The sequence below is a fragment of the Hippopotamus amphibius genome, chromosome 11, assembly GCF_030028045.1.
Source record: "Hippopotamus amphibius kiboko isolate mHipAmp2 chromosome 11, mHipAmp2.hap2, whole genome shotgun sequence".
Classification (NCBI taxonomy): Eukaryota; Metazoa; Chordata; class Mammalia; order Artiodactyla; family Hippopotamidae; genus Hippopotamus; species Hippopotamus amphibius.
Genome location: NC_080196.1, coordinates 66,961,408 through 67,105,586, shown reverse-complemented (window position 1 = coordinate 67,105,586; position 144,179 = coordinate 66,961,408). Strand labels below are relative to the sequence as shown.

At 36.3% G+C, this 144,179-nt stretch overlaps 2 protein-coding genes and 1 long non-coding RNA gene across 10 annotated transcripts; 2 read left to right on the top strand and 1 right to left on the bottom strand.

Moving 5' to 3' along the window:
• Positions 1 to 32,999: 32,999 nt before the first annotated feature.
• TRAPPC8 (trafficking protein particle complex subunit 8) lies at positions 33,000 to 114,549 on the bottom strand. 7 transcript variants are annotated; one of them, XM_057698421.1, is made up of 29 exons: positions 113,926 to 114,549; positions 108,485 to 108,679; positions 97,066 to 97,155; positions 96,089 to 96,263; positions 93,865 to 94,018; positions 91,569 to 91,662; positions 90,673 to 90,932; positions 90,193 to 90,308; positions 89,337 to 89,487; positions 84,334 to 84,434; positions 80,480 to 80,585; positions 74,362 to 74,493; positions 70,229 to 70,453; positions 69,199 to 69,307; positions 67,996 to 68,190; positions 67,446 to 67,576; positions 64,100 to 64,174; positions 63,468 to 63,594; positions 61,366 to 61,520; positions 54,931 to 55,373; positions 53,087 to 53,234; positions 51,798 to 51,894; positions 50,486 to 50,554; positions 50,337 to 50,395; positions 47,940 to 48,113; positions 44,940 to 45,041; positions 41,092 to 41,237; positions 35,517 to 35,606; positions 33,003 to 34,200 (listed from the first exon to the last, which is right to left on the bottom strand). In XM_057698421.1, the coding sequence occupies exons 1-29, from the start codon at positions 114,080 to 114,082 to the stop codon at positions 33,966 to 33,968; spliced, it is 4,311 nt and encodes a 1,436-aa protein (XP_057554404.1). In that variant the 5' UTR covers positions 114,083 to 114,549; the 3' UTR covers positions 33,003 to 33,965. The 7 variants fall into 7 exon arrangements, with proteins under 7 accessions (XP_057554408.1, XP_057554404.1, XP_057554407.1 ...); XM_057698424.1 differs by lacking the exon at positions 113,926 to 114,549 and adding an exon at positions 109,004 to 109,022; XM_057698422.1 differs by having other exon boundaries at positions 33,004 to 34,200; positions 90,673 to 90,929.
• LOC130831017 (small ubiquitin-related modifier 2-like) lies at positions 87,724 to 88,062 on the top strand. Its single transcript, XM_057698429.1, has one exon. It carries the CDS (start codon positions 87,775 to 87,777, stop codon positions 88,060 to 88,062), a length of 288 nt encoding a protein of 95 aa, XP_057554412.1. The 5' UTR covers positions 87,724 to 87,774.
• A 166-nt stretch (positions 114,550 to 114,715) lies between the features above and the next one.
• Positions 114,716 to 118,322, top strand: LOC130831018 (uncharacterized). 2 transcript variants are annotated; one of them, XR_009047937.1, is made up of 4 exons: positions 114,716 to 114,781; positions 115,233 to 115,436; positions 116,792 to 116,990; positions 117,103 to 118,322. It is a non-coding gene; the product is annotated as an uncharacterized LOC130831018 (long non-coding RNA). The 2 variants fall into 2 exon arrangements; XR_009047936.1 differs by having other exon boundaries at positions 116,792 to 118,322.
• Positions 118,323 to 144,179: the final 25,857 nt, after the last annotated feature.

Below are 144,179 nucleotides of genomic sequence, written 5' to 3'. Positions count from 1 at the left end.
AACACGGGTTCAATCCCTGCTCCAGGAAGATCACACATGCCATGGAGCAACTAAACACGTGCGCCACAACTACTGAGCCTGTGCTCTAGAGCCTGTGAGCCACGACTACTCAGCTTGTGCGCCTAGAGCCTCTGCTCTGCAACGAGAGGCCACCGCAGTGAGGAGCCCGTGCACCACAATGAAGAGTAGCCCCTGCTCTCCTCAACTAGAGAAAGCCCATGTGCAACAGCAAAGACCCAATGCAGCTAATAAATTAACTAATTAATTAAATAAAAAACAAACAAAACAATAAGCTCTTCTAAATTAATGACCAAAAGGTACCTGAGAAGATGTTCTATGTCATTGTATTCATGAAGGAAATACAATTTCAATCCACTATGAGTTACTACTTCACACCTATTCGAATGACTAAATTTAAACGACTGACCATTCCAAGTGTTGGTGAAGATGTGGAGGAGCTGGACTCTCCTGCACTGCTGGTGGCATATAAAATGGTACAGTCACTTTGGAAATCACTTTGGCAGTTTCTTAAATGGTTAAACATACACCTCTTCTGTGATCCAGCCACTTCATTTCTAGGCATTTGATCAACAGAAATGAAAGCATATGTCCATTGAAAGACTTGTACACACATGTTTGTAACTATTAGCTAAAGTTCATTGTGAGAGCCCAAATCTGGAAGTGACCTAAGTGTCCATCTACAGGTGAATGGATAAACAAACTATAGTGGATCCCAAAACTGGAATATACTACTCAGTAATAAGGAGAAATTAGCTATTGATACAGACAACAATATGGATGGGGATTTCCCTGGCGGTTCAGTGGTTAAGACTTCACACTTCCAACAGGGGGTGCGGGTTTGATCCCTGGTTGGAGAACTAAGATCTCACATGCTGCACTGTGCTGACAGAGAAAAGAAAAAAAAAAGACAACAATATGGATGAATTTCAATGTAAGTATGTTAAGTGACAGAAGTCAGAAAAAAAGACTATGTACTTATGATTCCACTTATATAAAATCATAGGAAATGTAAACATGTATAATGACAGGAAGCAGATAAGTGCTTGCCTTAGGAATAGAGGGGTTGAGGAAGAGCAGGAAGGAGAAATGACAAAGGGGCCTGGGGAAGTCTTGGTGGAGGGGGTAAAGAATACATTCATTATCTTGATTCTGGTGATAGTTTCACAGATGTATACACTTGTCAAAATTTACCAAATTGTACACTCTAAATATGTGCTGTTTATTATATGCCAGTCATACATAAATAAAGCAGTTAAATAAACATTTTTTAAAAGGCTATCTTCTGTAACCATTCCCTAAATGACAATGTGTTGTATAAAAATAGAATTATCTGTATTTAAATCTTTTTTTCATTCTTTTTTTTTTCAAATTAGAGTATAGTTGCTTTACAATATTGTGTTAGTTTATACTGTACAGCAAAGTGAATCAGCTATACGTATACATATATCCCCTCTTTTTTGGATCTCCTTCTCATTTAGGTCACTACAGAGCACTGAGTAGAGTTCCCTGAGCTATACAGTAGGTTCTCATTAGTTATCTATTTTATACATAGTATCAATAGTGTATATATGTCAATCCCAATCTCCCAATTCATCCCACCGCCCTCCCCCCGACCCTGGTATCCATACATTTGTTCTCTATATCTGTGTCTCTATTTCTGCTTTGTAAATAAGATCATCTATACCAATTTTTTCAGATTCTACATATATGCATTAATATACTATATTTGTTTTTCTCTTTATGACTTACTTCACTCTGTATGATAGTCTCTAGGTCCATCCATGTCTCTACAAATGACCCAATTTCATTCCTTTTTATGGCTGAGTAATATTCCATTGTATATATGTACCATATCTTCTTTATCTACTCCTCTGTTGATGGACATTTAGGTTGCTTCCATGTCCCTGCTATTGTAAATAGTGCTGCAATGAACATCAGGGTGCATGTGTCTTTCTGAATTATGGTTTTTCTCTGGTTATATGCCCAGTAGTGGGATTGCTGGGTCATATGGTAGTTCTATTGTTAGTTTTTTAAGGAGTCTCCATACTGTTCTCCATAGTGGCTGTATCAATTTACATTCCCACCAACAGTACAGAAGGGTTCCCTTGTTTCTACATCCACTCTAGCATTTACTGTTTGTAGTTTTTTTGATGATGGCCTTTCTGACTGGTGTGATGATACCTCGTTGTCATTTTGATTTGCATTTCTCTAATAATTAGTGATGTTCAGCATCTTTTCTGGTGATAGTTTCACAGATGTATACACTTGGCCACCTGTATGTCTTCCTTGGAGAAATGTCTATTTAGGTCTTCTGCCCATTTTTTGAGTAGGTTGTTTGTTTTTTAATATTGAGCTGCATGAGCTGTTGTATATTTTGGAGATTAACCCTTTGTCAGTTGCTTCATTTGCAAATATTTTCTCCCATTCCGAGGGTTGTCTTTTTGTCTTCTTTATGGTTTCCTTTGCTGTGCAAAAGCTTTTTAATTTTAATTAGGTCCCATTTGTTTATTTTTGTTTTTATTCTCATTACTCTAGGAGGTGGGTCAAAAAAGATCTTGATAAAAACTCTGCAGAAAGTGGGCATAGAAGGAACCTACCTCAACATAATAAAGGCCATATATGACAAACCCACAGCAACCATCATTCTCAATGGTGAGAAACAGAAAGCATTTCCACTAAGATCAGGAACAAGACAAGGATGTCCACTCTCACCACTATTATTCAACATAGTTTAGTAAGTCCTAGTCATGGCAATCAGAGAAGAGAAAGAAATAAAATGAATCCAAATTGGAAAAGAAGTAAAACTGTCACTGTTTGCAGATGACAAGATACTATACATAGAAACTCCTAAAGGTGCCACCGGAAAACTACTAGAGCTAATCGATGAATTTATTAAAGTTTCAGGATACAAAATTAATACAAAGAAATCTCTTGAATTCCTGTACACTAACAACGAAAGATCAGAAAGAGAAATTAAAGAAACAATCCCATTTAGCACTGCAATAAAAAGAATAAAATACCTAGGAATAAACTTACCTAAGGAGGCAAAAGACCTGTACACAAAAAACTATAAGATACTGATGAAAGAAATCAAAGATGACACAAACAGATGGAGAGATATACCATGTTCTTGGATTAGAAGAATCGATACTGTGAAAATGACTATACTACCCAAAGCAATCAACAGATTCAATGCAATCCCTATCAAATTACCAATGCCATTTTTCATAGAAATAGAACAAAAAATTTTACAATTTATATGGAAACACAAAAGACCTTGAATAGCAAAAGCAAACATGAGAAACAAAAATGGAGCTGGAGGAATCAGGCTCCCTGACTTCAGACTATACTACAAACCTACAGTAATCAAGACAGTATAGTACTGACACAAAAACAGAGATACAGATCAATGGAACAGGATAGAATGCCCAGAGATAAACCCATGTACCTATGGTCACCTAATCTATGACAAAGGAGTCCAGAATATGCAAAGGAGCAAAGATAACCTCTTCAATAAGTGGTGCTGGGAAAACTGGACAGTTACATGTAAAAGAATGAACACTCCCTAACACCAAACACAAAAATAAACTCAAAATGGATTAAAGACCTAAATGTAAGGCCAGAGACTATAAAACTCTTAGAGGAAACATAGGCAAAACACTCTATGTTTAAATCTTTGTTCTATTTTCTAAACATGTTTGGTCTTGTGATAAAACATCATTTGTGTGTGATCTTTATTGTTTTCTACTGAGTAGTTTTAAAATTTTTCTATGAAATGTTTTAATCTATATGTTTATTATTTGGTATGAATAGGTGTTGAACTCTGTAAGAGTTCTCAGGAAATTTAGAAAAATGACAACTTGTTATGGGTGAATTGTGATCCCTCTTCCCACAAATTGATATGTTGAAGTCCTAGCCCCCAGTACCTCAGAACATACCTTATTTAGGACTTCCCTGGTGGCGCAGTGGTTAAGAATCTGCCTGCCAATGCAGGGAACATGGGTTCAATCCCTGGTCCAGGAAGATCCCACATGCTGTAGAGCAATTAGGCCCATGTGCTACAACTACCAAGCTCATGCACTGCAACTTCTGAAGCCTGTGCGCTCTAGGGCCCGTGCTCCACAACAAGAAAAGCCACCACACTAAGAAGCCCGTGCACCACAACAAAGAGTAGTCCCCACTCGCCACAACAGCAACAAAGACCCAACACAGCCAAAAATAAATAAATTAAAATTAATTAATTAATTAAAAAAATTTTTTGAAAAAGAATGTCACCTTATTTGGAGTCAAGGTCTTTACAAAGGTAATCAAGTTAAAATGATGTCATTGGGTGGAGCCTTAATCCAATATGACTGGTGTCTTTATAGAAAGGAGAAATTTGGAATCATCTACACATACAGGCAGAATGCCACGTGCACATGAAGATGGCTATCTACAAGCCAAGAAGAAAGGCCTAGAACCGATTCTGCTCTCACAGCCTCAGAAGTAAGCAACCTGCCAACACCTTGATTTCAGGCCTCCAGCCTCAAGAACTGTGAAACAATAAAATTTTGTTATTTGAGCCAGCCATTTGTGTACTTTGTTAGAGCAGCCCTAGCAAACCAATACAACACTGTTGTGCAGTAGAAAGACAATGTTCTCATCTGGAATTTATGGCCAGTAAAGACATTTTTTTAAAAGAATCTGTGAGGAAAACATTATCCAGACTCCTCAGGGTATTGTGCCAGAAGACATATATTTGGCCCAAGGAGATTAATCATTCCTAACTAAATAGTAAGGAAAAGAATGTTGGTGATGGGTGATGACTTAGAGGGCCAAGGATAGGGCGGGTGAGAGGCAGGCTCAAGAGGGAGGGGATATGGGGATATATGTATAAATACGCTGATTCACTTTGGTGTACCTCGAAAACTGGCACAACAGTGTAAAGCAATTACGTTCCAATAAAGAGCTTAAAAGAAAAAAAGAAGGTGAGCAATAGCTGATCACATTTGGTTCCTGTTAGAAATTTCTTGAGGGGTGACCAGCGGAGCAGGCTCTGGAAAATAAGGACAGAGGGGCACCAGCTGATAGAACTTTGACTTATGAAGAAACATATTTCTAAGGAAGCTACTTTTTACCTATGTGAATGTAAATACTAGATACCAGATGCTACTACACAACAGGCTTAGAGTGATTCATTCCGCTATGCATTTCGTATGTCATTATATTGTGTTATTTGTTTATAAGTATATTGTTTAGCTTACAATATACTTAAGCTAAAAAAACCAAAATTAAAAAGTAATGATTATCAAAAATCAGATTGCATTGTATTTATGACACAAGGAGAGTCAGAGACATAAGGAAAATAAAATTCAAAGTTACAAGTGTGGCATTTACAGCCATGATTTTATTAATTTTGCTTATTAATGTTTAAAATCAGTTAACATAGATAAAATAGTTAAAATAATAAAAAATCAACATAGATAGAGATAATAAAAACCGCGTAAATGGAGAGCTTCACAGCAGCTGATTTTTAAGAGAGATGCTCTATTCTGTTTTTACCCCACTGTCAGAGGTGCCTGGGAGCTCTGTGAATGCTAATCATGGCTCTTGTTGAAACGAGAACTTCAGCCTCACGGCAGTATCTCTACCAGAAAGTCTGTCAGGTAATTCAAAACAGCAGCCACTAAATTTATGAGACCCTTAATGTAACTGCTCCCCAATACATTTCTATGAATCTCATTTTCTCTGTATCACAGCCAATGACTTTCATCTGAAAAGTGCAACAGAACATTTCAGAGTACTGTCTGCTTCTACCCAGCCCCCAACCAGCTTACTTCTGTTCTTGGAATATTGCTCTGAATGGGAGAAAAATGAAACCAAGAAACATCCAGACCCTTCACTCAATCAAGTGGCCACTTTAGTCACTCGTCATGCTGATGAATGGATTTTCCACTATGGAAGAAAAGTTATTTTCATTAAAATGTTGTCCTTTTTTAAAATGTAAAAAATACCAAGAAAACTAACAGTAAGCAAAGATCCAGATTTAATACCTTTGTTGATCAATGATAACTGATGGAAGATGCTGATTGGATGGAAAGGTACCCATCTTGCTTTATATCTGGGTAGAGTAGGGTTTCTCCACGTCACTAGTACCAACATCCGGACCTGGATAATTCTCTGTAGTCAGGTGGGGGGAGGGAGCTGTCCTCTCAGGACTGAACATTCAGCAGCGTCCTTGGCCTCTAACCACTACATGCCAGTAACAACCCCCTCAGTGTAACAACCAAAAATGTCTCCAGAGAATCCCCTGGTGGTCCAGTGGTTAGGACTCGGTGCTGTCTCTGCCGGGGCCTGGGTTCAATCCCTGGGCAGAGAACTAAGATCCCACAAGCTGAACAGTGAAGCCAAAAAAGAAAAACAAGAAAAGACAAGAAAAAGAAAAACTGTCTCCAGACATCATTAACTGTCCTCTGGGGGCAAAATTGCCCTTGCTTGAGAACGACTGGACTCGAGTTTTAAATGAAGTTACTGATATATGCAGCCACATGGACAAATCTCAGAAACATCATGAGTGAAAAAAGCCTTGCCCCCAAAGAGCATATATTGTATAATTCCATTTATATGAACTTCTAGAACAGGCAAAGCTAATCTATGGTGGTAAAAAGTAGAACAGTGGTGCTTGTAGGGCCCAGGGTTAATGGGATGAGACTTGAGGGAACTTTCTGAGGTGAAAGTAATGTTCTCTATGCTGATCAGAATTTGGGTTATACAGGTGTTAGCATTTGTCGAAAGTCGGCAAATATATACTTCAGATTTGTGCATTTCATTTTACTGACAGGAAAATAAAACTAAAAAAAAAAAAATGAACTAATGCTGTGTATGCTAAAGTATATAGAGGAAACTATTCAAATGTGTTCAATTTATTTTCAAATGTATCCAAAAAAAAAAAGATGAATGTAGAGAAGATGGGCAGAGAGATGTGTGATAAAGCAAAATGTCGACCGTAGAATCTAGATGGTGGTAGTGGTGTTCATTGTAAAATTATTTCAGCTTTTCTAAATGTTTAAAAAATAAAAATAAAATGATGTGGCTGTTAAGTGGTGTCAGATGGCCTGAACCAGCAGCTTCATAAATAGTGGTGCTGATGAAGCCAGTCCTTTGCTCCCTTACTTCATTCAGGTCTCTACTCAAATGTCACATTGTCAGAGCTCTCTCTGACCCTTTCTGTAAAAATAATGCCACAACCCCTCTCTAATGCCATCTTCTGCATTATTTTTCTCTGTAGTTCACATCATAACCTGACATAAGTTTATTTCCTAGTTGCTCATCTCCTTCTGCTGGAACATAAGCTCCATGCCATCAGATTCATTGTTTCATACACTACTGACTCCCCAAAGTCTAGAACAATGCCTGACACAACGTAGAGGCTCAATAAATATGTGTTGGATAAGAAAAAATTCTCAAAGAACCAAGATTTCTCATGTGCAGTTGCTGTGTGCAAGGCGCTGGGCCAAACACAGAAAGCAAGACTGGTATCATTTCTTTTCTGAACAGATCTTCAGTCTAGTTGGATGTCACAAGATGGTAATAAATAAGATAATAGCCACACGGTGGCAAATGAAAAGTGCCCAAGGAAAGCCAAACAACAAAACAAAAAAGAGCCTCTTGGAGACGAGATTTAAGCTTTGTCTCAAAGGAACAGTAATGACTCCTTGGTTTCCTTGGAAGTTATACCTGTCACTATAAATTAATATACGAGGATGCCACTTTTCAGGGTTGTGTGATATATCTATCAGTTCTCGTGAATTCACTCAACGTAACAGATGTTGACATAATCGAGCCTTGGGAATCACGAAGCAGATAAAGCTAAAAAAAGAAAGAATTTGAAGACAGGAAATAACTGAGAGAACTGGGTCTCAGAAGAGGGAATATGATGGATAGCTCAGGTGGGGGGTTTACCTAGGACAGGAAAAACATTTCTTGTTCTGAGCCTGGAGAGAAAGAAGCTGTTTATCAGTATAGAACTGTGTAGATGAAAATCAAGAAGGTAATGGTGCTCAAGCCTTCATCATCCCTTTGTAAGAGAGGACCTTGGTCAGAGCCCAAATGTACAGGTAACAGAGGCAATGTCATATAGTGATTAAGAGATTCTGCAGACAGGATGCCTGTATTTAAATCTTAGTTCTGGTACTTAGTAGCTGTGTGACCTTGCACAAATTCTATAACTTTTCTGTGCCTTCATTTCCTCATCTATAAAATGAGGTGAGAGGTAATGATAATAGTACCTACCTCCCAGGGTTGTTATGAGAATTAAATTTAAATGACTTAATGCATGAGAAGTGTTTTGCATAGTGACTGACACATAGTAATTATTATTTGTAGGTTTAAGGTTGGTAAAAGCTACTGTGATAAACCAGAGCAAGAGGAAGGTAAAATGAAATTCCAATGATGCTTAAATGAGGTTGCAGACTATGGGTTGATTGTTATCCTAATCTAAAGATGTTTAGGGAGGGATAAACTGGGAGATTGGGGTTGACATATACACACTCCTATATACAAAATAGATAACGAATAAGGACCTACTGCATAGCACAGGGAACTCTACTCAATACTCTGTAATGACCTATATGGGAAAAGAATCTCAAAAAAAGTGGATATATGTATATGCATAACTGATTCACTTTGCTGTACAGCAGAAACTAACACAGCATTGTAAATCAACTATATTAAAAATTAATTTTAGAAGCTAAAGATGTTTGGATTTTCTCAAGAAGCGCGAAGCTACCTGGTGCTGGAGAAGAGAAAGTGGACTCTAGGACATATCCAAGACGAGGGCCTACCAAGTAAGTTGTGTGAACCACAGAGGATCTATAAGCTGAGACTGGCAGTCCAATGGGTCGACCTGCTGTGAAGATGTGAGTCCTGGGTGCGGAGTGTTCCACTTGCTGCAGTCACCCAGGGTGACCGTATGAGGAAGGGTGAGGTCAAGACTGGATTCCGGGGTGAGCAGCATCATGTGTAGGAGGGTCTCTGGATGCTCAGTCAGTGGTGACAAGGACTGCATGGGCAGGTGACGTTGTCATGGAGAAGGGTCATTAGGGAAGGGTTGTCCAGGGGCAGCAGTTGGTTTCTTTGGGCCTCACAGAGCAGTATTCCTGGGGTGGGGGGAAAGAAGAATGAGGGTATTATGAACAAAATTGTGCCCCCAAAATTCATGTTGAAGCCCTACCACCCAATGTGATTATATTTGTAGACAGAACGTTTAAAGAGGTAATTAAGGTCATGAGGGTGGGGCCTTAATTCAGGATGATTGGTGACCTTTATAGGAAGAGGAAGAGACACCAGGGATGGGTGCATAGAGACAAGGCCACATGAGGACTCAGTAAGAAGATGGCCATCTGCAAGCCGAAGAGAGAGGCCTTAGGAGAAACCAAGCCTGCCCACACCTGATCTTGGGTTCTCAGCCTCCAGAACTGTGAGAAAATAGAATTCCGTTGTTTAAGCCACCCCATCTATGGGACTCTGCTATGGCAGCCAGAGCAACCTCATACAGGGGCGATGGCCCCAGATCTCACCCTCGCCTCTGCAGAAACAAAAATCTGATTTTGTTCATGTACACACTACATGATCATTCAAGGAGTGACTCATATGAACCAAACCCATAAAAGGTTATTTTATGAACCAGAAGAGTGATATTGATTAACAAGCAAAATAAAGCCTGCAGGAGAACTGAAATACATGTGACTACGACTACCAGTGTGTTCTCTCCCTGTTGGCAAATATTGGGGAAGCTAAATCATTATTTGAAGGTCACTGGGAGAGTGTGGCTTTAGCAGAAAGGGAAGTGGAGGATATTGAAAGACTGCCAGAACTCTATTGCCAGTGACAAGGGCCTGTGACCTCAGCATGGGCTTACATCTTTGTTTATTCAACTTATTATGACTCAGACACCCACAGGCCTGCTTCCTCCGAAGTGCCTTCCTAGCTCTTTGCGGGGGTCCTGCCTCAGGGGAATTTTACCGCAGGTCCCCCAGTTTCTTCTTGACCTGCAACCCTGATGAGCCTTGTGAGATGGCCCCCTGGTGGGGTCAGCTGCCGTCCCTCATGAGGGCTACGCCACGGCTTCCACTCTGCCCTCAGCGTGGAGATCCTGTTGCCGCTAATTGCCCAGAGCACAGCTGAGACCAGATGCTGGCTTGTATTAATCTTTCATAAAGTAGGAATATAGAAAATGATGCTGAGAACACTGTGTAACTGCTACAAACCTAACCTCGAGAACTCCTGACCGGCTTGCAACAGACCTCCTCGTGGCAGGGGCGGGCCTCGCTCCCCAGTGGGAATCCCAGGCATCTCTAAGCATCCTTACAAATTGAGTCCAGACCCAACTCTACCCCGCATGGTGTTCTCCCCCATCCCGTCCCAGCTCAGGATGATTGACAGTAGAAACGTGTATTCTCTTCAGGAGAACCCCCCCCACACACACACACACTGTGGCATGGGCTCCAAGCCTCAGCCAGCGCCATGGCAACAGTCAGCAGTCCCCAACGTCCAAAGGCCCTCCTGTCATGACAGTTCCACCTTCTGATAATGCCACACGTATGGATGTGACTGTGAAATCACCCCCCGATAAATTTTAAGAAGGAGATACCATATTAACCCCTGAGTATTAAACCAGTGAATTATAACAGATGTGATTCATTCTGTTCAAAGTTTATCTTAGAGGTTAGAGTTTCTCCCAAGCCATGCTTGGGAAGAAAGCAGGAGAAAAGCAACTGATGCTTGACTGCACACAAAGAAAACCAGCTTTATCACAGCCACATGACCTTCCACAGGGAAGGTAATGAACGGGTATTGGATGATGAGAAGGGATTCATCGGGGTGCATCTAGGAAGAAGAAACATTGAATCTAAGAAACTCCAGCACTAGAAAGTACTTTTCTAGAAGCTGCGATTTATGGAGAAACAGGGATGCAGCGTGGAGAAACAAGAAGAGAGCAGAAGGAAGCTGCTTCCTCATCTCCCAGCGGGGACCCACCTCACCTCTCTTTGGCCTGCAGCTCCTGTTAAATTAAACAAGGAGGCCGTTAGACGGAGGTGGCTCTGATGCCCTGCTGCCTTACATTAGCAAACCAGTGTGATGTAAATGCCTCAAGGTTACCTATCAAACCACTAAGGTCACAAACAGCCACCTAGGCTTTAAGCTGTAGCCAATCAAATACAATAAGCCATTCAAGTTGCAAACTTTCAAAGATGCGAACCTGTGTTCACGTGTCCAATCACGTAAGTTAATTCACGTCTATACATTGTCACGTGCACGCACAAACGGTTATGCTTTTGTGTGCTTTACAGTACTGTATAGAGTACAGTAGCACAGTATCTTTATTTCAAGCCCAGGATGTCTGGAAGCAAGTGTAAAAGCAGCGTTGAGGTAGCTGGTACTGCTAAGAAGCGCCAGCTGTTGTACTGCACTACTGTACTTTTCAAGGTACTGTACTGTAAGATTAAAAATGTTATCTTTATTTTGTGTGTTTGTTTTTTGTGTATTACTTGTGTGAAAAGTATTACAAACCTATTACAGTACAGTAATACAGTACAGTGTTAGTTGGGTACCTAGGCTCACTTTGTTGGACTTACAAACAAATTGGACTTCAAGAACACACTCTCGGAATGGAACTCATTCGTATGTAGGGTACTTACTGCAATTTCCTTTCTTTTTCTGTGAGCTTTCTCTGAGTGTTCCCCAGCTCCTGCCCTCAGATGCCCCTAACCACTTCCAGTTTGCTGCTGCCTGATTCCCACTGGCTTCTACTCAAATACACTCAAAATTTTTAATATGCCTCAGCTTAACACTTTTGAGGCCTCCAGATTATTTCTGCTGTACAGTTCACAGGGGTCTCGTCGGCATGTTACTGGCTGCAATCTCCGTGAGAGGAGCAAAGAAGGTGGTGTCAGACTCCCCTTGCTGAGAGGAAACAGGTAATGCCATTGCTAGTATGCAGTAAATTGATCTAAAACCGATCTTCAGAGTCCAAGTCAAAGAAACTTCCCCTGTAGGATTACTGATCCTTAAAAGATGCTTGTCTCACCAGATCTGCCTTGATCTTCCTCGTCAAGCCTCTGCCATTTCTCTCTCCTGCTTGCTGCTCCATCCTTCTGCTTTGCGTTCCTCCCTATTTGGCGCCTCTTGGTGGCGCTGTGCCTGGACTGTTGTGAGGACCAGGTAGAAATATCACACCAGCAGCGCTCTCTCCTCTCACTCTGTGTGATGCAACCGCTCTTTGCCTTGCAATTTTTCATTTAGGTAATAACTGAACTACAAATTACAGTCCCTATTCTGTCCTCTTTTAGCAAGGAGTCCTAAGGCAAGGCAACACTAACCTGGATGGGTTCTGGGAAGAGAAGATTGTGAGGAGAAAGAGGAAAAACAGTCATTTACCAACATCTGGATTGTTAAGTGGTGAAGCAAAACAGATACCCTTTGTCTCCGCAAATACTTGTTAACAGCTCATGAGATGCAAACTAGGTGGGAAATGGACTACTATGCTTTTTAAAGATTATGTTCCTTGCTTATTTTCTTGTGTGTCCTTGACCCTCAAAATTAGGAAAAAACTTTCGAAGCTGAGAAGAGAGATACCAAAAGGAGACCAAACCAGAATGTGAGAAGAACATCATTTACACCAGAAATCATCGCCGGTCTTTACTGTTAAGCAAACTCTGTTAGCCTGGTTTCATGGGGACAGCTCGGTGTGAATGAGGTGACTTGTGCTGAAAGAAAACATTTTGCATTTGTCTTCCTTTCCTTTGGGCGTAAAGCCGGTTCTGACGTGATCTATGCAAGGAAAACTGGCATTTAATGGCCTTGTATTTGCATAATGACTATCCTTTGTAGATTTGCTGTCCCAGCTAATTGCCTTAGAATACTTCTGCTACATCTGCTGGGTTTTACCACTTTCTAATAGAATCAAAATCCTCAATCCCAGCCAAATCCACACCACTTATGTAAAAATTTCGACACATGGGGTTGCATGGAACATCCAGAATTCATATAATTTGCCTGATGACAAGATCTGGCTCTATCAGAAAGAAGATAACCCAGAAAGGACACACAGTCATCAAAAATAAAAATAGAAGTCCTGTTTTCTATGTCCTCTGTACCTCTCTGAATAAGCTTTGAACAAAGCTTTGTTTCCTCTCGTGATAAGAGATATCTTCCTATCAAGATTCTGCACACCAGACTGTTCTCGGGAGCTGATTACTAATTTCATTCATGAAGGTTCCACCCTCATGACCTAATCACCTCCTAACACCATCACACTGGGCATTAGGATTCACTGTGTGAATGGTACAGGGATGCAAACGTTCAGACCATAGCACTTGGTGTGAGGAAGTTTTTCATTTTCTAATGAGGAAACGACTTCACGTCAAGGTCAATGACTGGTGGGATTGAGGCAGGACACAAGGGCACAGAGACTGGAGGCCACAGGTCTGGATGGGGTGTCCTCTCTCCTAAACCTGTTTGGGTGGGTTCCGCCAACCGCTAGTTCTTTGGGAACAAGTTTTAGAGGTTTCAAATTGACCAATCCACTTATGCTTCTGCAGGCTTTCTCCAAAGAAGGTATCAAAACATTTGGTTTTCCCCTTACTAAATTATAATCACTTTCCAGTCCTTTGCTTCAGAGTAACCTAGATTGAAGGATTAGATATTTACAGAGTAATCTAGATTGAAGGATTAGATATCTAAAGACTTTCCAGACACATTATCTACCATTTACTCCCAATCTCCTATCTGAGATCTTCTCCCTGGAGACTGATACAAGTCAGTGCAATGAAAGATTCCAATCAAGACACTCCCCTTGCTCTGATTCTACACTCTTCAAACTACGTTTGGATGATAACCTGGCTCTTTGGAGCTTGTCTGTAAGAAGCCCAAGGGCAGAGCTGACAACGTAAGCATTCTGACCCATTTGTTGGTGCTGTTGCTTTTGTAAATTAATAAATGTGTGTACATTATACACTCACCTCAGCTACTATGCATGTGGGGGAGGAGCTTGTGTGCATACCTCAGTCTATACAAGTGTCGAATCTCTTTCTCGGTTTTTGTCAAAGCCAGATTTCTGAGAGCTCGAGGCTTTGAGACATCCCTTCAAAGCTGTGAACTGGCTGAGGCAAATACCACCTGTGAATGCTCCTGGGGGGGGGGGGGGGGGGCAGCCCTTCTCTGCCAGCAACAGACACCCTCCTGCAACACCTAGGTTTGTATCTTAAAGTTCAAAATGGCAACAGTATGAGATCCTGTGCTTTAAGAACATTTAACAGGTGAAAATTTGAGCTTAATTTAAATTTAAGCTTAATTCAACAAATTAGTTAACTTCCTCTGTATAAAACCTCATCAGTTCCAATCAAATAGGGACATTGCTTTGATTATTGCAAATAATTCTAATTTTTAGAATAACAATTTCTATGAAACAGTCTATGAATTAATAACTATATACTATACGTATTTTAATGTTACAAACAAGAAAGTGTATCTCTTGCTCTCTTTCACACACACACACACACACTTTCTAATTCACAAATTGGAGCATAGAGAGTTTTCATTCCCAAAGCTACAATCACTTCAAAGTTGAAATAAAGGTCAGAATTTAATTCATTCAGTTAGAGTCAGCTTGTCTCTTTCTTTCCCTTTAAAACTATATTTTTCTATCATATTATTCCATCACATAAAAAATGAAAGAACTAAAAATACTGCAAAACATGAGAGTTGCCATATTTCTGTCATAAATAAGGAACAAAAGGTAAAGCTACTTTACGTGGCAAGAGTTAACAGTCCTCTGTAATATCACCCCATCTCATATGGGGGAAGAGTTACACTAAATATAGAACATCTGAATACATGCAGAGCCAAACTGGTGAATAAAAAATGGAAATAACAGGCTGTGGACCAGGTGCCAGGCTCCCCAAATAGAAAAATTTGCGCGAATATCAGGAACCCTGGAATTGCTCTATCAGTCATTTGAGGACAGACAGACTGTAGAACAACTGTCTTCACCTGCAAAGAACACCTGATTATCATCAGACCGTTAAGGCATGTTACCAGGAAATAAATGTCTAGCACAGACTTTTTGTTTACGATGGAACGAGAGAGGGTACAGGTATAGTTTCTAAGGCTATCCGTGTTCCTTGGTCCTTGGCTAGCAATCACAACAATTCTTGACATGACATTTTCCTTGTTCCTTTAAGATTACATGCTGAGGTGTAAAAGTGTTTTGCTAGTCTTCACATTACTCAAGAAACTTCTTAAATGTTCAAGGCAGCCTCAAGGGACAGCATGCTGCTTTCTGTTGGGAGACAGTTCTCCACGGGGCTCCTGCACTTCTCCTTGTCTTGTGAGCCGAAGCATCACCTGCCCGTGGGTCTCAGGCTACCCTTCCAGGATGTTTGTGTAATGAACGGCCTTGGAAGCTAGTGTCCTGGATAACTCTAGTTAATGACCCCCTCTGCAGAGAAGTTCACTCTGGTTGGCTTACAGCCTGTTATAAAAGGTAGCTTACAAATGATGAAATAAAATTCAAATTTTATGGGGGCTTCCCTGGTGGCACAGTGGTTAAGAATCTGCCTGCCAATGCAGGGGACACGGGTTCAAGCCCTGGGCCAGGAAGATCCCACATGCCGCGGAGCAATTAAGCCCCTGCGCCACAACTACTGAGCCTGCGTACCTAGAGCCTGCGCCCTGCAACAAGAGAAGCTACAGTACTAAGTCCGAGCATCACAACGAAGAGTCGCCCCCACTTGCTGCAGCTAGAGAGGGCCCGAGTGTAGCAACAAAGACTCCACGCAGCCAATAAATGAATAAATACATTTTTTAAAAATTCATATTTTATGGCAAGACAAAAAAATCTAAAGATAAAATTTTCCTCTGCCCATTTGGGCCTCGTCTCCCACCTCTAGTGAGTGTTGTGCATCTGCGTTAACCAGCCCTCCGTAGGCAATAACCTTCCTTCTTAATCTTGTAAGGGGTCACGATGACCTACTACTTGTGTAAATGGTCATTTCATATATAATTCTTTGTCTCGAAAACCTATATAACTGTGTTTTGATCCCTAACAGGCAGAACAGTCCTCGGAACTTTCTCAAAAACTATCTTTTGGATTGTGACCCCCAGGTTGGCTCGAATAAAACTTTCCATTTCTTTCTCAGATCAACTATTGATTCATTTTTTGTCAGCCTAAATATTCTATAAACAGCCTTTTGAACCTATGTTGCCCCACAACCAATCAGTGAAAGCCCTTTGAAACAACTGGATTGATGAAGACTGGACTTTTAACTTTTGTTTAACTTAGGAAATTTGGCCCTTTAGGCAATTTCACTCCATTTGAAAACAGACTCTAGTCTGTGTTCTTGTTAACAGCAGGCCTTCTTGTTTCAGTGCTACAACTTAGTAACAGCTGTCCTTTGGGGCCTTAAGAAAGGGCCCAGGTTGGCCACGCTTGGGGCAAAGCAGCCCGGGAGAAGCTTCCCAATGGCCAGAGGCGGCCCAGAAGCCAAAGCAGCAGCTGTCCAGACAAGCATAACCAGAGTAAGCTTGAGGCAGGAGAGAGGTGGGCTCCAGGCTGAGCATTTCCAGCCAGCCTCCTGTTTATACTTCAGGATAGAAGTAACAACAGAAACAGGGTAAATAGCTGGACTTTGTCTCCTGTGGACACTTTAAGATGACAGCAATGGCAGGGACACAGAGAGGCTAAGCACCGCCTAGGTAAAAGATCAAGAAGTCCCATATTCCTCATCCTGGAGTCAGGGAGACCTCGACTGCACGTGAGCAGAAAGGCTCCTCAGGGGTCCAAAAGGGAGGGGACAACAGACCATAATAAGTTTTGCTAACTTCCCAAAGGCCATTGCGGTGAAATCCATCTTGGCTAAAAGATGCATGCACATATAAGAGAGGACCCTGAGTCAAAAAACAAAGCAAGACAACTGGCCAGAGGAAAACAAGGACCTGGACGACGGTCCCCTTATAAATGATTTAAACTTCCCAAAGGCAGGACTCTCAGAGCTTGCCCATGCGTCCGTCCGCATGTACTCTGTTTTTCTAAAAAACGCCTTACTTTCCTCTCTACCTCCCGTCTCCTGGTCAGCTTTTTTTTTTCAAGGCAGATAAGAACCAGGGCCCAGACTCTAGCCACTAGCCCTCTTGGTCTAGTGGTTAGGACTTGGCCTTCTCACCACTGCAACCAGGGTTTGATCCTCGGTTGGGGAACTAAGGTCTCGCTTCACGCTGCTGCTCACTGCAAGCCACCACTCACCGCTGTCTCTCCGAAATCAGACTTCCAGTAGGGTAAGCCTCCTTGGGAATGGTAAGGGGAGTCTGGTGAAAGACTAGACTTTAAAAGGATGAGTCTGGGAAATGGAGAATTGGGGGTAATAATCGGTTTACAGTAGCAATGCTAACCTCAGCCATATTAACTATTGTATTGAAAGTTGGGTTTAAACAATAAAATATGGTGCACCAAATCAGCCTGCCTCCATAAGTCTATCAGAGTGACCCACTCATTGGATGAATATTTCTGCTCTAGCGTCAGCCATCCCAGACTGTGTTTCCTGGCCTTTAGCAAGGATGAAAAGAGAGAAGGAAGGCATACCCCCTCCCTTTCGACACTCCCCGTAAGTCCCACACAACACTTCCAATGACATGCCAGCGGCTGGAATTTAGATACACGGCAACCTCTGCTCTCCTAGAGAGTTTCTTATTCTGACCAGCAATGTTCCAGCTAAAGATGCGGGGCTCTACTCTGTGAAAGAAGGGGAGATGACCGGCAGTCTCCACCACAGCTTGTGTAACACAATATGGCAGGCAGCACCCTGGGAGCTCCTTTGGGATTGAGGGGGGCTTTGGGGGAAAGATCTAACTGGAATCCTGAAGGACCGCTAGGCTTGTCCTGAAGGCGTGTGTGCAAGGGTCCTATTCCAGGAGGAGGAAGGAGTTTATATAAAGACCCAGAAGTGAGAGAAAGCGTGATGCACTGAGAAGCCCAAAGGCCTTTTGAAAGCTGAGCACAGAGTGCAGGGTTGAGGCGGGTGGAGACGAGTCTCAAATAAAACTCTGAATGAGGAGCTTGCTGGGAGTTTAGCCTTTCTTTTTGGGAAAAGAGGTGTCACATGGGGAAGTAACTTGATCAGCTTTGCACTTTAGAAGGAAACGCTGGCTGCAATGTGGAAACTGGATTGGAGGGCGGGTAGCACGAGGGTTAGACCCATTAGGTCACTTTTGCAGTAAACCAGACTAGCCGTCTCAGAAGCCTGGGGTCTGGGAGTAGCAAGGGAAAAGGAGAAAGGAAGACAAGTTCACCTGGTAAGAGATAGTACCAAGAGGGCACGGCAGTTCATTGGACGCGGAAATGGGGGAGAGGAAGAAGTTAGGGACAAGTCTACGTGTGCTGGGTTTGGTGTGGCTGATGGCAGTGCCGCATCCGAGACAAGGAAGGTGGGGGGAGCGTCAGGGTTTGGGAGGGCGGGGAGCTCGGAACGTGCTGAGGTCAAATGTCCAGGGCTAAGGCTCTGAGAGAAATTCTGGCTAGAGGTAGACATTTGTGACTGTGTAATCTAAGCCTACATTTTAAATCAATTATAATTGATAAATACGTGTTTGTGAAAAGTATCCAATTCCAAATTCCTATATGGTGGACCTAAATTTACATTTTAAAATAATTAAAATAGGCAGATGTTTGTGTAAAGCAGCCCCTTCCAAGTTCCCTTGTACAAGAACACAGGAATTAATCCATTACATTGATTATATTAGGTTAATTATTACATTAGCAATAATCATTTATTTTATAAAGCATACCAAGTTGTAACTATCCACTTTCTGATTGATTCAATATAAAATATGCATCATAAAAAATTTAACCACTGGGCAGATGGTCCCAATTTTTAAAATTTTATACTTACCAAGGAGTTTTGAATCTCCCCAAACTATAATTCATTTTAGACTAACAGACATTTCCTAGATTTTAATTAACTTTCCTTGAGTCTACAATTCTGTTTTTCATAACAAAAGAATAACTTTCTAAAGAATAGCATTCATGGGACTTCTTAAGTGGCGCAGTGGGTGAGAATCTGCCTGTCAATGTAGGGGACACAGGTTCGATCCCTGCCCCAGGAAGATACCACATGCCGCAGAGCAACTAAGCCCCTGCGCCACAACTATTGAGCCCATGTGCCACAACTACTGAAGCTCACACACCTAAAGCCCGTGCTCTGCAATGAGAGGCCACCGCAATGAGAAGCCCACGCACCACAATGAAGAGTAGCCCCCACTCGCCGCAACTAGAGAAAGCCTGTGTGCAGCAACGAAGACCCAACACAGACAATAAAATAAATAAATAAATAAATTTATAAAAAAAAAAAAGAATAGCATTCAATATATAAGAATATTTTAAAAATTCATTTTATTTCATTTCTCTGGAATGTTTTTTTCTATTATAAAGCTATTTCTCTGTTGTCTTTTTTATTAATTCATCCAGTCCTTGAGCACTGTTAATTTTTAAATGCTTAATTATGCACCCTGAAAATTCAGGGGAAAGGTCACTTTCCCTATGATCTTCTACTCTTATTAACCCCAAATCCCACAGAAGTGTGGAAATAAAAAGTAGGAATAGAATCAAGGCACCCTCTTAATGGAAACTTCACTTGGTGCCTAAACCAGCTCACTCTTTCTTTTTTTTTTTTCCCTCTCGTCTTCTTTTTATTTTTTGCAAACCTGCTCACTCTTTAAGAAACAATTAGGCCTAATTGTTGCTGGTTGAAGAAAGAAACATGATCTTAAAAAGGAGACACAAAAGGAGCATCAGACATGTCTGAGGAAAACCTAAAGGGTGTATGACCATAAGAGTCAAGATGACAGCCTCTCCTGTTTGTGTCTGAATCCGAAGAAAAGCAGAGAAGGCAGGGCTGAGCTAGAAATTACACTGACAAGCCATTTTTGTAAGAAAAACCTTGCATTGAGACAGAGTACAACTCTACAGTAACTTCTACGGCTATTAATCCTAGCTGGCTAAAAAGTAGCAAAGGCTAAACTTATCTATATCTATATATATCTCTCTATATAAATATATATATAATAAAATAAAAATAGATAACCCTCAGTCATAAGGAAAATTACTGGGACACAACATTATCAAACATACACAACCCTCTCTCCATGGACCTCTTGCAAATAGGAACAGTAGGTCAAGGAACTCATTTCTTTTAAAGATGGGTTTGGACACCGGACTAGAATACATATAGAAAAGACTACAAGGAAAAATGAAGGACAAGAAAAATTATCCGAATAATGTTGACACAGAGCAGACAGACTATGTAACCAATGATACCAATACACCCATCAGATTAAAAAACAAACACATTGAACCAAACCCTTCTACACAACAAGAGGATAAGGCAGAGGATACAAGATCACAAGGACAAGATGTTGAGAATGAGCTTTAAACAGCTATCCAGACCAGAGTGCCCAGAGGACATCAATGCCAGGTTACCACAGGACCAGGGAGGAAGGACAAATCCAGGAAATTCGGAGGCAACCAGTATACTGAGACAGAACGGGGACAAGCACATGACAGAAAAAGGGAGAGTCTGGCCTCCCTCCTCTCCAATTTAAGGCTTCCTAGCAGAAAACTAGAGCTTTAACACTATGACTTTAAGAATGCTGGTTGTTAAGTGCTTAGAAAATTTAATTATTGAAATTGAGGCCATTCTTAAGATTTAAAGTGACAGGAGCACACTGACTGAAAGAGTAATGCACATTACATTCAATGTGCCTGGGGGGAGGTTCGGGTGCATGTACTGGGGATGGGGGGCGGGGGGTGGTAGGAGGAGGGAGGGAAAAGAATAGAATTGCTTTCTGCTGCATCCTATGAAGTCCTGCTCTTTCCAGGTAACAGCTACACAGGACAGGAAGGTTGTACTTCAGGAGGCGGTGCAAAAGGGAGTCAGTGAGGTTTGGAGCCAGATGATGAGATGGAAACTGTGGGAAAGTAAGTAAGTCAGTGGGAAATGATGCCCAGGGATAAGGGTCATCAAAGAACTTCTACCTGCATGTCTGGTTTTCAGTTTTCACTTGCTGCAGGGCTGGCTTCTGGATAACAACCCTCCAACAGCACAAACCTTGAGCTTCTGTTACACATAGAGTTTGGGTCACTGGTACTTCAGAGAGTGAAACAACTGGGGCACTGTGTAAGGAAATGGGAAGTATTTTGCCCATGAGTGATGTAAAATAATTCTTGAGAATCTCAGTGAGGACACGCCACTCCCTCCTCAACAAGGGGAATTGATCCAAAAATATCACTTAGAGGCAAAAAAACCTAGATTATTATGAATCTAGTTAATGTGAAAACTACAGTAATTACCAGCAACAACTAGTAAATATTTTTTAAAATACTTTTTTAAATATTTTTTTAAATATTTATTTATTTATTTTGGCTGCACTGGGTCTTAGTTGAAACACACAGGATCTTTAGTTGTAGCATGTGGACCCTGAGTTGTGGCATTCGGCATCTAGCTCCCCCACCAGGCATTGAACTCAGGCCCCCTGCAATGGGAGCTCAAGGTCTTACCCACTGGACCACCAGGGAAGTCCCCAACAGCTGGTAAATATTGATACTACACATTCATTCAGGAGATAATTCCAAATTCTATCATTACATTCATAACAATAACAAATTCCTGAGGAAACCTAAAAAATTAACATTTTTGTTGTTAAATATGTAAATTCATGGTTCCCTACTCAGAGCTACTTACCTAAAAGTTGGAAATTAGCTTTTAAGTTATTTGTTTTTAACTATTTCAATTTTTATAATAAAGTAATTGGGACTTCCCTGATGGCACAGTGGGTAAAACTCCATGCTCCTAATGCAGGCGGCCCGGGTTCAATCCCTGGTCGGGGAACTAGATCCTGCATGCGTGCCGCAACTAAGAATCTTAATGCCTCAGCTAAGGAGCTTGCCTGCCACAACTAAGACCTGGCGCAACCAAAATAAATATTAAAATAAAGATATTTTCCTAGTTTGAAATATAAATGGAGACAAAGAATATGGAGTGAAAAGCAAATTTCCCTCCCTCTCCTGTCCCACTATTATCAGCTTTCCAGTCCAGGGGCAATCACCAGGATTGGGTTCTTCTCTAACCTTCCAGAAATATAATCTAAAAACCATGAATTTTTCAAAATCTGTATTTAAATAGCAGCCACAATCAACTCCTGTGAGCTTGGAGGTTATAAGCCATTCAAATTTTAGAAAGCATATTGTAACCTAATTCTTTTAATAGATAGTAACACTTGCGATGCTTTGGGAAATCTTTTTTTTTTTTCTGAACAAAGTAAGATTGTTGGATTTTTTACTTGTTTTTAAGATAAAATACTATATTTCAATGCAAGAAACCAAGAAATAAGAAAGCAGCTTCAAACTGAGGCTGAGTAAAGTCATGATGGCAGAATTAAGTCACATGCTCCTTGATATATTACCACAAGGTTTAAACCTCTAATGAAAACAAAATGATTTTCCTTATAAGCAAAAGCATACAAACATCAAGAGATGACAAGATTTATACAGCATAACGAACAATTACAGTATAAACAGTAGGTACCCATCATATTAACAAAAAAATTTTTAAGTAATGACTCAGAGAAATGCTAATTAAAACCACTAATTCTAGTAAGAATTACCACACATTAGAATGGCTAAAATTTAAAAAAAAAATGACAATACTAATTGCTGGCAAGAATGCAGAGCAACAAGAACCCTCATTCCTTGCTGGTGGGCATGCAAACTAGTAGAGCAACTTTAGAAAACAATTTGGGAGTTTCTTATCAAGTTAAACATATACTCCAGCACATAGGTCACACAGTAATGCCACTCCTAGGAATTCACTAAAAAAAAAAATCAAAACTATGTTTACATTAAAAACATGAATGTGACTATCAATAGCAAGCTTAAAACTGGTATTAACTCATCCTCCGACTGATGAGTAATAACAAACTTGGTACATCCATTCAATGGAATACTCCTCAGCAATAAAAAGGAATATAAACTACTGCTACAGGCAAAGGTGTGTAGGAATCTCAAATGCAGTATGCTAAGTGAAAGAAGCCAGAGACAAAAGTCTACACTGTATAATTCGATTTATATGACATTCTGAAAAAGGAACAATTATGGACCTGAAAACAGGTCAGTGACTGCCAGGGATGACAGCTCAGGGAGTGGCTGGCTACTGTTATGAGCTGAATTGCATCCCCCCTGCCAAGTTCACATGAAGTCCTAACTCCCCAGTACCTCAAAATGTGACCTTATTTGGAGACGGGTTCATTGCAGATGTAATTAGCTAAGATGAAGTCGTACTAGAGTAGGGTGGGCCCTTCATTCAAAATGACTGGTGTCCTTCTAAAAAGGAGAAATTGGGATACAGACATGCACACAGAAAGAACCCCGTATGAATATGAAGGCAGAGATAAGATGATGATTCTACACAGCAAAGAATACCAAAGATTGCCAGTAAACCAAGGAAGGGAAGAGGCCTGGAACAGATTCTCATAGCTCTCAGAAGGAACCAGCTCTGACAGCACCTTGATCTGGGACTTCTGGCCTCCAAAACTAATGTGAAAATTAATTTCTGTTGTGTGATTCAGCCAGTTTGTGGTAATTTATTACAGCAGCTCTAGGTAACTAAACTAAAGTGGTGGCATAAGGGAATTTTGGGGCGGTGATGGACTGTTCTGTATCTGAGTCCTGATGGTAGTCACGTGATTATATGTTTGTCAAAACTCAGAAGCGTATACCAAAAGGAATGAATTTACAGTACGTAAATAAAGTGAACAAAAAATTTAAAGGTTGTAACTTGAAAATATGTAAAACAAGATTTCATTGCTTGGTCTAGTAAATTCACATAGCAAAACAATTTCTTGTAACTTTCAAATATGAAATTCTGATTCTTCACAAACATTATTCATATAGCTCTTGTCTGAAGGGTGCCACACTTAAGTTAAAAATTAATACCTTTACCATGAAAGAGGAAATGCAAGGCAGAAATGGAGACACAGATGTAGAGAACAAACATATGGACACCAAGTGGGGAAAGCGGGGAGGGTTGGGGGGGAATGAACTGGGAGATTGGGATACCAAATTGTACACTCTAAATATATGCTGTTTATTGTCTGTTAACCATTTCAATAAAAGTTCTTAAAAAAAAAACTAATACCTTTTTTTTCTGGACTTGCAGTGTGGCATGCCGGATTTTACTTCCCCAGCCAGGGATGGAACCCGTGTCCTCTGCAGTGGAAGCGTGGAGTCCTAACCACTGGACTGCTAGGGAACTCCCCTCAAATTAGTATCTTTAAATTAACATTAGCTACCACTGCAGCCAATGACCAGGATGGTCTTTCTAGCACCTAGAACAAGGCAAAAGCCTATTAATATCTGTTGAATGAATGACCCATCAGAACTTCTACACTTGAAATCACTTTTAGTGGAAATGTTAGCGAAAAGGCACAATACAGAAGCAAACCCAATGTTTCCACTTCCCTAAAACCCTTAAACTTTTTGTCATGGATAAAAGACTCAGTTGTTCTTACTGTTTTCTTCCATTCTTTTAACAGGAAAATGAATGCATATGAATGCAAGTATGTGAATTCAGTTTTAAAAGCTCATTTTTATCAAACTAAATGCCAGGATTATGAATATTTCTCATTTTCAAAGCATTACACATATGTTATATCAAAGCCATTGAAGAGCTGTTGCCCATTGGCACTGCTAATCACAAAATTCATTCCACTTGTAATAGACAACGGGTAATTTAATCAATTCTTCTATTCAGCTCAAGAATTTCTAACTTGTGTCCTGCACTGGTCTAAGTATTATGGATCGGATGATATGAAGGCAGCAAATCTCATAGTCTATGTGCAAGAGGCCCAAGCCTGCAATCAAAATAAAGCCTATAATCCTGAACAAAATTGGAAACTTAAAATAGTGCAGTGGTTGCTACAGATAGAATTGATTGTGGGTTTATGGTTCATACAGCCATTTGAGACGGCATCTACTAGAAGAGCTTACAAAGAGCGTTCTTAAGTGGAATTTAAGTAAATCATGTTTAAAAATAACAGATTATTGAGTGTTCACTACCAGTCAGTCACTTAACCAAGAAATTTATGGAATTTAGTCATTTGATCCCCACAATGACTCAGTGAAATGGGAACTATTGTTGTCACACTATACATATGAGAAAACTAAGGTGGGTGGTTAAGTTATTTTTACTTTCCCAAGGTCTCATACTTGGTAAGGAGTAAAGCTGTGGACTCAGACCCATGTAGGCTTAGAAGCCATTGGTACTAGATCTTCCGAGGCAGTCTTGTTTGCAGGTATTATGGTCCATTATCCACAAATAAACTCATATGCCCCAAATCATAGCTCCTTACTTTTTTGCTTAAAAATATTACAACCTCCCTTTAAATATCTAAAATATTTAAGTATTACACTTGATATCTCAATCTTCGTATTGATTTTGAAATCAATGTTTTAGTTTATAACATTGTAACTTCTGTTTCCAAATTTGAAAGATTATGCATGCCAACTTCTTCTTAACAACCCCAGATTGTGACTTTTGGGTAACTGTGGGGTACTTTAAAAAGCTACCCAAATGACTGAATCAAGCTGGTAAGCTTTCCTGGTTCCCTACAACACCTGGGGGCTCTTCTGGTTTGAGTCATCTTGCCCTATAATGTCATCCTGCTGGGAGGAAGTCTCCAGTTACATTGGTAGCTCACCAACACATGACTTAACCATCCTGCACTGGACACCAACCATGTTCTAAGAACTTTAAAACCCATTACCTCACTTAAATATGCCATAAAAGAATCCTGTGTTATAAGGAAAGAAAGAGGTTAAGAGCTTTGTCCAGGGATTTCCCTGGTGGTGCAGTGATTAAGAATTTGCCTGCCAATGCAGGGGATATGGGTTCCATCCCTGGTCCAGGAAGATCCCACATGCCCCGGAGCAACTAAGCCCATGAGCCACAACTACTTAGCTTGTGTTCTAGAGCCCGCGAGCCACAACTACTGAAGCCTGCATACCGCAACAAGAGAGAAGCCACCGCAAAAAGAAGCCTGTGTGCTGCAACGAAGAGTAGTCCCCACTCACTACAACTAGAGAAAGCCCGTGCGCAGCAATGAAGACCCAATGAAGTCAAAAAAAGAGGAGGTTTGTCCACGGACAAGAAGCAGGGATGGACGAATTCTTACCCACATATTTTATCAGAGGTTTCATTGATTTAACAATGTTCTATTTTAGCCGCCACTTTATATTGCACTATGACAAATTAAATGACTTTTTGATCAATAAAACTTTGCAATGTCTTAAAATATTAAGTTTCAAGAAAATCTATCTATCTTGATTCTCTGGATGAAGTAAAGACTACTAAAAAGTCTGCAACAGTTTTAATTATGAAGTATTTCCTGAGTTAAAATTATAACTTTAGGTTGGTAACTTATCATTAATTTGTCTGATTCTAATTCTCTGTAGCAGAAGAAAAAAAAAATGTTTAATGTGAAACCCAACTCCACTAAGTGCTACCTCATAAAATGCTAATTGCAATATTTTACAGGCAAATAGTAAGGAGGGCACTGATGCAAAATTGCACTTCTAGTGCCCTCTAGTGGATACCATTGGTTTCAAGACCCACTTGCTAGGTTTTAACGTGAAACCTGCTTTAGAAAGGAATGAGGCATCCCTTCTCCCTACAATTGGTCTCTCTCCTTTCTCTTCTATTCTCTAGTCTTATCCAGGTTTCCAAGATATGCTGACAATATCACTCAGTGTCAAAACTAATATAACTTTATTTACAGAAACACGTATTTACAAAAATAGCCACACCCACATATTGTGGTTGGCAGCTTTTGTGCTACAACGGGAAGCGTTAAGTAGTTTCAACAGAGACTGTCTGACCCTTAAGGCCTAAACTACTATCTGCCACTTTGCAGAAAAATTTTCCCAACGTCCAGTGTGTAACCATATCACAAGTTCTGAAAAATGCTTTGGCCGAGAAGAGCTGGCTGGTCCCTATCAATACGTGTGGGAACCCCCCAGGAATGTACAGGAGCAGTAAAGAAACCTCTTCAATTTCGCTGAATTCCATATTTCCCTAATTTATCATCAGGGAACTCCTTTTTCCCCTAATACCGATTAACACCCTATTCAGTGGAACACACCTTGGGAAATACTATTTTATAATATTGTGCTTAGATTTAACACAAGTCATCATTACTACACTTCTTATCGATCTAAGGGGAAATTCTGTCTTTGAACATTGTACCTTGGGAATCAAAGGTTATATTGAGTATAATTTACTGTAAAATATTTCGCCAAAGACAGTGTGATATATATGTAAGTTAAGTTAGTTTTAACCGCTTAGGAGTAGTTAAAAAATATTTCAAGTACCTAACCCAGGGGTGGTTATTTAGCCTTTGAAAAACTCTAGTCAGTCCATCTGGATTATGGACCAAAGGCCTTTCAAATATCAGCTATCTCAGCAGATATTAGCTCTCACACATTTGCAAATCAACATAAAGCACATATAAGCGGTGTTCAAGATATGTGCATTGGCTAAAAATATTGTACAAGCTCCTCCACACTTGCATGAAAAAGGTTTAGAAATCTACTTAGGCCAGTAGCCTATACTCATTGCAGTGGCATTCCTAGCCCAGGGCTAAAATTCAGTCCTGGTTCCAGGCACTGAGTAACCAGAGGATTCCGCCACCTGATTCCAATGTGAAAGTTAGCTGAATCGTGCCACTCTACATCATATCTGAATTGAGTGAACATTTCTGCCAAAAAAACCAAAAAAACAAAAACAAACAGGAAACTAGGACTTCCCCAAGCATCTAAGAATAAGTCATATGACTTTTGTGAACGTGCAGTATTTGTACCTGTAGGTGAATTCATTGGAACACATCAGCCAGCAGAGAGCCTGAGAGGGAGAAGAGCTGAGGCCAGTATGAACACACACAGCCCGCTGTGCCTGGAACATGCTGTAATTGTTAACCCACCCCACCCCACCCCCCATCTTCACTCTCAAAATGCTTCATTTTTGGTGAAAACTTAAATGGTCATCCTATGTCTAGCTCTCATCTGCCTGTACCTGGTAGAGACTACAAATATCTGTCCCAAAGAGCCTAACCATTGTGAATGGCAAAACCAAAAGCTAGTAAGTGTTAGTAGTTATGATCAATGGTCAAGAAATAAAATTGACAGGAAAGCTGGGATTGAGTGTCAACCCCAGCCTTACTTAATGTTTAACTAATTGAGCAAATGAGTTATTGTAAACCCAATTTTTATTTCAATGTCCTTACACAGAAAATTAATCTTTGAGCAATTTGCCATGTCTTCAGGGGCATATATTCATAACACTGGCCCAGCCACCCAGAACTTTTAAGGACTAATAAACATTTCCATGGTGTGCCTGAACACTTGACAGATACAAACTTTATAAAAATCTGCTGCTGGACACACTGGTTCTCAGGCTCCCCAGGGCAACGTTTCCCAAAGTGTGGTGTCCAGGTCTCCTCTTCAGAGTCTGGGCTTGTTAAAACCCCACGATTTAAAAACAACAACAACAACAAAAAACAAAAACCCAACAGCAAAAATAAGATTCTACACTCAACCAGACCAACAAAACTGCTTGAGGCAGGTAGACCAAACTGCTGGGGAGGTTAGTCTGGAATTCCATTTTTAGTAGCTACCCCAATGATGGTGCCCATACATTTTGAGAACCACTGCTTTATGGGGTCCTAATAGCTGGAAGATTCCTCGAGATACCTTACCTCTTGGCTAAGTGCAACATGGATGTCAGAACACTTTTTCATGGTCTATGTCCATACCCTGAAGTGTGCTGATAAATGTTTATTAAATCTGCTCCAGGAAAGACATAAAGTCTCTGTAGCACATAATTTACAAACAAAAATAAAATATGCAATACTCTTTACTGTAAATTCTATTTAGCCTACTGATGGTCACAAAGGACTTTTGCTGAGTTTTGCCGAGCTCTTGGATAACCAACCTGGGCTCCGAATCACAAATGAGAATAATTCCAGTATGATGTTGGCTGATATTTTTGTTTATGCTAAGGAGGAAGAGGAAAGTGAGAAGGCACATGTGCTCCTGTTCACCAGTGACATGAGCAACTTTGCTGATGTGGGTAATAGTTTTTGGACACTAGAGAATATTTCCTCAACTATTTGAGCCGTTCTTGTGACAGCTACAGGCAGGCAACGCTTTAACGTTCAATCTGCATTAACATTTTCTCCATGACTTTTACAGTTTGAGAGTAAACAGCAAAAATCAATACAGCAAGCCCAGATGTGCAGCATTTGATTTCCCCGAGGCCAAAGTTCCCACTCTGGCCAGCTTCAGGCTCCCAGAGCCAGACAACATGGAGTCAGGAAGAGACGGGATTGAACGCAGAGTTGGAAGGCGATGAGCAGTGGCTCCCCATTAGGTAGGATTCACCCCTGCACCCCTCCACACACACAACACACACAAACAGCCGTATAAGTAACAGTAAAATATGTAGCAAGTGAGGAATTTTCCGTTTTACCTTCATTTTGAATACACTGTATTTAGCTGTAAGTTTATATAACTTGATTTTTCTGTACTGCCTGTGTTTAACAATCTGTTCACAGAATTCCTGAACATTCATAGCTGGCTCTCCTGTGTGTTGTGAACATGCTTCTGAGACAGGAGGGAAGGGGGCAGGGCACAATCCCTAAAGAAGGATACAGCCCTTGAGAAAAGCTGGATACGACAAGAACTGGTTAGAGCGATTAGGCCCCAACATGATGGAAGGCTCGACCTCCACTGGACCTTGAGGCTCATTATACGCTCACTGTAACACACTAGCAGATGCTAAACGACACACCCACAGGCACCAGGACAGTTCCCAGACTGGCTGTAAAAAGCCAAAAAGTGGGCAGTGGCCCAATTCCTGGAAATCCCCTCCCCCTCCCCAAAATAGTTGGAATAATCCTCCCACTTGTTAGCCTATGAAATTACCCAGCCCCTAAAAACCGTCCACCCCATATTCTGGAGCCACTCTTAACTTCTGAGAGGGACCGCATCTTGCCTATGGAATGTGTATCTCTTTCAGCAAATCCCCGTCTTGCCTATCACTCTGCCTCTTGCTGAATTTCTTGTGTGCCGAGACATGAAGAACCCGAGGTTCATTCAGCCCTCAGACGAGTTGTACGGATTCAGCCAGAAGACTGTGGGTTCCAGTCCCACCTGAGGTGTGTGGTTTCACCTCAGCAGTGACTACACCCCCCCCCCCCACTATCAAATTTGCTCTCTTCGCTGGACCTTTTTTTTTGCAAATCGTGGCCCTAAACTTCCAGGAAGGAAATATGTGTCTGGGATGTGACCTTCCTCCCCACCGTGCCCTATGCACTGGGAAGCGCGGGGAGGAAGGCGTGGAGGAGCAGAGCTCCCCACGTGAGATGGGAGCCGCGGCGCAGACCAGCACCCCCCCACCGCTCTCAACAAGAGTTGCTCTGCGCCCAGGCTGTGAATCCTCAATCTTTTTGAACCTGGAAAGTTAGGTTTATTGATCTTGCCTCACTTTTGCTCAGTTCCACCTGGAGGGCTGCTGGGAGGCAGGCTGGAATACACCATGGCAGCCGCCGGTGGCACAGGGGCCGGGTTCCCGCAGCCAGCTGCAGCCACCGTCGCTCGCCTGTAGCCCCCTTCTCCTTCAAGGACAAAAGCCTCCCTTTCAAGCACCCTCCCCCCCATCCTCTGAGCTTTGCGTTAAAATTCCCTGTTGCTCCCTCTTGCGGCCAAATGCCTCTTCTCTAGTGCAAAAAGTTATTCTGAGAGCAGACTTTCTAAGCAACAATTACTAATAGTCTTCAAAAGATTTCAGCTTGTTTTATATACTACATCCTGGTGGAATGTTAATTCAACTAAGACATGCCATTTGTTCACATGCAAAAAAGAACACTCGTTTTTGCCTTTCACAAACCTCGTTTTCAGACGTGTCCTTTCGTGCCACCAAGTTCAATACAATTAACTCAAGTAGGTAAAGTCACTGAAAACTGTTGCTAAGTTTTAGGAAAGCTGACGTCTATCCCAGTTTAAAAATCAAAACAAAAACACAGAGGGCGGGTACAGATGACACTTGACATGCAAACTTTCCTCCTGAGGTGAAAAACCACTGCCCAATAATCCTGAGAAGGAGCAGTGGAGTATTAGCAATAGGGTTGACCCTAAGCAAGATTATGAAAGGGGCCAAGTTTTCCTTCAGCATCCTATCCTTTCCTCCTTCCTCTCCCCGCAATCCCTGCTCCTCCCACCAGCTCCCCTCACCTCCTTTCTAGACGCTGTTCTGTGTCCCATTCCATTTCAGGTCTTGCCTCACTTGTAGGCTGCCTGACAAATCTTTTAAAGATCAATGAGGACACGCTACTAGGGTACCTACAGGCATTTGCATTTTAATAGAGTCTTCTGAAACTCAGGCCTTAAGGGTTTGAATCTCTAATGGAACCATTTCACTTGATTTGGGCCACACAACACCTAAGTGGCCGATTTATAAGGTAATTCCTATTAGGAGGCATTTCCTTGGCTGTGTGATAAACGGACCTCGTTCCTTTCTGCTCCTACAAGGCCCCCACTGCAAAGCCTCAAGTGCCTTGCCTGTTACCAGGGCTCCGATCTACCAGATGTCTTGCACTTTAACAGTCAGGATGACTTTGTTTAGAGTGGTTTCAGCTCACCCTTAAGCCCTGTTCTCTTGTCTCCTTTCCATAGTGTCTTTCCAGATTCCTGTCTTCCCCACTTCCATCCACTCTCTACAAAGGCTTGAGATAGATGCTTGAGATAGCCAGCTGCAATTTAAGGCTAAATTTTCTATGTGCAGATAATTTGAAGTCAGTATTCTGTCTAGTGATGCTAAAAAGCACTAGCTAGGTGTGGTTTCATCTGCTCTTCTTGTTGATTTGTATACTTATTTGGAGAATGAGTGGAAAGATTTAGATTTAGGCATATTATCCTGAAGCCACCTGGAAGTAAACTCTGGTTTTGTCTGAAAATGTCTTTGTTTCATTTCCATTTTTGAAAGGTATCCTTGCCATTTAGAATTCGGGCTTAGCAGTTAGTGGGGTATCTTCAAAGGGTTGAAAGAAACTATCTTCTGGCTTCCATTATTTTTGTCGAGAAGGCTGCTAGTAGTTGAATTACTGCTACCACTCAAGTAAGTTTTGTCTTCTGTACTCAAGACTGTTTCTCCCTTTGTCTTTAATTTCCAGCAGTTTCGCCACGATACATCTGAATATAGGTTCCTTTGTCTTTATGTAGTTTGGAATTTACTGAACTACTTGAACCTGTAATTTGTTGTCCACCTTGGAAAATTCTCAGATTCTATACTGCTTCTACCCTAGCCTCTCCCCTTTCTAGGACTCCAAACAAATATAAAAGACTTTCTCATTGAATCCAGTAGGTTTCTTACCTCTTTTTTTGGCCTATTTTCCATCCCTTTCCTCTCTGTTTCAGTTTCAATTATTTTTCCTGACCTATATATACTTGCCGTCTCAAACTAAGTCAAATGTAGGCTCTGCCTCTCTGCTGCTTCTTCCTAAGTGGGCAAACCTCCCAAGGCAAAGTAGGCCCAAATTTCAACTCTCTAGACTTTCTTCTATTGGATTTTGGTCCTCTAATAATGGACTATATTGATAACACTTTGTTTTTAGTAAAACGTTTTCTTCTTTAGTTGGAGGGCTAAATTACCTAGTTTGCCATAACCAGCATCACAGTCTGCAGTGTGGTCATCTACAATAGGGTCAATAAGTATTGATATTCCTTTCTCCCGGGACATAAATGGGTTGTCCAAAATTGTAACTGGGTATAAGACATGACACATTTAAAGAGAAAATTCATTTGCTTATGTATAACACGGCCACCAAGGACTGTAGGAATGAAGACTGTCCTTCACTTTTGGAATCAAAGATGATAATGCTTTCTCAGGAAACTGATCTGGCACCTGCTATAATAATATGGTTGGCACTCATTTTAAAGAAAGAATATATTAAGTTCTCAGAATTTTTTAAAAAAGGCATCTAATAAATCTATACAGTGAATAGCATGTCTTTATTCTATTTACAGTACATTTGTTATAAATATAATACATTTTTGAAAAGCTTATTTTTAAGTTGAGTAGATTTATATTTTAAACAGATCAACTCAATTGTTAAAGTTACATAATAAAGAATATGATAATTTAAATGACAAAAATCTCATACTGTGAAATAGTGCACTCTATGCTGAGATGAATGAGAGGGGGGAAAAAGTCAAACTCCTTCCAAAACTATATTCAAAGCATCAGAAAAAAATTTTTTTTCTTTTTACAAAGTTATGTATAAGCCATAGGAACGACCAGATATTGAAGTATGAAGACTCTATAACCAAAGTTCAAAACTGATTTTAGAGAACTGTGTGAAGCAAGACAGGAAAATCTGTATTTAACACTCTATTGAACTTCACAGTAAAGCTGGAATTTATAGACTAATGGCTTAACAGGAGTATTGCCAACAAGGCCTTTTCTTCCTCCAAATCATCTCCTAATGTTCATATACCATCGATAAGTTGTAACAACAGACTTAAGACACTGGTTTTAAGATGGGGCTTAATAAGGTGCATGAATATGCTGAAATTCTGTATTATGACCATGTAAATTATTACCAGGGTTTAAAGAAATGCAAAAAAAAAAGAATTTAAGTATTCTCAGTCCAGCGTGCTTTGCATCACCAACAAATTGACAAATCAAAAGTATTTTGCAGTGATCCAACACCAATCTCCCGAACAAGTTAGGTATTTCAAATACTGTTGTAAAACCCATTCAGTAAAATAAAACTGATTCCTGTGGATTTCAGTACAAATCTGTAAGCTGTCACACATTATTGATGATGATCAGGGCAGGCATGGAGTTCTGCTGACTCGTTTCAAACACTGTCACTTGGTCCGATAACTTGGCAAATACCCTAGGAGTTCCAAGGTTATAAACACCTGTATGGACAAAGCATGCTTTCAGCTGCAAACTGTGAATCTCCTGGCTTTTAAGCTGAAGTTTATACTGTGTTTGTCCAAGCCATGTAAATGATCCATGGATTTCCAATGCTTCTGGGCTAAGGGAGGAGGAAAATGGTAAGTTGGAGGATTTTTTTCTTCATAAAATTTTCCCCAAAGTCCCAATGATACATCCCTTTCATCTAGCAATTCTATTTCTAGAAATTATTTTATGACAGTATCTGTTTATTAATAACAATAACAGCAATAACTAATATTACTATTTCTATAATAGCTAACATTTATGAACAGTTACTATGTTCTAGGCACAATGCTAAGAATGAATGATCTCATTTAACAATCACAACAGCAGCTAGTAAATGACAGAACCTGATTTTAAACCTGAGCTTTTTAACCACTTGGTAATCCATACATAAGAATAAATGTGTATATAAGAATGCTTATAGGACTTCCCTGGTGGTGCAGTGGTTAAGAATCACCTGCTAATGCAGGGGACACGGATTCAATCCCTGCTCCTGAAGGTCCCACATGCCGTGGAGCAACTAAGCCCGTGTGCCACAGCTACTGAGCCTATACACTAGAACCCCTGAGCCACAACTACTGAAGCCCATGGGCCTAGAGCCTGTGCTCTGCAACAAGAGGAGCCACTGCAGTGAGAAGCCTGAGCACTGCCATGAAGAGTAGCCCCTGCTCACTGCAACTAGAGAAAGCCTGGGCACAGCAATGAAGACCCAACACAGCCATAAATAAATAAATAAATAATAAATTTTTTTTTTTAAGAAAAAAAGAATGCTTATAATATTGAAACTGTTTATAATATTGAAAAATGGAGAACAACCCAGTGTCTACCAATAAGGCATCAGCTAATTAATTTATGATACACATAACCATATTCAAAATGTGTTCAGATTTCAGAAAGCTGACCCAGATCCTGTTTGGAGTGTTATACAATAATAATCAGTTTACACTTCATACTGCTTTTCTAAAAATTCTAAAATTTCTGAATTCTAAAAAGCATCTAGCTTTTGGAATACCAGTATGAACCTGCACTTGTTGTTGTTGTTAAGCATTATTTTACAAATCAGAAAACTAGACAAAAAAAAATCTTCTATCATGAACTTGCTGATTTTCAATTTTAGAGTTATCACCAACAAACTTTTATAAAAACTTGTTGTCTCTAGCCAAACTAATTTGCTGCTTTTGGAAACTGCTTTCCATTTGTCACTCCTGAGATGCTAAGACAATCCTCGGTAACTCTTCTCTAACACTTCTTAATACCAAACAAAAAAAAATCAGGGCGTGCCTGAGTAAATTTTCTCTATCTATGTTAGGTAATTATTTGCATAATTTCAAAATATTAAATTGCTTTCAAATCAATCTTTACAAAATAAACTTGCCCTAAATAAATCTTTACCTTGTTGTTTTATGCCGAAGATCAACTATTACGTCAACGTTGGCCTTTGAACAATTGGAAAGTAAAAGGGTCACTGGTACTAAACAAAGGCTGTGGGAAAAAAAATAATAAAAAAGGTTAGTGGAACATTTAAAAAAACACAAAAAAAAAACAAAAAACACACCACTTTCTTGAAAATAAAACCTAAAAGTACCTAACAGCATAAGCTCCTCAGAAACAATTAGATTCAAGTAAGGAAAAAAACTGAGTTCTAAAATCACTCAAGCCAAATTATTTGCATAAAGAAGTAAAACATATTAATACAATGCCTGAATACTAAATACTAGAATATATACTTCCACAAAACCATTTTATTTACATTTATTAAAGCTGATCTTAAAAAATAACCAAAATGTTTCTAGGTGCTAATTTCCCCAAATTGAAAAACAAGTAAATAATCACAACTAACAAAGATCAGTGGAGGAAAAAAAATCATGAAAATGCCAACCAATCCTGTTCTCTGTTTCTTGGAAATCACTTGATTTTGAGCAATGACATTTGCTCTTCTATCAAATTTGCATAAAAGCCATTACATTTGGGAGAATATGAGAATTATTTCTGCACGGCAAGTTATGAGGAGAGCCCATTCAAGTACACACATTTGCTCAATTAACCTAATTTCTGATCTCACTTTAGTAATTAGTAAATCACTAAAGCATAGGAGAAAGGACAGGGATTGATAGAAGAGAACCTATGTATGAACAGGCTGGTGCAGATTTCAAATCAAGAACATAATAAATGAACATAATCTATGCACAAATGGTTACATACCATTATTGAAAATATTTTACTCTATTAACACAAAGAACAAAGAGTTTAAAAAGAAAAAAGTAATCTTATAAGCTCACACAAAATTAACTTGAAAATTCTGCTCAGATGATATATTTTATGCTTTCAGAAACTTTATATCCTCTTACTAAGTAATACTTTCTAAAACATACTGCAAATAACAGATTTTCCTAAACAAAAACTATGATAATTTCAAAAACTTATCCTTAGATTATACTGGTGCTATGCCCTTACCTCCCCCACAAACTTCACAAGGAAAGGAGGACAACAAAGACTACTGAATAGGTCTCCAGCCTAGACGCAGTAGTCTCCAACCTTTTTGGCACCAGAGACTAGTTTCGTGGAAGACGATTTTTCCATAAAACGGGGGTGGGGGATGGGGGGGTAATGATATGCTTCAGGCGGTAATGTGAGTGACAGGGAGCAGAAGATGAAGCTCTACTCGCTTGCCCGCTGTTCACCTCCTGCAGTGTGGCCCAGCAGCTAATGGGCCTCTGACCAGTCGGGGACGCCTGGTCTAGAGCACCGCATAAAGTTGAATTCCAATCGCACAGTTTGTAACCCAAAGCAAAACTTCAGGAACTGTGCTATTCTGTTACCATTTGAGCCTCAAATTCTCCATGCTTTATCTAAATGTTTCTAGTAGCAAAAGAAGAAATGAGAACATCTGGATGTGTCCTAGCCCCCAAATCGTTACCTTTATTCCTCTTCTTCCTCCATGTGCTGTTTCAGTGAATAGCACCACCATCTCGCCTGCAAACCTAGGCATCATACTAAGTGTTTTAAGTGGGAATGGGAGCTACTACCTCCATTTTTGTCACAAACTACTCCAAGGTTTTTATTGTTTTTCTATCTCCATATTGACAACTAAAAGCAGTGACAGTAACTCAATATAGCAGAGATTTTTGGGGGGAGGGAGAAGGGATGAGTCTTTTGAAATATCTGCGTTAAAGATGAGGGAAGTATTTGCTGCAAACCACACCCCCCCCCCCAAATTTATCTAGTACATCTGTCAAGCAGAGGCCTTCCACCTAGACAGGAAATACTGCGCAAGGTTTCTCTTTCATATCATCTTATTGGCTTCATTTATTAAAAGCTTCTGCATGAGTTTGCTTTCTTCCTTTCAATCCTGAATTTTGTCATCTTCTTGGAGAACTTTACTATCTAGGTAAACAACTCATTCAACTCCTTCTCAAACCCTTGATCTGTCAGCTCCATAACCACCAGTACTATTCAAAATTCAGCCATCTAACTTCCATGACCATACTATGAATTTTTTTTAGTCACCTAAAATAACTGCCTCTGAAATACTACTCAGTTTCTCCACTCTGACCACTATTTCCAGCTCTCTCTCTCAATTACACTTCTGATCTTTAGTTTCACAAGGATGCCCAATCACTTGACTCTGTACTTCACTGATTCTCAGTCCTGGTCACTGTGGTACTGGTAATCACTGTTTAGCAGTTATTCACTCCCCTCACCTTCCAGCTGTGCAATGATGGATCATCCTTGTTGACTATGAAGGAGAGGCTATTTGGCCAACAGAATATTAATGACTTTAATGTAAACAGAAGCCTCAAATGTGCTACTGCAATGTGGCTCACTTTTTATACTCCAAAGATATGCCATGACAAGAACATATCCCAGCTAGCTGCTGCCCATTTGGACTGACCCCAAAATATATCTGGCACAGACATGAACCCAATCAGCCACAGCCTGAAGCAGAGCTTCAGCCAAATCATCGTTGGCCTGAAGACCCATGAGCGTGGGAATAAATGCCTTGTAAGCTACTGAATTCTGGAGTGGGTTCTTACGAAGCATTATTGTAGCAACAGTAACTGATACAGATTCACTCTGGTATCATCTGAGGGTTTATTTAAAATATACAGACACAAAGGTCCTACCCCCAAAGATTTGGATTTAACTGGCCTGAGCATCAGGATTTTCAAAAATTCTTCAGGTGATTCTAATGTGTAGCCAAAGTTGGAAGAAACCACCGTATCTTTCTCCTTCTTACACCTGCCTTGTTTTCACATACTTCCATGCAGTTTTAATTCTGTGATGCTTTATTTTAGCTCACTGCTCTGCTTTAGTATGATCAAACCTGTCCTGTTTCATCTATTTCTCTGCACCACTAAACAGCACCACAGAATCTAAGATATTCACGAAGTATGTGAAGCAGGACAGGTTTGATAAATAGGGACAAATAGAACAGCGGGTTAAAATGAAATATTATGCAATCAAAACTGCCTTTGGAAGAGTGGGAAGTCAAGACAGGTTCACTAGGGATAAGACAAAAAACTTCCTTCTCTGCTTTGGCTGCACATTAGAATCACCTGGAGAACTTCAGGAAACCTGCATGTCCAGCCCCCACCCTTAGCCAATCAAACTGGAATCTCTGGGAGCAGGACCACAGGATCTGTATTTCTTAAATTTCCCCAGGTGACCCCAGCATGCCTTTGTCAGTCAAACAAACACAGAATGAGGCCTGAGCAATTAAGACCTAGACAAAGATTTAAGACAAAAAGTATTTTAAAATAACTTAAATGGCTAAAATTTTTAAAAGTCTGACAACAGAAAGTGTTGGTGAAGGTATGAGCAGAGGGAACTCCCACATACTATTAGCGGGCTGTACGAATTAGTAAAACTGCTCTGAAAAAATTCTTAGATAAATGTGGGAAAAAAAGAGGGGGGACAAACATACATGCACCAGGAGATATATACAAGAATATTCACAGCAGAAAGCTGAAACACGAAAATAATCCAAAAGCCCCCATCAACAACAGAGTAGATAAACTAACTGTAATATGTTCAAACACATTCATTTGGCAATGAAAATTAATTCTACAGCTTTGGGCAATGGTTAATGAATACTAACATAATATTAAGTGAAAGAAATTGGACATAACAAGAATAGACTCTGTATAATTCCAGTTACATAATAAAGTTCAAAAAAACCCCACAAAAATCAACAGAGATGTAATACCTGGAAAATTATAAAGAGGAACAAAGAAATGACTGCTAATACTGGGGATGCACAGGCGCGTGACTGGAAGGGAGTACCCAGGGGACTCCTGAGATAGCTAGCAATATTCTAATTTCTTCCCTAGAGGTGATTTTTGGGTATTAGTTTTCTGAAAAAGAATCACTGAGGCCACGCATTTTCATTTTTTAGCACTTTTCTGTGTGTTATATTTCACAATAAAAGGGTTAAAAAATGGTTAGCACCACTGAAGTCACTTTTTAAATATCTCTGATGCTAAGTCTTGGTCAAGGTCTTAATGTTGCTCAGCACTCCTTCCGTGTGTCCTTAGGCAGCTTCTCATTCCTCTCAGGAGTTATCCTCCAACCTCACTTTTAAAAATTCTCTACCCTTTATTCTCTTATTTCTTAGTTTACTTTGAGTACTTAACCTTGCTCCTATAAGCTCCCTAAAAACAGAGACATTTCATAACGTGTAAACTTGTTAAAATTTCTCTCTACTTTCATCTTTCCCTAGTTCCATAGTAAGGATGTTCCTTCTTCAGCCCAAAGCTAATCCTGCCACTCTTTGGTGTATCTTTCCATCTATTAAGGATTCTGTTGCCCTTCCTGTATCCTCATTTCCTTCAAGACCATAAACACATCCACATCTTACCTAGTAAGAAAACGATGATACTGAATGGACATTCCCTGATCCCCGTTCACAGTCCAGCTTCTTGAAAGGGTGGTCTACATGAGCATCTTTACTTACTTCCCTCCCATTTCTCCTCAACCTACTATGTCATGCTTCTACCCCCACTGTATAGTAACATTCTTCTGAAAATCATGAACAATTTCCTTACTGCCAGAGCCAATGAATGACTTTTCTGTGGCCTAAATGAACAACTTTCTGCAGCATTTAAAACTGTTAACCACTCTCTCTCCTTGAACTGTTCTCACTTTACATCCATGAAGTCACTTTCTCTTCATTGGTCTTTTCTTCCTAATTCTTTTGGGTTTTTTTTGTTTGTTTGTTTTTTTGCTTAATTTCTAATTCTTTGACTGCTACTTCTCAACCAGTCTTCCTCATGGCCTCCCTTTTCCTTAGCTCATCCCTCAAACACCGCTGTTCTACAGGTCACCATTCTCTTGCTCTATCCCACCCCATCCCTACCCCATCCAGGGTGACTTCACCAAAATTTATACCTTCAATTACAAGTTATAGACTGGCTGTAACAGACTTCTCTCCATCTTCTTTTATCTCTGCAAACCAGCCATTTTTTGAAGTGTCATCTGATTTAGGACTTTTTATTTTAGAACTTTAAGTTTATATAATTAAGCTACTTACCAAAATTACAGATACATCATTCCCCCAAAAGTTTAACACTTAATAAATCTTAAGTAAATGATGCGGTCTAAATTTAAACTGTTTTATGAGTCTATACTGTAGTCATGTCTTAGGTTTAATTTCTGTATCTAAAACAAAAACAAAATGAAAATATTTTTTCCTTCCTTTTGGCTTACTGATAAATCTGCTCATCAAAAGGAAACTTTTGGCAACAACTGGCTGAGGAAATATCCATCTTTTACCTACAGCAGCAACATACAGTAATTGTAGTAAAGGGTAAATTAAATTACTTAAGGGCAATTTCTATAGACAATACGATTCTAAATTTCTTCAATATCTGGGTTAATGCTATCAATAAATAAATGTGTGTATGTCTGCGTGTATACGCACACACAGGTGTGTATACTGTAGAAAAATTTTAACAAAAAAATCTCAAACCTTTTTTGATGAAAGGGATGACTAAATGATTCTGGATAGTGAAAACTTGTTTTAATGAGATTAGAAAGCTGCTCTACTGATGGTCTTGAGGAAACTGTAGTGTTTTCTGGCCTGAAAAATTTTAATAGTTCCATTTCTGGTGGCTCCTGAGAAAAGAGAAAATATATGACAATAAAAACACTGCCTTGTTAAAATAAAGTATATAGCACATACAAACAGAAGAAATTAAAACCAGAGATAAAGAATGAATAATACCTTTTCTGCTATAAAAACTAACAAACTAACAGTTGGAATCATACGAAATATATACACCCTAGGATAAAAAAAACCAGGATCTGCAATCGTTTATTCATTCTCTATTTATTATGTGCCGGGCTTAGACTTGAAATCCAGCAACCTCACATATTAGTTCTGTTATCCCGGACAAGTTATTTAATACTTTAAAACTTAATTTCCTCATACGTAAAAAGGGGTTCACAATAATAATAATTTCAAAAGTTGCTGTGGTTCTCACCTAATAAAATTGCTTAGTACTTATGTTATAGACATTCAATTATATGGCATCTATTTTAATAGTTGAAGAACTAAAATTGCCTTAAAATTTCATTTTTGGAAATAGATTGTTGGGACTTCCCTGGTGGCACAATGGTTAAGAATCCGCCTGCTAATGCAGGGGACATGCGTTTGATCCCTGGTCTGGGAAGATCCCACATGTCTTAGAGTAACTAAGCCCGTGCACCACAACCACTGAGCCTGAGCTCTAGAGCCCACGAGCCACAACTATTGAGCCCATGTGCCACAACCACTGAGCCCATGTGCCACAACCACTGAAGCCCACACGCCTGGAGCCTGTGCTCCACAACTACAGAGGCCACTGCAATGAGAAACCCATATACTGCAATGAAACAGTAGCCCCCGCTCGCCACAAGTAGAGAAAGCCCATGTGCAGCAACAGACTCAACACAGCCAATAAATTAATTAATTAAAAAAGAAAATAGACTGCTGAGTTTTTACAGATTATAGTGCCTCGACTATATTAATTTAAGATTAACACGCATGTAAAAGTCTTAATATAGCTAGTGTCAGGCACACTGTAAACATTTCAAAAAATATCATTATCATTTAAATGAAAATAGAGAATAATGTTCCATTTCTACTATTATTACTTCTTTCCTAGTTATTTTTTTCCTCCATTTTCCTTCACCATCCAGAAAATTTTGATTTTTTAAATTTCCTGCTAGCCTAGTTGGATTCTGATCTATACCAAGACTGGCAAACTACAGCTCATGGGCCACATCCAGCCTGCCTCCTGTTTTTATAAAGACAGTTTTATGGAAACAGAGCCACATCCATTTGTTTACACACTGGCTATGGTTGCTTTTGGACTCCAAACAACAGAGATGAGTAATTTAGACAAAGACTTTCTGAGGCAGCAAAGTCTAAAACATTTTACTATCTGACTTTTCTCAGAAAAGCTTGCTGACTCTTGATTTACACAGTTGCAAAAGCAAGAATTAGAAGGAATATTTTCCTTCTCTTCCAGTTTAAAAGCAGCAACAAGTATCTTCACAATGAATGCCGGACAATTTGTATAGTAGTTTTACAATAAGGGTTTGATTCAACCTTATGACAGACAGTTCCATCATAAGAGAGGCAAGGTATAAAGTACTATTACCCTTGCTTTATATGTAAGCTAGAAGTTTACCAAGTTATGCAAGTAATTTGTACTAGGTCATCAATCTGAAAGTCTCTGGCCTCCAAATATATTATTCTTAGTATGATGAACATGCCATATCTTCCAACTCAGTTAACCATATAAAGAGAATATGAAATTTTTCGAAGGTGAAGTACGAAGAAATAAAAAGGATATGCCCTACACAGTATTTTAGTAAAATGGGAATATAACTTGAGTGAATTTTATAGAAATCATTTTGTTTCATTTTCTAAATGAAAAATCTTGCCTTGTTTGAGATGTTCCAAATTATCAAAATATGACAATTTACAACTAAAACTTCGGATTTTTTACCTGATCAAATCAGTGTGAGAAAAGCAATTTTCTTAAAATAAGAAACAGATTTGGGGTTAAATATGATAGCTTCATTAAACCTAACAGAAAATAACCATTAGTAATCACTGAAGTAAAAACTGATTCAAATTAAAGAATTACCAAGACTTCCCTGGTGGCTAAGTGGTTAAGAATCTGCCTGCCAATACAGGGGACATGGGTTCGAGCCCTGGTCCAGGAAGATCCCACATGCCATGGAGCAACTAAGCATGTGTGCCACAACTACTGAGCCCATGTGTTGCAACTACTGAAGCCCACACACCTAGAGCACTGCAACGAAGAGTAGCCTCTGCTTGCTGCAACAAGAGAAAGCCCACATGCAGCAACAAAGACCCGATGCAGCCAAAAATAAATTAAAAATAAAAATTAAAAAAAATACTATCTGAAACACATTATTTAAAAAAAAATTATAGAATTACCAATGGATGCTAAAACAAGCAGACTTAACTTTGATGAGAAATCAGACATTTACATGGTCCCAAATTATCTCCCCACATATTACTTATTATTATAAATAAAAAGAAAAAATAGTAATTTTACTGTGGAGAAACATGGCAGGCACCACCTTAATCAAATGATCCATCACCTATAATTAATATCATTTGCTTTGTGATGTAATACAATGATAGGGACATAACATCTCTTAGGTAGTATTTCAATAAAAAAATGTATAACTTTAATTTGATCATGAGGAAACATGAGAAATATCCAAAGATGTAGTATTCTACAATAAAATAACTGGCCAAGGCTCTTCAAAAATGTCTATATCATAACTGACAAACAAAGGTGCAGAAAATGTTCCAGATTAGAAGAAACTAAAGAGACAAGTGAATACAATGCATGATCCTGGACTGAATTCTGGATGGGAAAAAACTAAGCTGTATACGTAAGGCCTTCAATGACACTTCAATATGGACTGTATGTAAGAGTACCGCATCAATGTTAAACTTCCTGAATTTAATAACGGTTTTTGTGACTAAGCAAGAGACTCTTTGTCCTGAGGAACACTCAATGAAGCATTTTGGGGCAGAGGGGCAGGATGTCTGCAATTTATCTGGGAGTAATTACCTGACAACGATGAAGAAAAAATTACCATGCACATTACCAGAGAAAGAATGACAAAGCAAACAAGGCGACTGTTAGCCGGTGGCAAACATGAGTGAAAGGTGTAAGAAAGTCCTTTTCTCTCAGTTTGAAAATTATTTCAAAATAAAAGTAAAAAATAATAGAAAAGCTCATCAATTAGGATCCATTATTTACAAACACAATACAAGGTCACTGAATTATAGGACTAAATGTGCTTAAATTTTATTTATGTATACTATGAGAACTTTTGGTAAGATTAAATAGCATTTTAGGAAAAACAAGAAAATAAACACTATTACCAGCTGCTGCACAACTCCAGAGGCCATCCTTTACAATGTACGATAGGCCCCATGGAGTCTTGCAATGGTGTGGGCCTGTTAAACAACAAACAAGATAATACAGAGAATATGGTTCCCTTCCTCTCAAGCAAATCCATTCTTTCTATAACTATGAGCTCTAGATTCAATAAAGAACACACCTTAGGAAACCCCAAGATCACAAATGCATTTTAATACTCTTATAAAGTGCTGGTGAATTTTAAAATCAATTTATGTTCAGTTCTAATTTTAATCAGCTTTCTGCCATCAACCTCCAACTCAAATCTCAATATAAAGGTTTGCACAAACCAGAGACCTTCAAAAAACACAAAAAACCCCACAAGTTCACAGGAAGGCCCCAAAGCAAACTCTGTCATTACCTGTTTCTGAGGATATGAAAAAGCTTCTTTTCCTATAGTGTGAAGAACAACATGGTGCTGACCTTCCAAAATAAGCTGCTTACTGTCTTCCACCACATATGCCTAAGAAGTACAAAGCACAAAAATGTTACCCTGCTTGGCAGTAACCCCAAAAGCAACCACTACAATATCTGATGGAAAGTAGAGGTACTATGGCTAATATCTATTAATTACCAACACTCATGGCTGTGTCAGCATTTCTACTTTTATTCATTCATTTAACCAAAGTATCTGTCAAAATCTGCTCTGCCTCAATATAAAACAATTGGCCTGGATATTTGAGAGAGACAGCTTGAAATCTTTTCCAATTTCCCTAGAGCACTTAAGAAACTAGTTCAAAACAACAGTGCCATATCATAACACAAGGTTTTTTCTTTACAGGACTGCCAATATACAGGCAAAAGGCTTTTTCTTATAGTCTTGCTTCTGAAATGTACCAGGGTTTATCACATAGTGGGGCAAAATCCGTGAGTACAACCATAAATCCTGTAAGTGGAGATGCCATGTCCTCGGAGATCTTAAATCTAAGTACTGATGCATATGCTTAAAAGAAAAAAAAAAGGCTTTTGTTCTTCCTATACAATGAACTGATTTCAACTGCATTAAAACACTTATTTCAGCATGTAACTCTTCCTCTTGAACTTCTTCTGTCCTGGAGACAATAAAATCTGTAAATGGCTCTGATATACTGTTACTGTCACATTATGCAAATACAGATGCTTTAACTTTTTTTTTGATAAGCCCAGTTTTTTTTCTATTAGATTTAACAGATTCAAAATTACTCAGTCAAAATGCTATAAACATTCCTGAATGCTCTGAATTTTCAGTTTTCTATACTTATCATGTGTGACAATTCACCATCTGTGCATCACACTCGAAGTGCTACTCTAAGGCCCAGGGAGGCCCAGGACCTGCTTGGCATCTATCCATGCACCACCCAGAAATGCGGGAGGACTTAGCTACTTGATGGGGTGACCTTTAATCAAGGGAGGATGACAACTGATAGATAAGGTCCTGAGACAGATAGATAAGGTCCTCATACACTTTTTCCAATGGTCTCATGGACCAAACAAAAGTCACCCATAGCCATGCATAATCCTATAATGCACTCTCTTTCCTGCACAAAGTCTTAGTTTTTCAAAACAAACCTTTATTTTGGTTAAGACTGGTTAGAAGTTATACTATACCCCCTTACCAACTAATTTGTTTTACAAAAATTTTGTCCAAGGTCTTAGTTTTCTCCTGAATCATATTTTATTAGAGTACTATCTCCCTGTGCATCTACTCCACAATTTAAATGACTTGTCAAGTTTTCTTTCATTCAAGGGGGTCCTTTGTGCATTATCTAGAGATTTCACTAAAGAAAATCTACCAGTCACTTTCTCAAATGAGCTGAATAATAAACTTACCACAGACACTAGCCCCTACCAAACTTAACATCCTGCCCTGTAATCTATTCGAACTTCCATTTTCTAACTAAGGAGCATCACAATCTTGGGCAGTTTTCTTCTTCTTCATGTGATCAGCTATACTAGTAATTGGTTTTAATTCAGAGTGATTTTTTAAAAGATAATCCCCCCCCACACCCAACCAAGGTTACTGTGGGCTCAACGATGAGTACAGAATACAGCATACATTACTCAAAATTTTGTCTCAGAAATATTACAAATTGTTACATGGCAGGAAAATCTGTGGAGTGACAGCTACAAATGCCAAAGGTCTATTATACATTTAATGGATGGTTGATTTACATTAAGGGGAAATGCTACTGAGCCTGAAAATAGGATTCTCTTGATTCTAGGCTTGAAGAATATTTGATTTCAAACTAATAATGTATAACTTATCTTTTTAACACCTTCACCTTCTATAGTCAACAAATGTATCAATCTGCTTAATCAGTTTTATTGGAACTCATATAAAGCCAGCTTGGTTTCAAGAAAGTCTGTACAAAAATGTGCAGTTTAGTAAATACAACACCTGAATCAATTTAAAATACACGTTCTAATCATCTACTATGAGCATGTCTCCATGTTAGGCCTTATATCAGAGAATACAAAATCAAACCTCCTCACATAGTTCAGGTGAATATCCCTGGGCAAGACCCTAAATTTCACTGTAGAATCATTTCTACAGTATAAAAAACAAACAAACAAAACAAAACAAAAACCAACAACAACAACATACTTAAGATACAAAAGGGTGTACTGTGAAAAACAAACCTCCTCTGTACTATAGTTAAGGGAAGACCAATGCCTAAACAACCTCATTCTGGTCTGCCACGTGTATGTGCAGATCTTAACTGAATCAGATTTTTTTTTTAAAAATTAAAATATTTTCATATAATGTAGAAAATGTCAACACAGACCAACAATTAGATAAAGAATTACTGTTAATTTGGGTGAGATAATAATATGGTGGGGTTATATTAAACAAGAAAGTCCTCATCTGCCAAAGGTACATATAAAAGCATTTATAGATAAAACATCATGTCATTAAATATATATACTACAGCAAAAAAATAAAGGAAGGTAAAAATAAAAGATAACAAACTAAAGGAATAGGTGAAAAATGAATAGCAACAAATTAACAGCTGTTGGAGCCTGAGTAATGGGCACCTAGAGGTTCATGGTGCTATTTTTTCTTTTTCAGAGTTTGAAAATGCTCATAATAAAGAGTTTAATAATAATACTTTGCTTTCATGGAGCTTATCATGATTACAATATTCTCCGTACTTTTCACAAGTAATAAGTAACACAGAAGAAAGTGACCTAATTTGAATGAATTCTTCCCTTCAGGCAAAAAAAAAATTATTTTGGAACTGTTAAAAAAATGTATAAAACTACTTTAATATTCAAATTGGAAAATTTAAGCAGAGAAAATCTAAATAGCAGCTTACATTTACTCTTCAGCTTAAGAATCAAGTATAACTGAGGCTTGCTGAAATAATTTAGCAACACATACCTTCCATAATACGACAATATTCAAATCCACATCACTGCACTTCTGAATTAATCTCATAGTGTCCTCTATTGACTGTTTGTCTGTATGCACAGAAGACTGGGCTTGTGGTTTCTTCAATTCAGAGGATAAACTTCGATAAAAGAAGTCTGCACATGGGCTTGCTGAACTTACTATCTGTTAAAAGAAAACCACTTGTGTATGTGTTTTCAGTTAGATATACCCCGCCGAAATTTATATTTCTACAACTTACATATACCCAAAAGGCTTATTCAGTACTTCCTTATCAATTTGGTTGAATACAAGGAGGCCAACCTAAGACTTGAGTACCTAAAATTTCTGATACAAATTACCCTGAATCTTAAAGTTCAAAACTCAAAATTATAAATCTACACTGCCATGACAATGGCTTTGACCTTTTAAGTATCCAGTGAGGATGAATGAGTATCACTAAGAAAATGAATAAAAAGTAAATTGTTGAAAATCTGAAAAACAACATATATATGTATAACTGAATCATTTTGCTGTACACTTGAAACTAACACAATATCGTAAATTCACTATACTTCATTTTTTTTTTTTTTTTTTAGAGATTTTTGGATGTAGACTACTTTTTTTTTAAGTCTTTATAGAATTTGTTACAATATTGCTTCTGTTTTATGTTTTGGTTCTTTGGCATGTGGGCTCTTAGCTCCCCGACCAGGGACTGAACCCGCATCCCCTGCATTGGAAGGTAAAGTCTTAACCACTGGACCACCAAGGAAGTCCTTATATTTCAATTTTTCAAAAAGTAAATTGTTAAAAAGAAATTATATTTTTTACTATTAAAAATAAAAAATATTTCCCATTCAAATACTTGGAAGACTAAATGATATCCAAAGAAACAGAATGCAAATGAGTTACTGGCATTAACTTGGTTTTTATTCTTGAAGGGAGAAAACAAGAGAAAAGATTTTTAAACAGACTCAGAACTAAAGAGTTATCCCTTAATTAATGGAATACTATGTTTCATAGTAAAATATCTACACAATTTCCTGCATTATAAATTATATTATATAGATGTTAAGCTTCAAGTTAACCATTAAATATTAATAAATATATAGATTTTTCCCCCTTAGATATGTACTTTTTCTGGTAATCCACTGTCCACACAGTTATCTCATTAACCTGTAGTGCTTGGTAAATTCTATTTACTCAGATTCATCAAAAAGAAAAATGTCTTTGTTTATGCCATCTTCAGTGCTCCTATACAAAATTATTAATAACAAACATAATAAAAATTACAACCTTAATATAATTGAAGGGTCTTGATGATGTTTCTAGGGAGTTTTTGTAAAAACACCTGAACAAAACAAACCACTGAAGTCCTAAAAGCTAAAATTCAACCATTCAAGAAGCACAGTGTCCAAAAGTCATATTCATTCTGGAATTATTGGGCTTTTGGAGCTCTGGGATATTTCTAAATAGCTGCTTCCTCAAATGGCCAAAAGAGAGTTCAAAGAGTGAGTCAGATGGAGGCAAATGATACACACAATACGAAAGCATGAGTATTTTTGGAATTATCAAGGAGAAGAACACAAAGGAATAATACTAGTAACAGCACACAATGATAGGGAATTTGGCCCAGCATTTTTCAAAGCAGGTACCCAGATCACCTCTTCAGATTATCTGCAGGGCTGGATGAAAATGTACACTCCCAAACTCCACCCAAAGTGTCATGAGCCACAGCTTTAGAGGTGGGAAGGCAAAGCTTTCATTTTTATAAAAACTCTCTAGGTAAAAAATAGAGTGTGCAGACTAATAACCTCAAGATCACCTCAGAGCTTTAGCAATTCAGAACCCCAGGTCCCACCCAGTCCCACTGATTGAGAATTCTGCATTTTAATAAGATCCCCAGGTGACTTACAATGTACACTATTTCAAAGTCAGAAAAAACCACTCTCTAGCTGGTTCTAACATATAATTATTGGGAGTATCACTGCCCTAGTCAATAATACATTTAAAATTACAAAACAGCTTATTATTTGGGTCTCAGAACCATATGATATTCCCAAATCCAGAGGGTTATCATCTATATGTTCCACTGTGATCACATTCCCAAATAGACAGGTTCCTTCTTATAATCCTGTTTCCTTTTTTAATCCCAAGGACTAAACTTATCTCACGAGTATATTACACTCTAAAACAAAGTTAATTTTAAATAACTAATTAAAATGGTATACTCCATATAGCATTTTCATTAGCTTTGGGGCATGAAGACAAGTTGCAAAACCCAACAAAGCTGACATATTTATCCACCAAAGAATCTGGGGATCACTAAAGCAATAGTTTTGCCAAAATAGTCAAGATATTCCAAACTATGACTTCTAAAATCAAACGCTACTGTGCTTATTTTCATACCTGTTCATTTCCAAAGATGATATCTGCAAAGGTATATTTTTCTGAGGACTGTGTAGCAACTAAAAAACAGGGGAGAACAAACTAATCATATCATTGGCATGAAATATAAAATGATCATTTAAGAAAGTGTGACAGTAAAATGAATTTACCTTCTTCTTCCTTACATCGTACTGCTTTGAAGCAAAACTTTCCCTTCTCCCTACTGGCAAGTTTGGCATCTAGGAAGAGAAGAGAGAAAATTTCAAAGATCTTTCTCAGTTTATAACATGGTAAAACCTAATTCATTACTCTGACTTCTTCAGTCAAACTGTAAAATATTTAATAATTATAAATAATGTTTAATGAAAAACACTTCTGCTTTCCTCTCCATGAAGCAAATCTTATTTGGCTCTTTAAAAGGGTAAGATTCAACTTTCTTAAAATACTTGTACATGTTCATATGTGCATATATATTCAGATATGTATGACATTATGGATAAAGAGAAAATTTGAAAAATTGGAACTTGGGAGCCAGGGAATCCACAATTCCACCACTGTGTCCTTTCTTCATTTCCTACCAGTATTTATTCATATGGATGATTTATATCAATATTTTTATATGCACACACTTGGCTATGATGCATTTTCCCACTATCACAGACACATTTTAAAAGCTTATATATTTTAATGCTATGAAATAATCTGAGTTATAGCTTAATTCACATTAAAGCTACATTCAATTTTACCCTATTAAACATAATCTTGCAATAACCTGCTCTGAATATATGGATCTTCTCATATTTTGAATTAACTCCTCTGTATAAATTCCAAAAATAAGAATTACTGTGTTAAACTTTTTTTTAAATCTTTTAAAATATATTATACAATTCTTTCCAGAAAGAGTAAATATTTTGCCAGCTTCAATCTACTCTTATAAGTACTAACTAAGCACTTCCATATTACTGGCAGGATGATAAAATGGTAGAAATATTTTGGAAAACAATTTGACAATATGTATCACAAGTGTGCATATTCTTTAATATGCACACTTGTGGAAATGGAAATACACAGAAAAGCCAGTCAACATACAAGTATGGTTATACACACAAAAACCAGCTTACCAATAGTAAGGGAAACAAGGAGAAACTTTTAATTTTAGTTTATATGTTTCTATACTGTTTGAAATTTTGACAGTGACCATGTATTCAGGCACTGATTTTACAATTGAATTTTTAAAAAAAGAAAAAAGAATATACAAATAAAAAAGCTATGGAATAAAAAGATGGGAAAGAGTAGATTAAGATGGGTGATTTCATTTACAGTCATGTAAAGTAATGAAAGCACAATTTAATGCTTACAAAAGTTAACTATAAGAAAGGCACCAACAATCCTATGATATTCTGGTACTGTTCTGAAAAAAAAAAAAAAAATCAACCAATGAAGATATGAGAATTTATTATGAAAAGGGAAAAAGGCACAAACCTTTGTTTTCAGAGAGATTTACAGATTTTTGTAACTTCCAGTGTTTACTACTACTTGATACTTGTACTATATGGAATTCTTTAACACCTGCTTCACTCTATCAAAAAGAAATAAAGAGTCATTCAGGATTTAGGAGCACTAACCTAGAATATTCTAATGAGAACGACATTGCTACCAAAGTCAGTACCAATTAACATAAGATGAAATTTTTATTCTGAAATAAATTAACAATATACATTTCAGAAATGTAAATTATTTAAATCCCTCTATAAACATTCTTAAAACAGATAAGTCATCATCTTATCCAAGGAAAAGATTTAATTATAATATACGCCCAGTGGCAAATTTTTAAATACTGAAAGGCATTCAGTTATTAGAATCTATCATAATGAGTTATTTAATATACCAAAAATTATTTGCTGCCAATTTTTAATCAAAACCATAGTACTTTCATTTTATTTCTTCTGATCTTTCTATGACATTCCTGTTAAGGGTAAAAAAACAACAAAGAACAGAATCCCAATATACAGTCAACATACATAAAGTTTTTTAAATTGCAAACCTTTTATTCTCCTGAATTAAGAGCTAATTTGAAATTATTCAAATGTTCTTAATCTCACAAATACTGATTTTTTGGGGAAGATCACCAAAGTATCACCACATTGACCCTAAATATCCTAAAGTGAAGTGACCACACAAATTTATGAAGCTACAAGAAAAAGGACATTACAGAATTAATAAGTAACATTTCAAATAGGTATCTAAACTGAATCAATCTGAAGCTAAGATTCTACTTTAATAAGATCACATTCCCTTCTTCAAGAATATTCACTTTGATATTTAGAGTATATACACAAGAATGGTAAAATGTTTGAACTGCTTTCTATAAAGGAAATGGTACTGTTGGAAATGTATACGTGAGGGGTTGTCAAGTTAATACTGAATGTGAAATTCTAAGAGAATTTTGTAAATTTAAGTACATCAAAAGACATTCTCAATGGTGAGACTAGAAAGCACTTTATGAGATCCTTTTTGGATTGAATTACTGGTATATGGCTATATACCGTATGATTATGTACCATATTAATACCACTAGATCCTTTTACTTGAAGGACTGAGGGATAAAATTACAAAGCAAATTGAGAATATGTTTTTACATTCTATTCTATTAAGAACATTCTTAAATTCCTAGCTTATGTTGTCTTGTGAAGGGAAAAAAATAATGAAGAAAAACAAAGGATACACTCAAAATATAATTAAAAACAAAATTTAGTTTTAAACCAACTTACAGTATTGGTATTTTCCACATCCACAAAGACAAGCATATTGCCTCCTCTGCCCTCCTCATCTTCAAGAGAATTACTTCTGCAGACAGTGGCTCGCACATTCAAAGATCGACTGGTACAAATGACTGCAGTGTGTCTTAATATTCTGTGACTAAAGAAGTAAAAATTACAAATTTAATCTAAGACCCTCTCCCAGTGTTATGATTCTCTAATTCCAAATAAAGCTTTTAAAACCTATTCACTCTCAGGACCATTTATACTCTAAAAAAACCAAGACAAATACAATAAGGTAAAATTATCTAATTAGCCTAATATTAGTTCAATTCTTTATTCTGAATTTGGAAGAAAACTATTAGCCTCCCTTGTTCCTTGTTCATCAAATTCACCCATGGTATATAGCACATGAAAATAATCATCATATAGTCATGTCTTGACTATGCCTCTTCTGATAGTGGTTCTAAGGTTACTGAATGCTTACCAAGTAAATTTCAAACTTTCACCTGGCATTTAAGCCTCTCCACAACAGAGCTTTACAATTCAACCTTTATTCTCCCTTTACACATTTTATACTGTAACCAAACTAATTATATTCAGTTCATATTTCCCAACTTGGAAATTTTCATTCATATATACAGCTACTTCCTGGAATAACCACTACTATCTTGTCTAAACCCTTTGATCCAAATTCGGAAATCTTTACTTTCTTTGGAAGCTCATTTCACCACTACTACATTCCACAAAGCCTTAATGGATTGCTTTGGCCAGAGAACTCTCTATCATCTTGTTAAGGGGAATTAACATTTACTGAGGACCTAAAATGTACTTGCCCTTACAAATATTATATCTTTTTGTTCTCACAGCCTTACAAGATATTTTAAATAGCCATTAAATTTTAAAATGTAGCACAATTATTCTGGGTTAATTTTGTAAAAATGACAATGGCATTATCACAAAATACTCTGTTGTGCAACAGACAAGCTACAGATCCTTGTGTAAGTCAGTTAGGTTTGATTTCTTCAGAGATACCCATAACACCACTCAAATCACCTGCTCTGCAAATACAAACATTTTAGGAGGCAGGTGAGGGCACTAGGGAAAAGGAAAAGTAAAACAAAATAATTTTCTTTAAAAAGGATGACTTAGGTAACTATGTGAGGTAATGGATGTGTTAACTAACTTGGTTGTGGTAATCATCTTACAATGTATACATCTTACAATGTATACATAGATCAAATCATCACACTGTACATTTTAAATAGATACAATTTTGTCAACTTTACCTCAATAAAGCTGGAAAAAATTAAAAATAAAATAACCTAAACTAGTTAAATGCAAATGCAGATCATAATCTATCAAATTTTAAATCAAATGTATTAAAGTTAAATCTTTACTTATAAAAATGTAATTAAATCTCATTAAATATTTTTACAAAAGAAAAATAATAAAAATTAAAAAATAAAAAGGATGACTGTAGGCAAGTTGTCTTCATATACAAATGACACCCTGTTTTAATACACAGTACCTGTGAATTTCATTATTATGTGATAACTTTGGCCATAGTACTTAGCTGTATCAAAGAATCATGAAGTTTATAGAAAGAAGCATGAAAAATATTAATGTAGCTTAATTTTTTTCCACTTTTGGCTACTTAGAACTTACAGTTGGATTAGGGACAACCTCAGATATAAACTTCATGCATAATTTGGAAGGGGGTAATTTCTTAGTAAACAATGACATGTTAAATATTAAAATGTTTATTTGAAAGGGTGTATATCTGTGTGCGTGTATGTGTGCGTGTCTGTATGTACTAAACGCAGAGGTTAAATCTAAAGTTTTATAATACTCACCGTATTTTAGGCTGCTTTTTAACACTTTCATAGTAAAACAAAAAGTTAATTTCATGGACACCTTCTTCATCCGGCCCACGTAACCACATTGGTAGCTGAACTGAAGCTCCAGGTAGAAGAACAGTGTCAGGAAGGGGAACAGGAATCACCTCCGGCTGACTTCCTATGCCAATGCCAAAGTCTACAGAAGAAGCTGATGATATGAGTGCTGTACACACAGAGGTAGAATCTGTCACAACAGTCTTGTAAGCACTACAGTTCTCAGAAGCTGAGGGACTTAGCGGTGTTAGAACAGCTGTGTTACCACCAAAAGTAAAGAACTCTGGACGTTTAGAAACAACCTTCAATCCAGTAAGAGGACATTTGCTGACATTGACAAATTCTACATATGCTTTTCGGATTTCTCCACAGAGGAGCCCTGTAGGAAAATGTATAAAGAACACCTGCATTGGAGGGAAAAAATATTATTATATTGTCTGTTAAAAATTCTGAACCTCTAAATGAATAACACTTTAAGATGCTGTATTTCTGTACTATAGGTTTACAAGTATTTTATTAATTTTCTTTGATATCTCCCTGGGTATGTGGCAATTAAGAACTCTATTTTAAAAAAGAGGATGAGACAGAGACCAATGTTACTCAGTAGCAGATTTCAGAATCATGAATTAAAGGTACAATGTCAATAACTAGAGGGCCACCCACAAAACTTTCACAACTACAAAGATTACAGACAAGAGAAGCTATAAGTAATTTAACGTGGCTATGTGAACAATTACCTGCTAAAAAGCCCTGAACACTGTTAACTTAAAAAGTAGCTCAACTATCTATTTACACATCATTAAAATGAAATGATGCACAATAGGTCTTAAGAGGGAAGAACATACAGATGCACAATTCTACATCCATAATTTAAAAACCCGGTATCTTCAAACATCCTCAGGCTTTCAGTAATCCATGTGGGAGCAAAACCTGATTTGACTAATGGAGGCTCTTTATAGCCTTTTCCATTTAGTGTGATATTCATGTGGTTCACTCAAGCCATGTTAATGTGCTTGATTACCAGGTGCTGCCATGAACCTAACAGGGGTCACATAACACTTTAGATAAAAACACACATATGTACATGTGCAATTTCTAAAAAAATTTTTTAAAAATTGACTTCCAACACATGCCTGGCCTCATGATTTCAGGTAAGAGCTGGAAATATGAGCTAGCAAAATCATCCAGTACGTCATCTGCATTTAAAAGATTCACAGCATAAATGTCAGAAGTACTCTGACAGCATCTAAGAAAGGAAGAATATAAAGCCAACAGTATGAGGAATAAAGTTACAGCTAGCTGTCCCAAAGGAGTTATAAAAGTCCAATGAAAATATCTGAGTCTTTTCATCTAAGTCTGAACTGGACTTCATTATGGCCATATTCTTAAGGAATAAGATAAAATTTGGGGAAATTAGAAGCTTTAAAAATGGGCATGAGAAAGTAAGGGATTAAGGCAGAAATCCAAAACAAAGATTAAGAAGATAGGCAAAAATAACTACGTATAGCATGACACTGACAACGTACTAACTAGCCAGTATCAAATAAGCTTAGTCAAATAAGCTAAAATCTGTGAGGGAATAATTTTGAGTTGTTACATCAAAAACAACTGCATGAGTAACAAGTGAAACACAGTACTGTAAAGACACCCTAAAACACACATAGACACCCAGTTACCATCACGAAGGCTACAGTACTGGTAGAAAGGGAAGGGTGATGGAAGAAAACCAGTGATACACCGTTTGTAGGATACTGTGTAATATATCTTCAGTATAAAGGTTTTACTAAATACACTATGTTGACCCTAAGGAGAACCAGTATATTTAGCCTTTTTCAAATGAATTGTTGCTACAAGTCCTTTTAAACAGGTGATGTTTTGGACAGCTTCAAATTTTAATGGAAAATAAGACCAAGAACCAGGAATGTCACTTCTACTAATTTATCCTAAAGATGTATGTGTGATATGCATATACATAATGTATAAAAATGATATGCATAAGGTTATTCACTGTGGTTTTATCTGTAACAGCAAGTGATTGGACACAAGTTATAGACAAGTCTGGTTGAATAAACTACATATACACAACATACTGCCTGTGCAGTGAGAACCTGAAGGCGCCTGCTCTTCTTTCTGCTTTTCTATGTGAAAATTTTTCCTAACAAAATGTTAAAAATTAATGCGAAGAAAAAGTTTTGGAATGACACCATTTTTTCTAAAACAGAACTTAAAAACAAAATACTTCTAATAAGTAGATACAGCTCACAGTTCACTGTTTGCTTTCAGTATGCTACACACATGAGAGTTATTACATGACACTTCGATTTTTATCTTCTCTCAGTTTCCGTAATTTTCATCCTCATGCTTGTTTTGATAAATATATATTGTAAGAGACGATTTCATCAGATGTAGATTGATTACTTCTTTCACTATTCCCTTAAACACTTCAAACTCTATAAAATATTTCTGACATAAGATATTAGGAATGGGAATATTCTATACTTTTTTTTTTACTAATATTAATGTACACTATTGTTCATCCAAATATAATAAAAGGTCTCTTACTTGACCTCCATCATACCATGTCTGTTGTATTAACCAACTTTGGTATTTTAGTAGAAAATACTAAATGATGTTTATGCAAGTGAACATTAGTAGCTTTTGGCTTTCTACTAAACCCACCTTCTTCTATACCTTAAAGTACAACTTTTATCTGTAGATAAAATCTAGACATATAATGTACTTAGATTACTTAAAAATTTCCTTTAGCTTCTCACTCTGAAGAAACCAAAACTGAAAACTTAAAATGTCTACTTATGGATGTGGATGAATAAATTGAAGATGAAATGAAACTCATATTAGGAAACCCATACCAACACAAAGAACTCAAAAGGCCTCTAACATAAATCCACACCCCATAAATAGTGAATAAATGGATATCTGTATGTTTCAAGTTAAGGTAAAATGTTTAGGGTGTGGATCTATTATAGTTTTCTTAGTATTCACTTCACAAGCTTTTTGGTTTAATCAACTGAACACCAATTGTTATTATGAAGAACGAGAGGTTCTCTGCTCTAAAATACCCTCTTCAGGGAGAAATGCACCTTTAACAATAAAATTTAAAAACAAAACAAAACCACTATGGTATGCGAGAGGCAAGGTTAAGAACAGAACCAGCAGTAACAAAAACAAGATGAATGTAAATTTAAAGACTGCTGAGTTAAATAGAATTTAAAGTCAAACATCATCTGGTTCAACTTTCCTCATTTTTTAAGCGAAGAAACTTTCCAAGAGCAGATAATTAGAGATGGGCTTAGACAAAGGCTGAAAAGCTGAACTCTATCCTTAACAATGTGTGCCTGAGAAGCACTGCACTTAAAAACCATTGGTACATTTAATAGTCTTAATAACTGAAGAACATTTAACTGATATAGTATAATAAAAACCATAAGCTAGTAGAATCTATAAAAACTGAGTATTTTGGTATGCTCTACTGACTTCTCTCAAAACGTTAACCAGAGAGGTCAGAATCTCCCCTCTTGCAAGTAAGCTCCAGCAAATTCTTACATGTACCATCCTAAGCAAAATGTTTCTTAGTGACTTCTAAACTACAATGGGATTGAATAGCCCTAAAATAATATTTGGATCCCAACTCATTTCATCTTCAGTCTCAAAACTCCTAGCTAAGGCAATGCAATCCTAATAAAAATTCCAATTTTTATTACTATATTATTGTGGGAAGAACTTGACAAACTTGGACAAAAGTGGTACAAGAAAAAAATTATTATGAGTAGGCCTTGGCTTGCCAAATTAAAAAAAGATGGTAAAACAGAAGTATGGCATTGACACAAAAAGAGAAGAGGAAATGTCAAGAACAGGTATCATCCAGGTAATATACTTCCAGGTAATATACTAGAAAAATGGGTAATTTCAGGATATCAGTAATATTAGAAAGATGTCATAATGAGTTGTCAATACTCAATTAATGGTAATTGGAACCAGAAACAAAGTTTGATTCCTACCCTCCTGACATTCAGAGAGTATATTCCCTTGGATTTCAAAAAAAAACCACACACATTAAAAAATAAAACTATAAAAGTTCTGACTAGGGAAATCTCTGTAAGTAAATATAAAACTTAGAAGCAACCAAGTAAAGGACTATCAGTTAAGAATGATTTCATATAAGTTAAAAATCTTTAAAATCAAAGTTAAAGTATGTGCAAATATTTATCAACCAGAAACTAGCACTGACATCAGTCTCTAAGTATGTTATTTGCCCTACGCAACTCTTTAAATGCAACATAATTAAGCAAGTGTAAAATCTGGGCAAAATACATACAGCTCAACAATACCTTTCCCTCCACACACATCACCATTTTCACGAGCATGTTACCTATCCCACCACTATAGGTATAGGATTAGTGCCCATAAAATCATCCAATAAGAAAAAGGAAGTAACACCCAATTACAGGGTATGATATGGACTTACAGAAGAAAAAAATCATATGGACAAAAAAAAAAAATGAAGACCAACCAACCTTATTAGTTATCAAAGAAATGCCATTTTCCCCCAATCTGATTTGAAAATGTTTAAAAAAAACCAACCAAAACCCCCAAAATCTGATAGTATCCAGCATGGCACAGAAGTGAGGCAATGGGCACTGTCATTCTGCAGGAAAAGTGTCAGTTCCTACAGCCTTGCTGGAGGTAATTTTCTAGTATATTGCACAATGGACCTCCAGCAATTCCATGTCTAAAAGTCTAGTCTAAAGCAGAACATGGGCAAAATATATACATAATAATGTTTACTGCAGAACTGTCAGTAACTGTGAAAACCTAGAACCACACCCATCAATATATAAATGATTAAAATACATTATATCTAAATAAAAGAATACCTCATGTAGCTGTTAAAAAAGAATTTTTACTGATTGAAAACAAAAACCAAGTTTTGTTGTTAAAGACAAAAAAGTGGGGCTTCCCTGGTGGCGCAATGGTTAAGAATCCGCCTGCCAATGCAGGTGACACAGGTCTGATCCCTGGACGGGGAAGATCCCACATGCCACGGAGCAACTAAGCCCGTGTGCCACAACTACTGAGCCCACATGGCACAACTAATGAAGCCCTCACGTCTAGAGCCTGTGCTCTGCAACGAGAAGCCACCATAATGAGAAGCCCACACGCCACAACGAAGCATAGACCCTGCTCACAACTAGAGAAAGCCCGTGCACAGCAACAAAGACCCAATGCAGCCGATAAACTGATTTAATAAAAAAAAAAAAAAGACAAAAAAGCAAGTCACAGGATAAAATATGCAGTATGATGACTAAAAATATACGTAAGTGATGTTTCTCTTTTCAGAGAGAAACATCACTTTGTTAGGTATCACTGGTGCTTACTGAAGGTGAATGACTAAGCTTCTAACTCCCCTACTAGGGAAACCTGGGGATGCAAGAGGAAGGCCCTCCTTCCAGTGTTGACACTTATACTTCATGGTTGTGCCATTGGCCTGACTCTCAGGTAGACACCTGACTCAAGGTGGGCCATAGTTCTCTCCTAGAAACTTAAAACTTGCAATGAATGGGCACAAAGACCAGAAGTTGCGAGACTAAATAAAGTCATATCAAAAGTAATGCTTTCTAAAGTCTTTGCAAATTCCCTGGAGCTGCTGAGTCCTTATTCTTCCTTGAGACTTACTGTTCTATACTTTAGTTTCCATGAGATATTCCAAAATCCTTCAAACTAAATAATGTGGTGGGAAGGGTGTTAATGCTACCTAGCATCAGTTTCTATCTCTTGCAACTAAAAGATGGCATGAAAGTGTGATAGGGTGGGATACAAAGAAAGTGAAGGGAACACTGCTTTTATTCATATACTTACCTATATCGCTTACATTTTTTATAAGAATTAACTCCTGTGCTATTTTTATATCTTACCCAGAAAGAGCCATTGATTTTAATAACAACCAAAGTGTTCTTTTAGAAGTTTTTTCCCAACTTCCATTAGATTTTGAGGATTATATCTTATAACCTGGCTGTGACTTAATAACAATTTGCATGATTAACTTATCTTTGTGAATTACATCTATTTAACATTAGCTTAACAAGATTTTTTTTTTTTTTTTTTTGGCTGCACCATACAGCATGTAGGATCCTAGTTCCCTGACCAGGGATCAAACCCACATGCCCCTACCACCCACCCCACCCCACCCCACCCCACCCCCACACAGTGGAAGCACGGAGTCTCAACCATTAGACCTCCAGGGAAGTCCCCAACAAGAATTTAAAAGTGCAATTCAATATATCAATAATCTCAAAGTCTAAAATTAATCTATCCAAAATACCATCCTTACCTTATAGGTAAATTATTAAGTCCATGAAATTTAAAAAAGTGAAATACCTCCAAGAGTGGCATTTCCTCAGTGATTATGGGATCTAGACGTCGATCAGGACCATATTTAATAGATGTTTTCTCTTCTTTTGTGTTGTTAAGTCGAGGACCTTGAATTTCTAAATCCTGTCTGCCTCGGACTGACATACTCAAGGAATGTTTTCCTGAAATAAAAAAAATCAATGCCCTAAAATAATTTGGTATGTTAACTGATATCAATTTAGCTTGAATATATGAATACTGTTATGTTTCAGATTACTTCTAGAAAAACTCTAGACAACTGCTAATTAGCATGGTTAATCAAAGAATTAAGCATATTTTATTTTCATGCTTAACAACACCTATAGCATACCACTTAATCTCTCATTTTATTAGGATTTACTTACTTTGCAGAAGGACTACACATCACTAAAAAGGAAATTTTTGAAAGCTGTATTTAACCATAATGGCTATTAACCAAAAAGATCTATCCGACAGAACAGCTATTCATATTCAAATATATATACTAACTTGAATTACTTATGGATTTTAAATAACTACATCTTAATACATTGCACAAAGAAAGTTAAAATAGTATAGGTAGCTCTCTCAAAATTAAACTCATTTAATACTCATGTGAAATTTTCCTCAAACGCTTCCACACGTTGCATGTAGGTGTGAAAAAACCCAGGGTGTACAACTATATCTCCTGCTGGAATACTCAGAGGCTTTAATGGGCTGAAGATCACCATGATACTCCCAGACCAGACACACAATGCAGCATTTCCCGTACCTCATCTGACCCACATCCCTATTAGCATTTTACGTAATAATGAACTCAAACTAAAACTTCATAAAAATTCTGCTATAATATGCAATTTATTTTAATAGTTAATTCAGGGTCTCCTCCCACTAATGTCATAAAATAATATATGTTATTTATTAATGCATGTATTTGGCACCTTAAATGAAGCCATTAGCTATAATTTATTGGCAACCATAACTTGGTGGTACTAGATTAAAATCCTAGGTAGGTACAGTGGGAAAGGAAAGAATCTTCAAAAAGTTTTTAACCCTCAGTTAATTTACTTAAAATATTCAAAAATTATCAAGATTATTTATAAAAGAACCTTGTCTGGTGCTTGTCAACCAAGAATTACACATATACTACTAAAATGCAGAATAGCAGTCAACTTTATTGTCAGTTTTTGGTTTATAATTTTTGAATTCTTACAGATTCCTTCCACTTCTGAATACTTTTAAAAAAAAATGTTTTATTGAATTATCCTAGATATGTAGGCAAGTAGAAATATCCAACTGAAGGTTAAAAGGACCAACAAATTTTCCAAGTGTTCCCAAAAGATTTCCTGATATTAATAATCAGCTTTTGTAAATGCTAAATTCAAGTCTGCCAATGACTATTAATTAAAAAATAAATAATACAACTTAGCTACTAAAATGAAGAGACAGAAGTGAGGGATTTTATAGTAAACCCTCTAGCATCTTGTCAGCTTAAACTCAAATAACTACATATAACATATTAAAAGGTAATATTAGAAGGGTTTTCTGAAATTAAAGGGAAAAAACAGGCAAACCATGTTAAACATATAACTGGCAGTTTTACTCTTCAAAATTATGTAAAATTTATCATCTGGGGCACCAAGAATATCAGCTTAATTCTAAATCCTACTCTTTTTAACAAAACAGATGACAGAATTTAAGGTGTTTCACATCCAATGATGTGAAAACACTGGTCTTTCATTTGCTCTACGTTTCTATAAATATTCAAAAAACAGCCTATACTAAGACGATGTTTGTATTAGCAGCAGGCATCTCAACCAATGGTTATATATACTTAGTTAGAATTTACTAAATTTGGATCAATAACAAAAAAAGAAAAATACATACGGTAGAACCAAAGAATCATCAAAAATACAACAGAAGGGAACAAAGTTGTTTATTTTTGAAGCAATGGCAGAGTTAAAAATAATCCAAATTATTCATTCTTTCATCTGATTAAATGCCTTTATTAATCATACATTAAAACTATTTTTAAAATATCTCATTTTTCATTTTATTCTATGGAGATTTAATTATTAGTTTCTAATTGTTTAGCAATGCTATAGCTTTACCTGTGTGACATCCAGGAAGAGCACCAATGCCATCTACTGTCATGGAGCCCTGAATAGTGCCAAGATTATAAACAACTCCCAGAATATGCAGCTCCCCTATGTGATGGGGAAAGAGCTTTAGCCTTGCCTGTGAAGATATTTAAGTCACTCTTATTATCTGTTTACAGAATATCTTAAATAATGCAATACCTGAACTCCATAATATTGCAGAAATATCAATATAAACTCATGACCTAAACTTAATTAATAATCAATTGATTTTTCTTACTGAATAGTATTTTCTTCAAAAGAAATTTTCTAAATTCAACAATTATAGGTCTGGATCCTCATCAATACTATTAATAAAAACCAAAATATTCTGGTCAACCAAATATCAAATGAAATTACAATACTCATCCCAAGAAGAAAGCAAAAGCTTTTTTCACCAGGCTTCTTAGGAAATTAATAAACTAAAGACCACTGTAAACCTACTTTCCCAACCAATTTATTCCTGTGCAATTCCAGTTTCCTAATATTCCAAATTTTAGTTTTTAAGAAAACTGGAATATAAACAAACTGAAAAAATGGATTTTTAAAATTTGCTTTCATGTTACTTTTAGAAAGGCTTGACAGAAAAATAATAAAACAATTACCACTTTAGATTCTTCACTATTAATTAAGAATTCTGAAATAACTTCAGTTCCAATCATTTCAGGTTCACCTTTTACCTGAAAAGTAAATTATGTAAAATATACATTCTAATGAGTAAAGTATCCGATTATTAACATTTTTATACATCGATACTTAAGAACAATAACAATAGTTATAGTTAGCATTTATTAGGTTTTCACTATGTGCTAAGCAATATGCAAAGTGCTTTGTTTTCACACCTACAGTAAATTGCAAAGTGCTTTGTTTTCACATCTGCAGTAAAGTCAGGCAGTAGTAGGCACTTAATATATTTTATTTTCATTTCATTCAGTCCAATTCAACTGCAGAGGATAAGTGATCTAATCAAAGTCACAGTCACCAAGAAGATAAAACATCAAAAGATAAAGTTCAGGTGCTCATCGTCCAAAAAATGGCCAAAATGGCTCTTTAATTTAATTTTGCAATAAGAGCAAATTTTTTCATCTTTTACTCTGACCAGCCTCTTTTTCGAAATTGGCTAATTACACACAGAAAAAGTAATGACAGCTTAAATAGGATATATAAGATTGGTGGACAATAAGGGCAGTGGGAGAGAGCAAAAAAGGCCTGTCTCTTCCAAAAGCAGAGCTAACTGGCTCACACTGGGGATAAACTTGATCCTCAGAAACCCTGTTTAACTTTTACCATGAAATTAGTTATTTGACACAAGAAATAAAAACTATATTTCCCTAAATTCCAGTTCAGCATCTTAGTCCATCACCAGTAGAAGTTCATGAAGAAACCCAAAGAGTTTGAAATTTACAGAAAAAAATGCACCTTCATTACATACACAATGACAATTTTAACTTAACTTTAACAAACCTCATTTAAAATCTACTATCTTGAACATACTCACATACTTAAAAAACTAATAGATCTTTTAAAAAAACTTTTCTAAGAGCGAACAATTTATACTCTTCTAATTTGTATTCCAGGCATCCAAAAAACATCAGAAAAACTACTGAGGTTGCAAAATTCAAGTCAGAACAGAGCCTGGGAAACCTCAATCTTTCAAAACTTCACAATGAGTATAAATGATCACAAAATGTCTTCAATGAATTTAAGCAGCAAGACTTAATAAGACAATCTTTAAAAAAATGTAAACACTTCAAGAGAAATAGTTCAAATAATTTACAGTTAGTATAACAGACATCTTTCAAGTTCTCCCTTTATAAAGCATCACCAAAATAATGGGATATTTCCCATTTTAAAAATAATTTTTACCACATTATTAAAGCATACAGCAAAGTAGTATGAAAAAGTAAAAGTTACATAATAGATGTTGGTGAATAACAAATAAGTAAAAAAAATGTATTTGCTCAAGTTATTTCTGTTACAATCAGCTGGCTAACAAAATTTCTTGCCTCAAAAGTAACTATCTTAAATATATAAAGAAATCATTACATACATACATAAGAAAAAGATAAATATAAATAAAAGTTATGACAATTCACAAAAGAAGAAATACAAATACAAGAACTTTAACTTCACTAGAAATCAATAAGATGGAAAATAAAATACTAAGATGGCATTTTTGTTACCTATAAAATTGAGTTTTTTTTAAAATAAGTAAGAATACTTAATCTTTCAAAGATGAGATACCCAACCCCATACGCTGCTGATGCAAAGTTTGTTGGTATGACCTTTTGGGAAACCAAGAGTATTAAAATATTTATTCCCTAAAATATTCTAACTTCATGCCTAGGAATTTTTCCTACATAAGTAATCAGGATAAAAAACTATGTACCCAAATTTTCACCAATGACTTATTATGATAGTAAACAAATGAAAACTTCCAAAACTACTATCAATGGAGAGACAGTAGAACAGCTTACAGATCATTCATGTTATGGAATATTATGCAAAAATGAAATATTAATATATTTAATACCAAAATATGCATATAAATAAACAGAATGAAAAAGGCAATATACATAATATGAGAATCCCTTATATGAGGAAAAAACATACAAATGGAAATGATTAAAAAGACATACAATAAGTGTTAAAGTAGTTATTTCTAAATACTGAGAAGGCAGTGGAATCTAAGAAACAAAACAAATGAACAAACATAACAAAACAGAAACAGTTATAGACACAGAGAACAAACAGATAATTGCTGGGGGTGGTGGGGGTGGGGAAGAAACAGGCGAGGGAGATTAAGGTGTACAGACTTCCAGCTGCAAAGGAGATGAGTCACAAGAAATGTATAATGTGGGAAATGTGGTCAACAACTCTGTAACATCTTTGTATGGTGACAGATGACAACTAGACTTATCATGGTGATCATTTTGAAATATACATCAAAGAGCAAATCACTTTGTTGTGTATCAGGAACTAACACAGTGTTGTAGGTCAACTATACTTCAAAAACAAAAAAACAAATGAACTCACAGAAAAAGAGATTGGATTTGTGGTTATCAGAGGCAGGGAGAGAGGAGAAGGGGAACTGGATGAAAGAAGTCAAAAGCCACAAACTTCCAGATGTAAGATAAGATACTAGAAACGTAAGGTACAACAAGGTCATCTGGCTTCCCTGGTGGCACAGTGGTTAAGAATCCGCCTGCCAATACAGGGGACACAGGTTTGATCTCTGGTCTGGGAAGATCCCACATGCTGCAGAGCAATTAAGCCCGTGTGCCAGAACTACTGAGCCCACGTGCCACAACTACTGAAGCCAGCGTGCCTAGAGCCCATGCTCTGCAACAAGAGAAGCCACAGTAATGAGAATCCTGCGTACCACAACGAAGAGTAGCCCCCGCTGGCCGAGAATAGAGAAAATCCGCACGCAGCAATGGAGACCCAACGCAACCAATAAATAAATAAATAAAATTTTTTAAAAACACGTAAGGTACAGCATAATAAATATAACTAACACTGCTGTATATTACATAAGAAACTTGTTGAGAGAAAATCCTAAGTGTTCTCATCACAAGGAAAATTTTTTTTTCTATTTCTTTAATTTTGTATCTATATAAGATGACAGAGGCTCAGTAAACTTACTGTGATAACCATTCCTTGAGGTATGTTGTACACCTTAACTTATACAATGCTGTATGTCAGTTATATCTCAAAATACTAGAAGAAATAAATACTGAGAAGACAGAACAGTTTTACTCCTATCCTTATCTTCTTCTGTACTCTCAATTTTCAACAATAAGCATATATCATACTTTTTGCAACTAGGGAAAATAAGCATAAAAAAGAATAACTTCAGCTCACTGAACAGAAAGAACTTAAAATGCTACTACAGCATCTGTTAGACTATTACTGAAACATGCTTATTACAAATACCTTTTAACAACTTACTAGTTCTTTAACTTCTTCATCATCCTTTCCACTGACATCTTTAGGTTGAAACTTCCACAGCAATGACAAATCAGTCAACAAAAGTGGAACTTTCAAAGGGTTTCTAAAAGCCACTTCCACTGTTATGGGCTCTATAAAAGAAAGGCCTAAATTAATAACTTTAATAAACCCCACATATCACTCTATGCTTCAATTCTCTGAACACACCTTGCTTTCACAGCTCTGCATTTCTCCCTAGACTGCCCTTTATCACCTTCTAAATGTCCATTTATTCAGGATCCAATTTTAAAATTATCTTCTCTAGAAGACTTCCCCAATTTCTCTGTACCAAAGAATGCCATTCTGTCTTCTATATTCCAAAAGCACATTGCATATTTCTGTATTAAAGCCCCCACTGCTTGGTTTTATAAACATGGCTCACTAAATTATGAGTATTCAATTTACTTTTGCACCCCCAGCTTCTAGTCATATTTGGCATGTAAAAAATTATCTTGAAAATGCTGTAAGCAAAACAAATAAAAAACCATGAACAGAAATTCAGGTATATCACCTTCCACAACTGCAAGCGGAAATCTTGAGTTATCTGAATAACTGTTCAAACAGTATTGCGTGGGGTAGAAGCTGGATGGAAGTACTCCTCTGTTAACCACAGACACAACTTGTTCCTCAAGTTCTCGCCACTGCTGAGAGGATTCAGAGTCATATTCTTGATCAAGACTTACATGAGTAGCTGCTTGCTTTTCACCTTAAAAAAAAAAAAAAGAAAAAAGTGTCACTGTTAAATACACATATTAACACCTGTCTTCAAATGAAATATATTTTAAATAAAAAGCTAAGGTATTCAAATAAACACATATACCATTCTTGCCTATTTCCAATTACCTGAGAGAAAAATTTCCTCTTAGTAATTGTAGCCTAATTGGAACTTAACTTATATCAATGCTTTATCCCTTCCTACTCTGAAAGAATACATTTTCCTAGTCGTCCACAATTTTATATGAAATACTTCAAACATGAACAATGCATGGAGAATAACACTAGTATACCAAAATTTAACAAATGTCGACTTTGTTATATGATCCCAAATTTTATTAAAAAATACCTATTACAGATACAGCAGACGTCCTTAAGCTCCAATTAAAAAGGCTCAGAATTACAAAGTTTACTTTAACATGTGTAAAGACTGAATATACTTATACTTTTGGCCCAGGACTGCCATTCTAAGGCTTAATACTAAGGAAATAATCCTATATTTTTAAAAAGTCTTACAACAAGAACAGCATGATACTGGCAACTGTTCACTGAATCTGTGTACATTTGAAATTTCCCACAATAAAATGTTAAGACAAATTTTATCCACAAAGATGTCCATTACAACTTAGATTTTACATAAGCAAAAAGATGAAAACAATCTATATAACAAGCATAAGTTAAAAATACTTTATATGTACTGAATGGAATATCTTAGGGCCATTAAAAATGCTTACCCAGATTATGTAATAACATGAGAATTCTTTATATTATGTGAGAAAAGTCATTGTAAGTACAGCTATTTTGTTGTTACTGTTTTTAGTTTTTAAGGCTGGAAGGAAAAACACTGAAGTAATAGTTCAGGTGGCAGGATGATAGATGATATGGTATGATTATTTTCAAATACTCTTGAACAACTACACATTATTTTTTAAATGGAAAAGATGAAAAAACTTTTTTTTAAAAGTCACTAGGTAACAAAGCCAAATTAAACTTTACTAACCATCTGCTGGTCGTCTGTCGTGGCCAAAGAAAACCCGTGTTGCTGAACTGTTAATATATGGTAAAGGAAGCTGCGGTAAAGGACCATCTGGTGATAGCTGACTTACATTCTAGGAAAAAATACAAAATAACAGTTTTTGAGAAAACTTCATTATCTTCAAAATGTGCTCCCTCATTTTTTAATATACAAGGTACTAAAAACATGTTAAGTAAGAATATTAATTACTAGTTTTACTTAATATATAAATAGTCATAAAATTTTATAACTGGGAAGAACCTTAGGTATCATTTATTCTGTCCAAGAGAATCTCCCTAAGGTTACTCAGCTAGTTGGTTCTCTCTGGTGTTACACCTCCAAATATTATTTTTGTATGTATTTTACCTGGATTCATTATAGCATCCTATCTGTCAAAATTCTTACCCCTAAGATTTCAAATTAATAAAGTATAAAAGGGTAATTATATATTGCAGGACACATAAATATTTACTATTCATGGGCCTTGAGGAAAAAATTATAACTTTCCATTTTTTTCATAAGACAATGCTTTAAATTTACTATTCTCCTGTCTCAGTGAAATGTTTTTTCTTCACATTAATTTTTCTGCATTACGTCAAAGTAATCTGTCTACCTCTCAGAGATCCATACCTCCTCATCTTTCATAGCAAAGAGAGGAATGTACTTTTTCAAAGAATGGGGAGATAATCCAATATACTACAAAACCAGTTATAATTCAAAAATACATAATGAAGAAGCAGTCCAAAAGCTCATGGCATCTTCTATTTTTGTAAGATTTCAAGTACAGACACAAATCAAATGTTTACTTGAATATTAAAATTCTCTTTTATGAGAACTGTGGAAGAACAACGCAACTCAGAGTTATGACCAAAATGCCTAGCCTGCCACACTTTATTAAGACAGATAATTATATATACTCTAATAAAACCACTTATAGGACTCCTACTAGGTAGTACTGAATATGCGTTTTGCTGAAAATAATGACAAATATCCACTCCTGAAAATAAGTGTTCACCTTGTAAACATAAAGATATTCTCTGAGGAAGGCCCCTTGCTGAGCAGCAGATTGTTTACTTTCATTGATTAAAATATGTCTAAAAGCAGAGACAGCATTGTCCAGTTGCCTAAGAGTATAGGACTGACGCCCAATGGTGAAGTTAATGTGATCCTCTGCAAGAGACCAGCCTTTTCCTTTGTAAACTTGCATGGCTTGACAATAGCAGCGCAAAGCATGTTTTTTCTGTAAGAAAATATACAAAACAAAGCATTACAATCCAAATTTCTCTGAACTGGAAAAAATATACACACGCACACACAATATCAACTACCTGGTATTAGTTCTTCCTCTAACAGAGACCGGGAAGATGAGGAAAATGAAATTAACATTAACAAAAACCCTTTTGCTAAAAACCAAGAGGTCCTCAGGCAGACAAGCAGCTGCTCTGTCCAAGGGCAAGAAGTCTGAGGAGCCAGTGATAATAGTGATTTCATGAAAAATCATCTAGGAGTTTCCAAAGCAGTAGCACATGGAGGCATGGATCAGTTAGACTTGTTAGCTTGTAGCAGTGAGCTATCTTGTGAAGCCTAAATCTTGTTATGGTCAGCTCTCTATACCACTGCACTGGGCTGAACAGTAATGTGTGTGCTAATACTGCATATGTATGAGTATATGGTATATGTGTGTACAAATATTTGTTGGTCTTGCTTGTTTGGTAGTGATGGAGTTTGGCATTCTTTTCTTCTGCCCACTGCTGCATCCTGCCACACCCATGAGCAGATACTTGGCTTTTTCTTTTCCTTTTAATAAGAGTTTTATTGAGATATAATTGATATACAACAAACTGCATATATTTAAGTATACAATTTGATATTTTTTTTCTTATTAGTCATCTATTTTACACATATTAACGTACATATGGCCATCCCGGGGTAGGATGAATTGGGAGATTGGGATCGCCAGATACTTGGCTATAATTACACATCACTGCCACCCTCTGAACGCAAACAACCTCCATTCTAAAAACGAGATTTGGTACCAAGAAAAAGGCTCCTCTCCACTAAACCTTTTGCTTCAGAGTGAATTCTTACACCCACTCCCCTCTCCAGGGTAGATTTGCAAATTCTGTACTATGTTTAACCAGAATTGTTCATTTTTTTAGGAAATGTTTTCTTGATAAAGAGATAATGAAAGCAAATCAAAATCATCTGCCACTTGATAGCATGCAATAAGAAGAACACAGATTCTCTTTTGTGATATTCCTACAATGATACCCGAGTTGAATCTCAGGATGAGGAAACATCAGATAAGCCGAAACTGAGGGACATTCTACAAAATAACTGGCCTATAATTGTCAGAAGTGTCAACATCATAAATGTCAAAGTATCCTTCTGAACAGGATCCTTAACTACAAAGGACACTTAGCGGGCAACTATCAAAACCTGAATGGGGTCTAAGGATTAGATAGTGGTACTGTATTAGTACTAAGTTCTTGATTTTCATTGTTGTTTTATGGTAATACAGGAGAAAAAATTTTGTTTCTAGGAAATAGAAAATATGTCCTAAAGTACTGGGGGGTACTGGGGTACCAAGTAGACAACTTAACTCTCAAATGGCTTGGGTAAACAAAAATTTCTTACCTGGACTTGTAATTTTTTATAAGTTTGAGATTATTTCAAAAATAATGTTTAAGTGATGTTTCTTTAAAAAAACAAGAAACTCAATTTCCATATTGCATTTAGTAAAGGAACACAGATACTCAACCTTAAACACTGAGAGATACAGAGAAACAAACGTGTCCAAAAGTGTCACATTCAAGTGCATTTTTTAGGACCTCTTGGAAAAGCATCTAAAGAAATTTAAGAAGTAACAAGGATTTAAAGTCTGCCTTTTGAAGTAAGAATAGAAAAACTGCCCAGGGTATACTGGGCACAAACACAAACACCTTCTCCAGCACTTTCTTAATTATTTTTTTTTTACTGTAAAAATCTCTTATAATGTCAATTCTCTATTTTTAAATACCTTTTACATGTTCATATGCTTAATGAAAAAAATTGAAGTATAAAAAAATTTCCGGGGACAAGATAAGCAATTCAGCATGAACTCACTGAGAAATGACATTATTATATATATAATCTCCTCTATGCTCCTCACTCATCCCTTCCAACACACACACCTGTTTTTTATGGAAACATCAGTCAGAATTATGTGCTCTATGAGTGTCCTATCTTTCAAGGAAGATACTGTTCTTGACCAACTTCAATGGGACATATATTTGCTTTTCCAATAGGTCTTCATTACCAGTCATATTTTCAGGTTTCTACTATTTGATAAAGTGATTCCTTAGGTTCAAGGTATACAGAGAGTGGTCACAAAATGGCAAACTACCTTGGAATCATTAACTCCATAAGATAACTACAGTTAAAGATGATTATTAGGCCAGATAGCAAAAGTATCCCCACCTACCACAATGTAGTCATCTTTAACTTGTTATCCATTTCCTAGAAGCAACATGCCCTGTACTTTTAGAAGGTAAATGCAAGATCCAATGCCATCATAACCACAAATGAAACCATTCACAAAAGTGGACAAAGATGTGGGAAAAGGATGACTTATTTTTAACAGGAGATACAGAACCATTCTTAATGGGGCATATAATTTTCCTTCTAAGGAAAGAAAACCACATGCTTAACACATTTTGTAGATTTTTGAATAAACACTTTTAAGCAAAGATAAACAATGGGATAGTATGTTTTGGATGCGTTTACACTACGGAAAAAGGGCTGTGAAAAATCAGAGCTTTTTTATTTTTTTTTCCACTTCAGAACCTGAGAAATTCTAATACATAAAGTATATCAAATTATTATAAAGACTTTTAATTTTAAATATTTTTACAGTTTTGTATTTAATATAAAGCCAGTTCACATATTTTCTAATTTGCCAGTTTCCAAAAATAGAGGGAGGAACCCAATCTTGAAAAACTGGTTTTTAAAAATCATGGCAAAATAAAAAATAAATAAATAAATAAATAAATAAAAATCATGGCATTCTTACATGAAATTGAAAATAATATTTGAACACCTTTATTTCTTTGTATCTTTGAAATAACATATAATTTACAACACTGGCATGTTTTGGTTATTGCAGACTTCGAAAAATGTATGTTCATAAAAATCCATATTAACTAAATTCAAAAAAATCCTCATATTCCCTGACTAGATTAAAAAATTCCTTAAGAGACAAGACCATGTTAGTTTTACGGGTGTAAGCTCAGCTCCTAGCACAGTCCCTGGAATACAGAGATGATTACTCAACCCACACTTCTATCTATATTTACAGTAAACCACCATATCTCAACTGCTATTACCACTCCCTCCAGCTAATGCTTAAAGCACAACGGGGGCCAGAGAATCTTTCTAAATTAATAAAGATCTTTTCCAACCCAAATGTTCCTAGGGACAAGAGACAGAAGATTTCTACCCATTAAACATTTAGTAAATACCATTAAAAGACACTCTGAGAGACAACAGAAGATCAGAGTTGAAGTAGGGAGGGTTCAATTGCCTTTAAGAAGAATAAAATTCCTTAAGTGCAGTATATCTGGCCTTCACATGTATGATTTAGTTTAAGCTCACAAAAATCAGGGCAAAATTCCAAACTTTATCGATTAAAAAAAATGGAGGCTCAAAGACGTAACTTTAAAAAGTCAAGTTGCAAGTAGAAGATCAAGATTTAAACTCAGATTTGTCTAAATCCAAATCTCATGTTCTTACCAATATAACACATTATCTCAGAACAAAATTTAACTGCAATTTTAGAATTTTAAATCAAAAAATTGACAAACAGCATACATTTATAAAATAAACAAATTATAACAAATAAAAATTAAAATAAATTATTTTCTTTTTAAAGCAAATGCACTGAAATAGAGACACAGATGTAGAGAACAAGCATATGGACACCAAGTGGGGGGGGGGTGCTGGGGGTTGGGATAGGATGAATTGGGAGATTGGGAGTGCCATATATACACTACTAATAAGAAAAAAAATATCAAAATTGTACACTTTAAATATATGCAGTTTATTGTATATCAACTGTATCTCAATAAACGTTCTTAAAGAAAAACAAACAAAAAAAGCAAATGCACTCACCTGCCCTGCTTTACTAAATCGATGGCCTGCCAGTATCATATGAAATGCATATTTTCTAACCATGGGGCTCTTCATGTTTATAAAGCAATGAGCCGCCTGTTCCAAAAGAAGTGCACTTCGAAGATCAGAATCCTATTGAATGTTAAAGAAAAAGAAGGTTAATTTCACAAAATTAAAAGAGATAATTAGTGAAAAAACATTTATTTTCTTAAAATAATAAACAGCATATGCAATGTTTAACTTAGGAATATCTGAGGGCAGAGATCAACAGACAATCCAGCCTTGATGATTCTTTCTTCCAATAAGCTAAATTTGTTTTTAAAAAAGTTCAAAAAAAGTCTCTACCATGAAATATTTTCCTTTGCTTTTCATAGAGTCAAATGCCTGGTTATGATATGCACCATGTAGTAAATCTGTGAGGAAATGCCATCCCTTTTCAAATGGCAAAAAAGAATATAAACTGGGAATTAAATACAGGTATACTGATTTAAAGGTAAACCAGAAAACGGAATACAGAAAAAAATATTCACACAACTTCTGGAAACTGATCTGTGACACACAATAACATACTTCCATCCATCCAAGAAGAAAAGAAAGATAAAACAGAATGTGTATAGATCATGAAATAATCTAATCTACTACTTTATCCTCTATAAAGTTTTACTGTACTTAAAAGGAATTCTCAGTTTTTGCTCTAGTTCAAAAGAGCTAAAATGACTGCTTTTCATTAAAAAGTCCAGAAGGCTTCCCCTTCAAAGATTATCACCGACTATTAGTACATTAGTAAATGGTACAACTCAAATTAGTTTCCACTTCAACTGACTTACAACAGAGTCTACAAAAACCACATACTGCATTTACAGCCTCACCCATAAGGACAACCCTTCAGCTGACAGAGCCATCATCACTTTACAAATAACTGAGAAAGCACTGGAGGTTGCTGATCCAGCATCAACAACATTTTCACCAAACTTTCTCTAGTTTCTCAGCTATTCTCAAGCTGAACTTACCAGGCCCTTCCATGTGTTCTGCTGCCATTATTTTCCCCAGGGAAAGTTGAAAACAGAAAACATTGACTTTAAATGCAATAATTTCAACAAATTATAGTTACATCAAAAAGTGTTCATAGACCATTGATTACTGTAACTATCTCTGCAGCAACCATAAAATTATATTAGAGCAGAAACAGATCTGAGGAAACAATCTAGAAAGCATTCAGTAAACGGTAGATTATTATCTATTTCAACCCCCTCATAACAAAAACTAAATGACCAGATGATTTTCTTAGTTAATTACATCCAAAAGCTAGTAAGTGGGAAAATTAGGAATACACAATTAACAAGCTGTTCTTAACCAAGGGTTTGCCTCAGAATTACTTGAGGAAGCTAGGGACCTTACTTATTTTTTTAGAAAAACATTTTCTTCTTAAAAAATTGTTAAATACAGCCTCTTTTTTTTTCCTTAAAGAATAAATGTTTGAAGAAAAAAAATGAGTATCTTTCTTTCCCATCTCCTGCCTCATCCAATTTGCCAGAGGTAACTACCGTTACCAACATGGTGCTGGTTTGTGTCATCTCTCTCTCCTTGTACTTATATGTTAAATACAACAGTTTTTTTTAATACTCATACTTCCTTATACATAAATGGTATTAAACAGGGTATTACCTTGCATTTCATGTTTATATCATGGACATCTTCCAAAACATCTACATCTCTTATTTCTTTTAAAGCCACACTGTATTCCATTACATAAGTGTACCATAATTTATTAAGTCTCCAATTGACTGATTTAATATTGGCACATACTTTTATTACTGCAAAAAATGCTTCAGTAAACATCTTTACAAAAAGATTTTTGAGTAGCTATACAAATATTTTTATTAGACAAGTTTTTGGAAATATAAGCGCTGAGTTAATGAAAGCTACGCACATACTTCAAATTCCAATCGACATAGCCAAACTAGTACAAACAAAAGTCATACGAGTAGTAAAAATTCCCATCAGAGAATAAGAGTTCATTTTCTACTCAGCCAAAAATCATTTTTTAATAATTTTATCGTTTTCATAAAAGATACATACATTTCTTTAATAAGGCTGTTCATCTTCCATATGTTTAAGGGTCTTTGTACTTTTACTGCGAATTGCCTGTTTATGCCCATTTGTGAATAGGTTGTTGTGATTATCTGGTTTGTAAGAGCCCTTTGTACACTTAATCAATATTAGGCCTTTGTCATACATTTGCAAATAGTATTTCCCAGTTTTGACATGAAAGAGTCTATTCTTTAGTAGTCAAACATACTATCTTTGCTTTTATGGCTTCAAAATATTGCATCAAACTAAGAAAGAGTGTTATCATTCCTAGATTTTTTTTAAAAATGCTCTCCCACATTTTCTTCAGGTTGTTCATTTTTCATATTATAACTTAACCAAGCTATAATTATATTATCATGCAATGAAGAAAACAGGAATCAGCTAGTTGGATGTCACAAACCATTCAGTGAATAACCTACATTTCCCACTAATATGACAAAATGACAGCTAATCATATGTAGTATTTAAATTCCCATTCTATTACATTACTCTGTCTACTCTTATCATTGTAAACAGTTTTAATTTCTAAAGCCTTATAACACATTTTAATAACTAGAAGAGGTAGCTTCCCTCTAATTACTTCTCTTTTGGAATTTTATTTAGGCTTCTCAATAGAGTCACTTTAAGTCCTATAAATTTCTTAAGTTTATTCCTAGCATGCACACACCCACGCACACACATACATGCACACACACAGCATAAAAACATTTTTTTAATTGCCTATGAAGCTTTATTAACCTGCAAAACTCGCATGGGCAGCAATCCTGGACATTCTGATTAAAATAAGGAATATACCCTAGATATCTTTGATGGTGTGTAAATGATTCCAATGTACAATTCAAATGAGAATCAGCACAGTAAACTCTCAGCATTCTCAACTTTAATTGGATTGACCAAGAGAGAACTGGAAGTCCACAGCTGAATTTAGCTGAAGCAAAATTTGCCTCCTGCATCCAGTAAAGCTGTTTTCTGAGAATCAGTTTGCAGAGCTAAACACCCTGCACTTACATCTCACTGCAGCTTTGTTCTTTGTTTAGTTCCTGTCTAACACTAACACCTGAAGCAGAAAAAAAACATTCGTTTGAAACCAAAAAACAGCCCTGAAAAGAATGGCAACTGCCATCAGTGTTGATGGAAGAAAAATGGAAGAATTTCTCAAAGTGATAGTTTTATCCAGAAAGCAGACGCTCTGAATGAGTTGAAGAATAAAATTTTACTTTAGTGGTAGTTCACATCCATGCTGTGACAAGTCTATCGTATATGCTCTAAAAGGAACTAAGGAAAAATCCCCATGACACCACTTCAACAAGAACTCCAGCCTGTGAACTCTGCCCACAACCAAGATATAAAATAAGCTGAAAAGGCAACACTAACTTAAAATATGAAGATAAACATTGGGGGAAAAAATCATTTGAGGTAGAGGCTTCAATAAATACTTCCATAAAAACAGTTGATAAAGGCACCAGTTGCACAAATTTAACTGAACCAAATCTCAAGGATGGCACCGCACTAAGATGTTTTTTCTTTGCATAGTTGTGAAATTAACAGAAGTGCTAGCAGCTGATCAACTCACCACAGGAACAGTTCCTCCTAAACTGGAGAAACTTAAAAAACACTGTTGCTATTACTGTATCCTTAATAAGCTGATTTATTGTATTTAAATGGAGTAACAGACAAAAAGGGTTATATGACCAGAATAAATGTTCAACACTGAAACACAGACCGCAAGGAGGGGAAAAGCATCATGTTTTAAGCATCACATTTAGACACACTACCTATGTGCTGGTAAATGTGACATGTTTCATCATTCAGCTGGGTCTGCTCTGCCACGGTGAAAATCCCAGGGCATAACACAAGAACAAGACCCACTCTCCCATAAACTTACAGTGCCAAAAATAAAATCATAGCACCTTTTCATCCAGGCTTCATAGCTGTCTTTTGCTATAATGGTATTAACAAAAATCTAGGAAAAACAATTCATGAATGTCAAGACACTGTAACTCAGTTCCCTACCCTCGGGATGAGTACACTTTTCATTTTATACAGCCTTTCTAGTTAACAAAATTACAATAAATACAAACTATTAGTTAAAATTTAATAATCTTAGACATATTATGCCTAGCAGTCTCTACTTTCAAGTTATCTCAAAGAAATATCTGAAAGGCATAGTAGAAAAGGCCACTGAAAATTGCAATTTCTGGGGAAATATACCACATTCACCCCCATCTGTCACCCCAAAGCAGTAAATGACAATGATAAATTTCCTAGAATTTCATGACAAAATCATCCAGGTTTGAAAAAAGAAAGGTAAAAACAAAGAGTTGGAAAGAAAAAGAACAATGAAAGAAAATAATGTTACAATGCAGACAGAAGAATTTGCTCTAAAGAAATTTTATTTCAAGCTCCTAAACCATAAATTCCTTTTACATTCACTGATAATCCCTAGGTTGAAAAACACAGCAACATATTCAAATCCAAGTTAAGATTATTTAATACAGAACACCAACACACTCAAGAGCCTATATATTCAGCTCTACCAAATAGTTTATGTCTGACAACTGTTCATACTGGTCAGCGTCCATACAATACCACTTATTAAATATTTTTAAAATCATCCCTTAGCCTACTTAGTTATAACTTATAGAAACCTTTTTAGAATAATTAATGGTTCAATTCAACAAACATTTGTAAATCATATACCATGTGTCAAGCCCAGTGTTAGGCACTAGGGATAAAAATGTAGAAAGCAACACAGTTCCCTATCCTCAAGAAGCTAACAGCTTAAAATATAATTTCCAATATAATATGACAAGTCAGGTCTCACAGCATATATGAGAGGGCAGGACAGAGACACTTAGATAAACCTGGGTACTATACACAACTATCTGAATGATATGACTGATATCAGGATTACTAAATTAAGGTGAAGAAAAAGGAAAAGGGCCAAAGTCCAAGAGAAGGACATTAAGGACATGAACCAGCACAGTAATAAGGAGGGATTTTAAAAAGAGAAAGTAAAATATGTGAAGATATAAGAAGAAAACATGTTTAAGAAGTTAAAAAAAAAAAATCCCTTGATCGTGTCACTGACAGTATAGAAGAATACAGGAACATCTCTAGTAGCTTCTGCCTTGAGCAAATAAGGAGCTGGCTGATTATAATTTAAGATCAAGATCTATAAGGTAAGAAAGTAGAAGTTTTGTTATTGATATGTTGACTCAAAGGTGCACTGGAAACACTCAAGTAGATAAGTCAAAAAAGGCAGTTGGCCATTCAAATCTAAAGCTCAAGGAGAGGTCAGGGCGGGAGACAGATTTGAGAGTAAAAATCGTAACTGTAAAATAGATTACCCAAAACATATACAAAGTAAAAAAGTACAATGGTCCAAGTATTAAAACCCTCAGGTACATTAATATTTAAGGGGCAAACAAAGGTGTTTGATTTTGTTTTTTCTGTTCTTAAGCATTCATCTAGAAAAACATGTCTTTAATCATACTTACAAAGAATTACTGCCATTCTTTACAAGCCTATAGTCAATGCAATTTAATGCCTGTTGGAAACTTTCAACAGCAACTATAAGTGGATTTCTTTTTCTCCCTTTCGAAGTATTCATGATATAGATTTTTTTAAATGCTTAAGATGATTTTTTAACAAGTTCATATGAATGAAAACAAAATTAAAAATTCCTGAGTAATTACTTTAAGTATTGATTTTATATAAGGAATGATGTATATGCATGTTGCTTCAAATATTGTTACACAAAAGTCAAAACCTAATTCATAGAAAACATACAATGCATGTTTGTGGTTAACTATCATTCAGAGTTAAAATCTGTAAATAAAATAAATTCAGTTTATAAAATACTGTATTTAAAATTAATTCAACAAATTACTAAAGTAGCCAGGTCATAAATTCCCAAAGAGAGATACCCCTCTAATTTTGTTCTACATACCCTCTCAAGAAAAAAAACACTTTAAAAAAATATGAAACAATACTAATTAAAACAAATACTACACAGTTTTAGTACCTCACTGGTCAACCGTATTAGGAGAGCTGCAGCCTCTGAATATTTGCTTTGGCTTTTTAAGATTTCAGCACTAAGCAATACACATCTTTCAGCCAATACCATATTCCTAAAGAAAAAAAGGCAAGAAAAATATAATTAGCACTACAATAATATTTTAGTACATCATAGTAACCATGTGTTTAACAAAAGTTTCCAATTCTAGTTTTCAAGTAAAAAGAAATCCATGTCCTTGTTCTCCACTTCCCAAAAAAGGTTAAAAAAAAACCAAAAAACTTCAAAGAATTCTCATAACTCATCAAAACTTTTTAGCATTGTATAATTTTCTAGTAGGAACAAATTACAGGACTTCCTAGGTGGTGCAGTGGTTAAGAATCCGCCTGCCAATGCACGGACACGGGTTTGAGCACTGGTCCAGGAAGATCCCACATGCCGCAGAGCAACTAAGTCCGTGCGCCACAACTATTGAGCCTGCGCTCTAGAGCCCATGAGCCACAACTATTGAGCCCCTGTGCCACAACTACTGAAGCCCATGCACTTAGAGCCCATGCTCCACAACAGGAGAAGCCACCACAATGAGGAGCCCTTGCACCACAACGAAGAGTAGCCCCCACTCACCGCAACTAGAGAAAGCCCATGTGCAGCAATAAGGACCCAATATAGCCAATACATAAATAAGTAAATAAAAGAACACATTACAATGTTACTTTTCCTATATGAAAAAAGCTAGAACCTAACTGGTATCTCTGAATCAGCAGTTAGTTAACAAAACTTGCTTTCAGACATAAAGGAATATAAACATTTCACTCAGATCTCTTTTTCCTTCCTTACGGCAAACTCTGGCTATGTGTTTCATTTTAGTGACTACTTTTAAGAATAATTAGGCATTTTGTCTCTGGTTATACTATTGAGATATTTCACCTGGAGACAGCATGGAGCCAGTGCTGCCTGACTGTTTCTGAACAAAATCTTTTCTGTAAAAACACAAAATCAGTTGATTTTTCTTGTGGACTACTACTGCCAAAAATCTAGAAGTGGATTATTTACTCCTGAAAATAATAAAAATAAATGAAAATATTTTAACTGTGAAATCACAAGATGGAATCCTTTTGTTGAGAAATACAGTTGACCCTTGAACAACGCAGGGGTTAGGGATGCTGACCCCACCCCCCCCACACACACACACACCCTGCCGCCCAGCCAACCAACCTTGGATCATTTAGTACTGTAGTATGTATTTCTTGAAATAAATCCATGTATAAGTGGACCCGTGGGACTTCCCTGGCGGTCCAGTGGTTACAATTCCATGCTTCCACCGCAGGGGGAACAGATCTAATCTCTGGTTGGGGAACTAAGATCTCTCATGCCGCACAGTGTGGCCAAAAACAACAACAAAAAAAACCCAAAAAACAAAAAAAACCAAAACAGTGGACCTGCACAATTCAAATCCATCCCGTTCAAGGGTCAACTATAGCAGCAAAGCTTTTCGCATTTTACTTTCTAATCCTTATACGAACATACCACTTGACCTTAAAATTACAACCAAAGATTACTAACTTGAGGTCATTCTGAACAGTGATATTTTAAAAATACAATTCACTACTTCCAAAATTACTGTAGTGATCTGCCATAAACTTTCTACAAATCATGATTTTTTTAAGAGGGTTGGTATATATGAATATTTGAGAATGCTTTAATGAACACAAAAGACCAACTTTTTGCCAGCACCTACTCACATACTACAGTATGCTCAAATATGCTCAGTTCTTAAAGAATTTTCTTAACTGAACTTTATAAATCTTAAACACAATTGTTTTATTTTTATCCTCACCTATTTCCCCATGTGATCAGTTATGAAGTCACAAGGCTACCAAGTCCAGGACTTCATTAATTTGCTTATTAAAGCAATATTTTAGAAAGTCATTTGTGTCAGGCAGTGGAAGTGTTAAAGTTTCAAGTGTTTCTTCTATGACAGTCCCTATCTACAAGCCGAAGCTGTCACAAAACAGCTAATGAACACAGTACAACTGATTTTTATTATGATGCAGGAAGATAAAGGAGGGAAGGGAAAGCTTAATAAAAGAAATTTATAAGAATAAGTAGGACTGCATCAGTTAAAAAGTGGATCCTGGCATTCTAAACAGAGGGCGTGCAAAAGTATTATTGTATTTCCTGTACTGAAAAAAATTATTTACATTTTAATATTTCTGTGATCAAGGGAGCTTCTTAAAATTGATGTGTATAACTAATGTAGTGTTTCTAGTTTATCCTAAAATATCTATTAAATTGATGATAAACCTTACCAATTATGGTAACTTAGAAGATTTCAAGGTAAATGCATGTCAGTTAAGTGTGTATTTAGAAAAAGTCAAGTTTCAATCTCCTTGTCTGTAAAATGGAATAATAACAGTATTCACCATTTCATAGGCTTGTTGTAAAGATTAAATGAGCATGTAAATTACTCTAGCATAGTAGTAAATGCTGAGCACTAAATAAATGTTAATCATTATTACCAGTGTTGTGTTGTAAACACATCGCTATGACCACTACTTCTACTTCAACATTATAGGAGACAAAACTGCTTTTGTGTCTCTGTCTTCTAACCCATTCATTCTACATAGAAAAGTCATATTAATCCTTCTTAAAAATAACTTTTATTATGTCAAGGCTCTACTCAAATATTTAGTAACTCCCCATTTACTACGACATTAATCTTAACTACAGCTTAAAAATAATAACAAATGAGAGTTCATGCTCCCCCCCCCCCCCACGCTGATTTCTCTCAAAACACCTTTCCACATACACAAACTCCCTAACCGAGCCAGGGCTCTACTCCTTTTCACCAGTAATGCTGCATCTGAAACATTATTCCTGCCAATCACAATTCCTGAAATGTCTTTATAGCTATCAAATCCCAACCACATTTCTTTCAAGGTCTATTTCTCAAATATACCACGAAAACTTCTCTGGACCAGTCCATGTGCCCTTTACAGATGGTGAGTTCTAACCCCCATAGAGTTTCAACAGAACTCACTATGTGTACAGAACATTTCTCATTTTCTTTCCTGGACCATTATTTAACTCTCTGTGTTTGCCTATTTAATACGGAAAATTCAAACTAGCTAACTCCTGGCTTAACAGTAGTTAAAGTTCGAGATGCCCCCAAAATAAATACAAATTACCCTCAATTAGAACAAATAACTTCAACAGTACATACAAAAAATTCCTAGCCACAAATCCAAACAAAATAGGAAAGGAAGGGAAAATATAGTAAAAACACTAGTTTTAAAAGATCATCTTATCTGGACTTCCCTAGTGGCACAGTGGTTAAGAATCTGCCTGCCAATGCAGGAGACACGGGTTTGAGCCCTGGTCCAGGAAGATCCCACATGCCACGGAGCAACTAAGCCCATGTGGCACAACTACTGAGCCTGCACTCTAGAGCCTGCAAGCCACAACTACTGGACCCACATGCTGCAACTACTGAAGCCCGTGTGCCTAGAGCCTGTGCTCCTCAACAAGAGAAGCCACTGCACTGTGAAGCCCAAGCACTGCAATGAAGAGTAGCCCCTGCTTGCTGCAACTAGAGAAAGTCTGCGTGCAGCAACACCCAATGCAGCCAAAAATAATAAATAATAATAATAATAAAATAAATAAAAATACATTAAAAAAGAAAAGACTTCTTAAAAAAGATCATCTCATCTTATCTATGACTATATTAACTTGATTTAGGAGCTTAAGTTTAAAGCATAAAAAACAAATTTATGTTTATGTCTAATAACATGTTATGTATAATAACAATATAAATGGCAAATTTACCTCTAAATGGATAGCACATAAATAGTCTAGTCACCTACTTGCAGATATCCCTGTATGTCTGGATTGCTGTATCCATATAATGTGCAGGGTATGGCCTGGGTGCTCCTGGCTGAAGAAAAGCTGACACTGCTGCCATTTCCTAGAGGAAAAGACATTATTTATAGTATTTCAAAAGGAGAATATTCCTGTAGTTTAGCATTCAAGAAGTCTAAAAACTGGAATGAAGTTTGCTGAGTTTTTTATGTATCCACATATATAAATTTGATAGCCTAATGCAGACTTGGAAAATATACTTATATGCTTTTAGTTTTAAAATTCTCTAGTCAAATTCCAAAGTCTGTCACTCAGTATTTAAATGAGCATTTTCAAGAAGACCTAGTAAACACTTTCAGCCACGGTATATATAACTACCAATTGAGCCTAGCTTAAGATTTCTGTTAACACCTCCACCTCATTATTCCCTATTCCTTAATAAATAGAGAACAGACCAATGATAGAGTCATATAGAGAAACAAAGTGTGTCTCTTTCCCATTAACTGGCTTCAAACTTTGAAAATAGAGCTCACAACAGCTTGCATTATATATCTTTTCAGCTACTTACACACTCTATAGTTTATATCCTGTATCATACAGAAGGCATAGAGATCATTTCTGAGATCTATATTACTGTCAATTTTCTAGGACTTCTTACTTCATTTAAAAAACCCATTCCATTGTTAATAATTCAAATAATGTACAACTGTGCTAAAGGACTTGGAAATGAAGATGAAAATGAAGGTTTTGGCTTCTTAGTAAAATATTCTATTATGTCCATACTTGTGGTCTCATATAGACCAAGTTTTAATTAAAAAACTTGAAAACCAGAAATAAATGAAACTTTCATAAATTGGGGGAAAGTTGTTAATGCCAATTCACTTTTTTTAAAAAAGGTAATTGGTTTATTTTCTGCACTGAGACATGCTTAAAGCCTTTAACCTGACAGCCTATGTAAGTTCTTATAACAGTATGAATTATATCTGTTTCAGAATATCTCTGCATCCTCAGCACCCAGCAATGTCTGCTCAAAAATTTATTGAAGAAACTGAACGAAAATGTGATTTCCATGTGACAAAATTTTCTACAAAATTTTCTGAAACATCGTGTTTCTTAACTAGTTTATATTTCAACTAATACAAATAATGAATATGCATAGGGTTCTATATTATACAAAAAATCTAATATATGTTGCATATGTGGTACATTATATAAAAATACATTCTATTTGCTACATATGAATTACATATACTGCATATATATATATCTACATCAATAAAAGTGTACTAAGGAAAAATTCTGTAAAAAAAACAGGCCCCAAATTCTAAGTTATTTTCTAATTTAATTCTGTAAGAAATTAAAAATCAATATACACAAACTGACAATTTCTAAGGAGACAGAGACAGTTCAGAAAGATCACCCCAAGTTACTGCATGATCTTTAATAATCAATAATTAAATAATTTCTTACAGTCTAAAGTAATGAATTAATACATTTTACAAAGCCTCATCAAGAATTGGAGTGATCTACTTAACCTTCAGCTACTTATGACAAGTTAAATTATTACACCCCAAAACCCACATTTCTCCAAGAATTCCTATTATTGCTTTTTGCTGTATCTTTTAACTTTAGAGTTACAATAACTAAGTATCTTCTAAATTTTCATCAAAAAAGGCAGACAGTATAGTCTGTTATCAATTAGCTACTATGTGACTGGTAAATAGGAAAGTGATATCAATACAAATAAAATTTTATTCATTCAAAAACTGTTTTTCTTAGGCAAGGGGATCAAAATTAGCAAATACAGAATTATAACCTTCAGCAGGAAATGAAAAACCTCTGAGCTTAGCTGTTGCTCAAGCAGGAGCTTTTTTAATCTGTTTTAAGAAAATAAAAAATTAATGCCTACACTTTGTATGTATGTGTGCTTGCGGGGCAAGGGGGTGTCTATAAGACTTACACTCCCGGCCTTGCACATCTCTTGGCTCAGGGCAAGGCTGTGCTTCCTTCCATGCTTACCTTCATGGCAATTCTACTGGTTATGAGTTCCTCTCCCCCACTCCAGTGTTCACATGTTGTTTTTGCATACTTTTTTTTTATTCCTTGAGATAACCTCCAGCCATGCTAAGCTGCCTCACACAAACATTTTATGCTCTGGTTACAAAGACACATAAGTTTTATGAGGACTCTCCCTGCCCTATTCTTCTCTAAGGCCTATTATTTTTAGGGCAGCTATTATAGACTACAAAGATTTTTAAATATGCATATATTATAGCAGCTATGCCTTTATTTTGCAGTGTTAAACTACTTTCTCTCATACAGCTGCTACTAAGATGCCTCCATCTAAATAGTTTAAATGCAATATTTATCAGATTGTAGATAGAAGTGAAAAAGCTTAAGTACCATAAAAATCATAGAAATTTTTGCCATACTTTTCTAAGATTTTACCAAACTTTCAATCTGCAGATACATTATATACAATTTTATAATTATAAACTTGTTATAAGGTATTGATGAAATAACATTTAAGTGTTTGTGATTTCATATTAGCTTATGTTAGATGACTATAAGACCAGAGAATGTCTAGCCAAGGACAATTCATATAATTTTTCAAACACTTTTATTCATAAAGATAGCTTATTTTCAGTTCCTGGAGGTTTTTATAAAAGTTAGCTAACTTTTTAAAATTAAAAACACCAAGAAATAAAAAAAAATAGTAATATAATTTTGCTATTTCAGCTTTACATTTTAAATTTATTTTATTTTTATACATGCACAGCATTAAAATAAATGCAAAATAGATGGCAGTTATTAAACAAGCATCTACATGATAATTACCAATGAAGTAGAGTTCTTATGTAGTTTTATTCTTTACACTTTGTTTATAGCTTACAAGTTTTTAAAAAGATTGGGATTTCCTGATGGCACAGTGGTTAAGAATCCGCCTGCCAATGCATGGGACACGGGTTCGAGCCCTGGTCCAGGAAGATCCCACATGCCACGAAGCAACTAAGACTGTGCACCACAACTACTGAGCCTGTGCTCTAGAGCCCACGAGCCACTACTACTGAGCCCACTCACCGCAACCACTGAAGCCTGAGCACCTAGAGCCCGTGCTCTGCAACAAGAGAAGCCACCTCAATGAGAAGTCCGGGCACTGCAATGAAGAGCAGCCCATGTTCTCTGCAACTACAGAAAGCCCACACATAGCAACAAAGACCGAATGTAGCCAATAAATAAAACTAAACAAATAAATAAAATTATAAAAAAAAAAAAGACTATGTAAGCATGCGGAGGGGGCATCGCACAAGGTGCACGAGCTGTCTTCCTCCTTCACCGCTGCAGCTTCCTTCTTCCGCCACTCCTGGTGCTCCCTGTCAGCACGTTCGGTGAGGACTTGGCACCTCTTTTGTGAAGCAGCAGCTGAGGAGACTCCAGCACTCACCATGGCCAACAAAAAGCCCACGGAAGGAGTCAAGACTGAGAACAACGATCATATTAATTTGAAGGTGGCTAGGCAGGACGGCTCTGTGGTGCAGTTTAAGATTAAGACGCATACACCACCTAGTAAACTAATGAAAGCCTACTGTGAACAACAGCATTTGTCAATGAGGCAGATCAGATTCCTATGTGACAGGCAGCCAATCAATGTAACAGACACACCTGCACAGTTGGAAATGGAAGTTGAAGATACAACTGATGTGTTCCAGCAGCAGACAGGGAGTGTCTACTAAAAAAAGGGAACCTGCTACTTTACTTCAGAATTCTGTTCCTCAAGACCAAGAAGACTTTCTCAATTAGAAAACCGCAATTTGGTTCCACCACTTCCTGACTACTAACTACAGTATAGTTTCTTTATTCTTTCATTTTCCCCTTCCCCATTCCTTTACTGTACTTAAAGTAACTGGCATGTGTGTACAAGCATATTGTATTTTCTTTTTATTAGATGTCTAATGGCATGTTTTGATCGGCATCAAATGTTGATGGGATGGGGAAAAATACTGGTTCTGTGAAAATACCCCCTTTTCTCTATTAGTGGCATGCTCATTCAGCTTTCTTTATATTCCAGTAAGTTATTTTACTCTCACTGTTTAACAAAAAAAAGAACATAAAAATCCTTGCATACCTTGTTCGACTGAATATTTTTCATTTATCATTGTAAAACCAAAGAATTTTATAACTTTTTTGTATGTAGCTGTTACACGTAGGGCAATTTGTCTTTAAGTAGGGATAAATTATTCTAAACGAAATGAACCCTAGTTTTCCCTTCAAGTCAAGCATCTTGTTGTTTAAATAAACCTGTTTAAATAAATAGACTATGTAGAAAGTAACAGTGTTAGTTCACTCTTTTCTAAGCACAGAAAGCAGATTACAAATATATTTATGACAGCTTTTCAAATACATTAAAAGGTTATAAGGTAACAAACACAGAAAACTCTTTCTGAAACACCTAGGTTTTATACTGATTACAAAAACTAACACTGCCAATGCTTACTGACAGCTTATTTTATGTAAGGTAGTGTGCTAGGCGCTTTACAAACCTTACACCTTATCTAACCCTATACCATTAGCATTCACAGTTTACAGATGAGAAAACTAATGTTCAATAACTTGCCTAAGATGAAAACCTGTCTCACACCAAAGCACATGTTCTTAACCAATACACAGTCTTAGATCAGAAAAAACATTTCAAACAATTTTAAATCATTTTTCGAGATCAAAAAAAGCATCTTCTAAAAAAAGTTTTTATACTGTGAATACAGTAAAAACTGTAACTCAAATTAAATAGAAAGTACTAATCAAATCTAAGAAACCAACCCTCATATACGACCATGTTTGAATGTACAGTTTAAGAAAGTTTAAGAAAAATCCATCAGGTTAGCATAAATTAATTCAAAACCTATAAAGCATTATCCCTAGGTATTTTGCTTGCCATTTAATAAAAGAAAAATTTCTAAGTCATTTACAGTAGCAGAAGTAAGAAACTGTAATACAACAGAATACCAACCAAGGCACCAGCTGCATAAAGCATTGCTTGATCATTAAGAAAATCCTTCTTTGCAGTATGATAGCAACTGTAAGCCAAATCATAATGCTGCACCAAGAAACATAAGTCAGCCATTTTTCTGATTTGAAGCTCTGGTGCTTCTGGTGGATACCTGCAAATACAAAATAAGAAAGGAACTTATAATTTATGACCTCTAAACCATTAAATGTTATAAAATGTCTAAAAAAGATGCCTGACTGTCCAAAACGTGAGAAAAATTGATCCTGTTTTATAAGAATTCTACCTCCAAGGAGAGAGTGTCAATTCTCAAAGATATTTGGAAATAGACAGTTACATCTATATTTATATAATTTATATCCCTACACTGAGAACTTCTCAACAGTAGCCAAGCATTTTCTCCGTGGTCAAATTATGAAGTCAATTCCACGTGACTCATCTTTATGTACAGCAGGAAAAAAAGAAAGAAAATCTAAAATGAATTTTATTTTCCCTTAAAACAGGATTTTATATTAAACAAAATTCCTAAATATATGCCATGTCTTAGAATTACTAGGGCTAAATACTTTAATATAGAAGAGTTATTAGTGAGTACCTAATCTAACTCCATCTTTTTACAAGCAGGAAAACAGACCCAAAATAAAGTGACCCTCCCTGTTACCTCATTTATTTTTAGATATTCAATTACATACAGGCTTTGAATATAAATTACTTATGGTCACTATTCTTATCTACCTGAGTTTTGACCAATATGAAACTAAGAAACTAAAGAGATAGTCCTTTTTTGCAGAAAATCATATAGTCAGATACTAATCAAAGTTAAATACAGGAAAACTAAAAATGACAATATTTTACTCACAGCAATCCAGATGTATTTTTTAGCTCGTTAATGCTCTTTTCTGGAACTTTACTCCCACTAAACCATTTTTTAGTTGCAGAAAATAGAGATCGGCTCAAACCTTTTCTTGATATTAGCTAAGAAAAAACATTAAATATGTTGAAAAACATAAGAATTTAATATTTTTCTTTTACACACAAAAGAAAAAATTCTAAATAACTGAAAAGTTTTAAGAGTGAGCAAATGTGCATTTTAACAACATTGATTTAAAGAAAACTGTCCAAAATGCTAACAAAATCCCTAGTGAAAATAAATAAGCCTCTTCTAGGATTTAATAAAATTTCATCACTGATAGTAATGTTAATAAACCCTAATATTCGTCTATTTTTAAAAGAAAAACAAATTCCTTAAATAACTTATATTTAAATAACTATATTCTCAAGTTTACTAACTTGAGATAACTAATTTTAAAAAATACTAACGCAAATAATTAAATCTTACCTGATCATTTAACTGCCGAATTGTTTTCTCTATATGTGGCAAAAGGCCCCGAAATGTGAACTCTTGTATAAACTGTCGAATTCTATCATGATCAGTAAGGGTTAAACACGCACCATGAATAATTCCAGCATTTGCTTTCTTTGTTTCATGTAATGATGAAGCAGATTTTACATGGTCTGGGCCATCAATGCTGTTAGAAGAGTCACCAGATGGGTCCAATTGAAGCGGGTGAGCTCTAAAGTTATTTGGTAAGCCATCTACTGAAAAACAGATCTTTCTTTTACTCTCAGAAAGCAACAGAAAACTGTGATATTACTACCATATTGCTAAAGAAAAGAAAGAATGTTGGAACCCTTTATCTATCTGTATGTCTTAGAAGTCTAAAACAAAAACAGTGAAGTTTTCCTCTAAAATTTCAAGACTTGGGTTAATACCCAATACATGTAATAGAAATTTTTAAATTCATGTAAACAAGTGAAGAAAAATAGTGTTAAAATACAAAGAATTATTTTTAAATAGCACAACTAACCAATAAGAAAAATTATAACAAAAAATGTTTAAAGCTATCACTATCTAAACTGTAATTTAAAATACAAAAATAAAGCTCTCAAAATCATGTGAATTGGGAGAAATAATGCTACATATATCTTCCCTTGCTTTCTACCAAAAAAATTTCTTGTGAAGCCTGATTTATTACTCTTATAAAACAAATTTTTAAATATCAAAAAATATCAAACTCAAATAACTCAATAAAATCTTCAGAGGAAAAGCCAACCTGTCCATTATCTTTTTTCATCGTGAAAACTCCCCCATCTCTTAAGTATAAAGATTAGCATGCTTTAACAACAGTGCATATTTTCAATCAAAAGAAAAGCTTAGAGAAAGTATATTAAGACCTTTGACTTCGTTATCTAATCCATCCAATGAAAGCAAGTTACTATCAGAATTCTTATTTGAAGTTATAGTACAAGGGCCATCTTCGTATGATTCCTATCAAAATAAAATTTAAAAAGCATTAATGGTTATATTCAATCATATTTAAGATACCATCAAATTCATCAACAACTATGGTAAACCTCATCTTTTTTGCTCCAGCAACTCTTTTCTTCCAATCCTCCTAATTCCTAACTTCTTCCATGTATCATTTTCTATCACTTCAATCCACACCTACTATATTCTTAAATTCTGTTTCATATGCAACCTACTATCCTAACTCTTCTGAATTCAAGTTACTTTCATCTCAGTTTATCTGTTTATATGTGCTATGTACATGCTTATATGAATACCTGTATATGTATGTACGTAAGGAATAATGGCAAGAAGATGGACCACTAGAGTCAAGCAGGTATAAAAAAAGAAGGATGGTATGGAGTCTCCTGGATCATGGATGCACTGTTAATAGGTTGGAGTGCATTCTGAATATACAGAAGTGTTTTGGAAAAATATCCAACACAACGTTTACTTGTACAAAGGGCACTGGTTTCAGCCAACAAAAAAAACTTTAAAAATACTCAGACTACTCCATGAGACCACTAATATTATGAGGTATTATTCTGAGTGCTAGACTTCGAGAAAAATATATAAACTAGAACTTAATAAAAGGAAAGTGATCAGGACAAGAAAGAGACTAAAAACAACATTTAAGAAAAAGTTGAAAAAATGGTTTATTTAGCCTAGAAAAATATTTAAAAAGACATGAGAGCTATCTTCTATAATTTGAAAGTTGTCTTAATGGAAAACTGATTATGGTCCCTATAGGATTAAGTACAAGCAAAGGAAGAAAAATTCTGGTTGATCCTCAAGCTGCTCAGACATGGAACAGGTCACCTGAGAAGACACTGAGTACTTTCACTAGATGAGGTCATTCATAGGTTTAAAGGAAATTAAAGCATTTGAACAGGGACTGGATTTGACAACCTTTAAATTATCCTTCAATCCTGGGCTTCTAAGATTGTAAGCTGTAGAATTTCTATAGTTTTGTCTTCTATTAAAAATTCTCCAACTGGACAATCTGACTTATTATGTTCCCTTCCCCAACCTTAGCTGGCTAGATTCTAACCTGAATATTTCAATACTATTGCTATTCTGAGTGTGGCCCTGAAACAGCATTTAAAGTTCCTCCAACTGGTTCTTTTCTCTCTGACACTTTTCCCCAGCATTATCTTAAAGAAGGTCATCAATCATCTCAACATTGAAGTGACTAAAATTGGATTAAAAATTCCATATATAAAACAGAAAAATAAGGCAGACTATTAAACGATATTTATATTAGAACATCAAAAATTATGTAACCTTTCTAATTCATATTTCTTAAAATAATATCACATCAAGTACATAATGTAGTTTGTACAAAAATACATTTTCCATTTACTTAAAAATCCTCCTAAAAAAAAAAACAGTCAACTCTTGATTATCTGAACTAGGCATAGGAACTTGGCATGTGACTACTACCAAGTGGCATACAATTCTATCTTAAAAGTTGGACAGAATGTGAAACCTTACACCCACACACGTCAGCCAACAGACAACAGTTAACATTAGTCTAGAACTCTATAATAGAAGAGTTGATTAGGAAGAAACAAAACTTCCTGGAAATTCATAAGAAAAGAAAATCAGAGAAAAGTTAGGGAAAAAAGCCCACCCACCTAAAAAGTATGAGCTCCAAAAGGTGGCCATAAGAACAGCATGTTGAAAATGAAGGAAGGCAACCCCAGAGCATGTGGATAATAAAGAATTGACTGTAAGCATTCATAACGCATTAAATGTACAAGCCAAAAATTCTAGTCTCTACAGGTTTAGTCAGTCTAATTCAAGTCTTAATGTGTAATTCACTTTTCATCTTTTTTTTTTTTTCTTTCTGGCTGTGCTGCTTCCCTGCTCAAATCTACATCCCCCAGCAGTGGAAGTGCAGAGTTTTAACCACTGGACTCTCAGGGAAGTCCCCACGTTTCATCTTTTAAGAAAACAATCAATTAACACTGATATTATATACCTGAAAGGTATACACATAAGGGATTACTGCAGTTGGTTAAAGACAGCTTTTGAACCACTGACTTAAGATCTCACATACAGATGGATCAAAACTAGCCAGATTCCACAAAATAACTATTAGTAATTCTACAGTGATACCATTAGCCATAAAACTGAAATACAGCTTTTGTGGTTTGCTTCATTGTTGTTTTTTACATATACCTGGTTTTGAATACTATTTTTCTGGAGATACTGACTCCAAGGATCTGGTATCTGTTCATCTGATGCTCGATTAGGTGTTCGAGAATTAATTTTAAGTAAATAGCAACCCTGAGTTCCATATTTCTGTTTCATTTCTTCATAAATTGATTCAGCTCTAAAATAAAAAATGGAAAAGTTTGTAGCCAACAGGGAGCAGATCTCAGGTAATAATAGATATTAAACAAACACAAAAACCATGAAAAAATAGTTCCCAAAAAAGACAGAACAAAAAGTTAGAGGTAGAATAATTTAAAAAGCTAAAACAAAGTTCATGATCCTAACTGAAATTTAGCTGGCTTGGTTATCACCTTAAAGCACAGTTACCAAAGTATGCCTCATGGAATAAAATTTTGCAAGACACTCTTATGTTATTCAAAGAGAAAGTTTTGGTGGTCAAACTAGTTTGGGGAACCACAGTAAGCAAGCCAACCAGTTTCTTTGCAGCAGACCACCTCAGTGTCTTTCATTTGCTGTGTACTGTGAAATTCCAAAGAGTGGCTTAAAACTTATAGATCAGAAACTCTTTCAACTATGTATACTAGTCTTCAGGAAATACAACTTTGGGAAATTCTGTCTTAGAAAAGAGATGTTTATCAAAAAATGGAAGTGCTAAAACAGAAAAGTGTAGCACCCTCCTCCCCCCAAAAATCATCTCTCCCTGCTACAGTTTACCCTTCCCTTAGCTGTCTCCAAAGGGACACAGTTCAGAGGAAGAAAAAAGAGAATGCAAGAAAAGCAGCCAAAATATTTATTATATAAAAATCCACCCTTTTTCTTGCAAAATTTATAATAGCTAGATCCATGAGCTAATCTCAGATGCAACAAAAAGCATTTGATTTTCTGATGTTTTGATAACTAGACTTGCTAGTTGGTGGGAGATAATTCAAATGATAAGTCAGCCTAAGAATCAAACAGTACATTCTGATGAAAAAATGAAATTTTGGTACATAGAGCTAACCTAATTTAAATAGGCTTTTTTTTTTTTTAACCAATCAGTCATCTGGTGCGAAAAAACATGTGCATAATCCCATATCATATTCAAATGCAGACACTAATACTATACAAATAACAAGCCAACAAACAATTAAAGCATACTATACACTATAAAATGAAGGCTGGATAAGTAAAATAGTTATAAATTTGTAAACACAGATATACGTATATGTGTATGTATGTACACTCAAGAACATAAACTAAACTTCTACTTGCTTTACCAATGACACTGCTAAGCATAAGAACCACTGATTTAATAATGTAATTACCACTTAAATATCCTAGTTATAACCATTCAATATGGAAGGTATTTACCATATTCAGATTATAGAAACTAATTATAATAGCCAGTTCAAATTATTTCTATTTACATAGTACACTTTATCCAATAGGCTATAGGTTGTTCATGATGTCAAAAAAATCCTAAAGATTAGTAACCATCAGAGGAAAAGTTATTTTAAAATGATGGTTTGTGCTCAGAACAAAGGCAAGAAAAAATTATTTATTTGCATTTCCTAAATAGCACTGAGATATCAGAATAATAGTTTGAAAGAAAAGATTCATTTGACCCACCTCTTGAACCAAAAGTCAAAATGAACTGCAAAGCCACAAAAGTAAAACTGTTTTAATATTATCTTATTTTTCAAGAACTTGTCTTTAAAGGTAAGCTATTCTCTTATCCCAAAGATAAAAGGACTATGACAAATCACTAATAACGAACATTAAAGGTAAAATAAGAAAGAAGTGTCTGGATGTTTTTTGAGACTGTGAAAAACATCAAGGCTAAAAATATAGTGATGAGAAAGTGAAGAGTGAAAAAAGAAGTGCCTATAAGTCAGGAAGTGAAAAGTTAGAGGAAAACTGGGAAAGAGAAAAGAGAAAAAAATGAGAAATAATATTACAAATACAAAGTAAGAAATGACAGCTAAGACCAAAGGTATAAAATGGCAAGCATTTGTGAACATAGATTATTATAACAGATATACACTGAAAGAAAAGTTTGGGAATGACATGAAATCTAACATAAAATGATGCAGCTGTTGAATTAACTCCAAATAAGAGATAGTTAAATGTTTTATTAATAAATTTTTACTTCCTTGGATGAAAAATATATCAAAAACTTCATCCATGTCCAAATTAATGTTAACTCACTTAACAGGAAATAATTTACAATTAAAAAAATAAAACTTACCTTTGTTCATCTCCTGCACTTACATCATGTAAAAGTACATAATATTTAAGTGTATTTGGTATAAACCACTTGGGGTAGGAATAGTCATTGTTGTGCTGAATTCGATGCTGTTCTTGTGACAATTTTGAAAACTGTTCCACAGGTTCAGCTTCACTAGACGATGCCACCAACATACCTTGTAAATCACATTAAGGCAGTCACTTATCGCTTAATAATAAATACTATCCTATTAAAATAAACTTTATGGAGATATTTTCTGAGCTAAAAAAAAAAATCTGATTTTACAGGTTTTCCTGCAAGCATAAAATAATTTATTCAACACTTCTAATTCAAGGTTCTAAATATTAAAGATATTTCATTGGCAATTTTTTAGATCATTTATATATACAATAAAGAAATCTAAGAAAATGAACAATATGAAAATTGTGCAACTATCAACATAATGAAAAATTCTGCTGAATCTTGCTCCTCTCCATTCCATCTCACTGCAATTTCATACCCTATTTCATCTCAACTTTTCTCTGTAACCACATTAAGAAAATGAAAGTCATAACTGTCAAAGGAGGTTAACAGCTGTAAAACAGGTTACTAAAAAACTGGAAAACTGTTTTCAAATATGAGCTTTTGCATAAGCAATTAATTTTGAGGCAATCAGCAAAAGCAGTTAACACTGACAGTTTACATTTTTTCTTTCTAAAATAGCTTACAAGCACTAAGCGTGAAATATTCAAGTTGGGTGATAAAGAAAAATAAGCAAACCCTTAGTATTCTTATTTTTTAATCAAAAATTAGTTACACCAGTCTTGTATCTAGGATGGCACTTAACAAAGACAACAATAAAACTTGAGGCATCATCAATAAAAAATAATTTCTCTATCTCTATATCCTCTCAACAATTCTGCCTTCATGTAACTCTTTCTGAGATTAATAACTTCCAAAATATTTGATTTTAAGAGAACATAAAACTCAAAGGATACATGCTAAATAGTGGTTCAGAAATTCATGATCTGATGCTGGCATCGACTGAAGAAAGCTCTCTCTGTAAGACTCAAACCATGGAGTAGTAGCTAAAATTAACAATAAATAAAAGTTAAAATTCCTCAGTAGAATCAGTTTACAACATTTCAAAATCAGTTTACAATATTTAAAGTCCATATTCCTAAAAGGTATGAAACATCACTTCTAACAATAAACAAGCATTTTTCACTCGTGCTTTAAACACGTGATATATGAGTATAAGCCATACACACAAATATATTCATACATGGCAGTACATACATTCGCAAAAATAAAACTGACCTATTTCCAAACCTAACAATGATCCCACAGCTTACTTATTAAGGCTTTCAATTTACCTACATGAACAACCAGATTTTAGAACTAAAGTTTTGTATCCCTGCCACTAGTCATGTTTTCATAAGTAGCTCTTTTTCATAAATGGTATTATTTCTGAACAATGATTCTCAACCAAGAATGAGCGTGACTCCCAGGAAACACTTGGCAATGTCTGGAGATTGAATTGTCACAACTAGGAATGGGGAGTGGGTGCTACTGGAATCTAGGGAAACAGGTCAGGGATGTTGGAATGATGCAGTACATCCTACAACAAGGAGAACAAGGCAGCACTACCACCCCCACCCCCCAGCAAAGAATTATTTGTTCAAAATGTCAATAGTGGTGAGGCTGACAAACCCTACTTCATAATTTGATTACTTGAGTATGACAGCAACTAAACCTCTTCAAATGGAATTTCAAAGCATCCTTACCTTATAATCAAATACAAAGATGTGTATTTTCACTTTTTATATACATGTATATGATGTGATTCTTAAAATGTCAACTCTCTGTTGCTCCATGCTAAGCATTTATATTACAACTATTCTAACTTGTTAAAAATTTGAATTTAAACTTAGTCATTTCATTAGGTTTAAGAAGATTATCTAAATCACAGTTTTACTAAAAGGATACTCCATTCCTATTTACTTACGCTGATTACAAAACCTTATGTACTTTTTGTCCTATTCTTAGAATCACTGAAAACACAGCAAGTATATTTTCTGTTTACATTATAATACTACATTAAACGACTTGGAAAGTTGAAGAAAAAAGCTATTTATCTTTATCCAACCTGGTGCCAAATATATGAAAAACTTTAATTTCAAGAAATACCTTATGAGAGTAACCCACATATTGTTTAGGAGGGCTGTTACAAAAATCTCATGTTCATTGCTATTGAAGAGAGAAAACATTCCCAGAAATAGTACGATATATATGAAAAGTGGCAAAAATTGGAGAATAAATGACAAAGACTAGTCTGTTACAACAGGAAACCAATTTTCTTACCAACAGTTTCTTACTTACCAACCATATCTTCCCCCCAAATCAGTAAAAATTAGTCTCTATCTTGAAAATTAGTATTTATTTTCATTTAGTACCAATGACAAGAGCGGAAAATATAAAAGACAATGAAAATTTTGGTTAAATAAGAAGGAATCTCCACAGATGGGGGAAATGACTTTATTAACTTGATTATTTTTCTATTTACTTTGTTGCTTCAGTGATGCTTAAATTTAACAAATAACAGGTAAGTTGTAGACATATGAAAGGGGGGTTGTTTCACAGTGGGTTGAGGAGTTCTGAATAAACAAATTAGGTCTTCCAAAGCAGCTATTCACTGTAACACTATCTGGAATAAAAACCCACGTGTCCCTCAGGAGGGGACATTAAATGGATGCAGTATGTAGTTTTAAGAAAGAAGAAAATCTCTATATATTACCATGAGGTGCTCCCAGGATATATTAAGTGAAAAAAGGCAACAGCAGAAAAGTATGCATTTTTGTGAAAGTGAAGAAGATACAGAGAGCCACACGTGTATTAGCTTATTTTGTCAAAGAGAAATAACGGAAGGATAAATCCAACAAATGCCACTATATGTAAGAGAAAGAAGAAAGAAGAGATGAGAAAGGGGAAGGGCCTGAACAGAAGCTAGACCTCTGTGAATGTACCTTGCTTTGACTTTGGAACAATATAAACGTCTACATAACTAAAAATTAAATCAAAAACAAAAAAAGCAAGTACACACATGTAGGAGTTCTTAAATTTAAATAATACTTTCTAAATACTGGTTCAAGAAAACACTGGGTACTCAACAAAGAATATAAGGAGCAAAGGAAAATTTTCTAAATATGTATGGCAGAAGTAGGTTTTACCCTTCAGGTAGGTTACATTCACATTGATAAGGTAAGTTTTTCCTTCAGCCACATGTTTCCTTGAAAGACTACTTGAGAAGTCCTCCTTCATTTTTCTCACATGCCAATAAATCTACGGTATCCTTCTGTTTTTGCTTTTTCAAGTGAAGAAAGTAGAACAAAAAACTGATTTTTTAAAAAATGTTAACAATAGGCTAACATTCAGTGACAATTCTCTCCCCTTAAAAATTCTCTTATACTTATTTTGGGATGAAATCAGTATTTTGCTCATACTCTTTCCATCTCTACATGTTCTTTCTTTGGAATTGAAACAGCAATCATGTTATTCTACCAGTTCAAGTTTCTCTATGCAGAATGTACTTTTCCCTTGGTAAGAAGGGTAAGGAAGGCAGCTTAAGAGCTGCAAAAAGACCCATAATGCTCTATATCCTCCACTCACACTCACAAAATGCAGCCCTCTCTGTCTCACCATTTATTCCGTGTTCGCTTCTTAGTGCCAGTAACTTGGGATACAGAGTTATTAGGGTTCCAATACATATCTAACAAGGGCTGCCAGCAGTGAGCTGGTCCTCTTTCTACGGAAACCAAATACTATCATTAGTAACCCCAAATCTGCAAGTGAAAAAGACTGGCTACCCTAAACATAAACATCACTTGTAAATCACACGTTTTCCCTTTCTAATCATTCACAAAAGTTGAAGGTACCAGAAAATCACCATTCAAACTAAACAAAAAAGCACTAAAAAATACTACAAATTCCACATGTTGACACTTAAGACTATAACTTCAGATAAACAGTAGTACCAAAACTTAACATATTTCAGAATGGAAATATTCTAGGTAAGGGAAAGAAATCAGATAATTAGATGTTGTATAATTATGTAATTCAATAAAGTCTCAAGGTCAAAAATACTTGACACTTAACACAGCGATTATCAGAATATATGGTTTAATTCAGAGGATCTTAGACTACAAAAGTTCCAACAAACTAAAACCAGAACTCTTATACAAAATTTGAACATTGTGCAAATCAAATAATCTTAAATAATATGAAGAGCTAAGAAATACTAACCTTGTATTTTAACAACACCCTTGAGAACCATCCTTAAAGAGACTATTTCTAATCAAGTGTTTTCAGAAAAATCCACAAAAATCAAAATATTCTAAAGAGATAACAGTCATGATTACTTATGCCCAATTATTAAATTTCTCATACACCACAGGAGAAGATTTTTTAAAACAGACTGTCCTTTTTTGAAACTATATTCCTTTTAACCCTCAGTACAGCAGGAAACATAGTCACTGTATTTGCTATCTGGACCTAATTAACCCTTGATATTTTATTGTATTTTTAATTTTTACAGAATTATCTACGGAATTAAGAATAAAACTGTAACAAACTTTTAAAATAAATTTTAGTAAAGCAAACTCAAATTGTATCCCATATATTCCTGGTTTTAAAGATATATGCCTCAATTAGGCAACACTTTTTGAATGCAACTAACTGTTCATCAACTATCACGCACAAACCATCCATCATGTAAATACCGATTCTAGATTCAAATACATCTCTAACAACTTTTAGTTTATCACTACTTCTGGTTCTTCTTGCACTTGCATAGCCAAGGTACAATAGTTTGGAAAAATGTGATGGCTCATTTGCTGAAAAGAAAACGGTCATTTAATTTGCTCCATCACTGCAAAACGTTTCCATTCTTTAGACCTCTAAACAGCAAACGGAATTTATTTCTACATCACCTATTCCTTCCAATTACCTTCATACACATACCTGCCTTCAGCATTTGTCCACTTACAAACTTTACCAAGTAAATTCTGTCACACAAACACCATAAAAGATGAAAGAATACAGTCACATGTCCTTTAACAAAATGGGATGGTCTAGCTTATTATCTCAAAATATTGTATGAAGTCTTTCCTGCTAAACTGGTATTAGGATGAAAATACTATATCTTCTTTTTGTTCTTAGAAACACACTGCTCACTCGTCAATGCTTGAGTTTAAGAAAAATAGTCCTGGATATTGTCATCTGAAGACTCACAGACTGGAATTTCTGTGTATAATCAATTTCACCATTGCCATCAGAGTCCAATAAGGTAGGTAGCCACTAGCCACATGTGGCTATTGGGCACCTGAAATGTGGCTTGTCTGGTTGAGTGTGCTGCAAGTGTAAAATACACATAAGATTTCAAAGACAATACAAAAAGAATAAAATTTTCCATTGATTACATTTGAAATGATAATACTGTGTGTGTGTGTAAAGTTAAATATATTATTAAAGTTAATTTCACCTGCTTTTTACATTTTTTTTTTTCTGGCTGCACTGTGTGGCTTGCAGTATCTAGTTCCCTGACCAGGGATTGAACCTGGGTCCTCAGCAGGGAAAGCACAGAGTCCTAACCACTGGACGGCCAGGGAATTCCCTCTTTTTACATTCTTTTTTTTTTTTAATTTTATTTATTTTTTGGCTGCATTGGATCTTTGCTGCTGCATGCGGGCTTCTTCTAGTTGTGGCGAGCAGGGGCTACTCCTCTTTTTACATTCTTTATTATAGCTACAGAACACTGAAAATAACGTAAGTGGCTCACATATTTCTACTGGACAGTGTTAGTCTAAAATGCTATATGTCACTGCATTCACCTTCTGATATATCTAATAGCTGTGAAAAATCATGTGTTCCACTGTCAATTTTCTTTTCTTTGCCAATATGGACTAAAAATTCTCAACTCTCAACGGTGTTCAATGAAAAAAAAAGAAAAAAAAAGATGATGACTACAAAGATAAGAGGCTCCAGGCTTCTTTCATACCTTCCTTGAAAGAAGATGTAGTACTTTGGGCAATACAAAATTTCAAACTGAAGGATGATATAACAGTGTAGATTTTGTTCACTATTGTGTCACCCTGGGTCAATTCATCATTCTTCCACTTTCTTACAGTTCAGAGTAATGGGTAACTGATAAATAATTCCCAGGATGAAAAACAGAAAAATATTTCAAGATACTAGAAAAATAAGAACACTAAGTTCCTACTTTGCACTACCTGCATTTTAAATCAATGCCACTTTTTTAAAGGATTCTTTATGCTTTTTCCTTTTAAGTAAAAATCTTGGGAGAATATTAAAGAATATTTAAACAATCTTCTAAAATACTGTTTATACATGACTATTCACTGAAGTTTCATGGTATCTTACAGAGTGAGAGCAATTAATATAAAGGTAATCAGAAAAAGTATACTACATACTGAAAGGGAGAAAAAATATGTTCTTCCTTCTTATTAAAATGAGGTACTGCCCAAATTATACTTGTCAAGGACAATGCCTGGATTTAGCATATAATACTATAAATCAAGAGTAAACACAATAGGGACTTCCCTGGTGGTCCAGTGGTTAAGAACCCACCTTCCAATGCACTGGACCAGGGTTTAATCTCTGGTCGGGGAACTAAGATCCCACATGTTGCTGGGAAACTGTGTCCGCACACCACAATGAAAGATCCCACATGCCACAACGAAGATTCTGTGTGCCTCAACACAGCCAAATAATAAAATTAAAAAAAAAAAAAATTTTTTTTAAATGCTTTAAAAAAAAAAAAAGAGTAGGGACTTCCCTGGTGGTCCAGTGGGTGGGACTCTGCACTCTCAACGCGGGGGGCCTGGGTTCGATCCCTGGTCAGGGAGCTGGATGCCATATGCTACAACTAAAGATCCTGCATGCTGCAACTGGGACCCAGCACAGCCAAAAAAAAAAAAAAAAAAAAGAGTAAACACAATAGGCAATAGAAGATAGGAGAGAGAAATGTTATGTCCGTTTTAGAAAAATTAGAAATGTTAATTGAAATAAATACAAAAAAAAGTAGTAGCTGAATGGAAAAAAAGATAATAGGCAAGGAGTGGAGTGTGCACAATCTGGAAAACAGACCACCACAGAAAATAACTGTATATAATGTAGATTCTTTCAATTCCACCATTGTGTGTTTCCAATTACTATAACAAGGAACACTAGCTTTAACTGACCAACCTGATGAAAAAAATATGGCACTGTTAAGCTAGGCTTACGAGGTAAATATCTAACATGCATTTTATAAATAGAATGGGTAAAAAGTATGATGACTCACATTACTGATAAAAACTAGAAGCACATTTCTAGAAAAACAGAGAATCTTATTTAAAATGGATAAAACCACTCAAATCTCCAAGGAGAATTATTCTAACAGAATTTTATTAAAATAAATTCAGTACTTCATCATATCACATTCCCAGTCTTTAAGACCAATATAACAATAAAGCTAAAGGGAGGGTCCTTAAGTACCAGGGAAAGAACCTGAAGAAACGTGTTTTCTTCTGTAGTTTGTTCTAAGCATTTGGAATTCTTTTTGAAAATCTGCCTAAGGAGTTCAACTATATTAATGCCTCCACCCACTTTTAAAGGCAAATAACACTGAATCTTTCTCTGCGTGATGTTGGCAGAGACCTGAGAATAAAAGTAATATAATTAGATAAAATTTCTCACAATCAAATCATGACCACATTGTTCCTATAAACTATCTATACCAAACAACTTTATGAGACTATAAAAAATAAATAAGCCAATTCCTAGTACATAGGCAACCAGACACCAGATTTGAGAATCTTTCTCCAGAGATAAGTAAATGGTCCCAAATAATTCATAGTGAATAAGGGACTTCCTGGTGGTCCAGTGGTTAAGACTCTGAGCTTCCAATGCAGGGGGAGAGGGTTCAATCCCTGGTCGTGGAATTGGGATGCCACACACCACACAGTGCAGTCAAAAAAAAAAAGACCTATGAATAATAAAAACTGGGCAACCCTCAAGCCTATTCATAGCCTCATCACCCAATATATAAGTCCACATGGTGACAAATTATTTTTATGCCCTATCAGGGTTTTAATGCCTCAATTTGAAATAGAAAATAATGCCAAAGATTCACCAGACATTTAAGGAAAGTTCCCAATATGAAAAAGAGAAACAAACTGAAAAATAATACAAATGAAAGAAAAACCACAGAATAGGAGCAAACTTAAAAACTAAAAGAAGTCAACAATAATTTATTAATATCCTTGGAGTTAAGATACCACAACATGAAGCAACATCATGGTACAAAAAAAGAGAAATCCAGGAGCAAAGAAAGTTTAAAAAAAAAAAAGACAATGAACTTTTAAATTTCAATAGAAGGTTGAAAGATGAAGTCAAGGATATCCACCAGAAAGTAAAACAAAATGACAGAGATAGAAATGGACTATACTAGAAAAAAGATAAGAATATAAGAAAAGCAATTCAGGAAGTTCTACATCCAATTAACAGTTGTTCCAGAAAGAACAGAGAAAAAAAAAAACAGGGAAGACATTAACAAAGAAATAACACAAGAAAATTTCTCAGGACTAAAGATGTGTATGTGACCAGGTTATCAAAAGGAGCTGCTCAGTACAATGAGTAAAAATGAGTTAAATCAGGCCCAAGAGTAAATTTCAAAATAGCAGAGAAAAAGAACTTGTAAAAGCTTCTAAAGGTTGTAGGAAAATGGGGGGATATGTACTGTAATGGCATCCAGCTTCTTTCAAACAATACAAGAAGCTGGCAGAAAGTGGAACAATTCTGAGGGAAATGATTTCTAACTAATAGTATATAACCAAATTATTAATCAAGTATAAAAGATAAGAACATCTTCAGACATTCATTCCTCAAAAATATTACCTTCCCAACAACTTTTCTCAGGAAGCTACTGGAGATGTCCTTCACCAAATCAACAAAATACACCCAAAAAAGACATGAATGAGAGGCTACAGAGAAGGGAAGGAAATGTCCAGGATGGCAGTCGTGGAGCAGGCCTTGGAAAGCAACCAGACCACGATGGAGTAGAACAGTGTTTTGAAACTTTTATTTCATGTCTCCCCCCATGAGCCTTTTCAGACATTTTCCTTCTCCCCAAAGAATACTTAAAAGTACTCCTAGATATTCAGATATACTGTGTATTCATTTACATACTGTGGTCCTTTGGAGAGCCACAAACCATTGTAATATCTAATATTTTTTGCCCCCTGAGTACCAAATTTGCACCCCTTTGACAGATGGTATCATTCCCCATTGAGAATGTCTGGAGTAGAATGAGAGAACTTTAGGCAGGAGATCTTAATAAATGGATTATCTCATCAATTAATCTGTCAAGAGGAAAATGAGAGGCTATTGGAAGTCTGAGAGACTAGTAAAAAATATAAAAAACTCTGGGCAAGCTGTTTTTTAAAAAGGCAATTACTAAATCCTGAAAAAAATAAAACACTATATAAGAATGAACTGAAAGTGCTTCCTAGGTGGTGCAGTGGTTAAGAATCTGCCTGCCAATGCAGGACACACCCGTTCGATCCCTGCTCCAGGAAGATCCCACACGCCGCGGAGCAACTAAGCCCATTTGCCACAACTATTGAGCCTGCGCTTTAGAGCCCGTGAGCCACAACTATTGAGCCATGTGCCGCAACTACTGAAGCCCACGTGCCTAGAGCCCCAGCTCTGCAACAAGAGAAGCCATGGCAATGAGCCCACGTACCACAAAGAAGCGTAGCTCCCACTCACCGTAACTAGAGAAAGCCCGTGTGCACCAACGAAGACCCAACACAGCCAATAAATAAATAAATAAATAAATAAATTTTTTAAAAAAATGAACTGAAAGCCTAACATTCAGCTCAGCAGTGAAGAAGTGAATACTTAGTCATAGTATTGTAAACAGTGAGTATTAATCAAAAATTATAAAAACTACATTAGGGAGATGGAGGAAAGGGAGTAATTAGTGTAAATCTTCATCAATTATAATGAGAAATGAAAAAATAAAAATTTTAATGAAGCCATAGATAGCCATATAAAAATATTACTTAGAAACACAAAATGAATACCAGAGAAAACCACTAAAAGAGCTGGTGGGGCAGGGGTGCAGAGAGCAGATCAACTGTTGCTTGTTCCTCTTAAGTCTTTTTAGCATTATGTCTCTGTGCATATATCATTCTGATAAACTGAATTTTTTTGAAAGTAAAAGATATATGAGCTTTGGAGGTTAGGAAAATATTTTCAGTATAAAGAAGATAATTTTTAAAAAATATGATAGTTAATCCCTCTCTCTATGCCCCTCAGCACTCTGGTATGTTGGATATGCCATATCTCTATTACAACGTATTGTGATTTTAAGATACTATAAATTAGAATGTATTATAATTCCTGAACAGAGATATATGACTATATATATGAAGTTATATATAGTATCTTATTCATCTCTATATCAATGCAAAGCATACAGTAAGAAATCAAGAAATATTTGTTGCATGAGTAATAAAAATGTTAAAGTCCCTATAAAACAGAATCACAGGATTAAAGGTCTAGGAGAGGCCTTAAAAAGTAATTTAGCCAAATCCACTTGTTTTCAGAAAATAAAACTGATTCTGAATAAGTGACTTATTCAAGTTATTCAATTAACGAATGGCTATGGTAGTATAAACACCTGGACACTCAGCACTTGATTCACTGTCCTTCACACCTCAACATGAAGTTTTCACTGATGACAAAAATAGTTCAAATCCTATCAGTTTCTCCCAGAAACATGCACATTTTGTCTCATGTTGAAAACATGTTATGCCAGGAACTGCTTAAAATATGTACTCTGAAAATGGATTATTTTGATTTATAAAGATAACCATAATCTCCTAAATTTAGTCTTATCAAGTTAACTTATCTTGCTGGAATTAAAATGACATAAAAGAAGAAAAATTACATTTAAACAAAAGAAATCTATAAATATTTCTAACTATACAAGCACAATCAACCAACTTTATGATCTAAAACATACCACTTGGGCTTCCCTGGTGGCACAGTGGTTAAGAATCTGCCAGCCAGTGCAGGGGACACGGGTTCGATCCCTGGGCCAGGAAGATCCCACATGCCGCGAAGCAACTAAGCCCGTGCACCACAACTACTGAGCCTGTGCTCTAGAGCCCACAAGCCACAACTATTGAGCCCACGTGCCACAACAACTGAAGCCCACACGCCTAGAGCCAGTGCTCTGCAGCAAGGGAAGCCACCACAATGAGAAGCCCGGCACTGCAACAAGGAGTAGCCCCCCTCACCACAACTAGAGAAAGCCCACGTGCAGCAATGAAGACCCAACACAGCCAGTAAATAAATTTATAAAAAAAACAAAACAAAGCAAAAAAATCTAAAAATTAAAAAAAAATAAAACATACCACTTAAGTTCTCTTTGTATGTTTGGGAAAATCTTTAAATATGCAATTAGGAGATGTTAAAGTAATAGATTATAAATTATACTGATCTAAGAAGATTATTTTATTAGGCTGCTAAAATATCATAATTAGGTGGTGTACTTTTTTTTTTTTTTTTTTTTTGGCCACACTGCAGGCAGCATACAGAATCTTAGATTGAACCTGTGCCCCCCTGCAGTGAAAAGCACAGAGTCCTAACCACTGGACTGGCAGGGAATTCCCAGTTGATGTATGTTTAATCTTTCCCCTCTAAAAATCTATCCCATGTCCTCCCATTAAGTCTTTTTCATACTGGAAAAGAGTCACACCAAATACTGCTAACTCACTTTACATATTATTACATAATTTTACCTACCAATCTTATTATAAAACATTTACCATTCAAATTAGATTAAGATTAAATATTTATTTATATATTATAAACATTTCCTCCACTTAACACTAAGATAAAAAATATAATAAACTTAATGCTTTTTATATATTCATAGTATTACTTATGTCACAAAAGAATAGTTGTTTTTTATCTACTGTTAGTTCTTTCATTCAAGAAATGTTTGTTATGCATATGATCTAGGCATTACTTTAGTTGCTGGGAATAAAATAAAGAGCCAAAGTTCCTGCCTTCATGGAGCTTGTATTAACTTCACAATTAGAATTACAAAAATATTTTTCATTATGAAAAAGTAAAGTGAAATCACATAAGTCATAGTTACTTGAATGGCTGCCCGCTTACCTGATTGTAACGTCCCTAAAAGCAAGGACTTTCAACATTGTATTCCCAGGCTCTAGCACTCAGCAAGAACTTAAGTGCCTGTTGAATGATTTCCAAGTTGTAGAATTACCTTTTCTAACAAAAGAAAACGTCATTTAAAAAATAATAATAAATGTTATTACATACCACTGATGTTGAGGTCATAATCTCCTGCTGTAATCACATTAGCTACTAATCCTTCTGCAGGCTGACTGCCAAAAACAACATCATTCAAAAGCTTCCGAATGACTCCAGGCTGAGGTGGTTGCGTGATAATGTTGCTTACTGCTATCTTCAAGTTTTTAATCACGTGAAGCTGATTATTGGGATCTCGCATATGAACTTAAAAGAAGAAAAGAAAAAAGAAAAATACTTTAAGTTATTTCTACACAAAGCATAACAACCCAACTATTACAACAATAATAAATTGGGTTAATGGTTTACAAAGGATGCTCAATTTGGAAACCAGAAATTCCAAGTGGAACAGTCTTCCAGAATACAACTGACTTACAACATTCCGTTATATACCAAAAGGGCTAGCTAGACAGTCTAACCTGGCTCTCCCGCAATGCTACTGCTCACAACTACTCTATTCTAGGTCCTTTCCTTCCTCTTATATTTGGAGTTGCCAGGGACCACCATCCATACCAAATCTCTAATTCTCACCTCACTTTAAGGCTGGTCCAGGGCAGTGTGAGGTTTGTGTATCAACACTGAAAATTATAAAAGGGAAGAAAGGGAATTAAATGCTGCATGCAGGCTTCCTCTGCTTCCCCAACAGTAATGCCTGCATTCCCAGCCTCTATTCTACGACCATAAAAATCAATGCCCGCTCTGGTGTGGGATGTTGATAGTGGGGGGGGGGGGGCGCCGTGCGTGTGTTGGAAGAGGAGGTATATGAGAAGTCTCTGTACTTTCTGTTCAGTCTTGCTGTGAACTAAAACTGCTCTAAAAAATAAGGTCCATTAAATAGAAAGAAAGAAAAAAAAACCAACCAATGCCCAGATTCCTCCTCCTAACCCAATACCTCTTGCCTCCTCTCTGTTACAGTCCTCTCCATCTATGGGATTTATAACCAGTGGTTCAGAACTTCAAGGCCAGGGAACAGGTTCTCAGGCTATGACTGCAGCAAGACAGTGTCCACAGTGCACAGTAGCAAACGTGAGCATATTTTTTCTTATAAATATAATCAGGCAAGATGATCAGTTTCCATGGTAGTATTAGAAGCAGTCCATTGTACTGACTAAGGACCCAACTTTTGGAGTCAGGCTTTATTTGAAATTCCAACCCACCACTGATTAACTGGGTTATCCTAAACAACTTTTAAAATTTTCCATGCTTCAATTTCTTCATCTATAACATATGGAGAAAATAACCTACTTCACAGGGTTATTTTAAGGATTTAGTTGAGATATTGTTAGAAGACATAGTAAGTGTAAAGACTCAGCACAGGCCTGACACATGACTGTACAGTTAAGATGGAGGCAGCATGTACAAAATACTCTATTTCAAGTACATCATGGATTATCATGTACAAATACAAGGCAATTTTTGGAAAACTGACTTTGGGTACCTACCCATTAAAAGAATGACATTTTTCTCCCCAATGGAAAATGCTTTATGTAAGGCCCGCTTATGTTTTAAATAAAGTTACCATCCGTCAAAAACTGTCTTCCTAAATTTCCTGTGTGTTCTGTCGACTTCTAAATTTTTAATTAAAAAACATAAGACAAAAATCTTTTTAAAATACTACATGTAGCCTGAATATGTGCACTTGTGTTGTAAAACTAAATATACGTACAGAAAGTATACACACAAATTCCATTATAATGATTACCTATGATGAAGGAAGGAAAGAAATGGGACTAAGAAGGGGTAAAAAGGTGAACTCAACTTTATCTATAATGTTTCTTTTTAAAGGAAAGAAAAAGATCCAAAGCAAACATGACAAGATTTATCCAAAGCAAACATGACAAGCTCTAGGTAGTGGGGACCTGGATGTTCCTTTTATTCTCTGCATTTGTCTGTAATTGTTTTCTAAATTATTTAAATAAACATACACATGCCTCTTTCCCTAATTAAACTTCCCAGCTGGTCTATGAAACAAAGAAACCAAAAAACATGAAAATACCATGCTACATTCTGAAATTTTTAGAACATATTATACAAGTAGTTTCCTTGAAGCTGCTCCATAATTGTCAAATAACATAAGTGGCCATGTGTGTATTAAACCGCTTTCAAAATTTTAAATTGATTCTAGTATCTTTAAGTGTTAACACAAAAAGGTTATTCTAGTCATGCCCTATATTCAGAATGGGTTAATCAGTTATTAGGTTACTAGTTATTGGGTAATCATATTACTAATCCAGAAATGGGTTACTATGTGTAGCAGCCAGCCTCTGAAATGGCACCTGACAATCCCGGTATTTCCTGGTATATACTCTTGTGTAGTCCCCTCCCACAGCCCAGGATTGGTATGTGTGACCAAAGGAACACAGCCAAAACAATGCTATACTACTTCTGAGATAAGGTTATAAAAGAATACGGCTTCCATCTTGGGTTCTCTCTCTGATCACTCCCTCCAGGAGAAGCTAATTGCCATGGCATGTGGACACTCAGGGAACCTATGGAGAGGCCCACATCCAGTGAGGAAGTGAGACTTGCCAACAACCACATGAGTGAGCTTGGAAGCGGATCTTCCAGCCCTAGGTGACCACAGCCCCTGCTGACAGCTCCTCTGCAACCTCAAGAGAGAACCATCCAGCTAAGCCACTCCCGGATTCCTCAGAAACTGAGAGATAACAAATGCTTTTGTTTTAAGGTGCTACGTTTTGGGGTAATTTGTTACACAACAATAGATAATACAACGGAGTAGCACAAAACCAACTTAGTAAAGAGAAAGGCAAGAGCTAAGAATAATTGAGAAACGCTCTTAAATCACACACGAAAAATCCAAAAGCTTCAGAATTAAACAATTATATTAAGGCTTCATTAAGACTATAATGGCACAAAAGGTGACTTTATATATCATATAACATCTCAATTTCAGGGTGAAATTCAGCTCTACCTTTACTTTTATAGACTACTATACATAGTTTCTTGAATACTGTACTATGAAGCAACATTCCCCAGTACGTACAGCCCATGGATTACTGGTTGCTCAAGACAGTTGTTCGAAAAGTCAACTCGCTGTTCAAATAAATTTGGGAAATACTGGATTAAGTTTTTATAAGGTCTCTTTACAGCAGGTATTCCCAGAGCTCTTCATATGCTAAATGACACTAATTCTCCCAAACATGTTTTGACCACAAAATTTTCTCAGGAAACATATAATACAACCGGTATTCCACGGAATGCATTTTGAATAATGATATCTTTTGTTTTTATGTAGCACACAAAACTTTACTGTATTAAAAAGAAACCTCAATTGCTTATAAACCACACAATTCCCCCAAGACTCCATACCCTTGGCTCAAGAAATCTATGACTACCACACATTTACCATTAGATATGAAATCGAAAATTCCTTTCCTAGAATTCAAGAGCCTTCCTTATGTAGGCATTTTCCCTTACTATCCTGTACTCAATAGGGAGTTTTCCCACTGTTCCGCAACCATTTAATCATCATTTATACCTTTGCCCATACCATTCTAACCTCATCTCTGTCCTCAACAGGGAATGCCACCCTCTTCTTTTCCACCGACTGTCTACCTATTAAAGTCCAACTCATTATATTCCCTCCCTAAATCTTTTGCAGTCTACACAAGGAAAGCAGAGTACTGATTTCAGCCTCTATTCGCTGCGCTCTCCAATACAGGAGGCACCAGCCACATTTCTACTGAGCACTTGAAACATATCTAGTCCAAACTCAGATGTAATATATGTAAAATGCACAAGTTTCAAAGACTTAGCAATAACAAAAAGAATACAAAATATCTCAAGATTTTTTTACATTTATTACATATTGAAATGGCAACATTTTAGAAATATTCGGTTAAGATATTACTAAACTACTTTCACCCATTTCTTTTGACCTTCTTTAAATGTGACTACTAAATAACTTGCACACGTGACTCATATTATGTTACTATTGGACAGCACTGCTCCCTTGTGTGCATAAGTGAGTCTAAATACTGCCAGGAGATAAGATGACTTGATTAACAACACCCTGTCTTGAGTCACATTGCCTGTTTTTAAATCCTTCCCACCTGTAGGACTGTACAAGTTAACATCTCTATGCCACAAGGTCCTCAAATTTAAAATGGTGTTAACAGTATCTACCCATAGGACTCAAGGAGAACTAAAAGAGAAACGCTACATAGGTAGGTATCGGTGTTTGCATTATTATTCTTTATTAACAAAGCAGGAAAGAGCACAAAGATCAAAGCCAAGCACGCTCACCTGTTTTAGAATTTAACATGTAGGGCACTTGGTTGTTTTTGTTGACTGAGTACAATAGTGGAGGAGAGGAGATAGATGGCTAAGGTACAGGCTAAAGAAAATCCAAGAGTTCCCAAAATTTGTTTTTTTGGATTCCTCCCTCTCCCCTTTAAATCCGAAAGTGAATTTATAACGAGGTATTCTCCCAAAGAATACACACGTGTGGCACGTAAATAAATAAATTTATGGCACAGCATTTTTTTGTGTGGAGAAGTCATAACCAAGTAAACGTCACGGTCGTTGGCTTGACACAGCTTTATTATAGAACCTTTTTATTTTAAAGTTCTTAACAACTTTACCTATACTTTGCTATGTTCTGTTTGCAGAGCACAGGTAAAGACATTGGTTAAACCACATTGACTATTATTATGCTCACTCTTCCCTAATGAAGAATCTAAAGCTGGAGAAAACAGGCAGCTCTTCAATAAAAGACATTTTTCCCGTTGATTCAAGTTTTATCTGAGGAAAAAAACAAATTTCAGGGTCTTTCCATCCCTATAAATCTAGATAACTCCATCTCGATTAAATTAACTACAACTTGTCCTTACTTCCTCGTTCATCAGGCAAAAAAAGGCTGTTGCAAGCTTCGTTCCTTTCATAATACTTATTTTCTTGAGAGATTAAGTAAAATACTGGATAGCTAAGGAAATGTCTGAATTTTCAAAAGAAAAAAATAAAGTGAAGTCTTGAAAGGGATGCACCTCACTGCTAAAGAATACTCAAAGACAACTTTGAAAGCCCGGTTTAACTCCCAGAGGAAGATGGTTCTTCTTCTTTACTAAGACATCGGTCTAACAGGCAGCATCTTCTTACCCTGATCTGCCTTGCAACTTCCTAATTCCCTCCCTGTGGCCGCCGAGAACAGTCTCAGTGCCCTTCTCTGGGGCTCACGTTTTTCTTTAATTACCTAACAATCTGGCTTTTCGGGGAAGTGCCCAGAAAACCTGGAGATTAGGACCACGCTGTCTTGACCACCTCTCTCGTGGCCCCTCCTCCTGCGGCCACGGGAGACACCGCGGGGCCCCAGCCCGACGCCACTCCACCGGCTCCAGGATGTAAACACCGCCCTTCTCTTCCCTGCCCGCCCCCAACTTCCCTCTCCCGGCCCCGGCTATGCGGGAGCTCAGCGAAAAGGGGAGACCACATACCCTCAGAAGTGAGGCGAGAGAAGGGCTTAAGCAACTCCGCGAAGCTAAGGTGATTGAGACGAGTGAGCCGCTCGGCTTCGTCGCTACACAGCGCGGCGACACAGGGGACGAAGGAATCCGGGATGAGCTCCTGCACTGATTGTACACACTGGGCCATCACCGCGGCAGAGGCAGCGGCGGCGCCCGCCCTCCGGCCCACTCTCAGAGGCTGATCCTGCGGCTGCAGCAGCTACTGCCGCCGCCCGCCGGCCTGGCCCGGCCGGGCGGGGCCCGGCGCTGAAGCCTTGAGACCAATAGAAGGAACCAACGCCGCCGCCTCGGCTCCCGGGGCACCCGCCACCGACCCCTCCCCGTCACCGCCGCTCCTCAGCGCTCGCCCCGGCGTCCTTGCATTCCACCCTGATAAGTGGAGACGCCGACAATCGCCAGTTAATCCTCCCGACGGCAAAGCCTCGGTCACTGCCCCACAGGAACCGCCATATTGAGGCCGAACCCTGACCCACCGGCGTACTTATCCCGGCAGCCCCCGCGCTCGTCCCTCACGTGACAGTGTTCAAGGCGATAGGGGTGGGGGAAGAGAGCCGGGGAGAGGGAAGTAAAAAGCGACCGAGGCCGGTCCGAGGCTGGCGCCGGAAGTGCGACGGGTGGGCCCCCTACTGGGCGGGGCTGAGGCGGGGCTACGAACGCGGTGGGCGGAGCCAGGCACGGAGACGCGGGATTGGGCCAGGTGCTCGCGCAGGTACTTGGCAAAGATCAGCGAGGTGTGACGGGGCAGTCGGTAGGCTGACGCTGGTGCTGTCACAGTGGTGGAGGCGCCCGTTCGCCTTCCACGGCGACTCGGCCCTCCCTGGCAACGGTGGGCAAACCATGTGGCTGTTCGCGCTGCTTCCTGCCCGCCCGCCCCGCCTTTCCCACGCTCCTACTGGAGCGACTCGGGGCACCTGCTCCGCGAAGAGAGCGCGCTGCGGGTTCGCTGGCCTCGGCCGCAACAGGCCACGTATCGTTTAAACACAACCATGCTTTTAATCCGTGGAAAGGCCTGCCACGCATGTGGACTCACCCAGTGAGCAGAAATGTGTGCCGCTGTGGGCGCTGCAGTTAAGCCGAGCGTGAGAGAAACTACTGCGTTTTTGTTGGTCTCAGGGAAACATCCGACCCGTTCATCCGCAGCCGCTTGCTTTTTACACTGCTAGAGTATTTACTTTATAGGGATGGAAGTTTTGGGGAACCCAGTAATTATGTACCGAATGGAGGCCGGAACGTCTATTCCTAGCTTTCATTTTAATAGGTTTTTTTCCTCTATGTAGAAGTGAATGAAAGGAATTTTACTATAATTATTCAACTGATTGGACTCCTGAATTACGTGCCAAAAATATAAGACAAGGAAAAATGCAACGCCCTGTCGTGGCTTTATGGTCGTTGATTTAAACAACGCCCCCAAACAAGAGTATCTCAGATTGTCGGATTGTTTGGCACCCTGAAGTTTCTACCGTGGTAAGAATTTATGACAGGTGAGTATGCCTTTCTCCTATAAATTGAAAAATGGGAGGCAGGAAAGGACAATAGGACATGACGACATAACAGCCACAGATCAATCTGTGAATTGATGGATTGAAAAGATAGCACGTGAAAGCTGAGGATCTGGAAATTAACTTCCTTAAAACTATCTGTGCCTGAGGACTTCTTGGAACGTCTTCTTTTATCCCCAGGGGTATACATATTCCCTTTTGATTACCTCTAATATATCCCTTAGACGCTTTATAATGTGAGAATCTCATACAACTGAGTGTGACTCAAGTTGTAAGATATATTTTTTGGTAACAGGGCTCCTCAGTGCAAGCATACTACTTAATTTAGTACTCATTTCAAAATAAAAGTTAAAGAGGCAATTTATTTTTTACACCGAAGGTAAAACTAGCTATATTAGGCTCTGTGAGAAGGACTTTCAAAGGTAATTTAGCCTAAATGGATTTTGGGAGATATAATTCACATACCATAAAATTCACTCCTTTAAAGTGTACAGTTCAGTGGTTTTTACTGTATTCAGAAAGTTGCACAATCATTACTGCTAATTCCAGAACATTTTTATCACCCCAAAAAGAAGCCTGGTGCCCACTAGCAGTCACTCTCCACCCCAACACCCCCTCTAGCGCCTGGAAATCACTCTTCTACTTTCTGTCCCTATGGATTTACCTACTCTGGACATTTCATGTAAATGGAATCATATAATATACGGCCACCTGTGTCTGATTTCTTTCACTTAGCATAATGTTCAAGGTTCATGCATATCGTAACATGAATCAGTATATCATTCCTTTTTATGGCTAAGCCTAAATGGATTTTTGTCTTACGCATTTTTACAATCTAACACCACATGCACATACTGTTTCCAGTGAGTGGCTGCACTGTAAAAATCTACTTCTTTCCTAGTCTATCCTAAACTAGCTAACATGTTCATCTTCTAAGGTATTTTCTTCCCCTAAAGATTAAAGCTAAGTCACTGCCACATTTGCTTTTAGGCCTACAGGAATGGGGAAAAGAGAATGGAAAATTACATGACCAGTGGTTTCAGATCAGATTGCAGAAATGGCATTCAACAATTCTACTCACATACCATTGGCCCCAGTGTCTCCAGAGGAGACTGGAAACTGTAGGATGGAGGGTTCTGTTGCTAAATGAAGGGGAGAATGAACATGGAATGACAGTCAAGGGTCTCCAACCAACTTTATTAGCAATGAATTACCCTGAACAATGTATCAATATTTGCCTGAGGTCTAAGATACCATACGTCTCTCATTTCTCTGACTCCTCTGGACATTGACCCTTTTTACATCACTTGTCCTCTGAACCATTTACTCTGATCCAGGAAACATGAAGTGCTATGGTTGGCCAGGCCGTGGCCATGTGCCTGCCCTCAAGGCCAAGAGGACAGGGTCTATCAATAAAAGAGGGGAAGCTTGCTGGACAAAATAATAATAACACAAGCAACCGAGGACCTCTTTTCCAAGTAGTGAAGATGAGACCCAGCTTCCTACTCTCCCCAAAATCAAAGAATCCCATTAAAGGTATGCTATGCCAATAGGCTTATATTTTGAAATACTGTGTGATCAAACGTTCATGGATTGTTTTATTTTGCATGTATGATACTGCCATCTCTTCTGATCTGGTGTGGTCAAGAACACAGACACTGAAGTCAAAGACATCTGGATTCAAAAGTAGCTCCACCACTTGTGAATACAAATAATATCACTGTTATTGATCACTGTGTATGAAGCAAGGCACTTTACGTATATTGTCTACTACTGCTTCTCACACAAACCCTGAGAAGCACATGTACTGCCAGTTTTCAGATGTAGTGCCTGAAGGACAGGACAGTTAATTAACTTGCCCAAAGATAGCACTGGAGCAGAAGCAGCTCAGTTCTTAACCCTAGAGAGTTGATCACTGGGATAAATTGCTTTTCCATGTGTTTCCTGGCTTTGAAAACACCTTCAGAAATTTTAGCTTACAATAGCTTGCAGTATAGTTTTAGCAAGAAATCTGTGACTTTTAACAAATTACCTGTCTTTTCCGACCCTCACATTCTTTATCTGTAAGCTTATGAAGTTAGGACTAGAAGATTTCTTGTATTCATTCCAGTGTGACAATGTGAGAGTCTATTATTCTTTCCACTATTATTAAATTTTACTATGTTAACAGTAGATGGTGCTATTGAGTACTAGCTCCAAAAGCCAATAAAAAACAGGTTCTAATTCCTCAGTACATGGATCTCACGTAGGAGATACTTACCTGTCCATCAGAGTATTGGAGGTAAGGGGATGCCGAGAAAATATGTACATTAAAAGTTTCTTAAGCTTATGTGGAATCTAAAGAATATGAATATATATACAAAACAGAAACAGACACAGACAAAACGGCTATCAGAGGCAGAGGGAGGGACAAATTAGGGCATGGGACTAACATACAAACTACTGTACATAAAACAGATAAGCAACAAAGATTTACTGTATAGCATAGAGTTAAACGCAATATCTTGTAATAACCTATAGTGGAATATAATCTGCAAAAATCCTGAATCACTATGCTGTACACCTGAAACTAACACAATATTGTAAATCAACTATACTTTACTTTTTAAAAAAGTTTCTTAAGCTCAAAGACTTTATGCTATGCTACTTTAGAACATGAAAAAAAGAAAGGTTTAAATATATAATCCACATATTGACCCACATTTTTTATTTTATTTACTGTAGTGGATGTTTTAAGTAGACTTATTATCATTAAAATTCTGACTAAAACAGATGGCATCCATTTCCTGATTATTTTAAGGATGAATCAGAGCCACAATTTTGCTCATAATTCTATTTTATACTTATTATATGTATTAAAGCCCCACATAAATCCTCCTCTAATTTAATCTGCAGCAAATAAAAATATTTTATGTGTATTTTCTCCTTTATACTTCTAAGATAGGGAATAATACTAGTGCTTGGTTTTAAATCATGTAAATACTTCCAAAAACAATTGGATTTGGATAAGAAAAATGTAGATGGGGAAGCGGTGGGTGAGAATGTTGAAGATCTCAACTCCAAATAATTCTATAAACATTAATCCTCAAGATTTAGGCTAAGAACAAATACACATTTGCATGCCATATTGTAGATTGGTTGCAGAGACCCATGACTTCCATTTAGGAAAAATTACAATATCATTTTATTTATTTATTTATTTTTTATTTTTTACTTATCAGTAATTACTTTTTTTTGCTTTGATTTTATTTATTTTTTTGAGGTACACCAAAGTCAATCAGCTGTATTTATACACATATCCCCATATTCCCTCCCTGCTGTGACTCCCCCCACCCTCCCCATCCCAGCCCTCTAAGGCATCACCCATCATCGAGTTGATTTCCCTTTGTTATACAGCAACTTCCCACTGGCTATCTATTTTACAGTTGGTAGTATATATATGTCTATGCTACTCTCTCACTTCATCCCAGCTTCCCCTTCGCCCCCCTCGCCCCCAACCTGGTGTCCTCCAGTCCATTCTCTGCATCTGTATCTTTATTCTTGTCCTGTCACTGGGTTCATCAGTACCATTATTATTATTTTTTTTTAAGATTCCATATATATGAGTTAGCCTACAATATTTGTTCTCTTTCTGGCTTACTTCACTCTGTATGACAGTCTCTAGGTCTATACACCTCATTACATATAGCTCCATTTCATTCCTTTTTATAACTGAGTAATATTCCATTATATATATATGCCACATCTTCTTTATACATTTATTTGTTGATGGGCATTTAGGTTGCTTCCATGTCCTGCCTATTGTAAATGGTGCTATAATAAACATTAAGGTACATGTTTCTTTTTGGATTATGGTTTTCTCTGGGTATATGCCCACGAGTGGGATTACTGGATCATATGGTAGTTCTATTTTTAGCTTTTTAAGGAACCTCCGAACTGTTTTCCATAGTGGCTGTACCAACTTACATTCACACCAACAGTGCAGGAGAGTTCCCTTTTCTTCACACCCTCTCCAACATTTGTTGTTTCCAGATTTTGTGATAATGGCCATTCTGACCAGTGTGAGGTGATACCTCATTGTGGCTTTGACTTGCATTTCTCTGATGATTAGTGATGTTGAGCATCTTTCCATGTGTTTGTTGGCCATCTGTATGTCTTCTTTGGAGAAATGTCTATTTAGGTGTTCTGCCCATTTGTGGATTGAGTTATTTGCATTTTTGGTATTAAGCTGCATGAGCTGCTTGTATATTTTGGAGATTAATCCTTTGTCCATTGCTTTGTTGGCAAGTATTTTCTCCTATTCTGAGGGTTGTCTTCTTGTCTTGTTTATGGTTTCTTTCGCTGTGCAAAAGCTTTTGTTTCGTTAGGCCCCATTTGTTTATTCTTGATTTTATTTCCATTCTTCCAGCAGGTGGATCCAAAAGGATCTTGCTTTGATGTATGTCATAGAGTGTTCTTCCTATGTTTTCCTCTAGGAGTTTTATAGTGTCTGGCCTTACATGTAGGTCTTTAATCCATTTGGAGTTTATTTTTGTGTATGGTGTTAGGAAGTGTTCTAATTTCACTCTTGACATGTTGCTGTCCAATTTTCCCAGCACCGCTTATTGAAGAGGCTGTCTTTTTTCCATTGGATATTCTTGCCTCCTTTGTCAAAGATAAGTTGCCCATATGTGCTTGGGTTTACCTCTGGGTTCTCTACTCTGTTCCATTGATCTTCCTTTCTGTTTTTGTGCCAGTACCATACTGTCTTGATCACTGTGGCCTTGTAGTATAGTTTGAAGTCAGGAAGCCTAATTCCACCAACTCCATTTTTCCTTCTCAAGATTGCTTTGGCTATTCGGGATCTTTTGCGTTTCCATACAAATCATAAGATTTCTTGTTCTAGTTCTGTGAAAAATGCCATTGGTAATTTGATAGGGATTGCATTGAATCTGTAAATTGCTTTGGGTAGTACAGTCATTTTCACTATGTTGATTCTTCCAATCCAAGAACATGGTATGTCCGTCCATCTGTTTGTGTAGTCCTTGATTTCTTTCATCAGTGTCTTATAGTTTTCTGCATACAGGTCTTTTGCCTCCTTAGGCAGGTTTATGCCTAGGTATTTTATTCTTTTTGTTGCAATGGTAAATGGGAGTTCCCTTAATTTCTCTTTCTGCTTTTTCGTTGTTAGGGTATAGCAATGCAAGAGATTTCTGTGCATTAATTTTGTATCCTGCTACTTTACTAAGTTCATCAATTAGTGCTAGCAGTTTTCTGGTAGAGTCTTTAGGGTTTTCCATGTATAATATCATGTCACCTGAGGGTCTGAGAAAATATTTACAGAGGTTATAGTTGAAAACTTCCCCAACATGGGAAAGGAAATAATTAACCAAGTCCAAGAAGCACAGAGAGTCCCATACAGAATAAACCCAAGGAGAAATACACCAAGGCACATATTAATCAAACTAACAAAAATTAAACACAAAGAAAAAATATTAAAAGCAACAAGAGAAAAGCAACAAATAACATATAAGGGAAAACCCATAAAGAAACTCTGTAGGCCAGAAGGGAATGGCAGGATATACTGAAAGTCCTGAAAGAGAAAAACCTACAGCCAAGGATACTCTACCCAGCAAGGATTCATTCAGATTCGCTGGAGAAATCAAAAGCTTTACAGACAAGCAAAGGTTAAAAGAATTCAGCACCACCAAACCAGCCTTACAACAATTGCTAAAGGAACTTCTCTAAGTAGGAAACACAAGAGAAGGAAAACGCCTACAAAAACAAACGCAAGACAAGAAAATGGTAATAGAAACACACATGTCAATAATCACCTTAAATGGAAATGGATTAAATGCTCCAACCAAAAGACACAGACTGGCTAAATGGATACAAAAACAAGACCCTTCTATATGCTGCCTACAAGAACCCCACTTCAGACCAAGGGATACATATAGACTGAAAGTAAAGGGATGGAAAAAGATACTCCATGCAAATGGAAGTCAAAAGAAAGCTGGAGTAGCAATACTCTTATCAGACAAATTAGACTTTAAAGTAAGGACTATTACAAGAGACAAGGAAGGTCACTACATAATGATCAAGGGATCCATCCAAGAAGAACGTATAACAATTGTAAACATCTATGCACCCAACATAGGAGCACCTCAATACATAAGGCAAATGCTAACAGCCATAAAAGGAGAAATCGACAGTAACACAATAATAGTGGGAGACTTGAACACCCCACTTACATCAATGGACAGATCATCCAAACAGAAAATAAATAAGGACACACAAGCTTTAAATGACGCATTAGACCATCTCAACTTAATTGATATTTATAGGACATTCCATCCAAAAATGACAGAATACACTTTCTTCTCAAGTGCACACAGAACATTCTCCAGGATAGATCACACCTTCAGTCGCAAATCAAGCCTCGGTAAATTCAAGAAAATTGAAATCATGTCAAGCATCTTCTCAGACCACAATGCCATGAGACTAGATATCAATTACAGGGAAAAGACTGCAAAAAATACAAACACATGGAGGCTAAACAATACACTCTTAAACAACCAAGAAATCATTAAAGAAATCAAAGAGGAAATCAAAGAATATCTAGAAACAAATGACAAGGAAAACACAGCAACCCAAAACCTATGGGACACAGCAAAAGCAGTTCTAAGAGGGAATTTTATAGCAATACAGTCCTACCTTAAGAAACAAGAAAAATATCAAATAAACAACCTAACCTTACACCTAAAACAATTAGAGAAAGAAGAACAAAGATACTCCAAAGTGAGCAGAAGGAAAGAAATCATAAAGATCAGATCAGAAATAAATGAAAAAGAAAGGAAGGAAATAATAGCAAAGACAAATGAAACTAAAAGCTGGTTCTTTGAGAAGATTAACAAAATTGATAAACCATTAGCCAGACTCATCAGGAAAAAAAGGGAGAAGACGCAAATCAACAGAATTAGAAATGAAAAAGGAGAAGTAGCAACTGACACCACAGAGATACCAAAGATCATGAGAGACTACTACAAGCAACTATATGCCAGTAAATTGGATAACCTGGAAGAAATGGATAAATTCTTAGAAAAACACAATCTTCCAAGACTGAACCAGGAAGAAATAGAAAGTATGAACAGACCAATCACAAGTACGGAAATTGAGGCTGTGATTAAAAATCTCCCAGCAAACAATAGCCCAGGGCCAGATGGATTCACAGGCAAATTCTATCAAAGATTTTGAGAAGAGCTAACCCCTATCCTTCTCAAAATCTTCCAAAATGTAGCAGGAGGAGGAAAACTCCCAAACTCATTCTACGAGGCCACCATCACCCTGATACCAAAACCAGGCAAAGATGTCACAAAAAAAGAAAATTACAGATCAATATCACTGATGAATACAGATGCAAAAATCCTCAACAAAATACTAGCTAACAGAATCCAACAGCACATTAAAAAGAACATATACCATGATTAAGTGGGGTTTATCCATGGGATGCAAGGATTCTTCAATATATGCAGATCAATCAACATGATACATCATATCAACAAATTGAAGGATAAAAACCACATGATAATCTCAATAGATGTGGGAAAGGTTTGGACAAAATCCAACATCCATTTATGATAAAAACTCTCCAGAAAATGGGCATAGAAGGTAATTACCTCAACATAATAAGAGCCATATATGAGAAACCAAAAGCCAGCATCATTCTAAATGGTGAAAAACTGAAAGCATTCCCTCTAAGAACAGGAACAAGACAAGGGTGTCCACTCTCACCATTATTATTCAACATAGTTCTGGAAGTTTTAGCCACAGCAATCAGAGAAGAAAAAGAAATAAAAGGAATCCAAATTGGAAAAGAAGTGAAATTGTCACTCTTTACAATATCATTTTAAATGTGAGGAAACAGTCTTCGAGAGAGAAAGTAATTTCCCCAAGGTTATATGTGTAGTTAGGCACAGAGCTAGAAAATGTTCCCCAGTTTCCTGACTTTCAGTTTCAAGCACTTTTCATTATACTTCCTCAGTTTATATATTAACTAAAATGTTTTTACTTATTTGTCCCTCCTTATTTCAGAAAATGTTTAACACAACAGATATTGTTTTAATACATACTTCTTTATAAATGCTTTTAATTTCAACACATTAAAAATATGTTTCATTTATATAAAAATAAAAGGAATAGTTACAGCCACTAAGCAGTCTGCAAAAGCCATGTACTTTTTTAGCTAATTTGCTATGCAAGTTAAATATTTTCAGTTTGAAAGAAATTAAAGACCTGAACACATTAAATGACATCTCATGTTCATGGATCAGAATACTTAATATCAGTAAGATGTCAACACTCCCCAAATTGTTCTACAGATTCATGTCAAATTACAACTGGCTTCTTTGTAGAAATTGGCAAGCAGATAGTAAAGTATATGTCAAAATTCAACGGATCCAGAATAGCCGAAACAGTCTTTAAAAAACAACAACAACTACAACAACAAAACACACACAAAAGACAAAGTTGAAGGACTCAAACCAGCTAATTACAAACTTACTACAAAGCTACAGTAACCAAGATAGTGTGATATGGGCATAAGGACAGACATATAAATCAATGGAATAAAATTGAGAGCCCCAGGAAGAACCCTCACATTTAAGGGCAATTGAAGTTTTTAAAGGGTACCAAAACAATTAGAGGAAAATAAAATAGTCTTTTCAACAAATGGTGTTAGGTCAACTGGTTATCTACATGAAAAAGAATGAAGTTGGACTCCTACCTCACACCATGTACACAAAAATTAACTCAAAGACCTAAGCGTAAGATCTAAAACTATAAAACTCTTAGAAAAAAACATAGGCATAAATCTTCATAACCTGGAATTAGGCAGTGGTTTCTTAGATACAACAGCAAAAGCAGAAGCAACAACAACAGTAAAAGAGAGAAACTGAACATCACCAAATTTTAAATCTGCTTCAAAAGACACTATTAGGAAAGTGAAAAGACACACTACAGAATGGGAGACATTTTTTTGCAAATCATATATTTAATATGACTTAATGAAAATCTGATAAATGTAAATACTGCCAAAAACTGGGTTTGGATACCAAAAGTGCAGAAATACAAGGGGGAAAATCTAGTATATGTAAAGAACTATTATAACTCAACAATAAAAAAGGCAAATTATCCAATCAAAAATGTGCAACACCTAGTTAATATCCATCACCGTATATAGTTACAAAAATTGTTTTTTCTTGTGATCAGGAGTTTCCAGACCTACTCTCTTAGCAGCTTTTAAATGTAGTAGACTTATTGTGGTGACCATTTCACAGTACATACAAATACTGAATCATTACCTTATTCACCTGAAAGTAATATACTATTATATGTCAACTATAGCTTAATAAAAAGAAAAAGAAAACTCTTAACCAGATAAAGGTCATGTAGCAAAGATTCATAATATTGGATCTGATGGTTAAATGTAAGTGAGAATCATTCCCTTTAAAATCAGAAGGAGAGAAGAATTCCATTATCACTCGCTATTCAGTAGTTTTCTAGCTTCCTTATAAAAGCAGAGAAGAAAAAGAAATGAAATTTATAGGATTCCAAAAGGAAGAAACGAAACTGTACTTACTTAGAAATTATATAGTGGGCTAAATATATAGCACACCTTCATCATATTTATGTAGCTGTCCATCTCCTCTCCTCCCAAAAGTAGGAGGCTGAACTCATATTTTCAGCTTCCCTTATAGTTAAGACATCATCATTTGACTTGACTTTTGTTAGCTAAACATATATGTGCAAGAATGCTATCTGAAAGTGAATTATATGGGGAAACATATTTTTGGAGAGCTTTCATTTATGCTCCTATTGGTAGTGAGAGGCACCATAAAGCTATCAATTCCACCAAAATTAATCCAGAGGTTCAATGCAGTTCAAATCAAAATAACCACAGAGGTTTTATGGAATTTGACAAAGTAATCCTAAAATTCATACTTAAGAGCAAAGATCTAAGACTAGTTAAGATAATTTGGTGGGGGGGGGGACTTCCCTGGTAGTCTAGTGGTTAAGACTCCACACTTCCAATGCAGGGGGCCTGGGTTTGATCCCTGGTCAGGGAATTGGATCCTAAACGCGGCAACTAAAGATCCCGCATGTCGCAATTAAGACCCAGTGCAGCCAAATAAATAAAATATTTTTTTTAAAAAGATAATTTTTAAGTGAATAAAAAGGTAGAAGAATTTGTCCAACCAGCAAGCAAGATATATTAAAGTTATAATATGGTTATCAAGAGACAGGAGCAGACAAATAGGCTAATGGAATAGAATGGAGAGCTGTGGGAACTAGAAACATGAACAAAGCAATGCCGAAAGGACAGATTATTCAATAAATAGTGCCTCAATAATTGGTTATCTCTATGGAATAAAAATCCGATGAGTTTTCTGTGTCACAACATACAAAAAAAGCAGGTCAGGTAGAATAAAGATGCAAACGGTAATAACAAACACTTACTTGATGCTTATCATGTGCCTGGTACAGTTTTAAGCACTTTATATAGCCCAATTCATTTAGTCCTCATAACAACCCTGTGAGTAGGTACAATTAATATCATTCCCATTTTATAGATGAGGATGCTGAGGCAAAAGGTATTAACTAAATTGTCCCAGCCCACAGTACCACAAAGTAAAAGAGCTGTGATTTGCACTCAGGTAATCTGCCTCTTGAGTCCCTGTTTTAAAGCACTACACTAACACTGTCTCCCTTTCATGAAGGAAATAGGGACAGATTTCTTAAACAAGATTCAAAAAGTGCAAACCGTAACAGAAAAGGCTGATAATTGAACTACATTAAATTTAAGATCTTTTTATCAGAAGATCACAAACTAGTGAAAATTCAAGCTACAAATGTGCAAAGATATATATCTACCATAAAGAACTCCTATAATTAATAAGGAAAAGGGCAATCAATACAGTTGATACTGTATAAGTGCCAGAATACCACACGATATGATACAAATGACAGAAAGTCACAGAAGAGGAAATTTGAATGACCAACATACATTTAAGTATTCTCAACGTTTTAAAAAATGAGCAAAGGATATAGACGATTCTCCAAAAAAGGATATACAAATAGGCAATAAACACACAAAAATGAGTTCACCACTATTAGCCATCATGGAAATGAAAATCAAAACCATGATAAAATACCACTTTACACCCACAGGATGGCTATAATCCAAAAGACAATAACAAGCGTGACAAAAATGTGGAGAAGTTTGAACCTTCATATACTGCTGGTGGGAAAGTAAAGTGGTGCAGCTGGTTTGGAAGACAAGCTGTTTTCCAAACTGTTAAACATGGAGTTTCTCAAACTGTTAAACATAGCTACCATATGATCCAGCAATTTTACCCCTAAGAGAAATGAAAACATATGTCCACACAAAAACTTGTACGTGAATGTTCATAACATATTCATAATAGCCAAAAAGTGGAAACAATCCAAATGTTCATTAACTGATGAATAATAAAATGTGGTATAGCCATACAATAGAATGTTATTTAGCAATTAAAAAAAAAAAATGAAGCACTGGGACTTCCCTGGTGGTGCAGTGACTAAGACTCTGTGCTCCCAATGCAGGGGGCCCGGGTTCGAACCCTGGTCAGGCAACTAGATCCCACATGCCACAACTAAGATATTGCATGCTGCAACTAAAGATTCCACATGCTGCAGGTAAGAGATACTGCATGTGGCAACGAAGATCCCACAGGCTGCAACTAAGACCCAGCATAGCCAAATAAACAAATAAAATAAATATTAAAAAAAAGAAATGAAGTACTGATACATGCTACAACATGGATAAACCTTGTAAACATGCTAAGTGAAACAAGCCAGTCACAAAGCACCACATATGATTCCATTTATACAAAATATTTAGGATAGGTATATCTATAGAGATAGAAAATAGATTACTGCTTGCCTAGACCTGGGGGTAAAGATGGAGACGGGAGGAAAGGAGATCTGGGAGGTTACAGCTATGGGGGTCCCAGGTTTCTTTCTGGGGTAATGAAAATATTCTAGTAATGATTGGGATAATGCATAGCTCCGTGAATGTGCTAAAAGCCATTGAACTGTATCATTTAAATGGGTGAATTGTATGGTATGTGAATTATATCTTAATGAAGCTTTTACCAAAGAAGGAACAAAGGCAATGTTTTGCAATTTTTAAAATCAGGGCATGAGGAAAACTATTACAATTTTTTGGGTAAATTTCGGCAACAACAAAACCGTAAATGAAAAGAAATTCTAGTTAGTCATGATTCTTCCACTGCCTACTCTTAAAACCTTGGAACTAGTCACTTAACCTTTCTGATCTCAAGAATCATCACCTGTAGACTAAAGATTGTATAAATGCTAATAATTCATGATTCTAAACAATGGGTCTTAATTTTTAGAATCATAGATCTCTGTGAGAAGTTGGTAAACATCAGAAGCATTCTGGTGAAAATCAGAAACAAGGCACACTTAATTGCTATTAATGTTTAATATTGTTCTAAAAATTTGGGCTAATGAAATAAAAATAAGAAATATAAATATTGGAAAAGAAAAGCAGATTATTATATACTCAGAAAGCCCAGACAAATATGCTGAAAAAAATCATGAGAATTAATAAAAGTACTCAATAAAGAATTATAAATTCATAAAGTCAATAGCAATGAAGAAGAATAATTCAATTAGAAAAAAAAATTTTTTTAAAGATACCACATTCAAATCAATACTCCTGAATTAGAAGGTTACCTCAACCAATGAAAATTTCAACACCCATATATGACAAAAACAAAACAAAACTCCTTAAACGTTGCTGTAAAAGTGCTACGATAACAGATAAGATCACTGTTAATGGTCAGTTCAATTCCAAATAAGCATTACTTTAGATGCATTCCACAGATTTTGATGTTTGTTTTTCACTTCCATTTGGTTCAAAATACTTTCCAAATTCTCTTTGCTATTTCTTTTTGTACCTATGGATTATTTAGAAGTATATTATTTATTTCTCAAATACTTGGGATTTTTCAAATATGTTTCTATTAATGATTTATAATTTAATTCCATTGTGATCAGAAGGTACTTGGTATGATTGAATTATTTTAAATTTGGTGAGAGTTCAAGGTTCAGAATATGGTCTATCTTGGTAAATGTTCTTTGCACATTTAAAAAAAATGATAGAGTCTATAATTGTTGGAAGGATGTTCTTTAAATGTTAATTATGTATTACTGATTGTGTTCTTCAAGTCTGTATTTTTCTCTTGTTATTTTTATATTTATCTTTATTAGTTTCTTAGGGCTGCTCTAACAAATTGCCACAAACTGAGAGGCTTAAAACAACAGAAATTTCTTTTCTCATAGTTTTGGCTTCTAGAAACCCACAGTCAGAATGTCAGCAGGACCATGCTCCATGCTTCCTTAGAAGGCTCTAAGGAAGACTCCTCTTCCGTCTTCCAGCTTATGGTAGATACTGACAATCCTTGGCATTCCTTGGCTTGTGGCAGCTCCAATCTCTGCTTGTTGGCACTTGGTCTGCTTCCCTATGTCTCTGTATCTCTTTCTCTCTTTACAAGGACACCAATCCTTGGATTTAGGGCCCACTACAATCCAATATAACCTCATCCTAACTTGATTACATCTGCAAAGACCTTATTTTCAAATAAGGTCACATTCATAGGCATAGGGATTAGGAATTCAACATATCTTTTTGAGGGATGCAATTCAACCTACAATACTATTCTTTTTTCTTCTTCTTCTTCTTCTTCTTTTCTTTTTTTCTGTGTCTCACGGCTTGTGGGATCTCAGTTCTCTAACCAGGGACTGAGCCTGGACCACAGCAGTGAAATCCCAGAATCCTAACCAGTAAGCCACCAGGGAAATCCCCTACAATACTATTCTTATATCTAGTCTTACATCCTTATATTTATCCTCATAGAAAGATGTAACCTTCTATACCTTTAGACTAAAATTTTGACTAAGATTTTTAGTGTACTACTATTAATTATTCAGAGAGAAGTAAAGAAATAATCTGGTTATAATCGTGGATTTGTCTTATTTCTTATTTCAGTTCTTATCAGTTTTTGCTTCATGTAATTTGAGGTTCTTTATTAGGTACATTCACATTTAGTGTTGCTAAATTCTCTTGATGAATTAACTCCTTTACTTAAGAATGTCTATTACTACTCCTATTCAGCATAATACTGGAGGCACTAGCTGGCATAATAAGGCAAGAAAAAGAAATATATGGTTTATCCAAATATTGTATATTAACACATATATGTGGAATATAGATAAATGGTAAAAATCAACTGGTTTGCAAGGCAGAAATAGAGACACAGATGTAGAGAACAAACATATGGACACCAAGTGAGGAAAGTGGGAGGGTTGGGGGGGAATGAACTGGGAGATTGGGATACCAAATTGTACACTCTAAATATATGCAGTTTATTGTCTGTTAACTGTATCTCAATAAAAGTTCTTAAAAGAAAAAAAGAAATATATGGTTTATGGATCAGAAAGAAAAATAAATCTCTCATTATTTGGCAGAATAATATGTTCTACATAGAAAATTTATTTTAGTATCATAGAAAAAATTATAGCAGAAAGAGTTCTACAAGTTTGCTAGATAAAAGATCAATATACAAAAAGTCAATTGTGCTGTTACGTATCAGCACAATTAGAAATTTGAAAATAGACGTTTTAAGAGATACGTTTTTCAATAACAAATATTTGAGACTACTGATAAAATATATATAGTAATATACAAAATTATTTTTAAAACATGGAGGTATTTTGTGAAGAAAACTACAAAACTTTATTGAAAAACTCAGGAATTTAGAAGAACACTTATGTAGATAGAGAGATATACTTTGTTCATGAACTCAACACTGTAAAGATTGTTGATCTTCCCAAATTAATATGTAACTTCAATTCTAAGGTTAAGAATATGAAAATCACAAAAGAAGAAATGGGTAAATTTTACTGCTTCAAAACTTAAAACTGATTTTTTTTTTTGGCCATGCTGTGCAGCATGTGGGATCTTAGTTCCCCAATCAGGGATGGAATCTGCGCCCCCCTGCAGTGGAAGCACAGAGTCTTAACCATTGGACCACCAGGGAAGTCCCTAAAACTATTATTTGACCAAAAAAGGTAATAAAATTTGGAAAACAAAAAGACAGGAGGAAAAAGTTATCATATATGTAACAAAAAGCAAATATGTTTTTCATAAAAAGGGTTTCTTTTTTTTTTATAAATTTATTTATTTATTTTATTGGCTGTGTTGGGTCTTTTTTGCTGTGCAGGGCTTTCTTTTAGTTGTGGTAAGTGGGGGCTACTCTTTGCTGTGATGCACGGGTTCCTCATTGCCGTGGCTTCTCTTGTTGCAGAGCACAGGCTCTAGGTGCATGGGCTTCAATAGTTGCAGCACATGGGCTCAATAGTTGTGGCTCATGGGCTATAAAGCACAGGCTCAATAGCTGTGGCTCACGGGCTTAGTTGCTCCGCAGCATGTGGGATCTTCCTGGAGCAGGGACCGAACCCGTGTCCCCTGTATTGGCAGGCGGGTCCTCAACCACTGCGCCACCTAGGAAGCCCCATATAAAGGGTTTCTAATAAAGCCTTTTTATGAGAAATATATTTTCTTTTTGTTATATTTATTATAAATCTTTCCTTCTATGTTTTCATTCTTATGCATCTCTCAAATCAGTCCCATTTCTTTCCATCCTCAGTTCTTTTCTCACTTTAGTGCTTCATTATACCTCACCTCATTTTTCAATGGCCAATTAATTGCTCTTTCAGTCTTGCCCAGTTGCAATGTTATTCTCCAAAGTGAACTCTCTAAAAATGCATATCTAAACATGTTAATCACTTCCATAAAAATTTTCAATGAGTCCCCATAGCCCAAATTCCTGGCACATATTAGAATATACCTTGACCTCATCCTTGTCCTCCCCTAAGTCTTTTCCTCCTCAAATGTGAAAATTTAACCATATTTGAAACACTTGATGGGATGGACTTCCCTGGTGGAACAGTGGTTAAGACTCTGTGCTTCCACTTCAGGGGGCGTGGGCTCAATCCCTGGTCAGGGAACTAAGATCCCACATGCACCTCCCCCCCAAAAAAAGAGAGAGAGAGAAACATTTAAATTTTCTTAAATCTATCAACTCTCTTTAATTTTAATAGAATTTCCTTAAGGCTTTAGTTACAGAAAAACTGAGACCTACTCAAAATAACTCAAATATAATGCAAAGGAAAGTAAATTATTACAATATAGACTTTTCATCAAATCCAAGGGCACAAACTGAAATATAACAAGACTTGATGAAAACAGAAATAGAAATGCCAAAGCTAAAGCTTCTTCTTCAGTCAGGGTTCTTAATATCCTTTTCATCTCAGCCTCTTTTCTCTTATGGAGTCTATACTTTTCCCTAAGCCCCTCTCTCCTCTTCTTCTTTCTCTTCTTTATTTTCTTCTTTCTCTCCTCCTCTTCCTCCTCCTTGTCCTCCTCCTCCATCCTCTTACTCTTCCTCTCCTTTTCATTTGTTTTCTTTCTTCCTCCTCTCCTCCTCCTCCTGTTCTTCCTCCTTTTCCTCCTCCTCCTTCCTCTATTTCTTACACACACACACACACACACACACACACACACCTTTTTCTATTCACTCATTTTACACCATACTTAATATAGTTGTCCAAAGCCCAATTCTATATGATGTAATAAAGTGTTCCCTCTTCTTCCCTGTTCAGTTTATTAAAACTGATAAAGTGACTTGTTGTTTTTATGTGTCCATCCTTGCTTCAATTAGTGATGGTCACTGAAAAGCAGTCATGTATTATAAAAAGTGTTATGGCAAGGGCAGGCAATAAAAATTTCCCTTTAATCCCATCACCACCTCTGCATCATTCTCTTTTCACTTGATTAATTCTTATTCTTTCAACATTAAGCTCAAATTTCACTTTCTTGTGAGTTAGAATTCTTTGACCTTCAGATCTAACCATAAGCTGTCCCTCTATGTGTCTCATAGCATACCTTAATATAGACTCTATCTCATAATATAATCATTTGTTTTCTCATATGTTCTCCCATCTAAATTTTGAGTTTTTAGAGAGCAAGTACACAGAAGGCACCCATTTCATCACCCACATAAGATAAATGAGTGAAAGATATAAGGAAAGAAATCATAGAAGTTTTACTTGGTGGCTTTGTAAATTAACATCCCACTTTTGAAAAGCAATTTGGAGGCAGTGTCAAGAGCTATGAAAATGTATATAGTCCTGCACAAACTTGATTTCACTATGGAGAATTCATTGAACTTATTTCATTTCATTCAATAAATACTTATTGACTACTTTTGATAGATTAGACACTGCTCTAACCTCTAGGGTTTAGAACAAGGCCAACAAAGACCTGCCACAATCATATCATGACTGTTAGACGTTTGAACTGTGTGTGCTACTCTCCATGGTTCTGAACAGTACTTGCCTACCAAGACACAAGTCTAGTTCACTAATATCTCCTGTGTAATCATACACCAGAGTTGTGAAACACAATAGAGAGGAGAGAATAATAGGAGAAAAATATAGAAGACAGAGAAAGATCATTACAAAGGCATAGCCACTTAGAGAGTCTAGATCAAACACTAGGATCAATAAGTAAATTTAGTAAGGTCACTGGATATAAAATCAGTATATTCAGATGGGGAGATTAGCTCAAGAAGGCAGAGTAGGACATGCAATCACCCCTTCTTGCAAGAGCACTGGAATCACAACTAATTGCTGAGCAACCATTAACAGAAAAACACTGGAACCTACCAAAAAAGATACCCTACACAAAAAGACAAAAGAGACCACAGTGAGACAGTAGGAGGGGCGTAATCATAATAGAATCAAATCCCACATCCCCAGGGTGGACAACCCACAAACTGGAAAATATACCACAGAGTTCTCCCACTGGAGTGAAAGTTCTGAGCTCCATGTCATTCTTCCCAGCCTGGGAGTCTGGCAATAGGAGGAGGAGTCGCCAGAGAGTCTGGCTTTGAAGGCCAATGGGATTTGATTGCAGGACTTCCACAGGACTGGGGGAAACTGAGACTCCATTCTTGGAGGGCATGCACAAAGTCTTGTGTGCACCAGGACCCAGGGGGAAAAAAGCAGTGACCCCATAAGAGATTGGGCCATATCTACCTGCTAGTATTGGAGGGTCTCCTGCAGAGGTGGAAGGCAGCTGCAGCTCACTATGGGGACAAAGACATTGGCAACAGCAGTCCTAGGAAGTGCTCATTGGCATGAGCCCTCCCAAAGGCTGCCATTAGCCCAACCAAACAGCCTGTAGGCTCCAGTGCTGGGTCACATCAGATGACTGACCAACAGAAAGGGAACACAGCCTCACCCATCAGCAGACAAGTGGATTAAAGTTTTACTGAGCACGGCCCTGCCCACCAGAGGGACAAGATCCAGCTCTACCCAACCACCAGTCCCTCCCATCAGGAAGTATGCACAAGCTTCTTAGATAGCCTTACCCACCAGAGGACATACAGCAGAAGCAAAAATTACTATCCTGCAGCCTGTGGAACAAAACCCACAATCACAGAAAGTTAGACAAAATGAAATGGCAGAGGATTATATCCCAGATGAAGGAACAGGCTAAAACCCCAGAAAAACAACTAAGTGAAGTGGAGTTAGGCAACCTTCCAGAAAAAGAATTCAGAATAATAATAGTGAAGATGATTCAGGATCTTGGATAAGGAATGGAGGCAAAGATTGGGAAGATGCAAGAAATGATCAACAAAGACCTAGAAGAACTAAAGAACAAACAAATAGAGATGAACAATACAATAACTGAAATAAAAAATACACCAGAAGGAATCAATAGCAGAATAACTGAGGCAGAAGAACAGATAAGTGACCTGGAAGACAGAATGGTAGAAATCCCTGCCACAAAACAGAATAAAAAAAAAAAAGAATGAAAAGAAATGAAAACAGTCTAAGAGACCTCTGGGAAAACATTAAATGTACCAACATTCACATTACAGGGGTCCCAAAGGAGAAGAGAGAGAGAGAAAGAACCTGAGAAAATATTTGAAGACATAATAGCTGAAAAATTCCCTAACATGGGAAAGGAAATAGTCACCCAAGTCCAAGAAGTGCAGAGTCCCATGCAGGATAAACATAAAGAGGAGCATGCCGAGACACATAGAAATCAAAGTGGCAAAAATAAAAGACAAAGAAAAAATATTAAAAGTAGCAAGGGAAAAATGACAAATAATATACAAGGGAATCCTCATAAGGTCATGAGCTGATTTCTCAGCAGAAAACCTGCAGGCCAGAAGGGAGTGGCATGATATATTTAAAGTGATGAAAGGGAAGAATCTACAACCAAGAATACTCTACCCAGCAAGGCTCTCATTCAGATTGACAGAGAAATCAAAAATTTTACAGACAAGCAAAAGCTAAGAGAATTCAGCACCACCAGACCAGCTTTACAACAAATACTAAAGCAACTTCTCTAGGTGGGGAAGAGACAAGAACTTAAAACAACCTTGTAAACATATAGACTGCTATATCAAAAGCTCATGGGAGCAAGAAACCCAAATACTACAGTAGATACACACACAAAAAAGAAAAAGCAACCCAGAAATAACACTAAAGATGGTCATGAAACCAAAAGAGAATGAAACAAAAGAGGAAGAAAAGGAAAAAGATCTACAAAACAAACCCAAAACAATTGAGAAAATGGTAATGGGGACATACATATTGATAATTATCTTAAATGTAGATAAATTAACTGCTCCAACCAAAAGACATAAGCTGGCTGAATGGATACAAAAACAAGGCCTGTATATATGCTGTCTACAGGAGACCCAGTTCAGATCTAGGGACACATACAGACTGAAAGTGAAGGAATGGAAGAAGAAGGTATGGACATTATGTAGGACACTACATAATGATCAAAGGGATCAATCCAAGAAGAAGATATAACAGTTGTAAATATATATATATATATCCAACATAGGAGCACCTCAATATATAAGGCAAATACTAACAGCCATAAAAGGAGAACTCAACAGTAACACAATAATAGTGGGGGACTTTAACACACCACTTTCATCAATGACAGAGCATCCAGACAGAAAATCAATAAGGGAACACAGGCCTTAAATAACACATTAGACCGGATGACCTTAATTGATATTTATAGAGCATTCCATCCAAAAGCAGCAGAATACACATTCTTCTCAAGTGCACATGGAACATTCTTCAGGATTGACCACATGCTGGGCCACAAAACAAGCTTCAGTAAATTTAAGAAAATTGAAATCATATCAAGCATCTTTTCTGACCAAAATGCTATGAGATTAGAAACAAGCTACAAGAAAAAAAGTAAAGAAACAAACAAAAAATACAAATTCAAGGAAGCTAAACAACATGCTACTAAACAACCAATGCATCTCTAAAGAAATCAAAGAGGAAATCAAAAAATACCTAGAGACAAATTAAAATGAAAGCACAATGATCCAAAACCTATGGGACACAGTAAAAGCAGTTCTAAGAGGGAAGTTCATAGCAGTACAATCTTACCTCAGGGGGAAAAGAATTCACATAAACAAAACAATCTAACCAACTAGAGAAGGAAGAACAAACAAAACCGAAAGTTAGTAGAAGGAGAGAAATCATAAAGATCAGAGCAGAAATAAGTGAAATAGAGACCAATGAAAATAAAAGCTGGTTCTTCGAAAAGATAAAGTTGATAAACCTTTAGCCAGACCCATGCAGGAAAAAAAAAGGAGATGATTCAAATTAATAAAATTAGAAATGAAAAAGAAGTTACAACTGAAGCCACAGAAAAATAAAGGATCATAAGAGACTACTACAAACAACTGTATGCCAATAAAATGGACAACCCAGAAGAAATGGAAAAATTCTTAGAAAGATACAATTTCCCCACACCATGAAGAAATAGAAAATATGGACAGACCACTCACAAGCACTGAAACTGCAACTGTGATTAAAAAAACTCCCAACAAACAGAAGTCCAGAAACTAAAAATAGAGCTACCATATGATCTTGCAATCCCACTCCTGGGCATATATCTGCAGAAAAACATGGTCTAAAAGGATACATGCACCCCAATGTTCATTGAAGCAGTGTTTATAATAGTTAAGACATGGAAGCAACCTAAAAGTTCATAACAGAGGAATGGATAAAGAAGATGTAGCACATATATATGATGCTATATTACTCAGGCATTAAAAAGAATGAAATAATACCATTTTCAGCAACATAGACAGACCTAGAGATTGTCATACTTAGTGAAGTAAATCAGAAAAAGAGAAATGGTGTAAGCCCAACATAAAAAGAAATGATACAAATGAACTTACAAAACAGAAACAGACTCACAGACTTAACAAACTTATGGTTACCAAGGGTGAACGGTGGAGGGCAGGGATAGTTAGGCAGTTTGGGATTGACATGTACATACACACTGCTATATTTAAAATGACAACCAACAAGGACCTCTGTATAGCACAGGGAACTCTGCTCAATATTATGTAACAACCTAAATGGGAAAAGAATTTGAAAAAGAATAGATACATGTACATGTATAACTGAATCACTTTGCAGTATACCTGAAACTATCACAACATTGTTCATCAACTATGCACCAATATAAAATAAAAAGTTAAAAAAAATAAATAATCCAAAAATAAAATAAAATAAAATCAGTATATTAAAAAACCACTAATATTTCCATATACTAGAAAAAATAGATAATAAAATGTTGAAACAATATAACTTTTAATAGCATTAAAAGACATCAAATACCTAAGGAAAAAACCTAATGAAAGATACGCAAGACCTATACTCAGAAAGCAACAATACATCACTGAGAAAAATTAGAGAAGACCTGAGTAAATCAAAGTGTATGCCATCTTCATGGATTTGAGGATTCAGTGTTGTAAAGGTGATGATTCTTCCCATATTGAAGAAACTTTTCTGTGGAAATTGAGAATTTAATGAAACTGATTCTAAAATTTATGTCAAAATGTAAAGGAATATGAATAAGAAATTCAGTATTGAAGAAAAAGGACAAAGTTGAGAATTTACACTATTAGATACCAAAACATTTCTAAATAGGTATGAAAACATTTCTAAATAGGTATGAAAACAGTGTGTTATTGATTTAAGTGCAGACAAATGGATCAGTGGAACAGAATATAAATTTCAAAAACAGACACCAATATTCTATGCCAGATGCTCATAGACTTTAGTGTGAAAGAAAAAAAAAACTTTAAAAATATAACATAGGAAACTATGTCCAAGACTTCAGAATATGCAAAAATCTTCTAAACATAACACAAAACACGTAATGAAAGAGATTGCTGAATTAGACTTGACTGAATTTTAAATTTCCATTTGACAAATATACTGTTAAGACAATGAAAAAGCAAGTCACAGAATAGGAGGTGATATTTGCAATATACATATAGGACTGAAAAATTGTATCCAGAATATACTTGTAGTTTCTACAAATCAATAAGAAAGAGACAGACTATGCAATTTTAAACAGACAAATGATGTGTACTAGTTATTCACAAAAGAGGACATCCAAATGCCCAATAAGCATATGAAAGTGTACTCCACATCATTTGTCCCCCACCATAATGGCTAAGTTTATGCCACTGCGGATACTCAGTGTTGGCAAAAATATGGAGCAACTAGAGCTCTCATATTCTGCTGGTGGGAATTTAAGTTGATTTCCTCCCATTGGCTTTAGCTGCTCTTTACACTTAGCATCCTGGGAACTAAATAAACACCTTACTGGCTTGTTTACCTACACCAGGACCCTGTCAGAAACACAAATAAGTCACATCTCCATACTCTAATAAAGCCAAACATACTTTTATGGACCCAGTAATTCCATTCAGGTACATATTTAACACATATGCATATATATGCCCCAAAAGATTTGTACAAGAAAGTTCATAGCAGTTTATTGACAATAGCTCTAAACTGGAAAAACTCAAAACATCTATTGACAATAGAATGTAAATTGGGTGTATGCATATAATAGAATACTATGCAAAAAGAATTAAACTAATGCTACATGTGCAAAGATATACTATATGATTCCATGTAACAAAATAAAACAAGCAAAATTAAGCTATAATGACATGTCAGAATGGTGGTTAACTTTGGTGGAGGAATAGTGACTGGAAAGAAGCATAAGATAGGCTTCTGTGGTGTTGGTAATGCTCTAGAGCTTGATCTTGGGAGTGGTTGCATAGATGAATTCATTTATAAAAGTTCAGTGATCTGTAAATTTAAATTTGTACACTTTCCTTGATATTTTATACTTTAATTTTTTTAATTTGCCTCCCCCAAAAAACCTCAAGGTGACATAAATTTTTTTCCTTTGTTTTTCCCTAGAAGTTTCAGTCTTTAGCTTTAGTATTTAGACTTACGATCCACTTCAAGTTAGTTTTGTAAGTGGTTTGAGACAGAATCGACATTAATTTTTTTCCTATAGACATCTAGTTATTATAGCATCATTTGTTAAAAGGACTTTCATTCCCATTGAACTGCTTTGGCACCTTTGTATAAAATCAGTTTGCCATATATCTGAAGGGCTATTTCTGGTTTCTTAATTCTGTTCCATTGATCTATGTCTATCCTTATGCCAGTCCTGCACCATCTTGATTACTACAGCTTTATAACAGGTCTTGAAATCAGGTGAAGTCCTCCAAGTTTGTTCTCTTTTTTTTAAATGAGCTTATAATTTATTTATTTATTTAATCAGTTGCGTTGGGTCTTCATTGCTGCACGTGGGCTTTCTCTAGTTGCAGTGAGCCAGGGCTGCTCTTTGTTGCAGTGTGCAGGCTTTTCGTTGCAGTGGCTTCTCTTGTTGCAGAGCTCAGTCTCTAGGTGCATGGGCTTCAGTAGTTGTGGCACTTGGGCTCAACAGTTGTGGCTCGCGGGCACTAGAGTGCAGGCTCAGTAGTTGTGGCACATGGGCTTAGTTGCTCCACGGCATGTGAGATCTTCCTACACCCGGGCTTGCACTAGCAAGCAGATTCCTAACCACTGTGCCACCAGGGAAGCCCCTCCAAGTTTGTTCTTGTTTCAAAATTACTTTGTCTTATATCATCTACCAATAAGTATGTCTTGAATGAACAACTTTTTAAAAATTGCTTGGCTACTCAAGGTCACATTTTAAAATAAACTTTAGAATCAGCTTATCAATTTCTACAAAAATGACCCCAATAGAATGATGATTGGGATTGTGTTGCATCTATAGATCAATTTGGGGAGAATTGAGATATTAAACAATATTGAATGTTCTAATCCATGAACGTAGTGTATTCCACCATTTACTTAGGCATTTCATTTCTCTCAGCACTGTTCTGCACTTTTCAGAAAAGAGGTCTCGCATATATTTTGTTAAATTTATCCTAATTTATCCCTAGGTATTTAACATTTTGTAGTAGCATTTTAAATAGAATCTTTTTTTTTCAGTTTCCAATTGTTTGCTACCAGCATATAAAAATATAATTGACTTATATATTGACCTTGTACCTTTTGATCTTGCTAAATTCATTATTTCTAGCAGTGGTTTTCTAGCATTTTATAGTCATTTCTAGCATTTTTATACATCATCTACAAATAGAGATAGCATTACTCCTTTCTAATTTTTATGCTTTGTATTTATTATTCTTTTTTTATTGCAATGACTAAGACCTCCATTACAAGGTTGAATAGAAGTATTAAAAAGGGTATCCTTACACAACAAGGACCCACTGTATAGCATAGGAAACTATATTCAATATCTTGTAATCACTTATAATGGAAAAGGATCTGAAAAAAATATATATGTGTGTATAACTGAATCACTTTGCTCTATACCTAAAACTAATGCTAATGTTACAATTAACATTGTAAATCAACTATACTTCAAAAAAATTTTAAAGGGTATCTTATACTTGGTCGTGAACTTTGGAAGGAACACATTCAACATTTCACCATTGATTATGTTCATAATTCAGATATTAACTGATGTACAATTCAGGTGTTAACTGACTTATGAATGGGCATTGAGATTTGTCTAACAGTTTTTCTGCATCTATTAAAATGACATGTTACTTTTATTTCCTATTCAGTTACAATTGACTGATTTTCAAATGTTACATGAACTTTTCTATTCCAGGGTAAAACCCTACTTTATCATGATATATTATCCTTTTTACATATTGTTGGATTTAATTTATTAATATTTTATTAAGAATTTATCAGTCTATGCTCATGAGGTATACTAGTCTGTAATTTTATTTTTTTATAATATATTTTTCTGGTTTGTGGTTATGTTGGTCATATAAAACAAATTGGCAATTTTCTTTTCTCCTCTATTTCTAAAAGAGTTTATGGAAGATTGGCATTATTTCTTTCTAAAATATTTGATAATTCACCCTTGAATCTGGGATTTTCTTCATTGAAATGTTTCTGTTTTTTTTTAAATTCATTCAAAGTGGTTGTTTGTTTGTTTGTTTGTTTGTTTTTGGATGCCTTGGGTCTTTGCTGCTGTGTGCAGGCTTTCTCTATCTCTGGTGAGCAGGGGCTACTCTTCATTGAAGTACTTGGGCTTCTCTTGTTGTGGAGCATGGGCTCTAGGTGTTTGGGCTTCAGTAGTTGCAGCATGAAGTCTCAGTAGTTGTGGTGCATGGGCTTAGCTGCTCTGAGGCATGTGGGATCTTCCTGGACCAGGGATCTAACCCATGTCTCCTGCATTGGTTAAGCGGTTCCTTAAGCACCATGCTACCAGGGAAGTCCAAAATGTTTCTGATTTAGAAATAAATTTCTTTAATAGATACAGGACCATTCAGATATTGTTTCATCTTTCCAATTTTAGTAAGTTATATTTTTCCAGGAACTTTTCCATTTCATATAATTTATCAAATTTACTGGCAAAATGTTTTAATACCTTTTATTATTATTTTAATGTTTGTAGAGTCCGTGGTGATAACTCCTGTATCATATGTGATATTTTTTTCCCTTGATTAGTTTCTCTAAAGTTTGACTAATTGAGCTAATCTTTTTAGCATGATTAGTAAATAATGTAAAAATCAGCTTTTACATTTATTAATTTTCTCTAGTGTTTGGTGTTTTCCATTACATTGATTTCTGCTCTTAGCTTTATTTCGTGGCTTCTACACTTTGAGGGTTTACTTTGCTCTTTTCAAAGTTTATTGGCACTTCCCTGGTGGCCCAGTGATTAAGAATCAGCCTGCCAATGCAGGGAACATGGGTTCAATCCCTGGTCTGGGAAGATCCCACATGCCATGGAGCAGCTAAGCCCATGCACCACAACTACTGAGTTTGTGCTCTAGAACCCGAGAGCCACAACTACTGAGCCCACACACCACAGCTACTGAAGCCCATGCCTAGAGCCTGTGCTCCACAACAAGAGAAGCCACTGCAATGAGAAGCCTTCGCACTACAACGAAGAGCAGCCCCCGCTCACCACAGCTAAAGTCCACACGTAGCAACAAAGACCCAACACAGCCAAAAAATTAATTAAATGATTAATTAAATAATAATAAAGCTAATTAAGGTGGGATCTCGGATCATTGACCTTAAAACTTTCTTCTATTTAATATAAGAATTTAAAGCTAGGGCTTCCCTGGTGATGCATTGGTTAAGAATCTGCCTACCAATGTAGGGGACGTGGGTTCGAGCCCTGCTCTGGGAGGATCCCACATGCTGTGGAGCAACTAAGCCAGTGCACCACAACTACTGAGCTTGTGCTCTAGAGCCTGCGAACCACAAATACTGAGCCCATGTGCCACAACTACTGAAGCCCAAGTGCCTAGACCCTATGCTCCGCAACAAAAGAAGCCACCACAATAAGAAGCTCACGCACCGCAATGAAGAGTAACCCCTGCTCTCCTCAATGAAGAGTAACCCCCACTCTCTGCAACTACAGAAAGCCCACACACAGCAACAAAGACCCAATGCAGCCAATAAATTTAAAAAAAAAGAATTTAAAGCTATAAATTTTTATCTGAGCACTGCCTTGGTTGTTGTGTCCATCCCAAAATGGGTATCTTGTATCTTCATTGTCATTCAGTTTGAATATTTTCCAATTTCCCGTTATTTCTCATTTAATCTATGGTTTACTTAGAAGCTTTTTGTTTAACTTCTAAATATTTGAGGTTTTTCAAGTGTTATGAACTGAATGTTTGTGTCCCCCCAAAATTTATATGTTGAAGACCTAACATGCCAGTGTAGCTGTATTTGAAGATGGAGCCGCTAAGGAAGTAATAAAGGTTAAGTAAGATCATAAGGGTCTTATGGGGATTAGTGTCCTTATAAGAGGAAACATCAGAGTTCATTCTCTCCCTCTCCCCCTCTCTTTCTCTCTCTTTCTCCCCCTACTCATGCACCCACCAAGGAAAGACCATGTGAAAACACTGCAAGAAGGTGGCTGTCTATAAGCCAGGAAGAAATCACTCACCAGAAACCAAATTTGGGTGCCTTGATCTTAGGCTTCCAGCCTTCAGAAGTGTGAGTCAATAAATTTCCATTGTTTAGGCTACCTAGGTTGTGATATTTTTTTTTCAAAGTTACAATAATGCTAGTTTTTGTAACTGTTCATATACTTTCCAAATATCTCTATTTCTTCGCACAGCTTTAAGTTACTGTTTAGTGTCCTTTCATTACAACTTGAAGGATTTCCTGCATGACAAGTATGGTGGTCATTAATTCCTTCAGCTTTTGGTTTTCTAAGAATATTTCAATTTTTCCCTCATTCTTGAAGGACAGTTTTGCCAGATACAGGATTTCTGGTTGATAGTTTTTTCCCCCTTCAGCACTGTGAATATATAGGCTGTGGGTTTTGTTGTAATAGCCTGAGCAGCCTCATACACCAAGATGTCTGTTTCGTGATTCCTAATTTATTCCTGTTGTAGTCAAATAACATATTCTACATGATTATGATTTTTTTCATTAGATTTTTAAAAAATTAGTCAACATCTGTGCATCAATACTCAATTAACATGAATTTGAAAAGAAATTTGAAAATTTAAGAGGCACAATTGAAGAGAACAAATCTGTAGTTATTAGGTGGTGTGTTCTTCAACACAGTTAAGATAGTTGAAGGTTTAGTTCACATCAACTATGGTGACAAATACCTTTAAGAGGTTTATAATATTTTCAGGTAGTGACAAAAAATAATTGATTTTGCTCTAGTTATTTCATGTGTATGTATAAGAACTCAATTTCACACTGGCAGCTGATTTTTGGGTTGACATTTTAGACTGAACTCAAGTCATGCTAGTCAGAAAATGGACTCCTCTCACATCTCATGTCTGAGCACTTTTTCTCCTCCTAGACAAACATTTAGAAATTAATGTGCTAGCCCTGCTTTCTGCTGGCAGGCAGTAGTGACACTGCAAATATGGGTTTTTACTGATAGCAGCTTAAAATAAACATCTTAATAATGGCAATACTTTTGAAACATAAAACTTAAATAGAAGTTACGCTAAAACAGTGAAATGACAGAAGCTAGGATTCCTTTTTGGGGGCAAACACCTTCATAGCACTTTCTATTATCTATTTTAAGGGTCAACACTGACTGTCCCTGGTTAGAAAATTAAGACAATTGTTTGGGATAATTTAGTTCTGCCTTCATCCACTTTTCCTACTGATCCCCCA

Excerpts from the sequence above, each read along its gene's own strand:
- TRAPPC8 (XM_057698421.1), bottom strand. The coding sequence starts at position 114,082 with ATGGCCCAGTGTGTACAATCAGTGCAGGAGCTCATCCCGGATTCCTTC. Across the intron at positions 96,264-97,065 it reads TCTGAACCACTATTTAGCAT|GTATGTTGGTGGCATCGTCT; the intron begins GTATCCTTTGAG and ends GTGATTTACAAG. Across the intron at positions 69,308-70,228 it reads AATATCTTTATGTTTACAAG|AATGTAAGTCAGCTATCACC; the intron begins GTGAACACTTAT and ends ATTTTTTCCTAG.
- LOC130831017 (XM_057698429.1), top strand. The coding sequence starts at position 87,775 with ATGGCCAACAAAAAGCCCACGGAAGGAGTCAAGACTGAGAACAACGAT.